Source organism: Myotis daubentonii, chromosome 11, assembly GCF_963259705.1.
Source record: "Myotis daubentonii chromosome 11, mMyoDau2.1, whole genome shotgun sequence".
Lineage (NCBI taxonomy): Eukaryota > Metazoa > Chordata > Mammalia > Chiroptera > Vespertilionidae > Myotis > Myotis daubentonii.
In genome coordinates this window covers 7,533,077-7,654,972 of record NC_081850.1, presented here as the reverse complement: position 1 = coordinate 7,654,972, position 121,896 = coordinate 7,533,077, and the positions used below count along the sequence as shown (strand labels likewise).

The 121,896-nt window shown below is 50.7% G+C and overlaps 2 protein-coding genes and 1 long non-coding RNA gene across 9 annotated transcripts; 1 reads left to right on the top strand and 2 right to left on the bottom strand.

Annotated features, from left to right (window-relative positions):
• Positions 1-237: 237 nt before the first annotated feature.
• Positions 238-1,509, bottom strand: LOC132211817 (developmentally-regulated GTP-binding protein 2-like). The gene has a single exon (XM_059656414.1). It carries the CDS (start codon positions 1,415-1,417, stop codon positions 386-388), a length of 1,032 nt encoding a protein of 343 aa, XP_059512397.1. The 5' UTR covers positions 1,418-1,509; the 3' UTR covers positions 238-385.
• An 8,330-nt stretch (positions 1,510-9,839) lies between these two features.
• On the bottom strand, positions 9,840-85,300 carry PTCH1 (patched 1). Of its 7 annotated transcripts, none has more exons than XM_059656410.1 (24): positions 85,073-85,300; positions 75,093-75,285; positions 53,343-53,532; positions 50,439-50,508; positions 50,251-50,342; positions 48,686-48,884; positions 48,268-48,389; positions 47,125-47,272; positions 46,188-46,319; positions 45,642-45,797; positions 44,910-45,008; positions 44,286-44,411; positions 36,037-36,155; positions 34,600-35,002; positions 33,574-33,883; positions 28,207-28,349; positions 26,111-26,294; positions 24,454-24,734; positions 22,758-22,895; positions 19,754-19,896; positions 15,936-16,035; positions 15,218-15,472; positions 13,126-13,669; positions 9,840-12,627 (listed from the first exon to the last, which is right to left on the bottom strand). In XM_059656410.1, the coding sequence occupies exons 1-23, from the start codon at positions 85,073-85,075 to the stop codon at positions 13,127-13,129; spliced, it is 4,149 nt and encodes a 1,382-aa protein (XP_059512393.1). In that variant the 5' UTR covers positions 85,076-85,300; the 3' UTR covers positions 9,840-12,627; position 13,126. The 7 variants fall into 7 exon arrangements, with proteins under 7 accessions (XP_059512393.1, XP_059512389.1, XP_059512394.1 ...); XM_059656406.1 differs by lacking the exon at positions 85,073-85,300 and adding an exon at positions 76,884-77,444; XM_059656411.1 differs by lacking the exon at positions 85,073-85,300 and adding an exon at positions 75,992-76,368.
• On the top strand, positions 78,020-97,539 carry LOC132211816 (uncharacterized). Its single transcript, XR_009447567.1, has 4 exons — positions 78,020-78,154; positions 79,384-79,700; positions 96,722-96,888; positions 97,403-97,539. It is a non-coding gene; the product is annotated as an uncharacterized LOC132211816 (long non-coding RNA).
• The last annotated feature ends 24,357 nt before the right edge of the window (positions 97,540-121,896 follow it).

Here is a 121,896-nt window from a genome sequence, read left to right as displayed (position 1 = left end):
CCACATGATCAACCCTGGACCCTGGGATGAAGGCAACTATCCCTGAAGCAAATAGTCTGAGAGTGGGGAAAAAGATGATTTCTTCAGAAGAAAATTGAGTTAATGGGGACCCAAAGAGTGAATGGATGTTGGGAAACAAACAGTAAGATGCTTCTATCATTTCATTTCACAGCCACTGTGAAAACCTCCTCGCTTTTCCTACATTCAGGTTCTCTTTCTTCCCCCCGCCCCCCCCCCCCCAGAATACATGTATTTGTATTCTTCCTGTTTGGGCTTCAGTGTGTCCCATTGGGTCCGACTCCCCAGGGAGACAGGTGGGTGGCCAGGCCCGGCCCAGGCTACTTCTTGACAATCTGGATGACATCTTCGTGCTCCATGGTGTGGGTCAGGCCCACCCGCTGCGGGCTGTACTTGGTGCTGGTGCCTTGAACTGGCTGGCAAGCGACCGGTGGATGCGGTGGCACACATGCTCCACGGAGGCCCCTCTCCGGAGGATGATGGCATCTGTGAAGTCCGGCCTCTGTCCTCTCTTCTTGGTGTAGATGCAGGTCAGAGCCAAGTATTCCCAAAGCATTTCAAGCAAGTAGTCCAGGCTCAGCTTCATGCCACAGCTGATGACCACACTGTTGGGTTTCCGAGCTAGGCGATCCACTTCTTCCATCGAGATCTGGTCAATTTTGTTATAAACATACAAGCAGGGCATGTACACCCGGTTGCCCACAATCACGTCGATGAACTCGTCCGGGGAGCAATCCTCTCGGAAGAGCACTTCTGCATTGAGGATCTTGTACTCGTGCAGGATCAGCTGCACCAGCTTTTCTGAGCACTGGGTGAGCGTGACTGTCGAATTAAAGGAGATGCCGCCGCCTTTCTTGGGCTTGAAGTAGATGTTAGGCTTGTGCTTGTTGAGGCGGATGCCCACCGACTCCGGTTCCTTCTCCAGCAGAGACCTCTGCACCTCTCCCTTGGTGGCATCCAGCATCATGATGACGACGTCAGCTGTGCGTGCCGCAGCGATCACCTGCCGGCCACGGCCTTTCCCTTGTGCTGCGCCTTCAACGATTCCAGGAAGGTCCAAGAGCTGGATGTCGGCTCCTTTGTATTCAATGACCCCTGGGATACACGGCAGGGTCGTGAACTCATAGGACGCGGCTTCACTGGCTGTGGAGGTCATTAGACTCAAGAAGGTGGACTTACCCACAGAGGGAGATCCAATCAGTGCCACACGGGCGTCGCCCGACTTCATGACATCGAAGCCCTCTCCTTTGGATGAGGCCGATTTGGATGGTTCTAGGAGCTGGGCCCGATACTTGGCCAGTTTTGCTTTCAGCAAGCCCAGGTGGTATTCGGTGGCCTTGTTCTTCTGCGTCCGAGCCACCTCCTTCTCCATCTCGGAGATCTTCTCCAGGATCCCCATGGCCGCGCTCTGCTCAGGGCGCCCTGACTCGGCGGCGGCTCCAGAACCCCGGCCTGTGGCGGCCACGCAGCGTGTGCCCGGAAGCCCACGGATTACAGCTTCCTCTGGCGCCAGCGCTCGGCTATTCGTTCAGGTTCTCTTTCCATCCGTCCTTTCTCTCACCGCCCCCCCTCCAGAGCTCTAAAACACAGCCAAGGTCAGGTGTCTGTTCAACAGTCTTCAAGAGGCATACCTGTTTCGGTCTTTAGACTAGGTTTCAAGGTCACCTTCTCGCGTGTCCTACTGTGTCCATGCAGCACTTCTTAAACTTTGGGGAACTGAAGGGTCACCTGGAGAGCTTAAGACACAGAATCCTGACTCAGTGGGATGGGGTGGGGCCTGTGAGTTTACATTTCTAGCAGTTTCCCAGGTGATGTTGGAGCTACTAGCCCTCCGACCTCTACTCAGAGAAGCACAGCTCATGGGTGGCGTGTACTCCAATCAGATGGCCCCCCCACTTTTCAGACACATCTCACTATCTTCTCCTCTGGGGCTTAGCTCGGGCTCTTTCTTCTACTGATAATGGCCATCCCACAATTTCTGTCTGCTGAAACCCTATCCTTCAAGGCCAAAGTCAAATGCCAACTCCTCCAGGACATCTTTCCTGACCTATCCATTCATTTGAGCCCTGTTTTGCTTAATTTATTACTTTTTAGAAATGATATATTGTATTCCATATTATAATAGTTCATGTGTATCTTAATTTATCTAACATATTTATTTTTAAAATATTAAAAATGATTGTTGTTCTCTTTGTTTCAAAATAAAACAAAACTGGTTTCTTATAGAAACATTTGCATCAAAAATAGGGGAAAATAAAACACACAAAGTCATCTTTTAACAATCAGGGAGATTTGAATATGAACTAGGTATTATGTGATATGAAGGAATTATTGTTAATTCTTTTTGGTGTAATAATAGCAGGGTGGTTATGTTTTTTTTTTTAAGAAAGCTTTTGTCAGTTAGAAACATATGTTGAAGTATCTGCAGGTGAAATGGCATGGTGCCTGAAATTTGTGTTTGAATACTCCATCAAACAATAAAAAATTGAAGGAGAACTGACAAAAAATAGAATTGGAGGAATATTATTGGGGTTCATTATTCTATGCTCTGTTTGTGTGTGTTTGTGACTTTTCCACAATAAAAAGTAGATCAAACCACCCAGCCAGCGTGGCTCAGTGGTTGAGCGTTGACCTATGAACCAGGAGGTCAGGGTTCGATTCCCGGTCAGGGCACATGCCAGGGTTGCAGGCTCAATCCCCATTGTGGGATGTGCAGAAGGCAGCTGATCAATGATTCTCTCTCATCATTGATCTCTCTCTCTCTCTCTCTCTCTCTCTCTCTCTCCCTTCCTCTCTGAAATCAATAAAAATATTTTAATAAAAAAAGGAGAGCGAACCAAAAATGCACACGTGTCTTTATGTTTATATGTATTTGTAGAGAGACAGAAATAGATTTTAAGGTTCTTCATGTCAGGGACTATGGTCATATTTCTCTTTTTATCCTACACAGAATCTAGAATGGTGCCTGGCTCTCGAGAGGGTGCTCTGCTTAATAACCAGCTGCGGAATGAATGAACAGTAAAGGCAAACAGTAGCCATGGAAACGGTTCCCGTCAGCAGTGCTTAAGCCCAGAGGCTCCGGAATCCATGACCAGTTCTTCCCCTTACTTGCACTGTAATCTCTAGCAGGTCTTTTAACCTCAGAGAGTCTTAGTTTCCTCATCTGTGAAACAGGGGTAACTATAGTTACTTTTTAGGGTTCATTGTTTTCACAACTGCCATAGTAAATGTTCCAGGGACCATTCTAGACCTCAGGGTACAGTAGTGAATACCATAGCCCAAATCCCTGTCTTCAAAGCGCTGACATTCTAGGAAGGTAAGATAGACCATAAGCAAATGAGTTGGCAAAATATAGAGGCTGGTAGCTCCTACTAAAATGAGGTAGAAAAGGGAGAGAGGATGTGGGGCTTGCATTTGCTATTTTAAGCTGGGTGAGCAGGACCTCCCCCCTCCACCCTCCCCGCCTAGACAGTGACATTTTAACAAAGACCTGAATTCGATGACAGGGTGAGCCAGGTGTCTGTTTCGGGGATGAATGTTCAGTCCAGGTTGAGGGAGGAATAAGTGTGTTGAGAAATAACAAGAAACAGCACCATTTGTCTGTGCAGTGGCTCTAAGTGGATACCTGGTCCCGTCTGGAGGGTTTCTACGCTAAATCAGGCCTGGAAAATGTTTTCTTTAAAAGGCTGGGTAGTAGATATTTGAGGCGCTGTAGGCTATATGGTCTCTGTCACAACGATTCAACTGTGCTGTTGTAGCATGTAAAACATGGATAATACAGAAATGAATAGGCATAGCAGTATTCTAATAAAACTTTATTTACAAAAATAAGTGGTGCTTGGGTTTGGGCCTGTAGGCTATAGTTGGCTAACCCCTGCTCTAAAGACATCATCACTCTAAGATTTTGGAAAATGAAAGGATGACAGTGGGAAAAAGTAACATAAAACAAAGGCACTGTTCGTGTGTGTGTGTGTGTGTGTGTGTGTGTGTGTGTGTGTGTGTGTATTTAAATCAAGCTCTGGGCATTTTTTTTATTCCTCACTCGAGGATATATTTATTGATTTTTAGAAAAGAGAAAATAGAGAGAGAAACATCAATGTGTGAGAGAAACTTCGAATGGTTGCCTCCCACACACACTGACCAGGGATCGAACCTGCAACCTAGGTATGTGCCCTTGATTGGGAATCAAACTTGCAACCTTCGGTGCATGGGACAACGCTTCAACCAACTGAACCACAGGGCCAGGCCCAGCTCGGCCAGTTTTATGGAAGAGAGTCTTGCATGATCTGCTCCCCGCCGGTCTGTCCTGGCGTGCTTCTAGTGTCACCAGAATCACCTGCCTCAGCAGCAGCCATTGTGCATGCTCGGGAGTCTTCTCCGCACGCTGTGCCCAATTCAATATCCTTGCGCCGTAGTGATGGGCACCAGGCTTGGCCAACACAGCGTAGAACGCTGTTCCAGATTTCCTGGAGGCGGGGCAGTGGCTGCCCAGGATAAGCAGTTTTGCTTTGCCTGGTCATTTTCACTGCCTGCTCGGACCCCCGCACGTACTTCCCACTTTTCATAACAAGTTGAGTCTAGAGCAGCCGTGGGCAAACTACGGCCCGTTTGAAATGAATAAAACTAAAAAAAAAAAAAGACCGTACCCTTTTATGTAATGATGTTTACTTTGAATTTATATTAGTTCACACAAACACTCCATCCATGCTTTGGTTCCGGCCCTCCGGTCCAGTTTAAGAACCCATTGTGGCCCTCGAGTCAAAAAGTTTGCCCACCCCTGCTCTAGAATGACCAACTCCTGGGACTTTTGTCTTCTTTGTGGCCACCATCTTCCTGCCTCAGGTAGGAGGCGGCCCCCGGCCGAGAGCAGCCACCACGACGGCCAGGCAGCGAGAAAGCAAGGCGCCCTTTCTTTACAATCTGCCTCCCACTTGGTGGCTCAGAAAACCACCATTCCCAGGAAATGACTGTGGTGTGCGGTGAGGAGTTCCTGTCAGGGCCTCAACTCTGCTTTCCTTTTCCTCTCTCTTTCTTAATTCACTTTTGTCATTTGGATTTCTCTGCTGCTTCCTTCTTTTCCTTACTGCCCTGCCCCGCCCCTTCCTCGTCTTTTCTGATGCCTCCTGCATTCTAGCACTCTGCCCTCCTCATTTTGCATCTCTGTTGAGATCGTGTGTATTGGATTTGTCTGGTGAGATGGCCTATGCATGGCCTGACGCGGATTGCACGAAAACCAGTAAGGTTTGCTTTTTAACCGGTACTGTGGGTGGGGCTCCAGCATTCGAACCTGCTTTCTGGGTGGACCTCGATTGGCCTTGATGCGAGAGAGCGCTCTCAGAGAGGACAAGCCTCGAGAGAATGAGAGGAGAGGGGAGTAAGTTCAGAAGGGGTCAAAGTTGACAGGTCAGGACCTCTTGCGCCCTGGGTGTGTTTGGGCAAGCACGTGCGTGCACGTGTGTTTCGCAGTCCGAGGCGGATGCAGGCCATGCCCTCGGCAGGGGAAGAACAGTTCGTAAATCCAGGCACCCTCCCTTACTCACACTTTGAAAATCCCACCTTGATTGTGTGGGCTTCATGATTACAGGCCATTAGAGACCATTACTGAATGAACTCTGAGATTTCGATCATGAAATGCAAACTCTCTTGTGAAATGCAAACCTAGTTTCACATATTAATTGCTTCTAATTAAGGAGGAACATTTTAACCAATTAGCTTTTGGAATTTGAGTGTAATCAGAAGCATAATTCAGAGATCTGCTAATTGCTTCCCCCCCATTGCAGCTCTCTGCCTTTGGTCTGTGTGCACACGGTCATGTATGTATAGGTGGTGGCTGAGAGGCCCAGGGACTCTTTAGCTACAGTAGCTGTGTAGACAGCCATCACCCATACCTTGGAAGTTAACATGTGAAACAAGTGGGGTGGGGGGAATGCGGGCAATAAGAGAGAATAGAAACACCAGACTGGACTGATCCGGGTTCTAAACCAACTTGACTCCTGAGGAGTTGGCTAATGGCAGGCATGTCACATCACGTCTCCAGATTCCTTGGATGCAAGAGGGCAAAGGTCTCATTCAGCTTCCAGGGTTCACGACAAACTCCAATGCTTTGTGATAACCTTCCCTAACGCCACGTGAGGCGCGAGCTGTATAGGAAGAGAGAAAAGCATCCATTGATAGAAGGCCCAGGTGTGCTGACTGACACGTCAGCAGCCACAATACTCAAGTATTATGGGTTGGCAGCTGCTCCGGCCGCCCGAGGATGTTTTGAAGGAAAAGGTCTTTGACTGTCTCTTGGCACCCCATTCCACTCTTGTCTTCCTTCGTCATTTTAATGGGCTTTTCCTGGTCTGGGTGGTACTTTGTCTTCTCCAGTGTCGGCCTCACATTCTGGACGCCTGACCGTGGCCCCTCTGCTGGGTGGCTGTTCTCTCTCTCAGTCCTCAGCAGAGAGCATCTGCTCTTCTGGTCCTGCCTCATCTTGCTTCCCTTGCCGCAAAACGGGCTCTCGACGGGAGTCTACCTACCGCTGCTGCTGATTGAACTTGGTAATTACCAAGATTTTTCTTTGGCATCTTGACTTGGGCGTAATGCTGCAATCCTCATTATTATATAATAACCCACCAGCCAGAACTTGCTCATCAATTTCTGCCCCATCTACGTGATTATTTTCTTTATAAAAGTAAAACAGGTCCTCACCCCTCCTGCCCTGCCATCCCCTCTGGGAGAAGCCCAGCTGCTGCCGTTGTGTACAAAATGGTGCAGTGGACCTGTGTTTCCTGGGCTTGCGTTAGTGTGACCTGTTACCTGCCTATTTCCTGCCTTGCTGGTGGCTTACACCTCCCACTCCTGTACTCTCAGCCTCCGGGGCTGTGGAGGGGAAGCAGAGGAATGAGGAGAACATTCCGGGAAAAAGGCACGGAAGGGTCAGCTGACTATGTGGTTGCGGCTTTTGGGTGGCACTGCTCGAAGGGCAAATGCTCTCTACGAGGTCGGTCCCTTTCACAGCATCTCAGCTGAGAGGCCCGTTCCCTCTGCCTCACGAAAGGGAATCCCTATGGAGGAGGCTGCAGACCGTGCCCGCAGCGTCCGGGCCGAGGCTGTGACTTCCCGGCAGGGCCTGTGCAGGAGATGGCGTCCAGCGTGCCTCCATCACAACGATGTGAACAACGAAATAGATTGATGTTCGAGGCGTGTTCTCGTTAGGTGCAGCCTTCACGAAAAGTAATTAAAAGTTGGCAAATATTCTTTCTAGATGATTAATAGGTCATCTCCACTTTTCCTTTTGGGAGGTCAGTTGCCAGTTACCAAAAATGAAACACCTGCTTTTACATCCACGTGGCTGCTGCCCGAGGCGGAGCAGCACGCGGCATTCCCGGAGCTGTTAAATATGCCCGCGGTGCCAAAAAAAATGGGGCCTTGTGTTTACCCAAGTCCTGAATAAATATGGTGGATTTGGGGACACAGGTCTGATTAAAAACTTCTCCCTGAGCCAACAGGAGAGCTAAGCTAACTTACTCAGGTACATGTAATTTATGAAGACTGTGATTAGATGGCAATGAATGGTCATTTTGGTGGAATAAAGCACATTTAAAAGAAAGTGTCTCTGAATTTGAATTCCAGTGAGTGCAACCAATATTTCCTATGTTCAGTTTCAGGGAGTGCAGGTTCCTCCACGACTTTTGCCTGAGCCAGGTGAGCAGTGAATATGCACTTCACTCCTGAAGGGCTTAGAAACAGATTGCTGGCTCTATCCGAGGAGGCAGGAAGATGAGGTCATAAGGCAGAAACCCTGCTTAATAATTTTCTTTTCCACGTAAAGTATCCATTGACAAGCATCTCCCTCCTTGTTCAGTTTACTGTAAACCTCGAATGCCTCAAGGGTCTCGTTCAGGTCAAAACCTTCCCATAAGGCTCCTGTCGCCTTAGAGGTGGGCCTGTAGGAGGCTGAGAGTTGGTGATTGAGCCAGAACACAGTGCGGGGGCCACACGGGTGGTTCTCACTGGACTCTTAATGCTCCCTCTGGTCCGGACTCTTCACAACCACCATTTCACCTCCACAAGTCGGTGGGGGGCACACAAAGAGGAGGATACAGGGGCCCCAAGGTTTCAAGTCCGACTGGGTCAACGGAAGAGGGTCTGGCCGGGTGTGGACCTCCCTCCCCTGCCCGTCAGGTCAGCAGCCCACCCCCTCCACTGAGGTCCTGCCCCACGGCGGCGGCAGAGCATCAGAAAGGGAATCCGTCTCTCTGGACTCCAATGAGCATGTGTTTCTCTGGAAAGACCAGAGGAGTCAGGACCCCCATGTTTCCACGTCTAGGCTGCACCGGCTCCAGGTCTAGCCTGCATTAGCTCTAGGTCTAGCCTGCATTAGCTCTAGGTCTAGCCTGCACTGGCTCCTGATCTAGCCTGCACTGGCTCCTGGTATAGCCTGCATTAGCTCTGGGTCTAGCCTGCATTAGCTCTGGGTCTAGCCTGCATTAGCTCTAGGTCTAGCCTGCATTAGCTCTGGGTCTAGCCTGCACCGGCTCCTGGTCTAGCCTGCATTGGCCGTGTAGCCCGAGTCAGATGATAGAATCATGGCCACAATCAACTGGAAGAAACTCAGGGATCACCTCTGTTGATGCACTGGAACCACCGAGACAGCTCATGAAAGCATTCCTGGAATTTGGATTCAGTTGGTCTGGGGCAGCCCCGATCCTGCTTTTCTAGCCAGCTTCCACGGCGGCCAGTGCGGCCTCTCCATGGACCCCGTAATGCGTGAGCAACACCTGCTATGACAGTCTTGTCATAAAATGGATCGGCAAATGCTTTAAGGGTCAGTTAGTAAATATCTTAGGCTTTGTAGGCCGTATCATTTGTCTCAACTACTCAACCCTTGTCCTCGTAGCCACAGACAATCTGCACATGAATGAGGATCTGTCTTCTGATAAGTCTTGACAAAAGCAGGAGGCTGGCTGTGGGCTCAGGCTGCTGACCTCTCAGCACACGCTCCCAGCCCTCAAACGGGGTGCCCCTGGCCTGACTTTCCTCCAGGGCTGCAGATAAGGTACAATCATACCATACACACTGTATGACACCTTCATTTATTTTAATCATCATTGAATATGTCTTTATAAGTATTCCCTCTAGTTATTAGGCATCACATAAAAAGGATGTTAAAGAGATGACAGAAGGGGCCACTTTGAAAGGTAATTGAAGAAGTTCCTTGGTCTCAGGAAATAGACACGTGGAACTCTTTGTATCACTAATACCTCCGTGAAGTAGAGCAGATGGATGCTTGTTAGAGCAGTGGTTCTCAACCTTCCTAATGCTGCGACCCTTTAATACAGTTCCTCGTGTTGTGGTGACCCCCAATTTCATTGTTACAAATTGAACATAATCAAAGCATAGTGATTAATCACAAAAATAAGTAATTATATGTTTTCTGATGGTCTTAGGCGAGCCCTGTGAAAGGGTCGTTCCACCCCCAAAGGGGTCACGACCCACAGGTTGAGAACCGCTGCGTTAGACGAAACCACCACGTTCCCGATGGCCTGACACCCTCACTGCCTTCGCAGAGTATTTCACTTAAAAAACATTCGATTGCCGAAACCGGTTTGGCTCAGTGGATAGAGCGTCGGCCTGCGGACTGAAAGGTCCCAGGTTCGATTCCGGTCAAGGGCATGTACCTGGGTTGCGGGCATATCCCCAGTAGGAGATGTGCAGGAGGCAGCTGATCGATGTTTCTCTCTCATCGATGTTTCTAACTCTCTATCTCTCTCCCTTCCTCTCTGTAAAAAATCAATAAAATATATTTAAAAAAAAACATTCGATACACAAAGACATACCAACAAGTTATATTATTTTTTATTCATGTTAGAATTTCTATCAGTGTTTGAACATTAACATTTAGAGAGTTTGTACATTTTTGCCTTCCAAGGTTTAAAATGAGAACCACACTAGGTCACAAATGGTAACTAGTACACAGTTCACAATTGCATGAATATTCACCCGATCTCCCTCTCTTAACACTGTTAAACGCTTTCTTTCTTGCTGTACTTTACAATGGAAAGTGTGCCCCACGCATGTCTCAGCGAAGTTTCGGACATTATGGATTCATCACATATAAATTCTTTAAAAATATACTTCTGTCAAAGACTTGATGACTACTATGTACACTACAAAAATAAATTTTCATATAAATAAATTATATGGCATACTTTTATCTTTGTAATTGAAATGACACAAACCCATTTCCACCAAAATTGGCAGGCAATGAGACCCAGTTTGAATATTTATTTCCTTTAAACTCCTTACACTAAAACCGACTATGAGACCTTAATGAGAATGTTATATACTCTGAACTATTTAACATTAGTAAGCACTCTATACAAATAAAAATTCTGTTCCAAAGTAAAACATAGCTGTAATAGTGTTTCCAATAGAAATAAAAATCCCTGCATTTTGTTATAAACTGGCATGACAAATACTGTAGGAAAACATTCTTATGATACAAAATTATAAATATCAGCAAAGATTTCTTTTAAAAAATTAAAACATCCAAATGAACAAACAAGACAGACAAAATAAAACTATTTTAAAAAGGGAGAGAAATTCTAGTTGCCTGCCAGCCCCGAGTTCTCCCTTTGCCAATGTGACTATCGGAGAAAGTTCCACGCTGAGCAGAAAGCAGGGGCTGGACAAGCTGTCAGGCACCACACGAGTTGGGCTCAGGAAAGGAGCAAGGGCACGCCGCGAGCCAGAGGGAAGCAGACCTCAGAATTTGCATCATCTCTCTCCTGCACGCAGGACATGGACATTTTCCGAGCAGAGCTGGGTGTTAGGTAGACAGTGTGGCTAAGGGAGGCACCAAACAGTAGCAGGGGGGCCAGTGGGCCCCTGGCATATTAACACACAACTGGGGCCCACAGGTGGCTTCCAATTAGCATCTGACAGTTATGCGTGTAGGGTCTGAGGTCACTGCGCTGCTGGGTGCTGCAGGGGGCCGCTGCCTTTCGAGGAAGATTTTCCATGTAAAACAGGAGGGCACAACGGGAGGGAGCCGCCAGCTGTGCCCGCCTATAGTAGCTTCGTCGGGATGCCAACTGCTTCCCCGACATGCTGGTCTCTGGCTAAGAGCTGAGGAAGACCAAGCCTCCGCACAAGAGAATGGATACAGAAGCCAATCTTTACAAATAATGCCTGGCTGGGAAGTCTGCCTCCATTCCATCCTCAGTGGAGTGTGTGCACCGAGCATCTCCTGCTTGTCAATAAATGTCACATTGAAAGAACACTAATCATGGTGAGAAGAAGAAAATAACTTAGTTAGGAAGTGTGCACCATCACGTTAACATAAACACATTGAGAAGGATCCTTCTAAATCCTACCAAACTTCTGACCCCCGTATCGCCTTACTGAATGCTCACTGTTTATTTTTAAAGATGCAAACAGACCCAGAAAGCCCCAACCAACCGTGCAATTTAGGGAGAAAGAGAACTTAAATGGTAGGGACTCAAAACATCACCTCTAGGTTTATGGTGGGCCCAGAATGGACAGGTCTTTCTACCTTGTAGCAGGGTCATTACCTCCAATACATTTTTAATCCACTCTTAAGGGTTTTTTTTATGTGTGCATTGGTCATGAGAGACACAATGAAGGCTGCACAACATGCTCATGCCCAGCTGAGGCTCAGCACGAGGCATGCTCTCTAGCTGTTGAACAATAATGACGATGAACAGACGTGAGCTCTAGACCCTGAGGTCCCAACGTCCACGACAGATCCGTGTGAAGGAACTCCTCTCCCCTGAGGCACGAGCTGGGTGCCTGGATGGCAGCAAGGATCTGAAGAGATGCCTTGGACTTGAAGTGAGTCTGACAACAGCATAAGGCGATGTTTTGGGCAGGGCCAGCCCCCACGCACTAGGCAATGCTCTCCCAGCCTGACCAGGGCAGAGCCCGCTAAGGTGACAGACAGTGAGAGAAAAACAAGAACAAACGATCACAGTACAGCACACGGGGAAATCACACACACGTTCACATGCAGCCAACAGGAGTGCCGCACCCAACTACACCTAGAAGCCACCGGGGTTAACGTGCTTTCTTCATATCTGCTCATTAAACAATAACAAAATTATCACGCATAGCGTGTTCGAAAGTTAACAGTAACATTTCATACTACCACAGGGTTGTGATATGCAAATTTAAAATATTTTAAACAGAAACCTTTACAAAATAATCCTATTATATAAGCAATATTTGCATAGAATTATACAGGTAAATTATACAATATTTAAGCAGCAGCAAGAGATGCTGGAATTTAAGACTAAGTTAAGCTTGGTTGGGGCACCGAGACCAATGTACAAACAGGGCGGGCCTTGCTGCAGCCGCCCCACCGCCCACCCTGGGCCGGAGTGGGAAGCGCCAGACCACACGACTTTACATCATTCCTTCGTATTTACAGATGTGTACACCTCTTAAATATTTAAAGAAATATTTCACAAAATAATACAGCCGGTTACAGCGAACTGCAACCCCGGTGCAGGGCGTCTTCCCGACTCCGAGCAGCGCTCTCCTCGCGGGTGCGGGGGCTGGGCGTTCCGATCTTTGGCCTCTTTGCTTCAGATTTTACTCACCCTTTGAAAGGAAAAAGAAAAGGAAGTCACACGAAGTAACAGTCTATGAGTCCATATTTACGAAGCACACTAACAGCTAAGAGAGTAGAGTCTCTGTATGAGAGATCAGGGTTGGGGGCCGGCTGGGGCCGGCGGGCTTTCCAGGGGCCGGTCGGGACCCTTTCCTTGATTTAGGGCAGGTGCCGGGTGTGCTCACTTCGTGCCCATTCGCTGAGCTATGCATGCATCACACACACCTGTAGGGCACGTGAATCAGGACTGAAACATCGGTGAAAGGGGCAGCTGTTAGCATCTTTGTTAGTCCACCACCCTCAACGGGTTCAGAGTGGGGGTGAGACCCAATCTGGGACAACACTGTGGCCCAGTGATGAGAGCCTGGGCCCGGCAGCCCTGCCTTGGGGGTCAGGTCAGAGACGTTCAGGTTGGGACTTCCCAATGCCAGGGGCTCCGAGCCCCAGAAACCGCAGGGGCCTGGCCCTGTGTCCCCCACCGCACGCACCTCAGCTGGAGCTGCTGCCCCGGGGCCGCTCCTCGCACTCCATGTCCTGCAGCTCTATGACCTCCACCTTGGAACCCCTCCTCTCGCACCGGACGTTGAAAGGCACATGGGGGTCCTCGAACAGCCCGGGGTCCGGCTGGGGGTAGTCCTCGTAGCCGGGGTACAGCCCCCCTCGGGGGTGCCGCCCGGGGGCGGGCGGGGGGTGCACAGCGACAGTCACGGACGCCGAGGCCGTCACGGTGGTGATGGGCTGGCAGTAGCTGGGCACGGAGCCGCCCGTGGCAGTGAACACTGGGTGCCGAGGGGTGTGCGCGCGGGCTCCCCGGGGGCCCACGCGGTCCCTATTGCTCGGGCCAGAATGCCCGTCAGTAGAAATTTCGAAAGCGTCTCTGCGCGGTCTGTAGGGGGGCGGCCGCAAGCCTTCTCTGGGAGGCTCCCGCTGGGGCTGCGGGCCTGGCCGTCCGGGTGGCAGGGACCCTGAGTCCAGGTGGGGTGGCAGTCGAGAACTGGAGGGTGGGTGATGCCTGGCTTCCGGGTGGACCACCTGCAGAGGGCGAGGCGGGTTAAAGCAGGCGGGGCGCTCACCCCAGGACGGGCACCCCCTGCTGCTCCCAGCCCTCCCCATGGGCCCTGGTTCCTGCCTGGCCACCCACACAGCTCTTCTTAACCCAGAGGCCATCGACCCCACAAAGGGCTGGGAGAGGCCCCGGGAGCCAACAGGGACCTTCCACTCACAAAAGAAAAACCCGTTCTCTGACAACCTCCACGGCAGAGAGCGCCTTACTCGGACCCTACGTCTCGGGCTCGGCCTCACCAGCACAGCTGGCCGGGCACAGAACAGCTGCCCGCAAACGCAGGGCTGTGGTCGGAGCGGCTCTGAGCTGCCTCCCTCCCAGCCTACACCCCCTGCTCCGGAGGGCCGGCTCCGGAACTCCTCTGAGAACGGCTAAGCATCTGGCCCTGGCTCGCCCAGATGCCAGGCCCTGGCAGGACTATCTATACATACTCTGGTGCATACAGCAGCCATAGGGACATGCAGCTATTTGCATTTAAATGAACTAAAAGTCAAAACCCAGCCTCTGGGTCTCACTCGCCACATTTCACGCGCTCAACAGCCACACGTGGCTACAGCCCGCATCTGCCCCGTCGCAGACGGTCCTGCGGGGCCGCGCTGCCCGGCCTGCGGGTGAGGAATCCGGCTTCTGGGTCTCGATACAAAGCGGAGAGCCACACAGGGGCCACATCAATCAAAAGGACCGTGACCAACTTCAAAGTCGTTCAGCTTGTACCTATTTTTAGGCTCCCGCTGAACTAAACCAGATTCACACTGCAGCTCAGCAGGCATCACCCCGGGGGGCAAGAGGAGGAAAATTTAGGTTATTTGGTTGGCCCTTCTCTCTTTCACGGAAGGCGTGCTCTGGCCGGGCCTGGAATACCCATTTCCTGGAGGGACAGCAGGAGGCCCTCGGTGGGGGGAATCTGAGCGGCAGAACTGGCCTTGGAGAAGTCCTGTGTGCTGTGCTCTAGGACTGGGGGCCGAGGACAGCCTGGGAGCAGAGGAGGAGTCTGGGCCCTGGGAAGGGGCTCCCAGCTTTCCTGAATGACCTAAGGCTAAGCTTCTCGCCACCTAGAATATGTACCTGGAGCCACAAAAGCTCCTGGTAAAGTCTTAGATAATAAGAACAGAAATATTTTTGTAACCAAGGGCAATTAAAGTAACAGAAATGAGAGAAAACAAAAATAGACCACTTCAGCTAGCAATAAAAATCCCACTCTGTTTTTTAAAAGTATCATTTTAAAACGCTATGCAGCTTAAAAAAAAAAAAAAAAAAAAAAAAAAGAGGCCAGGCCTCCTCTCCCTCGCCGCTCAGCTCAAACTGCACCGAGGCCGAAGGTACAGCCGCTGCTTCGTGTACCTCCCGCGACGGCCTCTGCCTTTGTGTCCCGCGGGAGAGCCAACTCCACGACACTGACACTTCCAGTGTCAGAAGAGGCAAATACTGGCACCTGCCTATGGCTCCACCTAACCCCCAACTCCCGGGTCCGGCAGACTTGCTGCTCAGAGCAGGGCGGGCTGCCGGGGCGGACTTACGGAGGAGCGGGCGAAGACGGGGTTCTCCGTGGCCTCCACGATCACCTGGCGGGCAGGGCCCCTGCTGCCCTGCTGGGCCTCGTACTGCCGGAGCTCCTCGCTGATGCCCGACACCGTCGTCTGAGAACTGTACTCCGAGTCAGAGGAGTCAGACCCGTTGTTCGCGTGACCGGGGGGCACGGCGAAGCGGACCACGCTGGGGGGTGGCTCGGGGGAGGGCGTGGGCAGCCGGCTCAGCCCGTTGGCTGGAGACACCTGTGTGAGAGGACTCCGTATTGCAAGTGCTATCACCCACGTGCCTGTTGCTCCGGCCTCTGTCCCCCTCACCACAAGGCTGTACCTGCCCGCCCCCCCGCCACCACCGGGAGGACCCCCAGGTCTGCGGCTGGAGCAGGCGCACCGCCCTCGCTCACACTGCCAAGGCCGGCGGACCTTTCACTCCTGCCCGCCCACATCCATCTGGAGTGGAAAATGCTGTACTGATATGGGCCGACAGGACTGAGGTGCCAATCACACGGTTAAAACAAAACAAAACAAAACAAAAAAGGACCAGTACTACCAGCGCAAAACTATTGCATTAAAGAGAAAAAAAGCAATAGTTCTTGAGATGTTTGCTGAAAAAGTAACCCCTCCGTAATGGGAATTTACCTAAAATACCTAAATTAAGGGCGACACCAGGAAAAACAGCGCTCGCACTCCGCCCGGCACGGGTACTGACCTCAGGGTGCGGCCCAAAGAAGGACAGCAGGACTGGAAGCAGCACCAGCCCGTTCAGGACCCCCAGGATCGTCAGGATCGCCAGGACGGCAAAGAAATACCTTCAGGATGAAAGGGACACAGAAGCGCTCACTGCGAACTGTGGCAACGACAACCTGAGCCACGATTCACCTGCCCGAATGCTACACCGTGTCATCAGCCCCAAATGAGCAAGACCCACACGGAGAAAAGGCTGTTACAAAACTGCGGTTCAAATCAGCACAAGACCAGATTTCCCCCACTTTATGATTTTGAGGGCTGCGTGGCACAACCCGAAGTTCATGAAGGAAGAAAAGAATGAGTTTGTTAAGTTGCTGAGCTCTCATGACATGGCATGTTATTTATGAACGAGCTACACCAGTGGTTCTCAACCTGTGGGTCGCGACCCCTTTGGCGGTCGAACGACCCTTTCACAGGGGTCGCCTAAGACCATCCTGCATATCAGATATTTACATGACGATTCGTAACAGTAGCAACATGACAGTTATGAAGTAGCAACGAAAATAATTTCATGGTTGGGTCACCACATGAGGAACTGCATTTAAAGGGCCAGAAGGTTGAGAACCACTGAGCTACACAAACTCAAAAATATGGAATGCGAACTGAATGGCCAAGCAGACTGAAAGCACAAACACAATGCAGAGGGGCCCGTCCATGAAAACCCAGCAGAAGCAAACAAATGGAGCGGAGGGTGTAGAATCTGAACAATCTGGCCCAGGAGGAAGAGCAGCAGCTGCACAGTGGCTGGCCCCTGTGAAACGGTCTGCACCCCCGCGGCATCTCCGAGTCTCCGGCGTCAGGTAAGGCTTTCCCTGCGCTTTCATTCATCGCGACTCTCTGTCTAGAATCCTGCGAGCTCCAGTTTAACCAAACAACTGCCACCTTTCTGAGGCCAGGACCCAGCTTTCTGCGAAGAAGACGCTGCCCATTCTGTGTTTGCTGGGGCGCTGGCGGAGGGGGGAGGGCGGGCCACAGTGATGGGGCTGCTCTGTGGCCAACCTTTTGTTGAACAATTTGGCGTCTCTGAATACCCTTGTTTTGCATCAGCCTATTCAAACCTAAAGGCCGCAGCAGCAGCAGCAGCAGGAGTAGGAGAGCGCACCAGTGGCCCTGCTCTCCCACCACTGAGGGCTAAAGTCTGGGGTCGGTCGTGAACACCAAGGTAAGCCTGTCCTCCCCGGACAGGCATGGGCGGACGCTCCACCTGGGGAGGCGCAGGCGCCACGCGAGCAGGCGTTTCTGTAACTAATGATTTCTAGGCCGTTTTGCTGGGAGTGGGCTGCGGTGGTGGGGGGGGGGGGGGCGCCTCAGGATGTTCTGGGAAGAGGGAGGGCAAATATCTCTCTGTTAATGGTCCTCTTGATCATAAAACAGAACAGGCACCAAACTTTGCCATTTCTATATATGTTTCGACATTAGATGAAAGGAGAGAGAATCCCTATAAAAATACAAATACCTCGCAGCTATTGTAAACACTGGGAACTTCTGAGCTGCATTAGTAAAAGCCAAGCAGCCGGCGTCCTGCTCTAATGTAAACTGCGGGAACTTTAGGCAGAGGCATACATCAGCAGCAGGCATTAAGACATTTGCATCCCATCCATCTAACTATAGAATAAACAGACCAATTAGATTGCTGACGCTTAGTGTATACAATGTCTGCTCATCTAGGCGACCCCAGCGAGGGCTTTATCAGGTTAATCCATCCAGTTCTAGAAAATGGGAAGCCCTTTTAAGTGCTTGAAACAGGAACTCTGGTATCTCTGGGAGAGAAGCGGCAGCCAGGGTGAGATGAGAGAGCTGGGCTTCTCTGCCCGCCATCCAGGGTCCCAGCTGCTTGCTCAGATTCAGGCCAAGTCACCTCTGTGCGGCCCACTTGGCATCCCCCACAAGACAGCTCGGCCCTCTGAGTTCCCGTCATGCCCTGCGCTCCCCATGGCTTTGAGTTGCGTGTGAACTCCTCTCTCCCGTAACTTCCACGGAGGGGGGAGGGTCCCTGTTACTTGCTGTTGTGTGAAATGGTACTCGTGAGGTGCTTGTCACATTGTCCAGTGAGAAATTACAGAAGAGAAAGTCTTTTGATATAGGGGCTTTTTTAAATAACATGAACGACTAATGCCTGAATAAATAAATGCATGGAAAGGAAATGCAGGAAAAGTCAAATTAAGAGCTTAAAACAAAGCCCAGAACAAAATCTTACCCTAGTGCAGGCATGTATCTATCCGGTATTGGCAAACAAGAATGTACCAACTGGCCATTGGTACATGACTATTAAGTCTGTGTTGAGGACACCAGCAGAATGGAACCACCCAGGAGTCACCTTCCCACCCAACGAAATCCACGGCCTCTACAGGGCGCCTCGCCAGCTCACAGCACACGGGTGCGAGACGGGAGGGCGCGCTCTCATGCAGTGGGCCGAGGTCTGCCTCTCGTTCTAGGAAGGCTCTGCGACGCTGAGCCGCCCGCCCGATGGGTTACGCCCCACACCCGTGCACTGATGTTTTTTCTGTAATAAACTGGCTGAAACGGAAAACCTCCTTCTTTGCACTTGAAAACCAAAGGTCTACCCAAGACACACACACACACACACACACACCAGGAAAGCCTGGCTGGCTTCTCCCTCCAGATCCCTGAAGCATCGCCAACCCTGCAGCCATTTCTCACATTTGGTTCTAAGCCTGGATCAGTGGTTCTCCACCTTCTGGCCCTTTAAATACAGTTCCTCATGTTGTGACCCAGCCATGAAATCATTTTCGTTGCTACTTCATAACTGTCATGTTGCTACTTTTATGAATCATCATGTAAGTATCTGATATGCAGGATGGTCTTAGGCGACCCCTGTGAAAGGGTCGTTCAACCGCCAAAGGGGTCGCGACCCACAGGTTGAGAACCGCTGCCCTGGGTCCTCGTTCCCGTGATGCTGCCGCCTTCCTTCCCCGAGCCGGGCAGCGCCAGCCTGGGGAGTGGCTGCCGCGCACAGCGGCAGACCTGCTCAGGCCAGTACCTGCTCTTGCCCTGCTGTCCTCAAATTCTTTTCAAAAGGGACACCTGCTCTCCTTCTACACGTCACGAAGTCACATTCTTCAGTAAACTCACAGACACTCCTTGCCTTTAGTTCCGAAGAGAACATCCAAACTGGGCTTGGATTTCCGAAACGTGACAGCCAAGTCACGCCTTAAATGTGTCCTGAATCATAGTGGAGCGCAAGGCTGAAAACTGGGCACCTGACCTTACCTCCACTTCTTAAAGGAACAAAGTCCAGGTGACAGTTTTAGGCAGCTACGTTCTCCCTGACACAGTTTTGAAGGAGAAGTGAAGGTCAAATGCAGTCAATTACTGGGAACCACGGCGGTCTCTTTCTGTGGGTATTTCTAACCCCGAACGCTTTCCCTGGGCACGGGGTACTGGCTGATCGTTGGGCCTGGAGCGGTGGAGCTGCCTTTGCTGCTACCCCCAAACCCTCCATCTTTTCTCCCCGAGATAATCCCCAGGACGGCCCTGGTGGAGGGCTTGTCTTCCTTCATACCTCTCAGCGTATCTCAGAGTTAATAAACTAAAAATAAGTGGCATCACAGACGGTGGTCATCAAAACGTGTTGTATACCTTACGTAGATATGATTTTTATTTGCCAATTATAAATCATACCTCAAAGGTGGGGGGAAGGTGAGTCATAATGAAGAAGAAATGCTGCCATCTACCACGGACAGGAGGAAACGAGCAACAGAAATCACACGAGAAGGAGTAACGGTTTCCAAACACGCCTCCTCCCCTCCCCCTGCTTACCTGACGATGAAATCAAACTCCGACCCCGCCAGCATCAGCACCCCCAGCAGCGTGGACACGGCCCCGTCGAGGACGGGCGCGAACATGTGCTCCAGGGCGAGCACGGCCCTGCGGTTCTTGTCGCCGATGGCCGTGAGGAAGGCCTGTGCAACAGAGAGGGCAGGCGGTCAGTCCTGGGCGTGACCGGGCAGCTCCTTCTGCCGCGACAGGCCCTCTCAGATCTCCCTGGGAACGTTTAACTGGGGCTACTCAACTAGAAAAATCTGGGCTTACACCAAAGCAACCTGCTCAGGACACTGGGTCATATCTGGTGTTGACGTAAATCTTGAACAACAACAACACGAAAAGGGAAAGCATACTTGCCTGAAATTAAAAACCAAACCACAACGATACAAAAATGAGCCAAATGGGCTCTTCTTTCCACCGCTACTCGCCCTTGAGCTTTCTCCCCCAATCAAATTCTCTCCCACCATTAGCACGGAGACCTCAGGCTGTGAAAGTGACCGCACTCAGCCGGATATCTGGATGGTCAAGACCTGAATTCTGAGTGGACTTAACTCCGCGTCACATGCAACTAGGTGCTAAGTATGTGCCTCCTTGTGATTCTGCTGAGGTTAGAATTTCTATCACTGGGTTCAAACTAATGTGCTTGTAGCACATCTCAGCGCCACGGACGCATCACAAGGAAAAGACAGGATTGTAAATTCAATCCTGGTCTGACCACAGGTGGACATACCCTGTCTCCTCTGCGTTCTCTAAGCTCTGCCCGGTTTTTCTAAGAATGCGGTTTTTCTAAATGGCAACTTGACAGAGTCCCAGTGTACCAGACTGTTAGCTCCAGACTGCTGGCCTGAGCTGAGAGCGTGACCCAGGGCTGATTAAATGTGGGTCAGTTACTGTTATAGCCTGCCAGGCCCTACAGATGAACCCAAAACGGGGAGTGGGGATGGGCTGGGCCGGGCACAAGTTCTCTCCCCTGCAAGCCGGGCTGTGCCGGGCTGTGCTGAGAAAAGAGGGCTAGGAGGTGCTGAGGGCCCGGCTCCGTAAACCCCGGCCTACTCCGCACTGCAGGCGCCCTGCCCTCGTGCACACGCCTGGCACAGGGACAGGAAGCTTCCTTTCCTTAACGGGTCACACCCTGGTGTGCAATGAGTCTTCGTTCTTTTCTCTGAATTGGGCTTGGGCTCTACACAGGCCTAGTCGGGAGCCTTCAGGGCCCGTCTAGCTGCCTTTCTCTCTTGGGAGGAAAGACCGCGTTGTGGGGAACCTGTTACTCTGCTGTACTTGGGCCGTGAGGCCGTGAGGGTCGGGATGGCTTATCCTCTCAGTCAATGTCTGTCACCGACACAGCACACTGACAGGGGGCATTCACGGGAGAAGAACGCATGTCACCGCCAGCAGCCGCTGCCGCTTTAAACACACACTCACCCCAGGACAGGGAGGGACACTGTGTCCTGTGTGTAGACAGTCTCTCGATGGAGACTTGGGCCCCAAGCCCTGAGCAAGGGCTGCTGCTCCCAGGGCCCAGTTGGCTCCTGATCCCCCTTAAATGCTGGGTATTAAGAGACACCCTTCACTGTTTATTCAGCCGCGGTGTGGGTGCTCACGACGGCACCGCCTCGTGGGCAGAGACCGGGCACCACGCAGCGTGAAGCCTGGCGCAGGCGTTTCCATTGCAAGAACCTGAGCGAAGACACATCCGCCGCGTGCAGCGCGAGCTACCACTGCATCCGCGTCCGAACAGAATGACTGCGGGGTCCTAATTCACGCACGTGTTTTCTCCTTCTTGAGGAAATGACATTAGAGTTCTGTGTCTAGGCTGTCGGGAGCCTTCCTTTCTCCCTCCTCCCAGTTCAACAGAGGAAGTAACTTGGGCAGGTTCAAAACTGAGCAGATTCTGTTTCTGCATGACCAGCGTTTCACACTGCACACTGGGACAAAAATGGGTCAGTTTCAACAAGACAGTCCTCTGAGCCACAAAGGTGTGCACTCCTTCTCTAAGTTGCATGAAAGTGGCCCTGAACGAGTCCTGTGGAGGACCATGGCAGGCACGGGGCGGGAGCAGATGCCCAGACACGCAGGTGCTGAGCGCTGAGCCCAAGGAAAAGCAATGCCGGAGATGACAAAAGCAAAGCTAAACGTAATTAGATCAATCCCAATGCTTGGGGTCCCAGCGAGGGCAATCCAACCATCCGTCTTTACTCAGTCAATGAACAGTCCCGGAATGCCGACCCACAGCCCAGGGACTCAGCCATAAGCAGGGCGCACGGGCACATGGCTCACCCCGCTGTGAGGCTCCGGAGTAATTCTCTGATACACACGGACAAGGGGCTCGTCTCCTGGGCTTAGGGCTCCTGCTGAAGTTTGCTTCCCTCCAACAAAGCATTCACAGGACGGGGCACAGGAAGAGGGGGAGCCTTCCTGTGGAGAACACTCGTTCTCGACCCTGGAGGCCGAAGGCGGAGGAGCTGGGTGGGCTCGGGTGGGAGCGCGGCCTCCGCGCCGAGCACCTGGCCTGCACTCACCAGTCCCAGCGTGTCTCCGCGCCTGCCAACTGGCCGCGCCCTCAATTATGCCATCCCCAGCGAGCCTGAGTGTGGTCTCACGTTATCCCTGCTTGATTAATGTGGTTTTTAACACTGTGTGTGGTCCCGTGTGCACGCACGCGCGCTCACACACACACACACACACACACACACACACACACACACACACACTCTGCATGTCTCGGAAACACAGTCGACAACTTCAGGCCCTGTGGTGCCGCTAATGACAACACCGAATAAATGGCATCCTTCGCTGACCTTCTCCTCAGATTCCTTAAGAGGGAAAGGAGTCCAGGCAAATTCCAGCCACTCCTAGGGAATGCCAGTGCCAGTCCACGTGTGGGTACTGGGGGTGTTCCTTGATGGAGGGGAAAATGAAAAGGCTCCCAACGTGGAGGCTGCGAGAGCTAGAGGGTATGTTGCTTTTTCACACAGTGGCAGCTGGCATGTCTCCCTACCAGAGCAACGTGAACGGTGAATTCCACGCCGATGCCGACAGACGCGATCAGGATAACCACGGGCACGGCGCTCAGCTTGATTCCGATGAGGCCCATCATGCCAAAGAGCTCGACCGTCATCAGCGCCAGGACCGTCACCTGTCAGAGGGCACAGGGATGAGTGGCTGGGCACAGACTCGCTCTAGGGACGGAAACGAGGGGTGGCCTCACTTCAGATCGACAGCCGAGAAAGCCCCGACCCCAAACACAACGCAGGCGCTGACCTCTCCTGACCTCTAGTGCGACCTCCCCCACCTGGGCAGGGAGCCTGCAGCCTGGAGCCCGCTCTGGGGCAGCAGGAACACGAAGGCGAAGTGCAGTATGCCACTGCGAGCTGTTTCTCCCACATCCCTGCTCTAGAAAGCATTAATGTTTCCAAAACTCCACCAGAGCAACCTATGGAGACTTACACAAATAAGAACTCATCACTAGCTTCACATTTCCTTCTGTTTGGATCTTGCCCATCCCTCAACTTTGTAAACGAGTGGATGCTTTAGTGTTGGGCTGTCTGGCCCTCTATCCTAAAGAATACAGATAGGAGGGGGTGAATAAAAGTTCTTTCAGCGAAGGGAGCTGCGCTTTTGTCCGGAGCCCACGGAGTAAGTGAGGATGACTTGGCAGCAAGGGAAGCAGGAGAAAAGAGACTTGCCGACCGCCCATGCGGGTCAGGTTACAACCCCCTCACGCTGAAGAAACGGAGAGCAACTGGGGTGGACAAAGCAAACAGTCAAACCCAAGGAAAAGCGTTTCTTTGCCTTGTAACCATTTGCGAGGAGATGGAAAGAAAATCTGTCAGGTAGATTTTGGAGCTTCTTGGGCCAAAGGGGAGGAAATGCAAATAAAACAATAAACTTGACACAGGAGGGAGGAGGCGTGGGGCTGGGGCAGCGGGCAGCGGTGATAGGGGAAGAAGCATCGTGCAAGTCTCCTTTGCTCTCTCTCAATGAGCTAGTGAAAGACGGACAACATCCACTGCTTAAGTACCACGGAAAGCCCTGCAGACTAAACACCGACCTTTTAACAAACCTGCTGCAAAAGCTTGTGGTGCGGGAACGAGACCTGGTCTCTTGTTTTTATAATTTTGGCATTTAAGTCTATACCACAGTTCATGGAATCTAAACACTGCCATGATTTTATTAGACTCTACATAAAACTTTCTTCAAATCTGAGAGTATTACACGTGGAGAAAGGATGCCAAAAAGTAGGTGAGCAATACTAGCTTATCATGTCCCTCAGGAGTTAAAATACACACAACACATACAACCACTCCATTCCTACTCACTGTCCCACCTCCTCTAATCGTCCCTCTATTTAGCAGAACCTTCTATGTATGAGGTCTAAAGTGATCCCCAAATGACACTTGAATTGAAAAAAATCAGTTATGTTTTGAGTGTTTGCATTTCATAAATGCTTGGCGCTGTCACGGAAAGGGTGCGTAAACAAAACGTTCAAGGCTGCAGAAAGGGGACACAGGAGGGAGGCCATTAAAGGCTCTCCCTAACCCCGGACCTCGCCACCTCCTGCAGAATAAATATAGTGCGGGTGATGCAATCTATCCCCTGCCCCAGAGGCCCAGACATAAACAAAACCGCCGGCTGCAGAAAGAGCTAGGCCGAAAGGAATGCGACTTCCACAAAGACCCTCAGAATAAACTCACAATGATCCCCGCGGTCCAGGGGTTCAGGAGGAAGACGGCGCACACGAGGAACGTGCAGGCCAGCACCACGCTGATGGACAGCAGGAGCCAGTGGCGCAGGCCGATGTACTGCTCCCAGAAGAGGAAGGGGTAGCCGTTGGGGTAGCTGGAGAGCCCCAGGCTCGTGTAGTTGTTGCAGATGGTCCTGACTTTTTCAATCGCTTCCACGAAGTCTGAGGTGTCATGCAAGCCGTTGAGGTAGAAAGGAAACTGGGCGTATTCGATGGGCTCTGCGGCTGGGACTGGACAGGAAGGCGGAAGGGAGAGAGCCGTGGGTTAGGGGCTCCTTGCAACACTGCAAATGGGGTATAGGCACGGGAGAGAAGGGACAAGTTCCCCTTGCTGGCCCTACCAGATGTGTGTGCCCAAATTCTCCATCATTACAGCAGACAGAGAGAGGACCCTGCAGGGAAGTCCGCGTATCGCTCCTCTTACAGCGTCGAGGGCGAACACGAGAGGGTCCTCAGCTCTCAGATCTGCAGAGTTTGGTTTACATTTTTTAAAGCAAAAACTAACCTTTGCTTGTTTTTTGGGGGGAGCCTGTGATCTGTGTATTATTTGGCCTTTGGTCTCAGCGTTCTGGAAGCAGCCACTTTTATAAGGGGTCTAAACAACTTGAGAATTCAATCGCAGGAGCATTTTTTGTTCAGCTGACACAAGTGAAAATACTACGTTCAAACTGCTTCACTCAGACACCGATGAGAACAAAATAACCTGGAAGTCATGCTTTGCAGAGAGAGCGCGTCCCTTCCTTATCCTCTGAGCGCCGCCTTTCACGCAACGCTAAGTCTTCGGCAGCAGGGGCAGAAATCCCCACACAACAAGCATTTAGTGGCTGCCGTTGTGTGTTCCAGACCCTTTGGGGTCATTCAGTTGACTTGCTAAACATGATTTGCCCTATTATAATCTCAACTATAAATTTTCATTAAGACAAGCCTTGGCCGCTTGCCACGGGCTCCGAGGTTTAGATACCGGGACGCACAACCCGCCTGCTCTCCAGCCGCCTTGGCAAAGGAGCCTGAATCCTTTCTCCCGACCCCCGTGCCACTTCCTACCCGAGGTGGGAGCGAGCACCATCTCCAACCTGAACGCAGACGAGCCGCACACAGCGCCACCCTCCTCCCTGGCGGCCGCGGGAGGAAGAGGAGGCCGCGCAGGCTCCCGCTCGCTCTGCGCGGCTCTGACGGAGCGCAGGTGCTCGGGGGCTGACAGCAACGACCCAACTTGCCAAAAATCCCTTCAACACCAGAGCTGACAAAGTTAAGATAAACATATAATCCCCAGTGATAAAACTCTGCAATAGTAAACCAACACTCAACCTGGAGGCGTCCCCAGCTCTCACAGGGAACAGCTGGCACGGAGGAGCCGGGCCTGGTGGGCGTCTTAGAGTTCAAGCTACAAACGGAGATTAGAGGCTTATTTCTCAACGTGATGGAGCACGGGCTGTATTCTATTACACATCCTCATCTGTCTCCGCGAGTTTTAAAGTAAAAGACGGAGACTGTTGTGTTTGCACTTTTGAACCCTGGGCAGCCGCAGAGGACGAGGGCTGCGACTGGGCCTGGGGCAGCGAGGCCAGGTGGCCCCGTGCGCTCGCGGCCCCGGCGGAGGCACTTACTTCGCAGCCTGGTCTCCGGCATGTAGTCGGCCTTGTCGTGGACCCACTCGGGACGGTGCGGCCGGATGTTGGCCTGGGAGGCGGCGTAAGCCACGGGGTCGTTGCTGACCCAAGCGGTCAGGTAGATGTAGAAAGCGCTGGGATTGATGATGCCGTCCGCATCCACCAGGCGCCGTTTGGTCAACTGCAAAAGGGGAACAGAGGCCTTTCAGGACGGGGCTTTGGGGGTGAGAAGAGGGCTCTGCACCAGCACTGGTAACAAAGCCTAGGATGCCCCCGTTCGCGGGCGTGAAAAAGCCCAGCCGAACACCTTGGGTTTCTTTCAAAATGCGCTGAACAGAGGATGCAAAAACCGGAGTGTTTATCGCACACACAGTCCTGCAGATGGCCCGGGACTCACGCGGACCCATTACGTCTGAATGCTAAAAGACTGTCTGCAGCCAGGGCGGAGAATGAGCAATCTGGAGCAGCATATTTATAGGAGGGGAAGGGGGAAACCTGGCAAGAGTCCCTCTACACGTCTGTGTGCAGTTAACCTTTGCTGTTAACACTGAAGGAAATGCCACCCAGTAAATGGAGGAGAGCTATAAAAATAAAACAACATCTGTATAAATTTTGCTAACACTAGCCTCCTATGACCTGTGCATTCAAAAAATGCCCATCACCAGAGGGACTGGCGCCCAGCCATGGGCTTTCTGGGTAATCTGATTTCTGAGAGAGGTGGTCACCAGCAGGACCCACAGCCCATGCTGGCCCAACGCGACGCCCCCGCGAAAGCGGGTCTGGTGGGCTTCGCGTGGGTGAAGAACACTGTGAGAGAAATGCACGCACATACATACACGTACGTGGGCATTTTTTTCCTGTTTACTTTACATTCAGGCCTGGTTCCAACGCTTTTGGTCTTTTTTAACAAAATGAAAAACACCAGTGACAGCAGTGAACAGAGAAAGAGTGAAGGAAGAGCACGGAGGAGAGTGAGAGAACTAAATTTCGGAGATCTGGATTCAATTAATCCACAGGATATGTAACAACTGTATGTCTTCAAGCCGTCTCTGGAATCACAGAGCGCAGCTCAGGGCCTCCGTGCACGCAGCACCCTTCTCCCTCCCAGGCAGAGGAAACGATGTGTGTCGGGGAGGGACGGTGGCTGGCCCCATCGCTTGTGTCCCAGGGTGTCCCCGTCCCTGGAGCCCACCCCGGCCACGGGGCATTCCCGCGATGTCTCGGACAGGCTCCCGTGCCCACGTCCTTGTCAAACCTGACAGCGGGCTGCAGGCGGCCATAAAGAACGGAGCTCACACTCCGTAATAACTCTGAACAATGCGCTTTGTAAATCTGTCACCTTTAATGCCAGCAAAAAAGGGGAGACGATAAACAGAGCCGCCGCGAAGATCATTAGCCTGACGGTTCTCTGCTGAAGGTGAAGGCCGTGCGCCACAAGGAGCGGCGGACGGACCTGGGGAGCCAGCAGAGAGCTGGGGTCACGGGAACCCCAACCCGCCTGAGTGAGCAGCAGGGACTCGCTGGAGTCCACGCCCCAGGGGAGGCGCATGCAGGGGGACTAAGAGGCGCGAGTCCAACTCCTTTCCAAGGATTTGGGTTTCCGCGTGTCTCACTCAGGACAGGGCCATCTGTCTGCCCCCTTCTCTACGCCGAGGGCCGGGGGACCCTCCCATGCTCCCAGGAACCTCTCCCATCTCCTAACTGTCCATCCCCGCCAAAGTCTGCCTGCTCCAGTGCCTGCTACCCAACCATGCCACCTTTTCAAATCTGAATACAATCAGGACCAATGAGGCAACAAACATTAGAACTCAAAGCAAATAATCACCCCAGCATTTCTAACATGGAAAGGAGCCTGCACGCCTCCACTGCGCTTTGTGCTGGCAACTGCTCTGTAGGAAGGTAACACCCTTGTCCCCACTTGACAGATGAGTAAAGGGAGCTCCCTGGCCCCGTGGCCACACAACTAGCTGGTGGGATGACGGGCCTCAGAGCCGACGCAATGTTCTTCCAGGCCTGGGGCCTCCTGGCTCCAGAAAGCCAGGCAGGGAGGGCAGGCGGGGAACCGGCTGCCCTGGGGTTGGAAGTGGGAGTACCTGACTGATGTCGATGGGCTTATCACGGCTGCCCGTCTGCACCAGGAGTTTGTAGGCGAGGACCCCATCATCGGATCCGTTTTTGTAATTGTTTGGCATGATTTTCCCCGTCTCCCAATCACTGTCGAACGCGTCCTGAAGTCCTGGAAAAGGCAAGTGTGTGTAACACGTTAGAACTCTCCAGCGACCGGCCATATCGTAGCGGGGGGCTGAGGATGGGGAGCAGGGCAGGGCGGTGTGGGGCAAGGACCCAGAACGTTCTGTGCTCTACTTGTGCTCAACTTCACATTCAAATAATATCAGGCTTTTCATGAGTGAACTTCAGGTTGCTAATAACTGTCGCTTTTAAGGTCCAAAGGGGGAAATGTTCACTTCTAAGGAATAAATATACATGTTTCACCTTTAAAAAAGAACTCCTTTTCCTCCATGACTTATTCCAAAAGGAGGGAGGGAGGGAGGGAGGGGAGGAGGGAGGGAGGGCCGGAGCACAAGGAGAGGAGGAAGACAGCGGGCTCATTAACCGTTTCATGCCACTGTCTGGCCGAGCCAGGGGCTCTTCAGTGCAACCAGAAATTCCACTGGGAGGGGGAGAGACACATTCAAACTCCCAACTTCAAACAGCAACTCAGCTGCTCCGAGCTCAGGGTGAGTGAACACGATTCTGTCAATTTGTTCCATCTGTTCGACTTGTGGAGCTAACACAAGCTGTGGGATCGGCTGCCAGGTTGTGTAAAGATCACAGCCAACACCTATTCACTCTCCACTGTTCTCTTCGTCTTTGCCACCTTCCTCAGGAGAGGGCGCGGAGGAGAGCGGGCGGGGAGCGGTGCGCGTGTGCGCGGGGAAATACCTCACAGGGGAAATTTGGATCCGATTGAGAACAGGAAGCCACAGGCCAATACAAGGGGCTCTGCGAGAACAGATGACAAACCGCAAGCCCAGGGAGGGAGGAAGGGGCGGTCTGGGTCTGGGGGATGGGCAAGCCCACCACACACAGCTGCGCTGGCCTCTGTAATCAAAACCATCACTACAGACCTGGCGGCCTGGCCACAGCTGTAAAGAGATAAGCATGTTGGAAGAGAAAACAGGGCCCTGGTGACCCGGCCTGGGGTCTGGGCCATCCCAGGGTGCACGCATTCTCCTCCGACGCCCCCGCCCCCTGGCCATCGCCCTGCTCCCCCCAAATCACCTCCCAAGTAGAGCTCTGAGCGCCAGCAGCTCAGGAAACCGCATCTTTTGAACAAGCTGTACACGCATGGGTTAGACGTGGCCAGTAAGAAAGACAAGGGCTTATTTCATTTCGCGACATGCTCTGAATGACTTCAAAGGCACCCCAAAAAGCGGGCTCCATTAGCGCTCAAATGGTTAAGCTCTGGAGTTTGAAATGTGCCGCCTGGGGGGTCTGTGTCTCTCTTAACTACACCTTCCTTCCCATGTTGCTGCGGGCATTGTTTTTATACAAACAACTTGGGGAGGAGGCCTGTGGGCGCAGTGGGGGAAGAGGGCCTGTTAGGGCCAGAGAGGAGGAGCAGCCGCCGCGAGACCACCGGGTGGCGGCCCCCAACGCTCACACGGACTGTTTTCACGGCAGGGCACACACACAACAACCTGCGCTGCACAGATGTTATTTTATTACCTAAAGCCTTTTTTTCTGGTTTTGAAAAAAAATAAACAGGAAAGGAAAAACACCCCCCCCCCCCACCCCGAGAGAGGCCGGATCTGTTTTCCTCGCCATAATAGAATTTTCACCCCTTCATGCCTGTATGGCACTTTAACCCTCTCTCTCTCTGGACCTACTAATAAATCCTAGTTTAATTGATGCAACAACCTGGTGAGATGTCCCTATTTAGTACCACTTTACAGATGAGGAGACTGAGGCCTGGGAAGGTAAAACTACGTGAGGAAGCCTCCAGCAAGTGTTGGAGCTAAGCTTTGGACCTGGCAGCCTGCCTCCAGAGTTGGCTTGAACCACTGATGCTCTAAATTGCCCAGAACACACGATGGTGCCCAGGAAGGATTTGCTGAAAACACGAATAAGATGAGTAGAGTTAACATGGGCACCGACAACATCTGGGGCAAATGGGGTCCCAAAACTCCGAGGGCGGTTTAAAGATACTGATGCACTAAGACTCCTGGAACACCCCAGAGGGAAACAAGGGAAGAAAGACCCGATTTGGGGAGGATGACCCTGCCGGCCACTCAAGTTCAACTCCTCAGCCACGCTGCCTGGCCGCCACCTGGCACCAACTCTACTTGGAATGCAGAGATGAACGAGAAACAGCGACTGCCTTTACAGGAAAGTTAAGTCCTTGGAATCAGCATATTAGTTTCTGACTAATTATCAAAAGCTCAAGTAACAACGGTTGGCCTAGGTGCACACTCACAATTCACACTCACAATTCACAATTCTGGACACAAAACAAGGGACAAAAACTTGCTTCCACTGCCCCTTGGACAACATTTTATATTCCAACACAGGCACGCAGCAGAAAAAACTGGCATTTTACTGCAAAACATGAAAAGTTTTAGCTAGAACGTTTCTCATTTTATATACTTCATACTAATTATTTCCTGGTGAAAAGTTCTGAGCTAATGATCCCAATTGCTCAGAACTTTTCTTTGATACGGGCTCTAAAAAGAAGCAACTCAGTTACATTTTACTTGCATAATTCGCCGTGAAATATAAGCAAAACCATTTGTACATGGTACTCACTGTGATTTTTATCTCCAACTTTCCCTTATTTGCAGGTGTGTTCAGGGATGACAAGTGGGACCATTTCTATATGGCTATTTTGTATTTTTATGAATCCACACCCCCACTATTGAAATATTGATAAAGACCAGTGGGATGACATGGTTTTCAATGATAACTCCATTAACAACCAATGAGGGTTCCATCACTTCACCGCCACACACAGTGTCGTGAAGGAAAGCTGCTTCGAGGATAACTGCTTCCGGCGGGGCATGTTCAAAGACCAATCAACCCCTGGAGGGGCCAGTGTCCGGCCGTTCTGTGTCCAGGGCTCTGCTGGACTCCTGACAGTTGGCTGCAGTTAGTAGTTCTAAGGCTCCTGGGACCCTGACTTGGGAGCATTAAATGGATCTCACGTGGTCTAGGGCCGTGGTCGGCAAACCGCGGCTTGCGAGCCACATGCGGCTCTTTGGCCCCTTGAGTGTGGCTCTTCCACAAAATACCACGTGTGGGCGCACACGTACAGTGCGATTGAAACTTCGTGGCCCATGCGCAGAAATCAGTATTTTGTGGAAGAGCCACACTCAAGGGGCCAAAGAGCTGCATGTGGCTCGCGAGCCGCGGTATGCCGACCACTGGACTAGGGCAGTGGTCGGCAAACTCATTAGTCAACAGAGCCAAATATCAACAGTACAGCGACTGAAATTTCTTTCGAGAGCCAAATTTTTTAAACTTAAACTATATAGGTAGGTACACTGTTATTAACTTAATTAGGGTACTCCTAAGGCTTAGGAAGAGCCACACTCAAGGGGCCAAAGAGCCGCATGTGGCTCGCGAGCCGCCGTTTGCCAACCACTGGTCTAGGGGGATGCAGCTCACTCAGCAACCAAAACATGACTCCAATGCACTTTTAAAAAAGATTCTCAAGTCCAACTGCTTTAGGTCCGTAAAGGTATGAAAGCAGAGAAGTAATTCACAATACGCTATGCAAAGGTTAGCCCTCGCGATGCCTGGACACAATACCTCCCGCCCCTCCCCAAACTCCGCCTCACATGCCACATGGAGCACCCGGAGGACTGGCTGGGGACCCTGAAATCAATCCTACAAAACCCTTCTTCGCTCAGACACAGGCCGCACTGCGGACCCCTTTGTCATTAGTGGCAAGTGATTTACATGTCTTTGGCCAATGTGGGTGGGGTGAGTGAATGTGGAATGAAAAGCAGGGAATCTCTCCGCTGTCTAGTCCTCTTTTGACTCATTATCTAAAAATCAGTGCTTCCCAAACTACAGCGAAAAATAAGACTGGAAACAAATTAAAATTAATCTCACGAGCACATTAAAAAATTCTATTGATATCCTGCAATTTTCGTTGCCTTCCTCAACGAAGAGGTCAAATCTGGGGTACACGTCATGAACGAAATTCTAGGAACACAAGTCAAAGCCAGAAACCGTACTGAATCATTTTCAATTAAACGAGAGTTGTTTACCATTTCATGCAAACTCACAGGGAAACTGGCTGCTTACTCTCTACACACAAGTATATTGACTCAAGACCCAAAAAGGCACTTAAATCTGTGTTTAAACAAGTCTAATTAAGGGGGAAATTAAGACAATCACTTGGATAATTTAAGCCAAAAGTGTTGGGGGCCATAATTATTTGGGTGTTTCAGTAACAGCATTTTTGCTGGAATCGTGTGGATAATTATCTTGATTCTCCACTTTCCATGCGTCAACACAGAATAAATGAACAGATGTTCTTGGAATCACTGAATACATTCATTCACATTCAGTCAGCAGTTAGGAGTAAATCTAGATCTTTTTTTTCTCCAGTTGACAAATATTTCCTAGAGATGTTTCTAAGAGCAAGATTAGGAGCTGTAAAAGGCATTTTATTTTTTTTTTTAATCCTCACTTGAGGATATTTGCCCATTGATTTTTAGGGAGAGTGGGGGGAAAGACAGAGAGAAACACGGATGTGAGAGAAACTCATCGATTGGTTGCTTCCTGCACACGCCCTGACCAGGGCCTGGGCTGGAGGGGAACCTGCAACCGAGGTCCGTGCCTTTGACCAGAATCGAACCCAGGACCCTTCTGTCTGCAGAACGACGCTCTATCCACTGAGCCAAACTGGCTAGGGTTAAAAGACATTTTCAAGCAGAACTTGATTATTTATGAAATACTGTGAGATGTGATTAAGCATTTATAAGGTTTCTTCATGGCATTTTATGCCAAATCAAAAGATGGCCAAAATATGGAGTTTTAAATTACATTCACCAAAGATGCACAACCTGTGGGTGCAGGAAGCTCTGCTTCGGCAGCGAGCCAGCCTAGAAATTCCACCAACACTTCCTTTAGACCTGGTCACCCAAGCCACCCCCCACCCCCCCAAAAAAGGACACAGAAGCAGCCCGCTCCCGTCTCCTAATGTGCGCTCATAAATTCTCACGGAAGTGCCTGCATCACCCCACGAACCATTTGCGTTGTTTTATAGGCAAAGGCCAGCTTTGGGGGGCCTCCCCAGAAACAGTCTACGTAAGAACTTCAAGCAACACCCAGAAGTCAACGAAACATGTCAGTGTTACGTTCTAACACTGTGACACAGGGAACAAAAGGAAGTTGGGGACCCGAGCGCCCAGGCCCCGCCGCGGAGAGGACGAGCGCCCCGCAGCCCTCACCTTGCAGCCAGTCCCGGAAGTAGTGCAGCCACATCTTGGGAAGCTGCCTGTTTTCTTCCAGCATGACGTACTTCACCGTGCTGAAGCTCCTGTGAAGGTCGTACAGCAAGTGCTGGATGTTCGGGTAGTCTGCTTTCTGGGTGACGATGTACATGTTGTAGAAGGAGAAGTACTTGAACTGTGCAGCAATGAAGTCGTACTCTCTGGTTTCCCGGGGCACGATGTCTGTCAGGTCCAGGCCGTCGCGCACGCGCGTGGTCCCGTACAGGCTGAGCCCCAGCAGGCCCAGGAAAAGGAAGATCACCACCACCTGCAGCAGAGGGATGAGGCGCGGTCAGGCCCCAGGGACGGAACGGACTCCCCACCACCAACAAGCTGTTGGTTTATGCCTCGCCTTTACCATCACACGGGCCCTGACGCAGCATGGGGGTCGGAGTTGGGGGGTGGGGGAAGGGCTCATTCTCCCAGAGGGGAAAACATAAAGTCAGAGCACTCCCATTTTTCACAAAGGGTAAATGTTCAATACGTGAGGAGCTGATCTAAATTCACAGACACCGTTGCTACAGATCCTGTAGATCAGTGGTTCTCAACCTTCCTAATGCTGCGGCCCTTTAATCCAGTTCCTCATGTTGTGGTGACCCCCAACCATAAAACTATTTTCGTGGCTACTTCATAACTGTAATTTTGCTACTGTTGTGAATCGTAATGTAAATATCTGATATGCAGGATGTATTTTCATTGTTACAAATTGAACATAATTAAAGCATAGTGATCAATCACAAAAACAATATGTACTTATATATGTGTTTTCCAATGGTCTTAGGCGACCCCTGTGAAAGGGTCGTTCGATCCCCAAAGGGGTCGTGACCCACAGGTTGAGAACCGCTGCTGTAGAAGGTGAGCTCATGGAAATGGCCCAGGGGGTCAGTGGACCAGCTCCCCCCAGGCCTGGAATCCAGGGAATTCCCCAGGAGCCCGCTCTGCCGCTTCCTGAGGACAGGACGAGCCTCCTGTCTGGGTAGGTACCTTGGCTTTGGGCTTCAAGAGGAAAGGAGCATAGTGTTTCTCGGCAAACGATGAGAGCGTCCACTTGGTACAAGGCGGCTCGAGGCAGTGGAGGCTGGAGTCGGAGAACTGGGAGAGCAGGTCCCGCGTGGAGCTGGTGCTCTCGGGGCTCTGGCCGCCGAGCGTGTCCTGCGTCAGGGTGACGGGCTGCACGGAGATCTCGGAGAGCGGCTCGGCCGTCGTGTAGTACACGTGCGTGTGGGGGTCGTACTCCGTGCGGAGCTGCACCGTGGACTGCATGGTGATCTGTGTCTCGTGGGCGAAGCTGTGGCTGCTGTAGGGAGGCGGGGGGCTGGCGCGGGGGCCGTCGTGCGTCTCCGTGTAGGCCTGAGGCTCGACCTGGATCACTCTGCTGACACAGGGGCTGCAAGAGGGGAAACGTGCTGCAGTGGCCGCCGAAACGGGCTCTTGTTCCTGCTGATGACAAGTGCACCCGCTCCGCACAGCTCTGACTCGGGGGAGAGGGCACACGGTGGGGCTCCCCCACGCTGCCCGCTCCGCACAGCTGACTCGGGAGAGAGGGCACACGGTGGGGCTCCCCCGCGCTGCCCGCTCCGCACAGCTGACTCGGGAGAGAGGGCACACGGTGGGGCTCCCCCGCGCTGCCCGCTCCGCACAGCTGACTCGGGAGAGAGGGCACACGGTGGGGCTCCCCCGCGCTGCCCGCTCCGCACAGCTGACTCGGGAGAGAGGGCACACGGTGGGGCTCCCCCGAGCTGCCTGCTCCGCACAGCTCTGACTCGGGGGAGAGGGCACACGGTGGGGCTCCCCCGCACTGCCCGCTCCGCACAGCTGACTCGGGAGAGAGGGCACACGGTGGGGCTCCCCCGCACTGCCCGCTCCGCACAGCTGACTCGGGAGAGAGGGCACACGGTGGGGCTCCCCCGCGCTGCCCGCTCCGCACAGCTCTGACTCGGGGGAGAGGGCACACGGTGGGGCTCCCCCGCGCCGCCCAACTGCTCGGTCTGGACACAGACAGGAGTCAGTCGAAGGAGGCCAAGGGGAGGCTGATCCTGAATCTGGCTCAGTGAATCAAGTCGAAGCCGCTGAACCCCTTCCAGGCATGACTCCTTACAAAGAAAAACACCCCAAAGGCTATCCTTTTTCCAGATGTGTGGTTTTCAACCTTTGTTCTGCCCTAATCCACCGAGATATGACACACTCCCAACAATGAGCAACACTGGTTCACGAGAGAAATGAATCATCGTATCACAACCTCAGGGCTGTGAGAATGTGGTCAGAAAGGCAGAGAACCCCAGGGGTTCTGCTATCTCCCCAAGGCAGCACCCCCGTCGACTAGCGCCACTCCCCCGCCGCCCACCCACCCATCCAAGTCCACAGACGATAAACACTACCGCTCTGTACCCGCAGTAAGGGCCGGGCAGCCAGGGCGCGTACCTTGTGAAACAGCAGAAAATGTCCAGCCTGCGGTCCTCGCGCCGGTACAGGTCCATGCTGAGGATCGCAGGGAAGATGAGCAGCACCATCGCGAAGTTGAAGACCACCACCACAGCCGCCTGGGCAGGAGGAAAACGGAGACGTTACCAACAGGCCTGCTCCCAGGCAAAGGGCTGCTTTGGAAATAAAGATGTGCTATTTTTTTATTCAATTAATTATTATTTTCTTTTTTTAAGAGAGAGAGGGAGAGAAACATGGATTTGTTGTTCCACTTACATACGCTTTCATTGGTTAATTCCTGTATGTGTCCTGACCGGGGTCGAACCTGCCCCTGGGCCTCCTGGGACAACGCTCTGACCAGGGCTGGCAATAAAGATGTTTTAAACAACTTTCCTTCCCCTGTCCTACCCAAGAGTTTAAACCTAAAGTAGATGTTCAAGTTTCTCAGCATTTTGCTGCTCTCTCATCATTAAGAGACCGTGTGACTGGACGAGGCCCCACCATCCTGGCCCTTCCCATTGCGCATCATTCCCTGAACCTGTACGGCACAGACACAGGAATAGACTGGCCTCCTGCTAGCGACCTAACTGGACCAGAAGGCAGAACAGAGAAGATACCTGAGACGTTTTAATTCAAAACTAAAGGGAACATTTCCCTCTCACAATGTTCCTAGGGGTTCACGCAGCCGATTTTATGCTTAGAAAGTGTATATACAAGATGGACCGAGTATATCAAAATGGCACCTTTAAAACACGAAATAAAATTTCAAACGCGTCCCCTGAGGTGTTTAACAGGCACATTCCAAATCGCCCTGCCGCAGCCTGTGGGTGAGAGCGGGGACGGAGAGGCCAGGAGAGCGAAGCAGGAAGATTCCCGTGTGATTACAGTGTGCAGGGCAAAGAGTGCAGATTCAAAGTCACCCCACCACCCAGGATAAACACGGGGTAGAGGCTGCAGTGCTTGGCGAGTCTCCTGCTGACCTCGTCAAAATCACACACAGGCTGCTGCCGGAGACAGCCAGCGGAGGACTGAGCGCGCTCCCCGCTCAGAAAGGCCGGCGAGCAGCAGCAGCACAGCGAGAAAACCCAACTCGCGTGCTAAGCAACCCAGAAATCATCAGCAATTTTTTGGACAATTATACCCTCTTGTGAGGTTCTGCTCAAAGAACTGCTTAGTTCTAAACCCTTCTCCAGCTGGGCACACATCTGAGGGTGAGGGAAGAAAACTGACACCCAGCAACATCACAAGAACCGCACCAAGGGCTTGGACAGTCATCTGAATTCACGCTCACGGTGACCCTGCAAACCCGAGGTCCGGAGGGAGGGATGCCTTTCAGCACCGAATTCCCTGTCAGGCCTACAAAACCAGGAAGCCACCAAGGGCTCCTTCTGAACATGACGGGGCCCCTGTCCTCAGCCCCCGTGAAGATTCCTCTTCCACTCAGAGTAAGTGCCCAGTGGCCACGCCCACCTGTGTAAGGAACCATGCGCCCTGCCGGCGAAGCTCATGTTAGTAAGCAAGTCGCTATTTGGACTGGAGGAACCCCCTAGGCAGCGGTTCTCAACCTGTGGGTCGAATGACCCTTTCACAGGGGTCGCCTAAGACCATCGGAAAACACATATATAATGACATAGTGTTTTTGTGATTAATCACTATGCTTTAATTATGTTCAATTTGTAACAATGAAAATACATCCTGCATGTCAGATATTTACATGATGATTCATAACAGTAGCAAAATTACAGTTATGAAGTAGCAACAAAAATAATTTTATGGTTGGGGGTCACCACAACATGAGGAACTGTATGAAAGGGTCGCGGCATTAGGAAGGTTGAGAACCACTGCCCTAAGGGATCAGTACTTTGGAGAGAAAAGGCAGGGCACTGCGCTGGGCGCTGCAGATGCATCGGCGAGTCAGACAAAATCCTGCTCTCAGGGACCGACACCACCCTGTCCACCAATTACACTCTAGGCCAGGGGTGGGCAAACTTTTTGACTCGAGGGCCACAATGGGTTCTTAAACTGGACCGGAGGGCCGGAACAAAAGCATGGATGGAGTGTTTGTGTGAACTAATATAAATTCAAAGTAAACATCAACACTAATAAAAGAGAAAAATGGTAATTGGCGTACGACGATACCCTTTTCATTGGCTAATCAGGGCTATATGCAAATTAACTGCCAACTAAGATTGGCAGTTAACTGTCAACCAGATGGTGGTTAATTTGCATATGTAGGCACAATGCAGGGAGGCGAAAGGGAAAGCAGGAAGAAGCCCCCTGCCACTGACAGTGATCGGAAACCCAGGGGGAGCTAAGAGCTGGGGGGCAGGGCAAAGGTGGCCCTGGGACCGCCTTTGCCCTGCCCCCCAGCCATGATCGGAGAATCAGGTGCCTTTTCCGCCCTGGCCAGCGATAGCAGGAAGTAGGGGTGAAGCCAGCGATGGGAGCTGGGCACGGTCAAAGCTGGCAGTCCCAGGAGCTAGGGGCCCCTTGCCTGGGCCTAAAGCGAAGCCCAGGATCGCGGGGCCGCTGCAGCTTTGGGTCCCCGTTGCCCGGGCCGGACGCCTCAGCCAGAGGCGTCAGGCCTGGGCAAGGGGCCGATCCTGTGATTGGAGGGTGATGGGGGTCAACGCCTGAGGGCTCCCAGTATGTGAGAGGGGGCAGGCTGGGCTGAGGGACACTCCCCCCACACACACCCAGTGCACGAATTTCGTGCACCGGGCCCCTAGTCATTACATAAAAGGGTACGGTCTGTTTTTTTTTTTTAGTTTTATTCATTTCAAACGGGCCACAGCTGCTCTAGGCTGACGGGTGTCATAAAGCAGAAGCAGGGCTCCACAGCGGCTCAGGGCAGGGAGAGAGCATGCAAGTGGGCTGGAACGGCGGTCAAGGAACCGTTTCCAGGGACACATAGGACAAAAAAGGCCGCTGGCACAACCCCGAGGAAGGAGGTGCCGCGTGGAGGAAATCCGAAGGGCGAAATCTGAGAGGGACATGCTGTGCAGCTGTTCAGCACTGGAGGCTAAGACTCTACTAGGGAAGAGGAAGGAGAAAGCAGGAGCCATGGGAGGTCAGGTCCTTACACATGATTCATGGGTTCCTGCAGCAACCAGGGGGCAGACATCAGCATAGCTTCCCTCCCGCAGTGAAGACTTGGTGATGCAGAGGAAGGTCACCTGCCCGAGGTTACCCAGTCAATCGGATTCAAACGCAGGCCCAATGCCTCCGCCCTCAGCCCAACTGAGACCTGGGAGTTCCTGTCCGACCTGGTCCCCTCCTCAGGGGAGGGACGCGGGGTGGGGAGAACGCCAACCCATCAGAGAAGAGGGATGTTGGGAAGAATGGGTCTGAGTCTCTAGGCCAGTGGTTCTCAACCTTCCTGATGCCGCGACCCTTTCATACAGTTCCTCATGCTGTGGTGACCCCCAACCATAAAATTATTTTCGTTGCTACTTCATAACTGTAATTTTGCTACTGTTATGGATCGCAATGTAAATATCTGACATGCAGGATGTATTTTCATTGTTACAAATTGAACATAATTAAAGCATAGTGATTCATCACAAAAACAATATGTAATTATATATGTGTTTTCCGATGGTCTTAGGCAACCCCTGTGAAAGGGTCGTTTGACCCCCAAAGGGGTTGCGACCCACAGGTTGAGAACCGCTGTGCTAGGATTTTCTAGGAGAACTCAATGCTGGGGGTGGAGTCCTTTCAGCTTTTCTTTTGATTACAGTTATTTTTAGAATTCAGGAGTACAGCGTAGACAACAAACTCTGGGTGACTCGGTTTGAACAAAAGTTCCTAAGGACAAGAGCCAAGACTGTGCAAGGATAAGCCACGCAGGCACACACGTGGCCCAGGGGTGCAGCCGGAGCGACACTGGTACTTTCCGGAGGGGCTGGGGGATGTACAGGACACCAGCCTCGGCCAATGAGGAAATCTGCCCAGCATCCTCCTGTCTCTTGGTGGAAACAGCGCAATGAGAGAAGAAACCCAAATGGCTTATTACCTCTCCAGGGAGTACACTGTCTGGTGAGAAACTAACAGAACTTCAACACCCCCTCAAGGGCACCAGGACAGGAAAGCCAACAGCAAGGGCTCCTCAGTAAAGGAGAAGTGTCCCTGCTGGAGCCAAGGTGAGGTTGAGAAACTAAGCAATTCTGAAAAGGTGCTGGGGAGGGCCGTGCACTGTCCACCGATTCTAACTGTGCTGAAAGGCAATGTCCCCGCAAAGCACCTACGGCGGCCCCGCTGAGGCCCTTGCAGAGCACAGAGACCAACAGGCCCTCGTCTCCACCCGCGACCCTTGGAACATAAGGCATCCTCTCCCGGGAGTCCCATGGAGGAAGAAGCACCACTCGGTTACCAGCAAAGCCAGTGCAGGGCTCTGGTTCCCAAAGGCTTTCAGTGGGTGCCCCTGCCTCCTGGTACAGAGGCGGCATTCGGACAGATGGGTGGAGACAGGCAAGGAGGTGTGAGACAGCTTCTTCGGGGAAAATTCCAGAGATTCTGGTAAAGCTACAACACGGGAAAAGTCGCACAGGGAAAACTCCCAAGTGGCCATGGGTGCTTTATTGGACAGAACCTCTCTGGGTCTCTCCCTGTAGATGCTTCGTCGGTAGCACCCTGAAAACATCAACACAAATGGATGCCCAGAGTCACCGCGGCTCACAGTTCCCGAGGGAGAGAAGCACGCCGAACGGTCAATTTCGAATGTCAGCACATTTCGAAGGGCACCAGCATCAGAGTTAAAGGCTCTGATGAGCGAGTACTGCAAAACGCAGGGCGCAGTCTCTGTCTTTTCTTACATTTTCTTCTTTTTTAAAAATTTTGTTTGACAGAAAATGAGCCTGCATCCTGGGCAGCCGCTCTTTCCTACACGAGGACTCCTGGACGCTGCAGATGCCATTTTCTAAGGTGACACACTGCAAGTGCCGGGGAACAGAAACGCAAACCCGGCAGCACTCGTTCCGCCTCCGGCAGGGGCTTACCTCGGAAGCACTTAGCGTACTGGCTTTTCTAAAAGACGTTAGGGAAAAGCAGGTAGCGTGTCAGACCAGCACACCAGAGGGCACCATCAAAGGAGAGTGTGCCTTGATGAGTCACCAGTGTACTGAGAGAGGAGAAGAGAACATGAGAGGGGACAAGGAGGCAGCAGGAGCGTGAGGCAGAGCAGATGAAGAGCAGCGAGGGAAAGGGAGCAGGAAAGAGCGGCGGGAGAGAGGGTCCCATGGCTAGAAGACTCCAGAACAACTTCTCAGTTCTAGAATCTGCTGCATGGAAAGCCAGAGCGGCGGCACAGGGAGCTGCACGGAGGCCGGGTGTGCAGGGGGCACGCCAGTGCAGGTGGCGGTCCATAGGCAGAGGGAGCAGCGTGGAGGCCGCCAGTGCAGGGGACAGTCCATAGGCAGAGGGAGGTGCGTGGAGGCCGCCAGTGCAGGGGGAGGTCCATAGGCAGAGGGAGGTGCGTGGAGGCCGCCAGTGCAGGGGGAGGTCCATAGGCAGAGGGAGCAGCGTGGAGGCCGCCAGTGCAGGGGGCGGTCCATAGGCAGAGGGAGCAGCGTGGAGGCCGCCAGTGCAGGGGGAGGTCCATAGGCAGAGGGAGCAGCGTGGAGGCCGCCAGTGCAGGGGGAGGTCCATGGGCAGAGGGAGCAGCGTGGAGGCCGCCAGTGCAGGGGGCGGTCCATAGGCAGAGGGAGCAGCGTGGAGGCCGCCAGTGCAGGGGGAGGTCCATGGGCAGAGGGAGCAGCGTGGAGGCCGCCAGTGCAGGGGGCGGTCCATAGGCAGAGGGAGCAGCGTGGAGGCCGCCAGTGCAGGGGGAGGTCCATGGGCAGAGGGAGCAGCGTGGAGGCCGCCAGTGCAGGGGGAGGTCCATAGGCAGAGGGAGCAGCGTGGAGGCCGCCAGTGCAGGGGGAGGTCCATAGGCAGAGGGAGCAGCGTGGAGGCCGCCAGTGCAGGGGGAGGTCCACGGGCAGAGGGAGCAGCGTGGAGGCCGCCTGTGCAGGGGGAGGTCCATAGGCAGAGGGAGGTGCGTGGAGGCCGCCTGTGCAGGGGGAGGTCCATGGGCAGAGGGAGCAGCGTGGAGGCCGCCAGTGCAGGGGGCGGTCCATAGGCAGAGGGAGCAGCGTGGAGGCCGCCAGTGCAGGGGGAGGTCCATAGGCAGAGGGAGCAGCGTGGAGGCCGCCAGTGCAGGGGGCAGTCCATAGGCAGAGGGAGCAGCGTGGAGGCCGCCAGTGCAGGGGGCGGTCCACAGCCCCGCGGGCCCTGGCCCCGCACCAGCACCAGCTCCTTCCCTCCCACGTCACTGAGAGGTGTTTTCTTTTTCCTGAGCCTCCATCCCAGTCTCAGGTTAACTTGATCCATGTCCTCGCTATTTCTCTACATGTTTATAACAAAGGAAACCTTTTTTGTTGTTTTAAATCTTCTTGCTTTCGGGAGCTGGTGGTCACAGTGACCGGCACGGCATCTCTCTTCATGTTATATCTAAATATCAGACAAATCCAGGGTCCCAAACACGGGAGAGTCCTCAGCTGCTGAGTCAGTAATTAGTGAAATGGAATTCAAATATGAAGACTAAAAAGAGCTAATCGTGTTAATAAAAATGTAAACTGACACCCATCCTTAGAACCTTCTGGTGACTGAAGGCAGGAAAGCAGTATAAATGAGTGGGGTATAAAGACAGTTTGAAAGTGGCCTCAGAAGCCGCTTCCTTTAAAAACCTGGCCATCTCATGAGTCACACATCATACTGTAAAGCAGGGGTCCTCAAACTTTTTAAACAGGGGGCCAGTTCACTGTCCCTCAGACCGTTGGAGGGCCGGACTATAGTTTTAAAAAAACTATGAACCAATTCCTATGCACATATCTTATTTTGAAGTAAAAAAACAAAACGAGAACAAATACAATATTTGTATTTGCATGTGGCCTGCGGGCCGTAGTTTGAGGACCCCTGCTGTAAAGGAAAAAGAAATAAAGAAACGAAGGGAAAGCCATCGCTCCTTCCATCTGCTTTGGAAAAGCTTATAGAGGGGATAAATGGTGATGGTAAAAAAAAAGTAAAGGTAGCTCCCAAAACTTCAAGAATGCCCCTGAGCTATCACACGCTAAGTCACTTCGGGTTAGGAAGGCCGAGTGGCCAGGCAGCCTCTTTCTCCGTCCGGGGAACGGCAGGGTTCCTGGGCGTTTCCCGCAGAGCCAGCGTGAGCCAGCCGCGGAGTGGCACCGCTGCAGCCCCGGCCCCGCCTGCAGACCTCTCCACGCTCACAGTTCACAGAAGCTGGCTCTTGGTTTAAAAAAGTTCCTGACGGCCTTCAGGTGTGAAAGGAGGGAGCCGAACAATGCGGGGCCAAACTGCTCTGCATGGAGGGAGAGGAATTTTGAGTTTTCTCGGGCAGCCTAAGAGGGGAACCGGGGGCCAAAGGGAAAGAGAAAAAGGGGTTCAGGAGAGTCCGTGGAAGTTAACTAAGGAGAGGAGGTGGCAAGGCCCATCAACAGACCCTCCTGCAGGCAGAGAATGGCGACACCGTCTCACACAGTGGCATCCAAAACCACTCAGTTCTGAGTGATCACCTAGCTGGGCTACCTGCCACCACCTTTACGGTCGGCGGCCTGAGGCTGGGCCGAGCCACGGGAAGCAGGAGGGAAGGTGGCGTGCTTGGGAGAAAGCGTGGAAACCCAGAGGGGCGTTCCAGCAGGGAGGCCATGACACAGCCAGACCAGGACCGGCGCGGGGACTCCTGCCCACGTGCAGCAGGGGCTCACTGGCGTCCCCTAGGGAGCGGCCTGGTGCCTTTCAGTTTAGCTATCCATGCAAAGGGTGACTCCGGAAGGCACCAGGCCTGGAGGACACCCGGCCACAGAAAAGGAAAGAACACCACGGCTCTCCTTAGAGCAGCGGTTCTCAACCTGTGGGTCACGACCCCTTTGGGGGTCAAATGACCCTTTCACAGGGGTCGCCTAAGACCATCGGAAAACACATATATAATTACATATTGTTTTTGTGATGAATCACTATGCTTTAATTATGTTCAATTTGTAACAATGAAATTGGGGGTCACCACAACATGAGGAACTGGATTAAAGGGTCGCGGCGTTAGGAAGGTTGAGAACCACTGCCTTAGAGGAACATCAGCGTGAAGCATCTGCCCAGGAGAAGGAGTCCCAGGTGCTGACAGGCTGCGTCCCTGCCTGCACCGGGGCCGCAGCCGCTGGGCGACGCTCGCAGGCTCAGCACCGGAAACTCACCTGCAGGGAGAAGGCCCTCAGGGCAGGGATTGGGATCAACGCAGCCATGAAGAAGGCGGTGACGTTGCTGATGGACGTGAGGGCCACGCTGGCTCCCGTGCGCTTGAGGCACTCCCCGGTCCTGTCCTGAGGACGAGAAGGCACAGTGCTGAGAGCTGCACAGAGCAGGGTTTCCTGAGAGCAGGGGTTGCGTGAACAATTCAAATACAAAACCAGACCCATGGTGACTGAGAATGCTGCCTCAGGCAATCCGACAGGGAGACCCCTGGCTTCCCCCAACCCGGGCACTGGAGCATTTTCAGTGCCATCCACACACTCATGTGCTGCCCATGTTATTACCACCCAAAACACAAAGCTGCAAGACAATGACTTAGTTAATACAGTTTAAAAGGTGGTGGGGACAAAGTGACCCCCTGCCCCCCACGAACCCTCAGAGAAACAAATGCACTTTGGAATATATTTCCTGGGTCCTTCCAGCTGACCTTCCGTATGGAGAGCCAGGAACGCGCCCTCTGACTTGGGACTACATTACTTACTGGGGCAGATGAGGAAAACCAAGTCCAATACTCCGGAACAGAGGGGCCGTGGGGCCCCCGCAGCCCTATTCCTTTGTTTTTCTCTTACCTCAAAAGGGATTCTTTTGTTCTGCCCCGTTTCGCTGAATGCGTGGGCCAGCAGGAACACATCATCCACACCAACGCCAAGAGCGAGAAACGGCAAGACCTGCGCGGGAACGAGGACAGCGCGTCAGACGGGGAGGCTCAAGCCTGACCGCTCCAGGGCCGTTTCAAACACTGTCCCCGCGCCCCCCAGAGCTGGCAAAGGGCAGCGTCCGTTCATCAAGGTGAGCGCTCCGCTTTATCTGACAGTTAAATCCCCGACGTCTAGCAGTTTCGGCTCACGCTAGATCTTACACGTTTCTGATTCTAAGCGCCACGCGCAATGATTTTTTTAAGTCAATAAACGAGAAGGAATGGAACTCATCGGAAGCAGTGGCTCTCTGATGTGACCCCTGGGCCGGCATCGTTGGGAACTGGCTGGAAATGCAGATTCCCCACCCCCATCCCAAACCAACAGGCTCAGAAATGCTGGGTGGGCCCAGCCGCCCAGTGTTCACGAGCCCACTGAAGTTTGAGAACCATTGCTCTACTAGTGATCTGAATTCCACCGACGAGGGAACCATCTCTACTAATCGCCAAGCCCATTCAGCGCTCCCGCCCACAGAGGCGTGGGCACGCTCCCCTGAGGGATGTGGCTTCCCAGCGGAAAAGGCCCTCTAGGTGACATGGACACACAGGAGGTCGGGGCCCGGGGAGGGGTGTTGGTCAACCAAGCGATGGGTGGCTCCTTTAGTACCTGAGTTGTTGCAGCATTAAAGGAAATCCCGATCAGTGAGCACAGGCCCAATCCTGCAGCCACTGACAGTGCGACCAACAGGACGCCAGCCAGCCCCACGGCACCCTGGGACTTGGAGCAGTCCCAGCGCAGCATGGTTAAACAGGCATAGGCAAGCTGCAAGCAGAACCGTGGAGGGGGAGGGTGGGGGCGGGGAGGAGGGGGGAGGGCAGGTGGGGGAGACACAAAAGCCAAACATTAGAATGTGTAAGGATTCTAATGTTTTCCCCCACCCATCACCCCAAATCAAAAGGTAAAAAAAAAAAAAACTTAATGAAATCCAACAACAACAAAAATTTACATTACAGACATCACATGAAATGGTACAAATCAAAGATGGGCAAACTCCACACGACCGCTTCTCAAACTGCTATGAAGCCTGAGCTCTCTCTGTCTGAGATGCACATGTGTTAAGAGCAGTTAAAAAGCAGGAGGCGTCACGGAAAGGTAAAAACCCAAAACCGACAGAGACCCCAACCCCCGGGGGGGAACTGAACGGACGGTTACCATCAGCAAGTAGCCGCTGGCCACTCGGATGACGCTGACGTCCGAGAAGGACTTGAGGATGTCGTCCAGGGTCGTGGTGGTGAAGGAAAGCACCTTCTGAGAGGAGTTCTGGGCGACGCTTTGATGAACCACCTGTGGTCACAACAGAAGGGAACGTCCCCGATGAAACCAGTGCCTCAAGGAGCTTCAATGCATAGCCCAGGTGCCGGGGATGCGTCTCTGCAACCTGACCCCCACTTGTTTTCTGGTGCCTTATCAAGAGTTCTGCACAATTCAGGTTTGACCTTGAGCTCGATGACCCTGGACCTGGGACAGCAAAGGCGAGCACTAATCCAGTGAGCATGTGGGGCTGTGGGGAGCCGGTGTCATCGGAGTTCACGCCCAGGGCTGTATGTGCTCTGCGGGAGGACTGCTGCTCCCTCCCCGCGGCTCTCCAGCAGTTCCCACTAATCCAAAACAAGGCGCTCTCCCGGGCACCCCTCCCCGTCCATTCTCGGGCCACCTTTCAAAGGTCGCACGCAGCTCAGGAGAGGTCACTGCTCGGGAAACAAAGGCCAGCTCCTGTCACATGACCTAACCAAGGGCACTGCAGCTGTGACGGAGTCTAGGCCTTGCTAATGCTTTCCAGACACCTTTTCTTGCGCAGCAAGTGTTCTGTTTTGTTTTTTTAAACAGTTATGCCTAACTCCAGAGTTCACAACTGGTTACTCAAAGTGTGCCAGGGCACCCCAACTAGCACGTGCGTCGCACAGATATTAAGATTTTCAATATCAAGGAAAGGGAAAAACGTTTTCATCCCACAGGTTCCCAGACTCGGTCTTTTTGAAAATAAATTCTAATAAAAAAACGTTTTAAAACATCATTCGAGTGAAGTATTTGGAAACTAAGGGGCTTGTACCCAGATTCGAAGGTGGGTGTCAGGACGCTGGCGGTTTACCTCCACGTAGGTCCTCTGCCACGCCTCCAGGATGGCCGCGGCCTTGTCCTCATTCCAGTTGATGTGTGAGACATAGTCGTACCCCTTGAAGTGTTCGTACATCTGCTTGGGAGTCATTAACTGAAACATGGTCTGCAAGGCGTGCGCACTGGACGAGGGGTGGTGGTGAGAAGGCAGAGATCAGCACCCCCGGAAGCGGCTCTCCGCGCCCCCTCTGCTGCAGCCTCCCGTCGTTCTACATGAGCACAGGCTCCCACTACAGCCGGGCCCGGTGTTACTTTAACAGACTGGTGCACCGTATTAGAGGTGTCACCTCACGAGCCTTCTACAGATAGACCCCCAAATTAAATTAATAGGCAATTTCCTTTCTCAGTTTCTACTCAATGAAACAGGGAGGGCAGAGGAGTAGATGGCTTGGCCAGATATGCTGGGCTCACCCCTGCCCCTCGCCTGTGCAGAAATCCCAGATGGCTTTTCCGAGGGAGCAGGCTCGGACGAGTGCCTGTGGCTGACGGCACGGAGTGCAGTGCCCATGGGACAATTCTTGGTCAGCCATCATTGGCTGGTTTTCTCTTTAGCTTAACAGTGGTTCTCAACCTTCGGGCCCTTTAAATACAGTTCCTCAAGTTGTGACCCAACCACAAAATTATTTTCGTTGCTACTTCAATAACTGTCATGTTGCTACAGTGATGAATCGTCATGTAAATATCTGATATGCAGGATGGTCTTAGGCGACCCCTGTGAAAGGGTCGTTCGACCGCCAAAGGGGTCGAGACTCACAGGTTGAGAACCGCTGGCTCAACAGGTGACAAGGGCATTCAGCTCGTACCACTGAACTCCACATGCTGTGACCACGTCTGCTTTACACGTGCCCCGATTTTCTACACAACGGGCAGATCTAAAACCCTATATTCACTAACTACAGTCTCGATGAAAACGACAAAAATGTTCTCGAAAAATGCCCCACGTGGTGCCTTTTCAAGCTGGTCTGGTCTGCTATTATTTTCTAAGATGCTATTACAACAGACGGCTAGCTAGGAGAGCAGGGAAGCATTAATACCAGTACACCTGCAGATGTCGGAGGAAAGTGGTTTCTCGGGACAGGACGCAACGCGATGGTTGGGTTTCCCTGTGCTGGGTTACCTGATGAGCTTCCCAGTGCTGTTCTTGACCGTGCCACCCACAATCAGCTCCTCCTGCCAGTGCATGTACTTCCTGGACAACCCATGACATCCGCCACTCAGAACAAGGGCCATATCAAGAGGCTAGAATGGAAAGACAGCCACATAATTGTGGGAATTAGCAGGCAGGTCACATGCCTTGTTAAAACCCAGCGCATTCAGGGCTTGGTTGTTTCAGCGAGAACATTAAAAACAAGGCTAATGAGAGGCGTACGGCAAATCTTACAGCAGAATTTCGCTCTATAAACAAACTTAGTGCCACAGACAAAAGGAGTCATTGAGAATGAAATCTTAAAAATGAAAAGAATAAAGCGAAGAATGGGGGAAACCATCACAGTGTTCTCCCTGCCTGTCCTGAGAAGAATCCCGGATGTACTCACTTTGGTGGCATTTTTGTTGGGGGCGGTGGCGGGGCAGTCTGGATCCGCTGGGTTGAGGCAGGGCCGGTCCATGTAGCCATGGCCAACTTCCGCCTTGTTCAGCATTTTCTCCCAGCTGTCCATCCGGTAGTTTATTTTCTTTAACTCTTCTAGGAATTCCAAAGGGTCAAAGTTTGTCCACTGCAAAGGAGGCTTACCTCTGTGAAAGAAATGAGGAGGCAAGGCAATGAAGGGGCTTCCAAACCCTCAGGAAAATGACAAGACCGCGGAGAGTGCTCGCACTAGCGCCGATCACAGATCACGTGAGGATTTTGGTAACGCTGCCATCCTGGGACCCCACCCCTGCATGAAAAAGCAAACCGCTCCCTTCCCGGTCTGTGCATGCAAACCTAAGTCGGGAAAGTAACTCCAACGAAGGTGGCAAGCAGAGGGCTGATGCATGAATGAAGGCACAAGGAATCTGAACTTGCCCACCGAAAAACAAAATTAGCCAGTGGTGCTTCTAAACAGAAGACTGAGATTTAAAAAAAAAGAAAAAAGAGGGAGTCGCAATATCAAATGAGCACTTGCAAGCCTAATAACTACTTTGTCAATGTCATCAATCAAAATATTTGATCTCCATTACCTGTAATAATCCCATACTTATGAGCTCCCTCTGACAGCCTGGCAGGCAACCCCCTAAACCCCCTGCCGCCTCCGCCATCACCGCCATCAAGGCCACTTCCCCCCACACTCACTTTTGAATTTGTGCTGTTGACAGACCAGAAAGGCTTTTGGCTGCCTGTTATGTGGTTCAAACCACACTGTAGCTGCTTAACCAGGCTGAAGCCATTATTCAGAATCTCCCAACCAGAAAACACAAAACCCCTTATTTCCCATCTAAAACTGTACACTGAGGGTCAGGGGATGGCCACTGCAAATTGCTTTTGCAGAGATGTGCAAGCTAGGGCAGAAACAATAAAACTCAAGCACTAACTCCTGCATAATTAACTGAAAATGTCGACACTGATTAGCAATTATTCTTTAAATGATGAGGAGTATATAATATCCAACTGCTAAACTACGAAGCACCCACTAGCAGGGCCTTCAAAGACAGCAGATTTTCCCTTTAAATGTCATTAATGTGATCCCAAGAAAGGTTAACATTTTCCTCCTCAGGAAGATCTTGAATTTTCACTCAAGATATTTAGTTCTGACATGAACCCACTAATAAAGTCTCTCCTTAAAAGATAAGCTAAGCTTGAGTGCAGTCTGCAAAACTGCCAACATTTTAAAGAGTTAAAAATCACACATACTCTGAAACCATTTGCATTTTATTTGCATATAAATAGGTTGGTAAAAGTGAATGAAATTTAATGATGCCTACAGAACTTTTTTTTTTTTAAGAGGAAAAATATTCTGCTGCAGACCTCTCTCCCCAGACTATTCACTCAAAAAATGCACATGGAATTTCAATGTTTTTACTTCTTGTTCAAAACTGAAACAGAATAAACAATGATAAAGTAATATCAAAAACATTCTAGAGCTTAGAAATCAGACGCCAGAAAACAAAATCATACACTTACAGTAGGTATGCTGTCCCAGACTGCAACTTGGCCCCTTCCCAGAAGCAGTCCAAAGGCGTGATAATTAAACAAGGGTAAAGATATTCTATTATCTGTCAAAATTAAAAAGAACAGGCCAAGCGTTAGGCTGACGCACACCACTGGGGTGTCTTTGAGAATGTTCTTTGTAAACAAAAGAGAAAATATACCTGATCCACGTAACCTGTTTCTGTGATAAGTTCTCCGGATTTGTAACACAAATCTTCCAATTTCCAATGCCTAGTGAAGAGCAGAGACAAAAATTTCTCATTGCAATAAAGTCAGGAACTCAGTGCAAAACCGGAACTATAGACTATATAGAACAAATCGAGATTTTGGTCACTTTTAAGTATCTGTCAACACGAGCAGAGCTTTTGCCAAGTAGAGACCCAACAAGCTCGCTTTAATGAATAGTTAATACTCAATTGTAATTAACGTGTGGGTGTTTATGTAAATGAATACTACCAAAGTACTTGAGAAGTCTTGTTTCCTTAAGTGTTCTCCCAATAATCTTGTTTACACCATTAATCTGCTTTCCACATACATTAAACAACTTCAGGGCAAATAATTCAGATTGAGTTATCATAAATGCAAAATAACTGGAGACTAAATCGGTAAGGCTTATAATGTATTAACATATATTCAGGTGGGAAAATACTACTGCCTTATTTTATTTTTTTTTTTACTAGCAGATAATGTCCTTATTAATAGACAGTGTTCACAATGAACTTTCCTACTCTTAACCATGAATGAATGCTGCAAGCAATGCCAGGAATATCCATTTCCCACTTTATGATCTTCTCTTCTTGTCCTGTAGAAACGGTATTAAGTATACTGACCTGCACTTACCGTTCATCTAGCACCTACATATTATCACAGAGCACTGTTATCCCTAAAAGAGTGCTATATAAGCTCATGCCTTAAGGAAGATAAGTCTAACTTGAAAGAAAAAAGGAAATTTGGAAAAAGTAGGGGAGAGAAATCCAAGAGAAGAAAAAATAAATATAAAAAGCTCCCTCCACACTGCTCTGTTGTACTGATCACCCAAAGGGGAGTTCTGGACTTGGCCTTGTTCCCTGTGACCAGCCCACACACCCCTTGGCGACCCACTAAGAGGCTGCCTTCCTGCTAAGCGTTCTTTGACCAGTGCTCCTAAGAATGACCCCTTTCTCTTGAGCACGGGCTGGTCAGACCTCCCGCGTGACGACGCCAGGAGCACCTGCAGCGAGACTGCCCGTGTTGGCTTTGTACCTGCTCATCTACATTGAACTCTTTCTTCTCCCTAACTAGACTCTCAGCTCCTTCCACAGGACCCAAGTTATCACTTCATTCATCCATCTGCCCACGCACCCACTCTGTAAATGTTCATATTCTAACTCCATACAGCATCAACACAGACTATCCAGCATGAGTAGGTTCTCACTTCACATCCCTTGATCAATTAACTCATTTAAACTTGCTTGAGAAGGGCATGGCTGTGGTTAGAAACACCACTGGGCTTGGAGCCATGAAAGAGGTATGAAACCTGGCTGTGTACTATTTAATAACTGTATGAACTTGGACAGATGCTCTAATCGATCTAATTTCCAATTTTCTCACCTAAAAAAATGAGATGGGTTGAACTAGGTGTTCTTTCCAGTTCATGCATAAAAGTCCTCCTCCGGTTCCATCTCAGTGAAAGTGTTATTTCATTGTACAGATGCGTCCACATCTCCTAAGTAAGCGACGAGCCCCTCCAGGTGAGCTCCAGCACGTAAGCACGCCCCTGGCATGCGCACAGTGGCCCTGGACCCCCCATTTCCACTTGCACATTTTACTAAGTTGCACCAGGTAGTGGCTTTCCCTTCAATTGAAGCTCCTGGCAGACTGGAGGGCTGTGCTGGTGAGGGCTGGGATGCGCTCTCCACCCAAGTTTGCCTGACCAGAGCGCTAAGCTACACCCCCTGGCATTTCCTAAAACCCTTTCTTGTTCTGGGACCCTCCTGAGGACACAGAGCAAACACTCCATAACTTAGTTTACAGGGGAGGAGACAAGAGTGTGCTAACTAGGTGACGTGTCCCAAGGTCATGTTGGGCCCCCGAATCCTGCCTCCAGCCGGATGGGTCTAACATAATAGCCAACCCAGCGAAGTGCATGCAGAGTTGAGGTTACAGCAGAGACAAGGACAGACTTTCATTTTATTCTCCCTCATTCTCCCCGGCCACTGAATATGTCTGCACTGCCGCTTCCTCCTGGTGTTGAAAGCCTATGGGGGCAGGACAGAGCTAGATAAATGCCAACTCAGTGGTCCCCTGGAAATGGGGTTTAGGGACAGTCATCTCAACCGCTCAGGGAGAAGACCCAATTAAATGAATCAATTCAGGCAGTCAGGCAGTCAACAAACTCCAGGTGCCTGCCCTGACCTAAGTGCTGGACAAGATGTGAAGTCCCCACCCTGATATCTCACAGCAGATAGGTAAGAAAAAGTGCCAGAACTCCTCCTCTGCTTTTACTGTACCCACAGCATTGTTAAATTAGCTATGAAATTAAAGGGTAATATTTTGTGAAGCTGTGCATAAGTCTAACCTACGCCACCTATCTATCAGCAGAAATTTGCCATAGTGGCTCCACCCTCTATTGGTTTTGTGACACAAACCAACACCTGTTAATATCTACAGTGACTACAAAATAATTAGTAACTTCTTTGTTCTTCTTTTCTATTCTATTCTTTCCTTATTCCTCACAAGCTGACCAAAGGCAATGTAAAATCTGACTACTCTAAAAACAGCTCAAGTAATAAAACATCTTCAGAATAGGTGTACTGTATCACATCCCAGTGGCAGCTTGAAGGATCATACACATTTGGGGATAGTGACTAAATACTTACTGAAAATACATTATGAAGTCATGTCTTTGGTTACCAAACTCTGGAAATGGATCAAGGTTTTTTGTTTTTTTTTTAATAATTTCATTTAAAAAATCATTTCATTAAAAAACTATTTGAATGAACACCCCACTTGTATTTCTAGGGCAACCTTATTTATTAAAATAAAGGGGCCTAAGCGAGCAGCCTCTTCCCACGGCCTCACCTTACCTGTTATACATATACACGTGGACCCGGCTGGCCTGGAGTGCTGAGTCCAGGTGTTGGAGGAGCGCTTCTGTGGTCAGGACGTTAGCACCTTCTTCTTTTGGGGTCTGGATCATGAGTTGAGGATTAAACATAGCCTCTTCTCCAATCTTCTGGCGAGTATAATTTAATTCACGACTTACTCGTCCACCAACTGATAAACATGTACGAGTTTCAATTAGAACAGCACAATCCCCACATTTTCATGTTCTATGTGCTACCTCTGAGAAGCAGAGGATACATGATAAACAAACTCTGGTTATGAAAGTGTAGGGCTGATGTTTGAGGAGTAACAGTCACATGGTTGTTATCAGGAATGTTTAACTTAACAATCCTATATAATAAAAGAGAAACATGCAAACTAACCATCCCTCCGCTACGCTCAAGCCACACCACAAGACACGGCCACCAGCCAATCAGGAGCAAGTATGCAAATTAACCCAACTAAGACAGCAGCGGCCAGGGAGCTGGAGCGAGCAGGAGGCTTGGGTTGCCCCCGGCGATGGAGGAAGCCAAGCTTCTCGCCTGCTCTGGCTGGCACTGGGCTCTGCTCAAGGCTACAAAGTTTCAATTATAGAAGATAAATAAATCCCAGGAAAAAAAGAAAAAAAGGAGAGGCTGGGAGCTTGGGTCGCTGGGGGGGTGTGGCCGGCCTGAAAACGGCCATCAGCCCCTCACCCAGGCTGGCCACACCCCCATGGGGTGAGGGTCCCCGCTGGAAGGCTTGGCCTGCCTGCAAACAGCCATCAGCCCCTCACCCAGGCTGGCCAGGCACCCCAGCGGGACCCCCACCCTGATCCAGGACACCCTTCAGGGCAAACCAGCTGGCCCCCACTCATGCACCAGGCCTCTATCCTATATAATAAAAGGGTAATATGCAAATTGACCATAACAGCAGAATGACTGGGAATGACTGGTCACTATGACACACACTGAACACCTGGGGGCAGACGCTCAATGCAGGAGCTGCCCCCTGGTGGTCAGTGCGCTCCCACAGGGGGAGCTCTGCTAAGCCACAAGCCAGGCTGACAGCTGCCAGCACAGCGGTAGTGGTGGGAACCTCTCCCGCCTACTCAGCAGCGCTAAGGATGTCCGATTGCAGCTTAGGCCTGCTCCTCACTGGCAAGTGGACATCCCCCAAGGGCTCCCGGGCTGCCAGAGGGATTGTCTGACTGCCAGCATATAGATGAGCCCAGGGAGCAGGCCTAAGCCAGCAAGTGGACATCCCCCGAGTGGTCTCAGGCATCCTGTGAGAGGGCACAGGCTGGGCTGAGGGACTCCCCCTCAAGTGCACAAATTTTTGTGCAGCAGGCCTCCAGTGTGTGTGTGTGTGTGTGTGTGTGTGTGTGTGTGTGTATATGCCTAAGTGACCATTTGACCAGTAGCTATGAAGCTATGACGCACACTAACCACCAGGGGGCAGACACTCAATGCACAGGCATGGAAACATAGAACAGACCGATGAATCTCAAAGGGAAGAGGGGCCGGGAGAGGACGGGAAGAGATTAACGAAAGATCTTATATGCATACTAGAAGCCTGGTGCACGAATTTGTGCATCGGTGGAGTCACTTGGCCTGGTCTGCGGGGATTGGGCTGAAACTGGCAGTCCAACACCCCCCTAGGGGATTGTGAGAAGGTGCAGGCCAGGCCAAGGGACCCCACCAGTGCACGAATCTGTGCACCAGGCCTCTAGTAATAAACATAAAAAATATTTGCTAAACCCATGAAGGACTGTCCTGTCACATGCACAAACCTAATGCATGGGTGCTTTGTACACCTTCTAACTACTACACTGTTGTGCAAAGGGGGGGGGGGGGGGGAGGAGCCAGAAAACTCAGACACCTTTTCCTTGCAGACCAGACCAAATAGCGCTGTTACAATTTCTTTCACTTGTATAAACAAGGCGCCCCCACAGCACATTTCAAGATAAATGGCTTCACTTTACACTCTTCTCCTAAACAATCTGGCCAAGGTAACAAGGAAATGTTTCTCTTTGTGGAAAAAGAAACAAAGAAAGGTGACAAACTGTATTCAGCATAAAAGTTGCCAGGAGAAGATGAATAATGGGATTCACGTCAGATGCCCACGGGAAACCCCACTGGAGAGGAACCAAATGTGTCAGCCGGAGCTGTCAGGGGCAGGCCCTGGAACCCGGTTCCCTCAGACTCCCCTGGTCAGCATCCAGAAAACACAGGTGCCAGGTTGAGCCGCCTCCGGCGGGCAGCCTGCGTTCTGGGAGCTCCCAGGTAATTCTGAACGTGCTGAGGAAGCCAGAACCCCTGCCCCAGCACCAAGCCTGCACTCCAGCAGGCCAGCCAAAGCTGGGCATGCCAGACGTCAGCGCAGCTGGGCTCAAATGGCGCTGTTGCTGCAAACTCCTTTTGTCTCTTCCTCAGGCCCGAGGTTGTGGTTTTAGAACGGGCCAAGCTCGGAATGCTGCACCTGGCTGGGAGGTATGGCGGGAGGGGAGGGCTGAGCTTCGATCCCATGCACTCAAGGGGAAGGGGCTGGGAGGAGCAGCAAACAGGACCCTAGAGCCCCCTGACCCCACACACTCCAGGGCCCACAAGTGAGTCTGCAAGTTCCTGAAGGTACTGATAGTGGCGCTCGCCCAGAGGCAGGCCTGCGGCTACGCTGGTCAGAGGAGCCTCAGCGATCACTGCAGCTCTCCCAGGAGGAGGAATCCTTTTTCTTGGAGTTTAGTATTCAAGGACATAAACATTTGGTTCGGGCAAGTAAATAAGTACTGGGAACTGCGGGCTGTTTCATTCTCTTGGCATATTTTATAAACAAGGGGGCAGGCTAAAAAGCAAATAATGCCCTCATTAGGAAAACCAGTCCAGATCCGCAGACTGGGGGGTCATCTGTGCAGGCTCATGCATGTGGCCCAGGCCATGGTGGAACTTGTGAGGTGAGGCTGGACATGAACAGACTGTGTGCATCAGAGAGGAAGAGGGGGAGGGGGGAGAAGGGGGGAAAGACAGAGGGAAATGATCAATTGGCCACAAAAAGCGTTAAGACTCCTCAGGCAGAACTTTGACAAATGCCCTGGGGAATTAGGGAGGAGCTTGCAATCAATTTGACATTTAAGAAAGACCACAGGAAAACATAGGAAACAGCCTGCAATGCAGGATAAAGGTACAGAATGCCACCGGCCCTTTCCAGGAGGCTCCTGAAAGCTGCCTGCAGCCAGGGTGAGGGCTGTCCTCTGCCATGGTGAAGGCTGCCCGCGGCCAGGGTGAGGGCTGCCCTCAGTCATGGTGAAAGCTGCCTGCAGCCGGGGTGAGGGCTGCCCTCTGCCATGGTGAAAGCTGCCTGCAGCCAGAGTGAGGGCTGCCCTCTGCCATGGTGAAGGCTGCCCGTGGCCAGGCTCTGATTGGCTCCTTGGGCAGAGATTGCAATGCTTGTCTTTAACCAATTAGCTAGTGGGCTGAATTACACTCCATCCCACCTTCTCTAGAGACAGAAAAGTAGTTTGAGGCTGAAAAGCCAACCATTAGCCCGGGGTCCCCTCTGAAAAGCGAACAGCACACCCAGGAGCTCCGTTCAGCCTTTTAGAAGCTCGGCCGCTTCCCTTGACTGGCTTTGCCACCAGGGCCCCACGCCCGGCCTCGCGGAGGCCTCCTCCCGTCTCCTCAGGACTGGCTAGCACAGTGGTCCTCAACCTTTCTAATTCCGCGACCCTTTAATACAGTTCCTCATGTTGTGGTGACCCCCAATTTCATTGTTACAAATTGAACATAATTAAAGCATAGTGATTCGTCACAAAAACAGTATGTAATTATATATGTGTTTTCCGGTGGTCTTAGGCGACCCCTGTGAAAGGGTCGTTCGACCCCCAAAGGGGTCACGACCCCCAGGTTGAGAACCGCTGGCTCACCATTTCTTGGTCTGCTTACAGAAGTCGCACTCCCTTTACCTTTATTGAAGCTTAAAACTTCAGGTGAATGAAGACAGTGAGGTAACAACAAAGCACGAGGTCAGGAGCCCAGGCCTGTGCCCCTTAGCAGAGCAGCGGCCTGGGGCCACGGTCAGTGAGGTGCGGACGCAGGGAAGGGCGCCCACGAGGATGGCGGGATGCAAGGTCCCACCCTGGGGGCTCCGACTTCGCTCTTCCAGGCCAGTCTCAGGCCAGAGCAATGACTTTATCACAGGGGTCTTCAGAAACGATGTTACTTCCTGCCAGGGGCTCCATAACGTCACCTTTTTAGATGTTTTAAGACAGATGTGTTAATAAAGGTGTATATTTTCAGGTGCCTGGGATTGAAAACCTTTTTGCCCTTCCGTCTCGATGCTCAATTGATAAACAGGAATATTTGGCTAACGTGACAACCAGTTTCAACCAAGGTAAGACTATCATCACGGGTGGGATGAGCAACTAGCGCTGAAAGACCCTGAATTCTAAAGTTTCCTCAACCACCTATGCCAGTGATGGCGAACCTTTTGAGCTCGGCGAGTCAGCATTTTGAAAAACCCTAACTTAACTCTGGTGCCGTGTCACATATAGAAATGTTTTGATATTTGCAACCATAGTAAAACAAAGACTTATATTTTTGATATTTATTTTATATATTTAAATGCCATTTAACAAAGAAAAATCAACCAAAAAAAATGAGTTCGCGTGTCACCTCTGACACGCGTGTCATAGGTTCGCCCTCACTGACCTATGCTGTTTCCTACTTTTGAGCATTGTGAAATTCCATTTATTTTTGCACATTACGTGGCCACATTTTACTTATCGTTTCATCTTATATTTGACTAAGAATTTTTTGCAAAATTATTCAGTAATTTTTACAAAGTCTAGTTGACACCCGCTTTACTTGACAAATGGCCGTAACAATTCATTCGTCTGCCAACCATTGGGGGTGCGTGCTACATGCTAAGCCGTAGGGTGCCATGGTGGGTGGGACCAGTGTGTCCTCTGCTCCAAGACGCTGGCTGGCCCGCAAAGCAGACAGGCATCAGACAAACAATGCAGTGACATAATCTCCTGGCACAAGACGGGCCGAGGAGGAAACCAAGGTGAGGTGGGGATGCCTTCTGAGTTCCTGGGTGGTGGGGAGGGGCAGGCCACTTCCCATGGAGTGGCCAGGGAAGACCCAAAAGGAAGTACCTTTGAAGGGCGTGGGGAACAGTGTTCTGGGCAGAAGAACTGGCAAGAGCAAAGCTGCTTGGGTTTGGCTTTTGCAGGGAGAGAAAGGAGGTGCGTGTGGCTGGCCCCTGGCGACACCATGATAATGTCATCCACTTGGTTGCAACAGCAGGTACACTGCGCTCCTTCCCCGGGGCACCCTGGAACAAGCTGCCAGACACGGAAACCCCTCTGGGCAGAGCAATGTTATGGGCTCATCTGACTTGCTACCCCAACACATGCTGCTATCCTAAATCACAGCCGAGTGCAGCCAGAGGGGTTCCTCATGTTGCTGGCTTTTTTATCATGCACCCGTGGGAAGCTTGGCCTCAGAAAGCCCCACCGACCCCATTTCAAGTGACTGAAATTACAGGTGTGACCTGGGAGAAATGGTTTTCTTCTCTTTCCATTTTCACGGTCAAAGCCCCTCTCTCTTATTTTTAAAATAACTGAATGTTCATGAAATAGCACGCAGTCATTTTTTACTACGGAGCAGAATGAACCATAAGATCTGGTATTTGTGATGTAGATGTAGGAATACTGACAGCCACGGGAACAGCCCTTATTGCTGTTGCAGGGGTTTGTGGGGAATATTCAGCCACTTCCCTTTTGGGGGTTTAGCTCTGTCTCTTAAATTTTCTGAACATGTATAATTAAAGACTTCCATGTGACAAGAGAAAAATAAATATGAAGCTACTTGGTAGGAGTCTGAATTAAAAACAAGCTCAATACAAAAATAACGTGCATCTCTGTAAGATCCTGAGTCCTCACAGTCTTTTCCTCCTCCAATAAAATAACAACCAACCTCTTTGCACAAGGCTCAGAAAAACATGCTGCCTCAGGATCTGGGACACAAAATAACCTTTATGCTTGTGTGGCACTTCCCACGTGCAAAGCACTTTCACACTCATTATTTACTTATTGATAAACATGTTGCTCAGTGTCACTCCCCCGTGAAATTGGGACACACTGGACTGGACCGGTGATGAGAAGGGGGACCAGAAGTCCGGGGTTCTGAGTCCCAGCCCTCCCACTGGTGGCACTGAGATTTGGGATGAGCCCACGATACCGTCAATCCACAGTAACCTTCTCCGTTAAAATGGAATAAAAATGCTACTACTAACCTCATAGGACCAACAGGAATGTGAAATTCCCCAAGCCCTTAACCAGTAGCTGAGCAGGCACCTGTTCGCTCATTCATTCATTCATTCATTCATCGCTGGGTATGTATCGGCACCCAAAGACAGAGGAGAACGCATAGCTGCAGAGTTTGGGTGACTACAGAGTTGGCTGCCCAGACAACAGGAGGCAGAACCAACCCTTTAACCCTGAGTCCAACTGCCTTTCGAGCCCCGTGGCCTCTGAGCACCAGCTGAGGACACAAGCCTGGAAGCACCAAACCCCGTGCACCAGACCAGAGCCAGCTCACGGCTGGAGCTCTCAGGATGCGAGACGGTGTTACCCAGGGCGCACAATTGGTATCTTTCTTTAAAAGGCAACAACATTGCATGGAGATTTCCCAACACCCCTGAGGAGACCCAGTTTTGTCAGTAGAGCCCCATGGGCGGCCGTGGTCAGGCCCCATTTTCTTCCTGGTCCCAGAGGGGCAGAGAGATGAGGGCCCAGGGAACAAGCAGCCCTATGCCTCTTTGTCTGCAAATTCCACTGTCTGGTTCTCCAGAAACCTGAGGCTCAAACCAGTTCTTTGAAAGAGCTGGGTAAAAGGGCATCACTCCTGCGAAGTTCTTGATCAAGCTCTGTGGATCCCTCCCTCCCCGAAGCAAACCTAGTTTTCCAAGGCGAAGAAGGGCCAGCACAGGTGAGAAACCATTCCACGCTGGGGGCCACAGCTGGGCCCACGCAATTCGGATCCGTGGTGAGTGAGCCAAAGACACCCCCTCCGTGGAGTCTGCCTGCTGTCTCATCCCTTGCCTCAGCCTTCTGCACAGGCTTAATACACGCCTGTGGCATTCATGCAAAAAAGCTTTTCGCAAAAGCTTATTGTGATCCACAAAAAGATAATCTGGGCGACCAACCAAAGTGTTTTTCCACTGCCCACTCACCTCGGCTCACCAGGCTCGCCGGGGCACACTCAGGGTGTCGGATGAATAAATGAATGAACAGCCTCAATACAGAGAGAGCCTTGGGAACAGGCAGTCATCTGTATAAGATATTAATTCTCCTCAAAGCCTCAAAAAGTCAATCAGTCAAAACAAATGACCCTTTCAGCCTGAAAAGTACCCACTCAGAGTCCAATTAGGAAAATGGGTCTGTGTATATGCAAGCGTAGCATTTGCATTTGATTAATCCCATGAATTATCGAACAAACGCTAGAGATCCCCCCTCCCCCACACACACACCCTTTAGTTACTTCTGGTCCCTCTTTCAATGTTGCGATTAGTTATTAAGAGGGTGAAAAAAAAGTACCCATCTCTAAAAGGGTGCAACTGCAGAATTATGAACACCAGCTCATTTTCTAACTTGAAAAAAAAGTGAAGATTCAGTAATTTGGGCAATTGGCTGAAAACCCCTAGGCTGTGAGTTTTAGTCACTTTTCCACCCATCTCTTTTATTCATGACTAGCCAACTGCTGCTTAAGCTCTGGGCTGTTTTTCTCCTTGTGGGATTGTGCCCTTGGGTGTTGCCATGGGAAAATGCTAGAATCAGATAGCCCAGAGAGAATTTGCCTTCATGAAGGGAGGCCAGCGAGATGAAAACCACAAAAAACAAGACAAAAAGCAGGACACCATCCCGTCCCTACCCCTCCCCAGAGACAAGGGGTGGGGGTGGGGAGGTGGAGTGCAGAAGTCGCTGGAGGCTCCCTTGGAGCATGCGTCTGCTGCAAGACCCCACAACAGCTGCTGGTGGTGCCATCTGCTGCAGCTCAGCCTGCTTCCCCTGAATGGCCTTCCTGGGAGCCAACCGCTCGCCCTGTCGGACACGATCAGGTCAGCCCAGCACTCTGCCCACACTGGACCTGCTGCCTGCCACGGTCCCCCTCACCTCCCAGTATTTCTTACAGGACCGCCAGCTCCCAAAATGACACCGTGTCTGTCAGGAGGCCCACTCTTCGTGAGCGGCTTGCTGTGCAAATGAGGGCTGCGGTCAACCCCACCGAGGACAGGCCGAGTGAAATCACAGCCTGCAGAGCCAAGCCGTTCCTGGCTGCTGGCACGACACAGCGGAGGAGAGCTCTGCTCTAGCCTCGGTGCCTACCTGCCCGGCTGTGGACTGTCCCAGGTCCTAGCATGATCTCACCTCACGGCTCAAGGGCTGAAAAACCTGCAGATGCAAACCCAAGCCCTGTCTTTCTGAGGAGCTGAGCAAGCCCAGGAGGGTCCCCCCCACACACAGCCGGCTTGCTCCGAGGGAATGCTGAACCGGGAAGCAGCACCCAGGCACCAAAGACAGCATGCAATCATCCAGTCCTCAGTTTTTAGTTAAGGCCTGCGAAAGTCTCCACTAAAAAAAATAACAGAAAACAAGCCAAGAACAACAACAAAACCCAGGCTTGTGTGGCAGTGGGCTCCCTCACAGCATTCAGGCTGATGCATAACATTAACCCCAGTTCCCTTCTCCACGTCTGTGGGACTGACATCACCTCTCCTCTCTGCTCTCAACAGTCCTCTTGCCATTGTCCTGCCTGGGCTCTTTGCACTCGCCTCCTCCTTGTGCGTGAAGGGGGAGGAGACCATGCAAGTCCCCACCTTCCAGCCCAGGCTCCTGCCCTGGGAAACACCAGGGGCGCCCAATTTATCTCCCACGAGGGACCCCTCCCTCTGCATCTGTGCGGGAGACGCCTGCCCGTCACTGGGGGCCACTTTCATGATTTTGTTGCCATTGGGATTAGCTGGATTAGGGGCTGATGCATAAGGACCCCCTGGTGCAGGGCGGAAGTTTCATCACCAGGTCAGTGGTGGTGTGAACTATATGCTGTCACCACCGCACCTCAAAGCCACCAACCAAAAGGGGGTTGGGGGGGGGGGCTGATGGGGACATGGCAGGAAAAAATGCTTCAAGTGCAAAAATGCTTGAACTCATCCTGGCAATAAATCCCTCCACTGTGCATTTCCAAGGGCATGAGCCATTCAGGACTGTCCTCCTTTCTTATCGAATGGTCTAGGGGCGGTAGGTGGACTGGTGAGCACAGCTGCCACAGAGCACAAAGACACTGCGAGCCCTCTGCCCACACCAGCTAAGCAGTTTGGGAAGTCGCCCTGTTGGAACCTTCGTAGGTTCCAGGGTGAACTAACGCCTCCTCTGACGGCTGTTCCCATTCTTCTAAAGGACAAGCACTACCCCATCCAGTGGGGGACCCCCTCCCCTTTCATCGGAAGGAAAACCATGTGGGCAGGAGTAGTGAAGGGGATGGGGGCAGAGGGCAGGAGGACGGAGAGAAAAAAACAGAAGTGCAACTCTTCCAGTTGTCCTCCCAGAAACCACCGGGCCGGTTCACTACCCAGAGCCCCCATCCTGGTCGCTGCTCATGGGGACCCTGCATGAAGCAAGACAATTTGTAGGGAAAGTAATGGGATTTCTGCGAGTGTGCGCCAGTGTGTGTTTTATAGGACGGTCTCTCTTGCACAGAACTGGGCTGTTCCATCAAAGCCGTATCTGTTATACTTCTGTCTTTCTCTTCTGTTTGGCGTATTCACCAACGAGAGAAAAGGAGGTAAGCTCTGGGGGCCCTGACCTGCAGCTGGAACACAATACTTTCGCACAGCCCTGCCGACCCCTGACATAAATTTTACACCGCAGCTGGCATTTACACACTCAGCATTACCATATGTATAGCTGCTCGGTGCTAATTATGCTAATCACCTGTCTAACTCGCTGCTGCGAAAAATGGTTGCATTTAGCAGTCCAGTGCCTACCAATGCAGCTTACTGTGTGGCTGAAATGTACATTCAGCCGGCCCTGAATGGTAAGATTTTTCCACGTTGCTGGCTACATTCAGGCCTCAGAAAAATTTATTCAAGTCAACTGGTTTCGGTCCGCAACAAAAAAGTTACGAGAAAAAAGTGAGTGTGTTCTTGCCCTAACATTCTGGATCTGCTTGCAAGCAAAATGATAAATCAATTGGTGTGGGAAACAAAAAGGGAGAGAGATTTCTTTTGGGAGCCATGTGAAACTGTAGCCTATTTTTTTTAAGAAAGGGGGGGAAAAAAGGGTCATCCTATTCCCCAAATCTCTAGAAAGAACAGTTAGTAGATATTTCGTCCTAATCCAAAGTCTCTCAAATTGTAAGCTTTGTTTGCAATGAAGCAAGGTATTAAACGTGTGCAATTTTTTTTTTTTCTGGACCGTGTGTGGACTGAAATGATGATATATTTATCATTTTTAAAACTTACCACCACAATGCATAAGCTTCATGGGGAGAAGTCAGGTAAGAGGAAAGAATTTCTTAGGCAGCTGGGGGAATTCTTTTGTTATTTTTTCTCTTAAAAAGCCTCTATTTAAAAATACACATTTTGATATCTGTATCTATTTTGTGAAGTTTTCTGATTTCCCCAGTAAAGGAGCAAAGGGGACGTCAGGGAAGGGGGTGAGGAAGATGGGAGAATTAAAAAAAAAAAAAAAAGTGGTGGTGGGGGCGAGAGAGTCAAAGAAGCTTACACTTTCCGTAATCTCAAAATTCCTATTTTTATCATCACTGTTTCTTAAAGCAATTTTCTGGAATCTCTGTACAGAACTGATTTCTTAGATCAGGATAACATTATTTCAGATTGTTGTAACAATTCCCCAAATTCAAACTGAAACCCATTTCCTCCTAACTCACAAAATACCTTCATATTAATTTTTAAAAACCCTGAATTTAGTCCATCTAAGAACTGCCTAGTGTTACATGACTTGGATGCACAGATAACGTCTGGCATCCAATCTCCTTGGATAGCTGGCAGCCCTGCCCGGAGATCTCCCGGTGGGGTGGCCCTGCGTGCCCCAGTTACTTCCTCACCTCCAAAAGATCATTATTATCAGATTCTTCACTTAAACTTAGAAACTGGAAGGCCGTTTATTTTGCAACATATCTTGAGCTACCCCCCACCCACACCCCCCAGTGCTACAAAACACCAGAGCAGCTCTGTGATGTATCTTGGGCTCACACACAGACTACTCACCAACCCAACAGGCTTTCTCAGACACAGGAGGGGGTGGGGGAGGAAGCTGGCCTCTCCTCCACGTGCTCTGCTCAACTTTCAACTTAACTCACAGCGGATGACAAGGGTGATGCCAAGGATGCTGCTAGGAAGTCAATAGCTTCCTTACTATCAGCCCCCCTCCCCCCGCCCCCCCACATTTGGTTCAACATTTGATATACTTATCTGACCCAAAGAAGCAACATTATCCAAGCCACATCTCGCTCCCTCTGGCATCTCTATTCAAGCTGCTTTTCTTTGCCAGTCCAAAGCATTAATTCATCTATAGTTCCAAACCTTGACTGTGCAGCCAAAAACCCCAATGACAGGGCCATGGCTGCTCACTGCGGAGCAGAGGGCGTACCCCTCATTCCCCCGCCTCAACCTCTCCCTCTTCTTAAACAGGAGATAGACCACCCTGCCTCATGGCACAGAGCAGTGTTTACATTGCAGTACTTGACTGTGTAATACATCTGGCATTTTTGGGCCGGATTCCTGAGCTAGGGGCCAGAAGCCCTTAAGCAATGATTGGGGTGGGGTGGAGTGGGGGGGATCATGCACATTGACTTAACAAAGCCCCCTTCCAGTTCCTTCTGCTTACTTTTGCAACACGTTTCACCAGTAACTGAAAGCTGTTGTGCTCGATAAATTGGGAAAATCTGTTTCTGTTAATTATCCTAGCTAACAGTGATGAGTCTCTGGCACCGGGACTTGCTCGCACTAGCTTCCCCATCATAACCAGTTGAGGTTTGGGGACCCACATGCAGTGTGGACGATGTGGGCAACTCGCACCTGGGTTACTGAGTTAGAAATAAGGTCCTGACTCCACATTATAAATCTCTCCAACAACAAACTTGTCATTCATTAGCAGGGACCTGACTGCCCACCGACACAGTTCCCCTAACACATGACAGCTGTTTTTCCAACCATCCTCGCAACCCAAATATAACGCAACAGTCATGGTCTTGACGTGATCGAGGCCAGGATGCAACTCCTAGAAATCTCCACGGCGGTCAGGCAGTTTCTTAATGGCGGCATTCTACTGTTCTGGAAGGCTAATTATTTCTGTGAAACTTTAAGATACTAGTACATGTAGAAAAACAGATATTGCAGTGTCGAGGAAAAAACAACGCTGAATCCAATTTAAGAGGAAAAATCTAGTTATTATCCTAAAGCACCCAAATTCAGAGTGTGGCAGCAAAGAACAAGCAATGCATTTGTATTTCGATAACCTTGACCACACCTGTGTCTAGTCCAGGGCGGTTCCCGGAGAGGAACCCCCAGGAGCTCCCTCCTTCGGGAGCAAAGCCCTCGCCCCGCAGGGCGCCGCGTGGACGGACCCTCTAACGCTGTGCAGTTGGCCAAAACGTGGGTGCGGAAGTCTGTCCTCTTCATCTCTGCGCAAGCTCCGTGCTCCCTTTGGCTGTGGCGCGAGTTCCACTCAGGAAAGCTTGGCTCGGAATATGCGTGTGGACGTTTCACTAACCATCTCAGAACTGCTAGGGCAGTGGTTCTCAACCTTCATAATGCCGCGACCCTTTAATACAGTTCCTCATGTTGTGGTGACCCCCAACCATAAAATTATTGTCGTTGCTACTTCATAACTGTAAGTTTGCTACTGTTATGAATCGTCATGTAAATATCTGATATGCAGGATGTATTTTCATTGTTACAAATTGAACATAATTAAAGCATAGTGATTAATCACAAAAACACTATGTAATTATATATGTGTTTTCCGATGGTCTTAGGCGACCCTTGTGAAAGGGTCGTTCAACCCCCAAAGGGGTCGCGACCCACAGGTTGAGAACCGCTGTGCTAGGGGGACCGATGCTTCCATATTCCATTCGACACAGGAAGTGCAGGGGACAGACACTGATGTCACACTCCGCCGGCCAGTGGGTCCTACATTTCCCTGGAAAGTCCATCAAAATGCCACGACTCCTCGAGGGGGGAGGCCCACCTTCTGCTGACAAGACCCCAGCAGAGAGGACGGTCCCGGAAACAGCCCTCACGAAGGTCAGAGCCCCAAGGGTGGACACGGGAGGTAGCTCGGCATCCAATAGGGTGGAAACATACAGAATCGCTGCCCCTGTGTGACTAACCGGATTCACCACCATTGCAGACTTGACACTCGTCACTCCCGAGATCTACTGGGAGGAAATGAGTTGGGCAGTTTAGGAGAAGAGGGGCAGAAGAAGGGGTGGGAGGGAGAGGGAGTGAAGGGAGGACAGAGGTGAAGATGAGCAAAGGGAGAGACGGTGAGGGGGGTAAGGGCGGAGGGAGCAAGCAGAAGGTGGTTCTGGGCGTCAGTGAGGGGCAAAGGAGGTCACAGTAATAGAATCATATGGGTATGACCATTGTTTGGGGATGTTATACACAGCTGGACCTCCCTCAACTTCCCCCCCCAAAATATTGTCAAAATAGTGGTCCATTAAAATACTATATTCCTGCAAAATGGCCTCTATTAAAATCTGCTCCCCTTTAATTTAAAGATACTTCCATACTAGCTTTAAAAACAAACAAAGAAACCACGTTTAAAATCGCACCCACACTCACCCACACACCTACCTGCCCCAGAACAGACTATACTCTCCAGTGGCTCAATCTGGGCAGACCGCTGCCCCCGACAAAACGGGGCAGCCACAGAAGCAGCCTTCTCCTGAACCGTGAGCCCCCCAACACAAGAAGGGCTGACAAGTTACAGCTCGGCCTGAGTGGACAGAGCTCCGGGGTCACAGGGAGGTCAGCTTTGAAGGAGAAAGCCCAATGAAATATAAACATGGCATTGTGGAAACCAGACAAATCTCCCATAGCCTGTCCAGCCAGCGTTAATCTAGCCATCAGCTGTGGCGCGTAATCCAAACAAACGGATCCGGCAGTTCGTACATCTGGAAGCTGTCATCTTCGGGGGCCTCCAAGTGGCGCTACGGGCATCTGAAACACCCCTTCGCCCAATCTGGCTTCTAGCCCCTGTTGGAGGTGAAGAGTGGCAGGCAGCAGAGACGAGAGAGGGAGGACCCACAGGGTCAGCTGCCCTGGGAGAAGGCACCTGAGCCTCTTGGTTATTTTTAAATCCATGATTGTTTTAAAACATTTTTCTCCAGATCGGAAAGAAATACCACAACTGCTTCTACCAGTGTGTGCACGCCCACTATTGGAATGTAATCAATAAACACATTCTTAATTTGTAAACATGCACAGGGAAGTGAGGAGTGGAAAGGAGTAGCAATGCCTTCTGTCAGTTGCGGAATTCACCTAAACTGACAGCCCCAGTGGCCAGACACGGGGAGATAACCTGGGACAGGGCAGTGAAGGCAGAGCCCACCCCACCTCTTTCTGGCTGACTCAGGCCCTCTGGCTGTGCGGCGTGAGGACACCTGGGCGAGAGTGGTTTGTGACAGGAACATCCGGGGAACTAGACCACCAGAGAGCTAATACTAGTCGGTGTGGACTTCCGGGAAAAAAGCTGTTATTTCAATAGGAACAAAACCCAGAGGTGTCTTATTGCTTTTTACAAAGTCACCTCCATGCCAAATCCCTTCAGCCTACCGGAGCTGAAATGCAACAAGGTCTATCTGGCAAAATCAAGTCACCGGAGGAAAAAGCACTTGAATATAAATTTCTTTCTTTCTTCCTTCCATGGCCTGCCCTACCCCCAACTTGTCATGGTGTTTGATTTTTAATGCAATCTAAGGAAAAGACAGAAATTTTAAATTAGCCTGAAAAACATTAGTTACCTGGGCCAGTAAATGTGGGGGTGAGAGAGTACCTCACAAAATAAAGTTCTTGCGTTTGTCAAGGCCATGCATGCATTTGCAGTTGCAGCTCCATCATAATAAAAGCCTTCCATCTGCAAAGCATGGCTCTTCCAATTGGAATCTATTATCTAAACCAGTGGTTCTAAATCAGGGCGATATTGTGCATCATCGTCCCCCCTCTCCCCCACACACATACATGCCAATGACCAGACATAATTTTGGTTATCACACTAGGAGGCTGCCACTGCATCTGGTGGGTGGAGGCTGGGGGTGCTGCTACAAGGCATAGGAAGGCCCCGCATGCGAGAATGAAGCAGCCCAAAATGTCAGCAGTGAGAAACCTTGCTCTAAGGCAGCGGTTCTCAATCTGTGGGTCGAGACCCCTTTGGCGGTCGAACGACCCTTTCACAGGGGTCGCCCAAGACCATCCTGCATATCAGATATTTACATGACGATTCATCACAGTAGCAACATTACAGTTATGAAGTAGCAACAAAAATAATTTTATGGTTGGGTCACAACATGAGCAACTGCATTTAAAGGGCCAGAAGGTTGAGAACCACTGCTAAGCGGAAAGGATGGCGAGGCTCAGTTATCTCCTACAACTGCCAAGAACACGGAAGGCAGAATGCTAGCACGGACGTATGAACTTGAGAGCACTTATAAACCTCAAGCAGCCTTTTAAAAAATTCTCTCTCTTTTAAAAAATAAAAATATCAAAGCTATTCCTCCCTTGCTGCTGGCCTCCGGAGATGTTAATAAACAAACACAAAGCAATATGGATTCATTTCGAGGTTGTTTCCTTTTGCAGTAAAGAAAGTGAGGCGCTGGGCTGGCTTTGAGGAAAAAAACAAGAAGTTCAAAGATGCAAATGGCCATTCTGTCACTGGGATACCGCGACAACAAACTTGTGTCTGAGAGAAGGTTGGGGGGCGGGGGGGGGGGGCAGATATTAAGGGAGATAGGAGGATAAAAGCGCTAAGCGAAAAAAATGAAAGCCAACAGAGAAATGGGCAAGACTAAAAATAAAGCATTTCCCTTCCGTGCCCACAAGGGTGAGATCCAGGTGAAGTGCTTTGGTACCAGGGAGGGCAGTGGAGGGCCAAAATGCTAGTGCAAATCATAAGACAGGCAAAGATTGGGGGGAGGGGGGCGGAGGGGAGAAAGAAAAAGCTGGCAGCCTCCCAACCAAAAGCCCTACACACATTGAAGACCTTCCTGCTAGGAGGCTGGGCCTTCGTCCTTCAGGCTCCCTACCTCACACCTGACCAAAAGCAAGCACTGGGAGTTCTCTCAGAGGCCATGCCTCTGTCCCCTGAGCCTTTGCCCATGCTGTTCCTTCAGCCTGGAATGCCCCATGACCCCCAGCTCTCCAACCCCTATGCTCGTCTCAGGCCCTCCCCTTGGGGCTGTCCTGCCATCTTGCCACTGGTCTGTATGCCCGCTGGGGTGGTACCTTGAGGGCAGGGACTGTGTTCTTTAGAGCGTCATGCAGTGCCCAGAACAGAGCAAGCACTGAGAATACACGCTCAGTGGGTATCTTTATTTTTAAATAGCAATCAGCCTCCCCCGGGTTTGCTGGCACTGGTATGTGTTTCCACAAGAGCAGATGTCCACTGTATCGTTCCACATACTCTTTTTTGTTGGTGTTGTTAATCTTCACCTGAGGATAGTTTTCCTCATTGATTTTTAGAGAGTGGAAGGAAGGGGGAGAAACAGAGAGAGATAAACATTGGTGTGAGAGAGACACATCGATTGGTTGCTGGGGATGGAGCCTGCAACTGAGGTACATGCCCTTGACCAGAATCGAACCCACAACCCTTCAGTCTGTGGGCCGACGCTCTAACCACTGAACAACCAGCCAGGGCTCCACACATTCTCAACTTCAGGACTCCATTCACAAGTGAGCTAGATTTGACATTTTTTTTACTTGACCTAAGACTCAAGCTAACATCTAATGTATATTGACACTTTCTTAAAAGGCAATCATTATATGAACATTCAAACAACAGAATCAAAGAATTCTTATCGCCAATGCCATGAAAGAAATTGAGGCACCTTCCTTATCTAGCTTATACTGGTCTGTGCGTTGCAGCCAATGTATTACACTGTCTTCATAAAGCCACATCTTCCCAGCATGAAAGTGAAATCAGCCCTAACCGGTTTGGCTCAGTGGATAGAGCATTGGCCTGCGGACTCCAGGGTCCCAGGTTCGATTCCGGTCAAGGCATGTACCTTGGTTGTGGGTATATCCTCAGTAGGGGGTGTACAGGAGGCAGCTGATCGATGTTTCTCTCTCATCGATGTTTCTAACTCTCTATCCCTCTCCCTTCCTCTCTGTAAAAAAAAAAATCAATAAAATATATATTTAAAAAAAAGTGAAATCAAAGGATACCTTTAATTTGCTAGCTACATTAAAAAGACAACATTACTTTGGCAGCTATATGAATGCATGTAGTAAGTCTATGTGCACACACAAACAAAGGCAAGTGGCCATCTACTAATCATTTACCTATCTGTTATCTATATACAGAGGAGGGCAAAGTAGGTTTGAATTCAACCACCCGGGAGGCAGTGGGGCTGACCCAAGCAGGTCACTGAAATTTAGCTTTGTTTACCGATTTCCAAAGACTACAAGAATGTGTGAATAATGAAGCAATTTGAGCACTTATGAGATTGTATCTAAGGGCACTGTGCCGTTGTGACATTATTTTGAGTTAATAAAGCTATTATAATACTCATAACCCGCACATCTTTTTCCATATGAACAACTGTAAACCCACTTTTACCCACGTTTCACAAGTACGCATTTATATGTAGACAAACATATGCCCCCAGTTGCCTGTCGGTGGGTATACATCTGTGTATATATACATGGCATTTTTTTAAATCACAGGAAAAAACAGCATTTTCCAAACTGCCCCTCAGCATTCCTCTCCCCCTAAAATCTCTTATGCTTTCTTTTCTTCTGTTGTTTTTTAACCATGGAAATACACAACCTCTGTCACTTGGTTTATTTCGTGTAGTGGCCAGCACCCGGTCTGTACCCAGGACACTTACAGTTCCTATTAAGAAAACACCATCTAATAAACTTCTTTGCTGACAGTGATGAAGAATTTAAGAGATTAAAGTGCAAAATTAACTTAAATCCCGAGTTTGCTCCTCATTTTAATTTACTACAGTATGACGGCACGGCACACTTCCTCCTGAAAGAAAAGGCTCACACGACTTACTGTCGACATGAACAGTAAGCTCACTACATCACAAACAAGGCCTCTACTTTGAATTTAAATTAAAATTATAAAATGGTATGGTGGCCTCCCCGGTTGGGTTTACTTGCATTTATCAAACTGTTGCTTCCTCTACAGGGGAAAAATCTAGCACACAGTGAGTGAATGAGTGAATGAGTGACAAATCGAGGTCAAGGCAACAGGAGACCAAGTTGACTTAAGTCAGTGATTTCCAACAGGTGTGCCACAAGAATTTTTAAAATGTGTAATACCTGACTATTTAGTCAGGGGCACTGACCTCTTTTCCCTTAGATTGTCAAATAAAAATAAATGACAACAGCTGTCGGGTGTAAATGCCCTGTCTTGAACCATAAACATATAGGTCATATGATAGAGTTGCATCGTATTGGTCATGTTGCATAATAAGGTCGTGTTTGACTGGTTAATTCTTGGTACTAGAAATCCTTATATACAAGTAAGTATAGGCACCTGATTTTTTTTCAAAAGTTGCTTTGGAGCCTAAAAAAGGGTAGGTAATTACTATTCTTTTTTGTAAGTCAATCAAAATATATTGACACAGTCAGATCAGCAAAAAATAAAAAAGATATTTTCTGCTGTGCTGCATAATTTAATTAGTTTATGAGATGAAAAAGGTTGAAAATCGCTAACTCAAGTCATTAGTAGGCAAAGTGGTCATGGTGACATGGAGGATCCATAGTTTTTCAGATAAAAAAAGGACAATAATTCAGTTATTATATATAAAAGCATTACATAAACTATCACGTCACAAAAAATAAAGATAATAACTATTTTACTGAGTTGTAAGGCATGTGATAACAATAAATGGTAATGGTAGTAGCTCAACAAGTGAGAGTACTGAGTGAGTAATATTTGGTTGAAGAACCAATGAGCCACACCGAAACTGCCAAAACAGACATGGGAAGGAAAACAGCGCAGAGGCCCAAAGTAGGCAGAATGAGTTTCCTCTCCGGTGTGCCAGTCCCTCACACTCTCTCCCGAAGACAGAGCCAAAGCATGCTCCTCCTCCTTCCAAGAACTGAATGGAATGTGTTGTGCAATGCAGAAACATAGGTGCTTCTAGAAATACACAATGTTACAAAAACAAAACACATTACTTCTCTGTAAACCTATTAAAGGTCGACGGAAAAGTCATCCTCAAAACGACAAAAAAGTGATCTTTTGTCACCAAAAAAACCAACAAAATTTTTGGCACACATGGTGGAATGCCAACATGTGGACAGAGCTGGGGGCTCCCTCTGTTCAGCTCATCCCTTGCTCTGTCCTAGCCCAGTGGTTCTCAACCTTCTGGCCCTTTAAATACAGCTCCTCATGTTGTGACCCAACCATAACATTATATTTGTTGCTACTTCATAACTGTAATGTTGCTACTGTGATGAATGGTAATGTACATATCTGAGATGCAGGATGGTCTTAGGCGACCCCTGCGAAAGGGTGGTTCGACCGCCAAAGGGGTCGCGACCCACAGGTTGAGAACTGCTGGTCTAGCCAATCACATTTCCAAACTACAGCCCTGCGGTCCAGGGCCCACCTATTGCACCCAACTGGGGTGGGGGTGGGGGGCAGCTTCTGCCATCTGTCCACTCAGTTCGGGCCTTCGCCTGACCCCTTTTCTGAGTTATGGCCTAGAGCTCCCTCCTTCATCCTCTCTCTCTCTCCAAGTCGCCTTAATTTGCCTCACCACCTCCATCAAAGCTTTTCCTTTTTTTGAATTTAACTTTCACGCCCACTTCAACTGTGAGCTCAAATTTAGTGCAAGTCCATTGAACCGCAGTAGTGTTCAGTGATGAATGTGTGCTCAGGGAGAGTCGCACAGGCTTCAGTGTGCCTGGCAGTGCCTAGCACCGTGCTGGGGACGTTACAGACGCCCAGAACATCATAGGTGGCCAATAAAACCCTTCTCTCCGCTACCAATGACAGTCAAGTGTTGCACTGAGGCAAATTACCCCATGGATTCAATCCAAATAACACTTCTGTATTAATTACCAAGCTACTTAAGGCAAGGATGTTTTCTGGTCTTAATTATTTGAACTATTATTTTAATTGTCACTTCTCAGCTAAAGGCTTCACCATATATTTGCTAAACACCGAAGGCTGGGATCTTCACCAGCAAGGCAAAATTAACGAAATATTCTCCAAGGCTAGTTCTGCAGCAGCATTCTGAAAGGGAGGGAGTCCGCATGGAACTCAGGCTTCCCCATTTTGTCCTTGGTAGCTAGCTTTCGCCAGGAAAGCTCCACATATTCTGGTTTGAAATATCTGCATCATTACCTCAATCCCTCCCGCCCGCCCCATTGTAAGAGAGCCAAGGCAGTGTTTAGGGGTTAAAGTGTTTCCAAAGAGCAAGACTGTCACTTTCCAAAAAGAATTAAAAGACAACCAACAGACCCCCCCCCCGCCCCCGCCAACAAAAAACTCCGTATCACCAAAAGAATGTGAAATGTTTCCGTGAGGGAGAGGGATCTATTTTAAATTTACGACTGCCTAAAAAGGCTTCAAGACCCCCCCCCACCCCCACCCCCGCGCGCCCCAATGGAGGAATGCAGTTAAAAGACTGGCAGAACCCCTTGGAGAGCTCCGGGGGCCCCTCCCTCCGAACCCGCGTTCCTAAAACACATTTCTTCTTTCAGCCCGTAAAGCCCAGCCTCCCCCACCCCCGAGAACAGTTCCACTTTAAAAGCCCCCACCCGCGAGGAAACATTAATCTACTTTGCAAACATGCGTTCCAGTCTGCGCTTTACAGTTTTTTCCCCAACTCCTTCCCCCCACCTCCCCGCTTTTTTTTATACCTTGAGACAAATGTTTTTTTCCCCCAGAGTTGAAAGCCGTCCAAAAACAGGACCACACACGCCGCCGCCTCCGCAGGCCCGCGCTGCTCCCGCCCCCCCCTCCCCTGCGCGGCGGCCGCGGCCGCCGGGGGCGCGCACACTCCCTCCAGCCCGAGGGGTGGCCTTTCTCCGCGCCCCCCCCTCCTTTCTCTTTGGACGCGGTGGGTGGGGTGGGGGAGGACGGAAGCCAAGGAGCAGAGCCAAAAGCGGAGAGGCCTGCCCGAGGCCGCCTCTCGGGGCGCGGCGGAGGCGGGCGGAGGCGGGCGGCGGCGGCGGCGGCAGGCCCCGCGGCCCCCGGCCGCGCAGTGGTCCGTCCCGCGGAGGCCCCGCGCCCCCGCCGGCCCGCCTCCGCCGCGCTCTCCCACAACACCTAGCCCCGCGCGGCGCCCCGAGTAGATTACAGCGCGGCCTTTGTCGGGCGGGCCTGGCTCGGGGCCAGGCGCCCAAACAATCCGTTCCCCCCGGTGCGGGCCGGGGGCTTTCTCGCGCCCCCAGGGCTCTAGGTGCGCGCCGGCGAATATCTTCATCAAGTGGGAGGAAGGGCAGGGGTCCGGAGGGGGCGGGAGGGCGCCGCGTGGGGCTCTTACCTTCCACCCAGAGCTCCTCCACGTTGGTCTCCAGATTAGCTGCCTTTAATCCCACAGCGAAGGCCCCAAATATGAGGAGGCCCACGACCAAGAACTTGCCGCAGTTTTTTTGAATGTAACAACCCAGTTTAAATAAGAGTCTCTGAAACTTCGCTCGCAGCCACAGCGGCGCTTTCCGGCCAGTAGCTTTCCCCTGAGGATGAAGCAGAGAGGAGGAGTGGTGAGCGCCGGGGAGCCGCGGCCCGCGCGCCCACGCCCGCTTGCGCGCACCCGCCGGCGGATCCCGCGAAAGCCGTGGGGGATGCCCTCGAGGCTGGAGCCTCCGCCCGCACGAGAGAACGCGAGCGGCGTGGGCGGGAGCGGGGGTGGCCGGGGGGACTAGGCATAAATCAAAGTCGGGCTGCAGCGTGGGAGTTGAACCTGGGCGACAGCAGGGGCGCCCCCACGCGTGGCCTGCGCAGCATCCCCGCGTGCGACGTGCGGCGCTGGCGGGGGTTGGGGGAGTGTAAGAACGAGGGGAAGGGGAAGCCGAGGCAGAGAGGAGAGAAATCACTCGGCACGCGCAGTAGCCACGCCGGACCTGGTAAGGGAGAGGCTGCGTAATCCCTGCAAAGGAGCCCAACGTTTAAGAACCAGCAAAACTCGGCTCCCTTCCGCGCAAATCCTGCCCCACCCTTCACCTTTCTTGGGGATGCCCCTGCAGGGACGGGGGCTGGGGGGCTAGGGGGCTTGGGGAGCAATGCAGTGCAGAATTCCCCATTCTGGCCCTCGCCCGGCGTGGTAGGAAGGGGATACACGTGGTGAGCGCGGCCCGGGAGCTCTCTCCGGACGCATTTCCATAGCGTTGGGAGACGCCGTGTGAGCTGAATTAGGAAGTGGGGCAGCCATCTGCAACTTACAATATTTGTGATCGGAAGAGGGCAGCCACAAGGATCTTTCCCTCCTCTCCCTTTCCTTCTCGGTAAACATAAAAAGCAGCGGAGTGCACAAGGGAAGGGCCCAGGCCCGGGGTCCCGACTGGGCGCTGGCTGCTCCCGGCGGCGGCGTTTTCCCCGGCGGTGGCCGTGGCCCCGGCAGGCCCCGTCTGGGTGCTCGCCTTCCCCGGATTCCACACATTTCAACGAGCCTTGTAAACACAATGAACCCGGCCGCTCCGCAGACCCGGACCGCGGATTTAAGGTGGCAATTTGTTTACAACGTTCCCTTTCCCCCAAGGCTCTGAGAACTGGGTAAAAAACTGGAAAAAAAGAGGGGAGATGCCCTCTTCCAAAGATAATTTTTAAGGGAGCTGAGATTTCATGCTCAACAAAAGCAAAACCGGCTGCCAGAAAAGGAAACCACCTTTATTTCGGCTCCCTCCCCCCCTTCTCTCCGCCTCTCTGTACTCCGCCTCCCCCTCCGAGAGGTTAAGAAATGTGGCTGCATTACAGGGGTTTGGGCTGTAAATAGGGGCAGGAGCGCGGGAAGAGGGAGCTCCGCGGCCGGGGGCGCCGGGCAGTGCCGCGCTGCGGCCGCCCCCAAGGTGGTCCACGGCGGACCGCTTCCCAGGGCTCCGGAAAAGGCACGCCGGGAGGGCGCGTGTACACACACACACGCGCGCGCGCACAGACACACACACCCTCCACCCCCTGCGGACCTCAGACAGCCTTTCCTCCCCGGACCGGAGGGAGGGTTTGAATTTTTCAATCCCCGCTTGTCTGCTTCTTTTCCTGGAGAAGTGTGTGTGGCCAGGCGAGCCCAAAGAGGAAGAGGAGGGATGAGAGTGGGAGGAGAGGAGAGTCTGAAATGCACCTTGGAAATCTGCTCCAGAGCGAAGGCGGCGTCGCAGTAGCTGGGCCGGTGCAGATAGTCCCGGTCCGGCGCGGCGTGGCGGCGCAGACCCCCGGTTCGTCTGCGCCTCCCGCCTCCGGCCGGCCGGCCCGGGGCCCCGCTGTAGCTGCCGCCGCCGCCGTGATCCTGGGGCTCCGCGGCGTTACCAGCTGAGGCCATGTTGCCGCCGCCGCCGCCGCGGGAACCGAGGCTTCCCGGGCCGTCCGGCGCGCTGCTGCCGCCGCTGCGGACTCCCGGCGCGCCCCGGCGCTGGGCTCGGGAGGACGCCTCTGGCCGCCGGCTGTTCGGGTTGGGGCTCCGGTTGACAGACCTGATACTGCTGCTGCCGCTGGTGCTGCTCACACGGCGGGCGCTGCTGCCGCTGCGGCCGCGGCCGCTGCCGGGGAGTCAGACCCTGCGCCTTCCATTGCCACATTGCGCGGGAGTCCCGAGGTCTCTGCGGCCGCCGCTGCCCACATCCAGGTCTCGGAAGGGCGAGAGCCGGCGCGCGGAGCCAGCCGGTCCTTCGGGCGCTCGCGTGGCGCTCCTCGCGGTCCCCAACTCCCCCTACCCGCCCCCCGCCCCGCGCCGCGACCCCTTCACTGCAGAGAGCGCCAGCAAATCCCCGCCGCTCCCGCCGGCCTCGCTGGCTCCCTCGGCGCCTCCCGAGTCGCCCAAGCGGCCGCGGAGGGCAAGCGCAGAGCCGCCGACGCAGGGTCTGTGGGTGCCCAGAGGGTCTCAGCGCTGCCGGGCAGGGGCAGCCGCCGCCGCCGCTGCTCCCACGGCTGCTGCTGCTGGCGGTGGCGGCTCCTGAAGCTGCTGCTCGGGCTGCTCGCGCTCTGGCTGCTGGGTTCGCGGTGGCTGCTCGATCCCGGACTCTGCTTTCTTGTGCTCCTCGCCGACCCACTGGACCATTCTGCCCCCGTGCAGCGCGCCTCTCTCGCTCCCGGGACCTGGGGACTCCGCTCTGTGTGTGTGCAGCGGGCAGCGGCCGCAGCAGCTCCTTGATTCAATAGATGAGATGGAAGAAGAAAAAAAAGAACTCTCTCCATTTGGAGAAAGAGGAGGAGGGGAGGGGGTGGAGGGGGAGAGAGCGAGCGAAAGAGAAAAAGGCTGGAGCTCCCGCCCCTGGGGCTGTCAGATGGCTTGGGTTTCTGCGACGCGATTGGCTCACGGAGGGCAGAAATTACTCAGCAAACATGACTATTATTAGCTGCTTAGCAACAGCTCACCAAAGTAGAGAGACCACCCAGGTAGGCAACCCCAGTGTGTGCATCCCGGCTTCGGGGGGAGCCTCCGAGAGCGCCAACGTTCTCGCATGCAATACTTCCATTAAGGAATGCCCCCCCCCTTTTCTTTTTTATTCCTTTTCTTTTCAACAGTATCTTCTTTTTGTAGAGGCCTTTTGAGCGCGCGCACACACACAAACACCCACGAACATTTGCCTCGCGATAGACACGGGGGGAAATGTAATATTTTTTTAAGCGCTTAAACAATTTCTGAAATTCCTCAAAGAAAACCCTTTCAGAGGCACCTTGGCCTCAAGCTGCAGCAAATACTGGGAGGTCCGGCTTGAATTCCCAGGCCTGCACCAATAATGACAGGGTGGTGGATAGTACACCAGTTTGTGCCAGATTTTTTTTTCCCTCCTCTCTTTTCTTTTATAACTAAAGAGAAGACTTAGACTCTCGCAGGGAACAACGCCTAACATTAAGATAAACAAAATGGAAAGTTAAAGAGGAAAGTAAGGACTTTGGAAAAAGAAACCTTTTCTTAAAATCTAGTCCCTCGCCCCCTCCCCTCCTAAAAAAAAGAAAAAAAAAAAAAAAAAGAAAAACCCAGGGCAGCACAGTCCGGGTTTGAAGGAGGCCGGGTATCAGACACCGAAGCATTCTCATGGAGGCAAAGGCGTTTTTATTTTAATCTTTAATGTGATAAATATTAAAAAGTAAAGAAAACAGAATCCTTTTAACAACCCAGAGAAACGGAATTGTTTCCTCGAGGAAGAAGTTTTCCTATTTTGGATTTAGACACTCTCCCTTTTATTTTATTTTTTATTATTAACTTCATGTCCTTAGTTATTTAAAGTCTGTTTTAAACTTTTTTTCAAAAACTGGTACGCATCCTGTTATATTTAATAATAGCGTGACGTAGGGGACAATAAAGGCTTTGATGTTGGATTCATTTGAAACAAATTGTGGGCTGATTGCGAGGGCTCGTCGGATACTGCGGCCAGTGTCACCGAGGCTCCGGGGGCTTTGCTTCCCACTGGGGAAGAAAACACGCGACCCTTTGAGGTGGCCCCTGGGGCCCGAGTCAAACCGAACTGTCTACATAGCTCCCCTTTTAATTTAAAAATAATTTTTGGACAGTGGAATTTGTTTTTCTTACGTTTGCAAGTTAAGTTCCTCCCTGGGACAGGGTCCAGACCCCCAAACCTTCGGTTCTGCCTCATTTTAATATTTGTTTTTTTCCTTTTTAGAAACGGTGTTGAACCGCAGAGGGACCCGCGGCAACAAGAAGCCGACTGAAGCCGTGAAATGGGGCCGTGTGGCTTTAAGATGCACACGGTGTGTGTTCATTGAAAAAAAAAAAAAAAAGAAGAAAGAAAGGAAAGAAAGAGACCCAGATGGAGAGAAAGGGGGAGGAGCGGGGGAGAGGGCGGAGCTCGCGCGGCCACGTGACCGAGGCCGGCCGGCGCGCGCTCGGCCGCCGGGAGGTCTCTTGCGCGCGCGCGTCTCCGAGTGCACGCGCCCGAGCTCCCGCACTCCCCGCGCCCGCGCGGCCCGGAACGAGCAGGTAGGGAAGCCGGTGCGCTTGGCTCGCACCCGGCGGGCTCCCCTTCCCCAGCTGCCTGCCCGGAGCCCAGGCGAGGCGCGCGCCCCGCCGGCGCGGACGGACGTGCCGGACGCGCCGTAGTACATTCCTGAAGGCGGTCCGGCCCCCTTACGTTGCCCAATGCCCGCTTGGCTTCCCCTCGGCCAGCCAATGGTTAAGAGCCGGGGTCCCTTTCCATTCACCCGCCCCGCGGCCGCGGCCGGAGAGGGACTGCAGCGCTGCCAACCGGCCACCGGGTGGGCCCACGCGGCTCCCGTGGGGGGCCTGTCGGCTCGCCCTCCCCGCCCTCTTCCTTCCTCTTAAGAGGTCCCCCTCCCTCCTTCTTTCCGTCTCCCTGCCTCTTTCCTCCCTTTCTCCTCCTCCCCTGATCTCTCGCCTCCCTATTCAGCCTCACTACATTCCCTCTAGCTTTTTCTGCTTCCTGCTTTCGCTGGGAGATCCTGCCCCCTGAATCTCGAACCAGCAATACGTGTGCGATACGCCGGGCGGGGTAGAGTGACCTGTAGAATAAAGACAAAGAGAGAAAAGTCTGGGGGTATGCACGAGACCAGGGGGAGGACCGCAGGACCCGGGCAGCGCGGAAATTCAAAAGTCAGAACTCCGAGGGAGCACGTGATTTTGTGTGCTGTTCTGGGAAGGGCTGCTGAAATCCAGAAGGGAAGACGAGCACTGTCCAATGAAAATGAGACTTCGTCCTTAATAATACCGCAGGAGAAGTGGGCTCGACCATAGCAAGTTTAATCTTTGAGCAACATTCTTCTCTTTATTATGCTTGATAAATAGCAAACAGCAGGAAAGGTGATTTACTCTGGCTTTTTTTCTTTTCTATTTTTTTCCTGAATGGTTCTGCAGACGTTTCGTGCTTGTAGCTGAAAATCATTTTTTAAAGACTTGGGGGGTGGCTCCCCTAGTTTTCCATGTCAGTTTTTATATTTGAGGTATGCTGCATGTAGCCATGGACAGGTTGCTATGTTTGTCTTTTCACATTTCTTTACAACGTTTTAGACCAAGATATTAGTTTTTCCTACCAACCTTTTATTTACAGCAATTTCAGTATGGCTGCTCGGATTGTGGATGCTAAAATGAAATTATAGGCTATGTACCCATCAAGGTTCCTTCCCCATTACTCTCTGCACATCCTCGTCCTGGCTGCGGCTACCCGGGCACCATTTCAATGGCAAATTCCACTCGGGCTCATTTCCCTCAGTTTGACTTAATTCCTAAGCGTTTTGAACATTGATCTCCGGGGTTTTCAGCGCCCTGCGCCTGCTCACCCGCTGTTTGATAGGTTAACTTTTCAGCATCTCAGACAATGGTCCTGGCCTGTAAATTCTGCCCATTGGTTCCAGGGTGCAGTCCCCAGCCTGGGCTCTCACAAGAGCTATCTTAATCTCCCCACCCCCACCGCCTCTTCCCCTGTGGTCTGCTTTTTTCATACACAGAGATGAATTACTTTGAGGATCTAATTGGCCTTGTTTCTGTAACGTTTTAAGAAAGGGAAGAGGAGCTAGTGTAAAAGCCTGCCCGACTTGGGTGGTCAGGGCTGTGGCTGCCCCCAATTTGCCTCATTGCTGATGCATGCGAGTGCGACATTCCCAGCGATAATGTTGTTCCTAACCAATCTGCCCTTATTTACATTTGTAAGCATTGTCGCCTTTAATATGCATGCCCTGTGCAGGGGACCGCTGCGCCACACCGGGTGTGTTAACTTCAACTAACCACAAGGATTCCCCGGACCTGAAATGAGGCTAGCTGGAGGAGCCAGGCCTACAAAGGTGTCTGCTGGAAGACAGTCCCTGTAATGGCTTTTCCCCTCCTGAGTTACCAAATTAAGTGACAGCTCTGGGCCTTTTCAACCCTTCCAACCTGCTGGCTCTCTCTGGAGCCACAGCTTAGTGTTCTATCTCCCCTTTCCAAGTAAAGCTCATCTCAGTGCATGAACTGTCATTTTGGTCTCTCCATCTCCATCCAAGTCTTCATTGGAGTCTGTAGTTTTCAAAACAGATTCAACTCTTAACATATTCACTCGTCTCCTCTTTCTCTGCTCCCATACTCCAAACACCCATGACCACGCCACACACACATCTCAAAAATGACCTCTGATTATCTGAAAGGTGACACTGAACTAAAGCATCTGCCTTTTGTGTTTGGGCATTCCAATGGTAAGCAACTGTGGGAGCTGGGCTCAGTGGGGTAATGAGGAACCAGAGTGAGATTTAACTTTGCACTGGTTGCTCACATCCAACCCAATGGGTCTTTGAAATCTAATGTAACTTAACTCATTTTTGCAGAGTACAAATGAATAGAGATAAATGCGTTCTAGTAATTTGATCCTTGGGCGATGCTATAATTTTGTCTACCAATTTTAATACCCTTTTGCACAAATGCCAATGATTGCTAACATTATACCAAGTCCCCTAGTATTCGTGTTGAGAGGGTGAGATGGGGGGAGGGGTTTGGGGTTTGGTGTAATGTTCTGTTTATGGATGGAGACTGCAAGATGTGTCAGAGCCTGAGCAGTTCAAAGCAGGTACCTTGATTAAGAGCTGAGTCTTGACTCAATTCAAGTCAGTATGCCACCAACCACCACATTTTCTTGGCTCCCTAAGAATGCCTTATTATCTTCTCATTGGCAGCTTTTGTATTTGCTAAAAAGGTGATGGTAGGAAATGAGTCTAAAAGGTTTGGGGGCAGATGGGGTACATTCAGCAGCCACAAAATATAAAACCCCTAAGTATGACTACCCTCCCCTGTTCCCTCCCACCTTCTGTTTCCTCTCCTGCTCTCTCCTCAGAACTGGAGGAAAGGGAATAGCTCTAGCCAACTTGTCAAAATAATGCTGCTAATTACCCCTGATCTCCTTTAATGGGAAGCTGCTCCCAGTTCCACAAAGGAGTAAATGAGGGGTCTGCAGCACAAACCCAGGAGCACTGGCATTTTTTGAGCTGAGGGTTGGGGGCGGTGGCAGAGGGGAGATGTCCTGAGAAGGCCCTAGAAATCTCCACATTTATTACTCCAGGTTCAAACACTAGCTTGAGAAGTGGAATTAGACTTTATGCATTGCCAAAGCTACTGGTATTCTCTTGTTGGGAATGTCAGTCACCAAGTGCAAAGAAAATGTTCAGAGCCTACAGTGAACTTGAAAGATAACATAGCATGGAGCCTTACATTGATTCCTCCCTTGTCTAAATATCTTCTTAGCTACATTACTTTACTCTAATGGATAGAGATGTATTCTGGAAACAGCCCCACTTTGAACAATTCTTTCTCCATCTCTCTCTTGCCTCATCTCTATCGCCCCATCTAATATATCTATATCAAGATTTGCATTTGGCAGAAGGCACACTATTCATTTCAGTGATCTCTGCCATTGGGTCTTGCATGAAAAAGGAGCTGAGCAACATGATCCCTTTGACCCACTGCTGGAGCAACAAATTTATTAGAGATATAGGCATGAGAAATGAAAGGGAAGTAAAACAATTCCAGCTTATTGTGTGTCTTTCTTTCATACTGCTAATCCGGTTTACACATCACGCCTACATGTCTCAATAGGGCTTTATATACTGTGGCAGAGGCAGGAGAAAATAAAAGGTGTGTGTGTGTGTGTGTGTGTGTGTGAGAGAGAGAGAGAGAGAGACAGAGAGACAGAGAGAGAGAGATAAACCAGGGGAGATGTATTTTAATCCACATTGATTTGGCTTGTCAGTTTTTCTATTTGTAGAAAGTTGAAAAGTTGAAGACAATTGGTAAAAAAGGCTTTTATTTTCTTTCACAGAATAGCTCCAAATGGTGCTACTATTCAAATAGCTTGTTAGATTATGACTAGATTGTCAGCAGAAATTATATACACTTCTTAGTGAGTCTGAAATGAAGGTTAATACCTAAGTTGAGAATGGGCCTGTTGGTGTCCACCTGGATTCAACATTTAACATAAAAAGATCTTGGACTCAAAGGTGTTCTATAGCCTTGCAGAAGGACGCTGGGTGACAGCTGGCACACACACACGCTCACACTAGAAAGCCCATGTTTTACAGCGTGGGTACAAGGCACCTGAGGCAACAATTTATCCCGAGGTGCCACCCAGAAATGATGTGACAGTGACAAAGGATGACACCAACAGGCATTGTCTCTCTTTGTGGAGGCAATTAATTGCATGTTGAACTAGGGGAGCCAAAAAGAGAAGAAGAAGAAATTGAACACACACAGAATGCTGAAAAGATACTATTGTAGTAGTTCAAGACCTCAGTTATCCAATTATTAAATATTTAGAGCCACCCACGTGGGTCTTTATGTATTTCCCCTCCCCAGGGAGGAAGGAAGGATAAAAGGGGAGAAATAATGCTTTTCTCTCCCGAGTCTAGGAAAATAGAGGTCTCTGGGTGTCTTCCACAGGCAACATTCCATAGGGTTCTTCTTAGATGACAGAAACAGACCTAAAAACTTGGGACTTACTGACCATCCACGCACTGTCATTATAAACATAAACTTAAATACCCGGAGACACAGCACATGTCACCCCAGAGGTGTAGCCCCTGGAGGTCCCGTGGGCCCAGCGTTGGCACTAGGTCTAGAGGAGTTTGAATGGGCCGGGCTCCCTCAGCCCTCTCAGCACTGGGCTAGCGGCCTCCTCTTTAATGGGTGGCAGGCACCAGAACCCCCCCGACTCTGTGGGTGATAAAGTCAACACATACCATCTCCTACCCGTGGCCCCTCCGTGAACTCGTAAAAGCCCCTCTGGCCCTTCTCCCACCAGCAGCGGCGGGGCGGGAGGTGTCTGAGCCCCAGGTTTTGGAAAGTGCCTCTGCCTCCCGGCCCGGGTGCCACGAGCTGCGCCGCCCCCTCCAGCAGGTCTCCAGCGGCTCCCGGGGCCCAGGGCGCTCCGCCCGCACCTCCCCGCGGCGCTGTCACTCCGCACCGGCCCGGCCACCCCGCGCTGTCTGCACTCGCCACGCAGTGGCCACCGCCAGGCTGAGGAGCGGAAGCCACGGTGGCGACCCCTCCAAGCGTGCGAATGGGATCCCAGGCGACCCCCTCCGTGAGAATTCCCCCTGCAGCCGATCCCCGGCCGTCGCCGCCAGCCCCCTCCCCGCCCCGCGGGACCGCCTGGGGCGGCGGGGGCCCGGAGCGTGCGAGCCAGGGAGCGAGCGCGGAGACCCGGGGCGGCCACCGCTCCCGGCGGCGCAGCCCACCCAGCCCGGCGGCCCCGGCGCGCCGCCCGCCCGCCCGCCCGCCCGCCCGGCCCTCGTCCCGCCGCGCGGGGCGCCGGGTCCCGTAGCGCCGCGTCCCCGGGGCGCGCGCCGCGCGATGGGCGAGGCGGCGGCGGCTGCACTCACCATAGCCGGCCGTCAAGCCCTGCCCGGAGCGCGGGTGCCGATGGCGCGGACGCGGGGCTGGGATTTCACATCAATTCCTTTTTGCCCGGAGCCCCCCTTTCCTGGTCCTCCGCGCCTCCGTCTGCTCCCCGTCTTCCCTCGGCTCCCCCTAGCCTGGCCGCTGCGGGTCTCTTTGTCTCCCCTGTCGTCGTCTTTCCCTTCGCCCCGGTCTTCGTCCTCTCCTCCTCCTCCGTCGTTACAAAGGGAGCGGAAAGTGTAAAAACCCCGGCGCGCGGGGCCGCCGGAGGCTCTCGGCGGAGTGCGGCGCGGACTCACAATTACAAGCCTGTTTCTATTAAGCAGTTCCATGGCCCTCGGCGTGGGTGGTCTGCCGCGCCATAGGCAGGACCTGTCAGGGTCACGTGACAGATCCGAAAACTTTACCCCTTCACAATAAACTCAAGGAAAGCAAAGTAAACTCGAGGAACGTGCTATCAGCACAGCCCTCCTGGGTAAACAGGCGCTGCCCTCCCCGCCTTCCTGGGAGGCGCCCGGCCCCGCGAGCTCCCGCGAGCCCCGGCGCCCCCTCCCCTCCCCACCCCCCGCGGCCGCGTCCGCGGGGGGCCGCTGCGCGGGGTCTGGGCCCGCCGCCTCGCCTTCCCCACCTCGTACGCCTCCACCGCACACACGTTCTTTGCTAACACTTAGCCGCTTTCCGGACCCCCGGGGATGGGGGTGCTGGGGGAGCAGGGAACCTCATTGCAGCATCCCCTGCTCTCCGGGAAACGCGGGGTGCGCAGAGCCCGGGCGGAGCCACACCGCCGGTCCTGTCACTTCTCAAGCCCTTTGCTGCCCGAGTTCCCACGGAACCCTGAGAAGCTGGGAGCATTCGGGCCGGCAGACCCACCGGCTGACAGGGAGGCAGAGAGCCGGGGAGGCCGGGCAGATAACAAGAGCCTCCCCTGGGAAATGGCCAAGGCACCAAGATGGATGTGGATTCGTGTCCTTGCGGTCGGGGGCGCCCAGGCAGCCGCTGCCGCGGAGGAGACCAAGGTGGAGTCCCTGAGAAACCAAGATTGGTAGCTGGCCGAGGGGTCATTAATTGAGATTTGCTCCCCCCCCCCTTCCAATTACTGTGGTTTTTGGGGTATGCCACCCAAATGCTCCCACCCACGTTGCCTTCCCGAATGAAGCAGGCTTGGGTGATCGGGTTAGCCGGAAGTGCTGTGGGTCCGCACAGACCGGCTCAGCCTCTCGCCCTAAATGGGAAGGACCCTGTTTAACGTTGTATCTGCTCAAACCTGCAGGGCAAACTGTTTCCCACTGATCGGTGCTGTTTTAAATGGACCACGTTATGAGTAAAAATGAATGACTGCGATGGGGGAGAGGTAAGGGAACTTATTGAAACTACCAAGGGTTAACGAGCTCGTCTTCACGTGAAGCCAGCCCTGTCTCATCTACTCGGGGCTGACAGTGTGATTGTGTGTGATTTCGAGCGTGTGCTGTTATTTAAAAACAACAGCTACCCTAGGTGTCACAACTTATCCCCCTCCCCCAAAGATGGTATGCCATCCTTTCATAGGGTCATTTGAGTTTCCATAGTGTTAGTGTTTGAGACAGTCATTAAACAATTGGAATGCTGGCAGCCCTGTGAATTAGGCTGGCCCAAAAAAGTCATTTCATACCAATTTACTTTAAGAAATAGTTACAAATAGATATAACCTGAGCATGGATCCTAAGAGTCATACTAATTGGGGGGGGGGGGGAGGGAACCCAGCAATATTTCCCTCAGAAATACTACATTTAGTGTCATATCAAAGGACTCAATTCATACCCTGCTATGAGCTTAGATGGGGTGAGGAAGAAGGTATCAATACATTTCCAAATAGAATAGTCTAGAATATGAAAGAGAAGAGGCGATAAGAAAACAGAGAAACAACTTAGCAAAAGACATTTAAATGGCCCACAATATAAAGTTGCTAGTGTCTGGAAGGGAAAATTATCTTCTACTCTCCAAGGTTCTTCTGGCTGGATTAATAATCAAGTTAATAAGAGACAGATAAGCAGGAGAAAAACAAATTATAATTTAATATTTGTTTACCATGTATGCCTGGGAGAGACCCAGGAACACGGAGTAACCTGTCGAATGGTGGAAGCCATCACTTTTAAATACTTCCTTCAACTACAGACAAAAGATGTTGGGACTGGGGAGTCAGTTATGAGGGGTGACCAGGCAAAGCCCAGGAAACAACCCTGAGCTATGGGTGTTATGCAGATGTAATTCATGCCTTCTCCATTGATAGTGAAAGCCGGTCAGGGAGCCTGAGGGGAACACCCTTGCAGATGGGGATTTCCCTTAGGAGGGTAAAGGAACTTCTTGGCTTTTAGAGCTTCTCCCAGGTGTGCTGTTTCTTGATGCTAACAGCCTAAAATGATCCTTACCCTAAGGCAGTGGTTCTCAACCTTGGCTACACATTAGAATCACCTGGGAATCTTTTTTTAAAATCCTGATTTCTGGGCCTCATCCTCCAGAAATTCTGTTTCTTTGTTATGGGGCCCCACATAACAAAGAAACAGAACTTCCGGAGGATGAGGCCCAGAAACCAGGATTTTAAAAAGATTCCCAGGTGATTCTAATGTGCAGCCAAGGCTGAGAACCACTGCCCTAAGGAGACATATTTTTTTTTGGCAAACTCCCTTTCACCAGCTTTGTGGGGAACGCCAGGAGAACTGGTGCAGTTGGCTTTTCCTAGTCGAAATGAAGCCGCCATGCAGGCACACTTGGCTCCATGCTCCTTGGGTGTGGCCAGGGCTGCCCATGAGGGCTCCCCCAGGTTTGGTGGGACCAGGGGCTTAGTGCAGTTTGGGAGGGGAAGGCTTTTTTTAGGAACTCAGAATTACAAACACAAGATCAAGTGTAGGGCCTTGGAAGTGATGCCAAATGTCTGTTGTTTGAGTTTGTTCTCTCGCAAAATAGAAGATTGAGTCCACGGACAAAGACAGTAAGCACAGCAAAGTGTATTGAGGGGTAGACGGACTCCCCGCCACAGGGAGGGGATCCCAAGGGGTTGCCCAGGAAGCTTCTTGATCTCAGGTTCCAAAGTCTGTGTCCCTTAAGCCGTCCTGGGGAAGGTACAGCTGGGTTCCAGGAGCGCCAGAGCAGGCCAGTGTCCAGAGCGTCCCTTCCATGTCGCAGTCGGGTGTAGCTCAGCATCCAAGCTAATGACAGTCCATTTGTCCACATGTGGAGCCCCACATGGCCATAAGCCACGTGGGCGCGGAGAGCACATCCCCTGCCACAGGAGAGCCAGGAGCCCAGTGCACCAGAGAGAGAAGGAAGTGTGCTTCTTTGTCTAGGGGTAGATCTATGCGTTGCTGGCTTCTGATTGATTTTTTCAAAGAATTCTGCCTTAGCAACATGTATACATTTTAAAGCTTACTTCTCCAGCACGCGTGCTCTTGCACTCTTCTTTTCCTGCCCAGTTGGGTTGCCTTAGTAATTCCCGCCTAGCTGGGTTTAGTCTTCCCTGCCCAGCCGGGTTCAGTTCTAGGTCATTTTGTCTGTCTCTGTGTTTTTTCTTGGAGCAGGGCATGGTCAGCAGGCTGCATTCTGCCCATGTCTACAGTGCTTCACTCCCTCCCTCTCACCCCCAAGGTCCTGTCCCCGACTGCCTAGCCCTCTCCTACCTCCTCAGAAGGGGGCCGTGCAGTGTGGGGTTCCTGTATGAGTCTCCTGACGAATCACCCTGGTTTGCAGTGCAGAGCAAGGCGATTACAGAGCTATTTAGATGTGTGGCCTTGCATCCATTGGTTAAGACTGAGTGTGTTCACATTACATCATATTTCAGTCCAATGCTTTACAACTGGAGCAAAGACAAGCTTGGTTTGAATGTTCAATAGCCTGAGTTGGGCTGCAGTAGTGTAGCGAATCAGTGAGAGAGAACCTTTCTTTGGTGTTGTAACCTAAAATGTCTGGAATGAGAACTCACTGGAAATATTCTCTCCCAAGAGCAACCTGTCCTTCTTTGCCTTCCTCTGAGATCAGTCTTTGAAAGGGATAGTGCCTCTCTTCTCCGGACTCTTTGCTGCTAGAAATGCTCAGCTGTCAAGCGGGAGGGAGATGTTCTCCAGCACACAGAGCGCCCGATGTTGTCACCTACTGGTATTTCTCAGAGACTCCCCGCCAGGGTGGGCTCTTTCTCATCAAACAGCGCGCTCCCCGCTTCTAAAGCTGCTTATGCCTCATCCCTTCCCTCAAACCAGCCCCAGTGCTGCCCAGTCTGATAACCCACTTGGCATGAAGGAGCTCTAGCCACCCCATCTGATACGCCAATTAGCATCAAGGTGTCAATGGCGGAGGAGGCTACTAGATGATACATTTGCTAGTTAAGTTGGACTTTTAGAGCCTACTCAGAGGAATAACTCAAAAGTTGGAGATTCTGCCCTGACTGGTTTGGCTCAGTGGATAGAGCGTCAGCCTCTGGACTGAAGGGTCCTAGGTTCGATTCCGGTCAAGGGCATGTACCTTGGTTGTGGGCACATCCCTGGTGGGGGGTGTGCAGGAGGTAGCTGATCGATGTTTCTTTCTCATTGATGTGTCTAACTCTCTATCCCTCTCCCTTCCTCTCTGTAAAAAAATCAATAAAAATATTTTTTTAAAAAAGTTGGAGATTGACTATGGAGGACCAGATGGAAACATTTGGGGTATTGGCGGAGGGGACAATAGAGGGATCTTTTGAAACAGGTCTGAAAAGAGACCATCTGAGCATCTTCAAGCCTGTTGATGGGCAAGGTCATCCCTGGCTCTGTTTGTCTTTCTAAATATCTGTTGTTACTTCAAATACAGTTGTTAACCCCTGTCACACACACATTCTTCATTCTAGGATTCCGACTTCCCTGGCTCCCACTCAAAGTGTGTGCCTAAGCACTTTCATCTGTCCCCTCCCCCACAGCAACCTCCAGCAACAGGAATGCTTCAGCTGAATAACTGAGGGTTAAAAGACACATTTGTCCACATTTGAGAAGCTTTCCACCTCTTGGTGAATGCCACTCTTGCACGCAGTTCTTTGATACTGGATCAGACAGATCAAACTTTCATACGGAGCGATGTCGTTCAATGTAGGGACTCCAATTCTAAAATGACTACCTACCCTCACCCCTACCTCCTTCATCAGGAAGATAGGGCTTGAAGGACCAATGGGTAAGAAATATTTAAAGGTGATAGGTTGGAATTAGGAGAGTAAACAATTGAATTGCAATGGTGAAACAGTAAGAGAAGAATTGTTTAATCAGGGAGAAGTAAAACAGGATTGAAGAATAGAAGAGCATGAACAAAAAGCTTGAAAACCAAAAGAGTGGAGTACAACCTGGAAGATCATAAACCAAAAGCTCCAGGGGACCCAGGAGACAGTGTAATCTTCAAAGAGGGGGCTACAATCTCAGGATAAGAAGAAATAGTGAGAGAGGGAGAGACCTGTGGAACTCCTTGCCTCAAAACTTAAAACTTATGTCCTCTTGCAACTGATGTCCATGTGGGACCCCCTCTAAGGAGACGCAACTCCCATGTAGGAGACCCGCAGGGCAGCCTTGCCACGGAAGCTCTTGGTAAGGAACAAAATGCTCAAGGAGGGTTAAGCTGTGGGGACAGTCTGGCCTGGCTGGCTGGGGGTGACAGTGGTGTGGCGGGTCACAGCCAGGGGAAAGAGCTTAAAGCCATCAAGCAGGTCAGAAAAATGACCACGAAGTTCCCACCTAAGAGGACTGGGAAGGCTATGAGTACGGTAAACATGAACCATAGCCTGTCTGAGAGCAGTGCTGCTTTACACAATGGGCATGGTTGCTACCCAGAATGCACCATTCGTCTTGGTGCAGGTCCGTGGGAAGGTGCAGAACTGGACTTCATTCACTTGAGCTGTGTGGTTACACATTTGGAGGATTAGCCACATTTCATTTCCACTCTGAGTGAAAGAGGCCATGAGGCAAAGGCTCTGAGAGAGGGAGATTTTGGGGGGGAGGGTTGAGGTGTGAGGGGCTGAAGCCGCCTTGAGCCCTGTCCCTGTGCTGTGTTCAGGGGCTGCTTGGCAGCCAGCTGCTGGTGGCTCTGAAAACCCCAGTCTATGCAGATGGTGCCACTCCTGGTGTTTCTGGGCCCAGCCGTCCGAAGAGCTGGTCCAGGAAAGGAGGCTCTGTTTCCTAGCAGCAGCCCCCATGGGTCAGTGCACCTTCTCCAGGTGTGGATGGAGGCGTGTGTTGGAGGAAGCCCGGGAGGTGGGAGCCGTGTGCCTGGCCTGCCATCCCACTCTAGGCTTGCCGTCTTTCCCTCACGCCTGCATTAGTGTGCCAGGACTGCCGCAGTCAAGGACCACAGGCGGAGGAGCTTAAACAGCAGACACTTATTTTCCTGGTCCTGCGGGTTACAAGTCCCGGGTTAAGGTGTTTTCTTGTGGAGCCGCTCTCCTTGGCTGCCTACTCCTTGGGTCTTCCCTCCTTGGGCTTCCAGACTCTGTGTGTGTCTGTGTCCAAGTTCCGCTTCTTGTAAGGACACCAGTCTGCTGGATGAGGGCCCCCCACGTGACCTCATTTTAACCAAATTTCCTCTTTCAGGACCTTATCTCCAAATATGGTCATATTCTGGGGTCCTGAGGGTTAGGACTTCAAGATATGAATTCAGGGGGATACGGTTCATCCATGACAGCACCCAGATGTTGAAAGGAGCCGGCTTGGGTTTGAAGGGCGCACTCCTCTCTGTGGCTGTGAGCTGGGTCCTTCTTGGCTTCTCAGGCCAAGGACCTGCCCCCACACGGCCACAGGGCTGACCCTGGGTGGCACAGTCCCCGGAATGCTGGGGCTCTAAGAAAATGGCTGGTAGAACTCCCCCCATCCCCTTACAAAGAAGGAGCAGTGCTAGGCTAATTATAAATCTGTCGTCTTTATTTATGGCGGCGAGTTCCTTCAGGGGTTGGTTTCCCAGGCTGGCTGCTCATCAGAATCACCTGGGGAGTTTAAAAACAAAAACCTGAGGAAACAAAAATAGATTCTGTGCTCCCACCCTAGAGCTACAGCACCAGCACTCAGCCAGGGAAAGAATTGCCCTAAAGCAAGTGAGTAAAATGCTGGTGGTCGGGGACTCACGGTAACAGTTCTTCCAACGTTTCTGTATGTTGGCCTTTTTTTTTTTTTTGTAATAAAATGAGAAAAAAGGATATCCGGTGATTCTGAGGTGCAACCTGATTTGAAGACCTAAGGACAGGAGGTCCGTTTACAGATATGTTCCCCTCCATCATGGTACTTGTCACATTGCATGGTTGCTCTTCATTCATCAGGTAAAAGGCTTGTGATCTTTCCCACACGCCTAGTCCTCTGGTAGGTGCTGGGAACCGGGGAATGAAACAGCCATCTTCCTTAACAACACCACGAGTGCCATTTCCTACCCGCCTGGTCGGCAAGATTGAAGTCTGCCCATGGCAAGTGTAAGACTGTGAGACAATGGGAACTTGGGGGCACTGCTGGTTGGAGTGTAGGCTGGGTCCCTTGCTTTTGGAAAACAAGTTGGCATTATTAGAAAGGTTGAACCCCACTCCTAGACACCCCTCTACGGCAGTGGTTCTCAACCTCCTGGCCCTTTAATACAGTTCCTCATGTGGTGACCCAGCCATAACATTATTTTCGTTGCTACTTCGTAACTGTCATGTTGCCACTGTGATGAATCGTCATGTAAATATCTGATATGCAGGATGGTCTTAGGCGACCCCTGTGAAGGGGTCGTTCGACCGCCAAGGGGGTCGCGACCCACAGGTTGAGAACCGCTGCTCTACGGGAAAGCTGAGGCCCCATGGTGCGTTCAAGAATGGTCACCACAAGCATAAAACGGGCACGACCAAAATGTCCATCAAAGCAGGAAAGGTCAACCAAGATGCAGAATTTACACGACAAAAATTCTGCCAAGAGGTGAAAACAAATGAGCCATCGCTACCGTCTAGCAAAGCGGATGAGTCTTACAAACATTATCTTGGGTGAAAGACCCCCATGAGAAGGAAGTCTCATAAGAATGCCTGTGTAAGTTCCATTTCTATAAAGGTCAAAACCAGGTGGTACTTATCAAGAAAAGCAAGAGCATGAATAACCCATTCAGGGAAGCAGCTACCTCTAGGGGTGCAGGAGGCAAAAGGGCTGGGGAGCTTAAGAGAGAATTCATTTTACTATAGTTTAAAAAAATGTCCTATGAGGTGTTAACCTAAAAATAAAAGGCCAAAGTGAGAGGCAACAAGCCTTTATTTGAGATCCAAATGTATAGCTGTTTGTGAAGCACTGAGGCAGAAACCCACATAGGGTCCTGATTAGGAGGCACAAGGCCAGGGGAATTCATGAGGAAGGGAAGGGGCACAAGTACATCAAGAGAAGGGAGAAGGCAGTGCTAAACATGCAGAAAAGCTAACATAGTGATGCTCACTTAATTTTCAGCCCAGTCGTTGTAGCAAACAGTTGTCTGGCATACAATGCCACCTCAGGCCCAGTCCAAAGGCCGTTTTGCCCAGTTTTAACATTCCAAAGGTTTGAGGAGTAAGAAGTGCAAGGCATTCCTCTGAAGTGGCCTCCTCGACTCCATTTTAAAGTGGCTCTGTCTATATTATTGTTCACATGAGTGATAAATGCACTTCATGTATTATCTAGCTACACTAATAAAAGAGAAAGATGCAAATTGACCATACCTTCATGACACCACCACCCAATCAGGAGTGAGTATGCAAATTAACCCAACAAAGATGGCGGGTTAATTTGCATATGCAGGCACCAAGCGGCTGGGGGTGGGGTGGGACAGTTGCATTATTGCCATGATAATGACACAGGTGTTCTGCACCGCCCCAGATGCTCCAGGCCTCTGGGCAGCATGGGAAGGTAGAAAGACGGCTCCCGGCTGGAGCGAAGGTGGAAAGGCAGCTCCAGCCAGAGTGAAGGCGATGCCGACAGCCAGGGGAAGAAAGGCCCATTCTTGCATGAATCTTTATGCATCAGGCCTCTAGTTTCATAATAAAAACATTTTTTAAGCCATCATTCTGGTCCTAGACAAACTCCTGGCCCATGGCTGTGGAGAACAAAGAGCTGCAGGTTTGTGACAGTGCAGGAGCCAGGGAGCACAGGAGTATGTGTCTGAGCCTGACTCCTGAGGGGGCAGGGGTGGGGGTGCTGGGGAAAGGAAGGAGGGCTGCCACCAGGTCAGAGGGAGAGAAGGGGTATTCCTGGGGGAGGGGGAAGGAGAGAGCCAGCAGCAGCCAAGAGGAAGTACTGTTCTTAGAATCTGGGCTTCTACTTTTGGACCCCGGACTGTCCCAGCTCTGAGCTACTGCCTTTTTTTAAAAAATATTTTTTTTAATTTTTAATTTTTAATTTTTTATATTTTTAATATATTTTATTGATTTTTTACAGAGAGGAAGGGAGAGGGATAGAGAGTTAGAAATATCGATGAGAGAGAAACATCAATCAGCTGCCTTCTGCACACTCCCTACTGGAGATGTGCCCGCAACCAAGGTACATGCCCTTGACCGGAATCGAACCCGGGACCCTTCAGTCCACAGGCCGACACTCTATTGACAGAGCCAAACTGGTTAGGGGTGAGCTACTGCCTTCATAGTTTCTCTGTATCAACACAATGACCCAGGACAGACTAGAAACCCACATGATCTGTTCCAGGGGAATGAGACTGCTAGACACACAGACTTAAAGTCAGGAATTGTGCAAATGCAATGTTACTTTACTGGGCCAAACCTGGGCTTAACAAGTCTCCATCCTTGTCATCTTATAATGATACTAGGTGCCCAGTGCATGAATTTGTGCACCTTGAAAGGAACTGTGAACCATGAGGCTGCAGTGGGCACAGGGGCAGGTCTCAGCTCATCTTCTACGCTCCTGCCTGGCTCCTCCCGCCGTGGCCCCAAGTCCCCTGTCTGCCGGCAGCCCCGCTTCTGCTGCAGCTGCCACATGCTGATGGTGCGCAGAGCGATTGGGGCTGGTGCCATCAGCGAGTATAAGAGGCGGCTGCTGGCCCCGATCACCCATCAGGAGCAGGGAGAGGTGATGGGGGCCAGCAGCTGCTTGCACCCACTCATGGCGCCGAATGATTAGGGCCAGCACCAGGCACTGGCAGCGTGTGAGTGCCCAGTGGGACCATGGTGCACAGGAGCAAAGAATTTTCAGTAACCACCAGAGGCTTGCCCCAATGACAGTGACTGGCGTCCCACCTTGGTCTGGTGCCCCCGCTTACCTGCTCCACCATCCTGCCACAGCGATGCCCACCATGTTCCACACTCTGCCGCCTGCTGCCGACGCCTGCCGTGTTCTGCACGCGCCTCCTGGTGGTCAGCACACGTCATAGTGACTGGTTGTTTGGTTGTTCTGCCGTTTGGTCTATTTGCATATTAGGGTTTTATATATATAGATTTCGGTGGTTCTCAGTGTGTAAAGTGATGTTATTTATTTACTACAAACACTATTAGGAGTTGTAAATGTGAGTAGAAGTAAAAACCCCAAAAACAGCGACCTTAGCTCTCTTTTCTTGTCAATTTCATGTCGCTAGGTTGTTTTATTATGAAGTCACTGAGCTATGGGTAGAGGGACAGACAGACTGCTTAGGAAATATTCAGTTACAAAGAAGCATTGGCCTGAAGGAAGTGAAGGAGAAGGCAGCTTACAAATTGCAGCTCATTGTTTGCGTACACAGATGTTTTCTTCTGTTCAACCATCATGATCTGAAACAGTATCGGCCCACCCTCCACTGATTGGCCCCCTCATTTCCATGCCTTCTCCCTCTGAGACATATAATTTTATTTGGCTCCACTAGTAACGTCTTTTTGATACCCTCTCTTCCAGTGTTCCTAGTGCTTTCCAACCCTTTATGTCAGGCTACACCTACAAAGAATGATAATATTGATACAACACAATGGAATAAACTGGAGGAAGCTCAAAGGCATCTATCTGTCTGTGGCGGGAATTAGTGGAAAATTTACATCTTTATAGTATAAAATTATAAGAAGAGTATGTAAACTTTTAAAAATTAGAAAAATAGTAAGTATGAAATTTGTATGAAACTTCCAAATAAAACCTTTTCAGGTTTCTTATTGGGAAACCTGAACTTCTTTCCATGAATATCATTTTTTTTTTCATGTCAGTTTTTATGCCTAAAGTGACTCTGAGTGAAACGTCTCTGAATAAGACTTTAATAATGATCTCTTCAGGATGTCTAAATGATGCGCTCAAATTTCTTTCTAGTTACCAGGATTTAAAACTGTTCAGGGCTGGTGATAAAAATTTAAAGCCATTTCCCAATCATTCACAATTTACACCTGTTGAAATGCAAATCAAAAACATGCTGAGAGATCACTTCACACCTGTTAGGGTGGCTGTTTCCAAAAAGGCAAGAGATAACAAATGTGAAGAAAGGGAACCCTTTTCAGACTGTTGGTAGGAAGGTAACCTTGTGTAGCCACTATGGGAAACACCATGGAGGTTGTCTGGCATACAATGCCACTTCAAGCCCAGCCCAAAGGCCAGTTTTGCCCAGTTTTAACATTAAAACAGAACTACCTTCTGACCCAACAATTCTATTCCTGGGTATATATCCAAAGGAAATAAAACCATTATCTCAAAGATATATCTCTACCCCCATGTTCATTGCAGCATCAGTCCCAATAGCCAAGATGTGGAAATGACCGAAGTGTCTGCCAATGGATGAATGGGTGAAAAAAATGTGGTGTGGAGGCACACAATGGAATATTAATCAGCCTTAAAAAAGGAAATCCCACTATTTGTGACAACATGGATGGAACTTGAGTGCATTATGCTAAGTAAGTGAGACAGAAAACAAACCCCACAGATACTGCATAGCATCTTACATGTGGGGGAAATGTCAAACTCATAGAAACAGAGAGTTGGAAAGCAGTTGTCAGGGGATGAGGGGTTGGGAAAATAGAGAGAGGTGGGTAAAAGAATCCACAGTTTCAGTTATAAGATGAATGATGTCTGAGGACCTAATGTTTAAGGTCACGAGTACAGTTGATAACCCTGGATTGTACAACTGCATTTGCTAAGAGGGTAGAATTTTAAAATTCCCACCAAAAAAAGAACAAAAAAACTAAACATGTGAGGCCAAGGAGGTGATAATTAACTCCATGGGGGTGGTGGTGAGTCTTTTCACAATGTATATGTACATCCAGTCATCATGCTGTACATTTTAAATATCTTACAGTTTTGTCAATAATACCTCAATAAAGTTGAAAACACCCAAATTTATACCCAAATTATATTCAAAGAGTCTCACATATTCTTTGTTAAACGGATGTCGCTTTCTTGCTTTGACAGATACTGAAATGTCCCATGATAATACAAATGTATTTCTAGCGTCCCGTGTGCACATGCTTCCTCGCTGTCATCGCAGAAGCCCCACACAGAAGGCGGCTTAGAGGAACGGGAATGTATCCGCTCACAGCCCAGAGGCGAGAAGTCCAAAATCCAGGTGTGGGCGGGGTAGGTCTCCTCTGAGAGCCGGAGGGGGACTGCCGCAGGCCTCTCCCCGCTTCCGATGAGGGCGGTGGCCGCACCGCGCCCAGCTCTGCCTCCCTCTTCGCAAGGTGCTCTCCCTGGGTGTCCGCCTCTGTGTCTCCTCTTCTTATAAGGACACCATATGGGATTAGGGGCCCGCCCTATTCCTGTATGACCTCATCTTCACTCATTACATCTGCAGCGACCCTATTTCCAAATGTCACATTCCCATGTACTGAGGGTTGGGACTTCAAGATATCTTGGGGGGCGAGGGGGGGGGGGGAGAACAATGCAACCCATAACATCAGGGAATTTTTTCAAAAGCAAGCATTTCAAAACAAGGACTCTTTGATTCGCGGAGTAGACACCCATGGTAGAGCAGTCACCCTGAGCCCACTTGGACACCATGAAAATAGTGCACCAGTAGCCAAAGGGAGGGACACAGGCCATATCCCATATCTGTGAACACAGAGATTTGAGATTCTTGGAGTCTGTTTTCTGCCTCCCGCCTTCAGCGCCAACCTGCTATGCTTTGAGACCCTGAAACACGACCTCCCCCAGCTGACTCATGAGCCTTATTCAGCAAGGTCACTGCTGAGGACACCCTGAGGCAGCCAGTGCCTGACCCCACTCGACTCCACCCTGGGAGTTCCCACCGTGGCTGCTTTGTGGCTGGAGAGACTAGCTGGGGCTCCAGCCTCCACCCTGCCTCCGGACCGGTGGCTGCCACTGAGGCACGCCCCAGGCTCCTGTGTGGCTCGCTCACGTGCCCTGCTGCAGCCCCTCGTGGCCAAGTTCGCTTCTCCTGCCTTGGCCTCTGTTCTGTTTCTACTTCTCTGACGGTTCCTGCCCCACTTCCTTTGCTGGTTCCTGGCTTTCCACCGAGTCCTGAAACGCTGACCTCAGCGCCACTTGCTGGCAGACTGTACCTCCAGGAGCGTGGAAGCTTCACAGGTGCCCACATTTCACATGTTCGGGCCCACCTCTCCCAGCTGAGTTCCCTGTGCCCTCCCATCCCCTTCTGACTCAGTTCCTGGCTCTTCCATTCACAGGTTGGCCAGTCAGAAGGTAAGCAGCACCTGTGCTGGCCTGCTTTCTGCTACCCAGCGGAGTTCATCGGGCACGTTCCTTGGGGTGGTTTGCAAGGGCCCTGGTGAATTTGTCCGTCTCCTGCCTCCCCGGCCAGCTGCTCTTTTTCAGCCAAACACAATCGTGTGCAGCTTTCTGATTTCCTCACTCCTCTGTGCCCGTGCACTCGCTCCTCCCTCTGTCTACTTTCTGTCCCTTCTACCTTTACATACATCCTTCAAGATGCAACTCAGATGTCACTTCATTGGTTCACACAGATGGCGTCAACTCTGCACCAGGGGGTCATAAATCAGGTTTTCTCTTACACAATTTAAATCTCTCAAGTATTATTAGTCATTTTGATGTTAGCTTATTAGTCACTAGTGTACTTTTTAGTCACATCGGAATTAATGTCTAGAGCAGTGGTTTTCAACCTTGGCTGCACATTAGAATCACCTGGGAATCTTTTTAAAATCCTGATTTCTGGGCCTCAGCCTCCGGAAATTCTGTTTCTTTGTTATGGGGTGGGGCCACAACATGAGTAGCAAAGAAACAGAATTTCTGGAGGATGAGGCCCAGAAATCAGGATTTTTAAAAAGATTCCCAGGTGATTCTAATGTGCAGCCAAGGTTGAGAACCACTGGTCTAGAGAATGATTCTCAAGGTGGGGCCCTGGGCCAGTAGCATTGCCTCTTTGCATGAAAACACTCCAGCTGGGCATTTGTTAGAAATGCCAATTATCGCCCCCACCCCCCAACACACACACACCTGCTGAATCAGAAGCTGTGGGGTTGGGGCCCAGCTCTGTGTTTTAACAAGTTTCCCAGGTGATTCTGGTGCCGGCTACAATTTGAGAGCTGTTAGTCTAGATCTGGCCTCAAGGGAAAGGGAAGATGGAATTGCACTGCTCATTGGGCCTCTGTAGGCAGCTAATGGGCTTCCCTTGGCCAAGACCTGCCCTCTGTCCTGCCTCTCTCCCAGGTACAGCCACTCACCTGCCTGACACACATGTATGCTGAGCATGGGTTCTCGGCAGAAAGACTGTCAAATACTTTCTGAATGGAACAGAAATTGGTCTTCGAATCAGAAAGGTGATACTTATAACTCAGACTCTTTTTCTTTTTCATTTCACTGGTAGGACTTTACTTGTTTCAAATTATTGGCCTATTATTTGATCAATTGCCTTTCCGGACCTCTCATTCAATGGCAAACTAGCCAACATCATACGTGTGTGTGTGTGTGTGTGTGTGTGTGCGTGTGTGTTTATTTATTTATTTTGTAGCCAACATCATATTGCTGTTTGCCAAGAATACAAAACTCAATGTCACCAAAACTGTCCGTATCTTCCCACCTCCACACTATTCACATGTGTCTGGTCCTTTTTCGTTCTACTTACACCTTCTTGTAAAAAGACCTAAAGACAGATCCTCTAAACCAGGGGTTCTCAACCTGTGGGTAGCGACCCCTTTGAGGGTCGAACGACCCTTTCATAGGGGTCGCCTAAGACCATCGAAAAACACATATATAATTACATACTGTTTTTGTGATGAATCACTATGCTTTAATTATGTTCAATTTGTAACAATGAAATTGGGGGTCACCACAACATGAGGAACTGTATTGAAGGGTCACGGCATTAGGAAGGTTGAGAACCACTGCTCTAAACAGAGCCTGCTTTTAGAGCGTTGTCCCGCTTCTCCTAGTTACAAGGAAGGTCACATAGTTAAGTAAAAACAAATAAAGAACACAGGACTAGGTCCCAGTAAATACAGGAATGTAATATCTGACAAAGGATCAGAGGGAAACTTGATGGTGCTGACCCGAGTATCTCCTGAAAGAAAATATAGCTGGAGTCCTATCTCAAACATTTGCAAAAATCAGTTCGAGCTGGAGTGTTTCCATGCAAAATGTAAAACAAAAATAATGTAGCCCTAGCTGGTTCGCTCAGTGGTTAGAGCGTCGGCCCATGGACTGACGGGTCTCAGGTTCGATTCTGATCAAGGGCACGTACCTCAATTTCAGGCTCAATCCCTGGCCCTGGTGAGGACGTGTGTGGGAGGCAGCCAATTGATGTGTCTTTCTCTCATCAGTGTTTCTATCTCTGTGTCTCTCCCCCTCCCTTCCATGCTCTCTAAAAAAAAAAAAATCAATGGAGAAAATATTCTCAGGTTAGGATTAACAACAACAAAAAAATTCATTTAGAAGACATAAAACATGACCTAGGGTGTGGGGAAACCTTTTTAACAGAGGTAGGAAATTCATCATTTATAAGAGAAAAGAAAGACATATGATAAGAAAAAAAGTCAATATTTTTGAATGGTAAAATATATAATAAAAGAAGTAATTAGATAAATACATGCTTGTTAATCACCGATTGAAAGGTGGGAGTAGTGGACAGTGTGGCAAGCTGCAGAGCCCTGTCCAGAGGGGACAGCAACTACTCACTCCAGCCGGTGAACCGATGCGCTGCAGGGTTGTGGGTGCAGAGCGGCCAGATGTCTGGCCCTTAAATCCCTTAGAATTCAGAAATGTTATAATTTCTATTTGATCTGCTACTGGTACCCCAAACTCAAAATGTCAGCAGGTGGAAATTATCATCATCGTACCACAGTATTCTCTCTCTCTCTCTCTCTCTCTCTCTCTCTCTCTCTCTCTTTCTCTCTCTCTCTCTCTCTCTCTCTCTCTCTCTCCTCTCTCTTTCAGGCTTCAACATCCACCCAAATCGGACACTTTGTGTATATGTTTTATTCTTTTCGCCTGCGGAGCTCTCTCTACTCCCATTCAAGAAGTCACCAACCTGTCTCTATCCCACCTCTTCTCCTACCGTCATTTCTCTCATGTTCATTCTCTTCCCTCATTCTCACAGGTGCCCTGGCCCCAAACACTGAGCCTATTCTAATCGTCTTCAAACTGGTTCCCTGGTTCCCACCTCATCCATCCCAGTCTACCCCATATATCATGGCAAAGTCCCATTCCTAAGGTACAGCTCTTTTCAAATGACTCCTGGACCGGAACCCTTCGACACTGCCCATCATTTACCGAGTGAAGGGTGATGCCCAGCCTGGCAGCCAGCACCTCCCATCAGAGTCCTCCGTCTCCTCTTCATTCACTATGAAGCAGCAGGCGGCATGCACTCATCCCTCTCACCTACTCTCTCACCTTTGCTCATGCCATTCCCTATTGCCCACCTCCACCCCGGGCCGCTCAGTTCAGGTGTCAGTTGCCCCAAGAAGACTTCCCTGGTTCCCCATTTGAAATAAGCGGTTTTATCTCTTGCCTCCCACAATACTCACCTGCTCTAACTCTCTGTTCTCTTCTAAACAGGCCATGGTGGACAGCTGTTATTTTTGATCCCCAGTCTCCCTTTGCTCTTTCTCTGCTTGCATCACCTCAGTTTCCTCCTGCTGGATGCCTGTCCCCAACGAAGTGCTCAGGATGAGCTGACTTTATCCCACATCCGGCACAGTCCTGAGACTGGCCCGGCGCACCGGCATCTCACTCCCCTGGCCACAGTGATTGGTTCTGTGAAGGGCAGGCGAGCCAGTCTGAGGCAGTGAAACGCAGTGAGACATCCGTTCTCTGGTACAACCCCGCTGAGATGCCCTCACACTGAGTGCAATGACTAACTCTGGTGCTGCTTGAAATGCCAGTGCAGCCTGAGAATGAGGGAAAGCTGGGGTGTGGCAGACGGAGGAGGGACCTCACCCTGACGACCGTTTCAGGCCCTGGTTCTATTTCACACGGCCTGTGCTTTAAATACTTCAGAAGTGGGCTTCCTGGTACTCGTAATCTTCCTTTATAAATTGTCACCCAAGGATATGTTTTTAGTTGATTTTAGAGAGAGGGGGAGAGGGAGAAGCATCGATGAGGGAGAGCCATCAGTTGGCAGTGATGTCATTTGTAGGCACAATTCATAATCAAGATGGTTAGCACGTTCGATGGCAATGGCAACACCTCACAACTCCTCCAGCTCGTTCCCTGATTCTGATGGAGTCTTCCTGAGCCAAAGTTACTATTTAATGTAAACTCGGTCTAGTTCATTCACAGTTACAGCGATTCCATCGCTTTACGGGTGGAAATCCTTTAATAGAGACAGGGCATCCGTGAAAAAGACACACTAACCACAGCACATGCGACTCAGCCTTCGGGCGAGCATGTCTCTAGGGGCCGTCGCTGTGACCGGGGAGGGGAGACGGCGGCTGTGTCAGCGGGGAGGACCCTGGGGACCTCAGCCGCTCCTGTGGCTGTTTGACAAAACCATCGTTCCCGGGCCACCTTTCGGTGGCTTCCCCTGGCTTCCTTCTTCTTTTATCCTCCCATGTAAACTGGCCTTTTGACACTGCCTGTGTTAGGGAACAAGAAACCAGATTCTTTCTAGGAGGGTGATGCCAGGGGACTCCTTATCAGCTGGAAGACAGAGGCCCGAATGTCTCACGCTCTGATTTGCTTGTCAAGTCATCCCAGATGCCTTTCTGCAGCAGCTGTCCTTGAAATGAACTGTCGCCGACAGTGGAGGCTGCTCACACATTATTATTTATTATTATTATTATTGTTATTATTGCCTCCGGAGAATGCCAACCATGGCAGGTAACTTTGCACGAGAGAGGTAATTAACCTGCAGAACTTGGGCGGTTTGTGTCAACTGAACTCCTCGCTTCTGCTTCTCCTCCTAAATGTGTGATCTTGTATTTGGTACAGTTGTCGCCTGAACATCTTTTTTTTAAAGGATGGAAATGATACTTCATTGTCATTTATAATCAGATGGCAGTAGGGTCTATAGTCTCTATACTTGATCTTTCTTTTTTGTAAAATTAAAAAAAAGATTACAAGATCTGATGCCTGGTTATGCTTTCAGAAAACACCATTAAGCTAATTCTTTTAGTATCTTTTAATAGTTTTTATAAGGATTATAGGATAAATATTTTTTCCCCTAGAAGTAGGCTTTCCACAGAACCAGAGAACTTAGGGGAGGGCTTCCCTTCCAGCCAACCGCTCCTCCTCGCCCCTATTAGTACCAACCTCGACATTTGGGGCATCAGCCTGGGAGTGTGGGTCTGGCCTAAGGCCTGGGTTTCACCGACCTCCCGACCTTCTGGGCGAATGAGTGTGCTCTGCAATGGGCCTTTGGGCTGGGGATGGACCTGCGGGGCCAGGAGAGGTCTGGCGGGGGGGGGGGGTGAGGGGTGAGGGGGGGGCAGGAGGAGCCGGCACACCCACCGAGTCCCAGGGTTTCTGTGAGAATTAGAAGAAGCACCTCAGTGAAGAGTTCGGAAAACTGTATTTTTAATGGTAAACGAGGAGGCCGCGGCCCTTTAAAAAAGAAAAACAGAACTGAGGGGGATTCTTTGAGCAATTATACAAGAAGAAATGAGGGCCCTGAAAATTGAGAAACGTAACCTTTAAAGAATTTAGTTGTTTTCAAGACAAATTGCTGTGATTTTTAATGCATGAACATAGAGGGGGTCATTACTATACTGGAGAGGAGGATGGGAATTTGGTCGGTTCAAATTCACTTTGAGTGTACACAGCAAGTTCCATCAAATAAACCCCTTTATTACTGCAACAGTCTATTAAAGGGAGGTTATTTTAGGGAAGTGGGTTTTTCCCTGTTGGAGGGAAAGTCTCTGAAAATCATTTCATGGTCTAGGTCAATGCCCTGACCGGCCCGATGTGGCCCTGGTGATCAGGCACCAGGGACAGCCAGTTTTTATGGTGTGCCTCATTGTGCAGTTACCAGCTATTTCAGGAAATCCCTTCGCAACTTCAGATAACGGCCACTTTGTACCCCAGAGCCCTGGGACAGCCCCTTGGAATTGTATTCAAGCTCGGGCGGCTCAGCTCTGCTTTTGGCTTACACCATGGAGCTTCATTAGACCTCCTTTCTCACTGACAACTTGGCCACACGGAATGTTCATTTGGACGTTTCAGTCAAAGGGCCTCAGAGCTCCGCTATCCTGCACAAAGTTGTCCTGTATTTGGTCAACTGACTGTTGAATAATTGGCACAGCCCTTGGTGCCAATGTGAAAGAACCAGCAAAGGCAAAGAGTGCAGTGCCCACAGGAAGGAAGGCTGGCCTTGCGCGGGTTCCGCTGTGCATGGGATGGTGATATGCATGTACTCTTGGAGGTGCAGGGCCAGTCCTCCCGTGGACGGTAGTGGCTCAGCACTTCCACGCTGGAGCCAGACGCATGGTGCGGTGCATTGGAGCATGGCCTTGGAGAAGTGAACTGCCCTCCCTCCTTAGTTGTAAAATTATAATAAGAATGCCTACCCCCCAGGGCCGTTAGGAGTAGGAAAATGAAATCATCAACATAGAGGGCTCTGCACAGAGCAGGCACTCACTAAGTGGAAATGGTTTCTGTGCAGTTAGTCACCAACAGCAGATGCTGTCGGTGCCCGGCTATTGTCCCTAACACTTTGTCCCTAACACTCGCCAGCCCAACTTTCAACCGCTGGAGGCTGCACTTCTTTGCCTGGGGGCTCTCGGCCACCAAAACCTGCTGGGCTGCCCTCACACAGCAGGCGGGAGGAGCTGAGGCCAGAACAGCCTGGATGCAGCCTTCAGCAGGGGCTGCCTGTCGTATAAAACGCCCAGCTCTCCTCCCTCTTGCCTGGAATAACTCTGATCCCGGGCTTCCCACCCTCTCGGCTCCAGAGTTCCCCAGTGGGATCGAGCTCCAGCTATTCACAGGGGTGACTTTCGTGTTAATGGACCTTTTATTGGCTGCCTTCCCTTCCTCCCGGCCGCCCTCCGACGGCGCCACTCCCAAATAAACTCCTTGCAGGAAAATCCTTCCTGGGGTTGCTCCTGGGAAACATATCGTAACACAGTCACCTGGAACAAGAGGGAAACGTTCTCATTAGGAATGTTGGCCTGTTTGTATGGATCCAGCCTCGAAATCTCTACAAGGAACCTTTCTGAAAGCAAGACATGAGCCTTTTAACCAACTGAGTCATAAACTTATTTTCTCTTAATCAGCACGAGGGGGTCTCCAGGGCCGCTCCCCAGGAGCCGCTGCCCTGAAAGACCAGGCATCTTCCACTCGGACCTGTTTCCTCGGCGGCAGCAGGGCCTGGTGTTGGGTTTGCCGTTCTCTTCACCTCTCAGCAGAGGTATCTGAAGTCATGCAGATTCAGTCTCAGGAGGTCGGGGAAAGTACCAAAACTTGCCTTTGACTACACAGAAGTACCCTTTTTTGAGGCAAAGGGAACAGTGGAGATTCAGTCTCTGGACAGTATTGAACTGGATGCCTTTTAGTTGTTTTTGAAAAAAGAGGAAACCTTCAATGAAAATGTCGAAGCTGGAAATTCTTTATTTCAGGAGCATGGGTTGCTCGTGGAGGTTAGCACGTGGGCCTCGCCCTGGCAATGGAAACTCAGGCCGGTCCTGCTTCTACTGGGGCTGAGGAAACAGTCGTGTGAAACACTAGCTAACATGTAGGGATGAGTTACTTAAAATGTATTTACAAAAGCTTATCTAACACTTCTTGAAATTCTCTAATATTTAATCTGCAATATCCTGATTAACTTTCCATAAAACTATAGGATTGTCCAAAGTAATGTCTAAGAAGTATTGTTTTATTTCAGTTTCAAAAAGTGTCCATGTTACATGCTGTGGTGAGGGATACATTGAAATGGCTTTTGAGTTGCCATTTCCAGGTGGCTCCTTTCTCCTAGTGGAATTATGTCTAAGGGAGGGGACTGAAATTTTTACATGACTATTGTTCTAGTTTTTCAGGAAAAGCTAAGTCAGATGAACCAGCAATAAATAAACATTTTGTCAAGGAGTACGTATTGGTATATGTCGTTTAATTTTATATAATAACAGGAGGGAGAAGCAACATATAGTACTTAAGTTTTGGTAGAATTTTTTTTTTTTAGTTAATAATTCCAAAGCCTTCCAAATATCCTAAATAAGGAAACACACACGCACACACACACACACACACACATTCATTAATACATTCATTATTTCAGCAGATTTTTATTGAGTACCTACTATGTGCCAGGCTTTGAGGCATTTTGGAGCTGAGGATATGGTAGTGATCAAAAACAGATATGGAACATAAGGCCCAGCCAACAGATATTATTTATTTAATTACACAAATGAATGTATAATGATACAGTGAAGAATGTGTATAATCATAAAGTGAAATATGCGCTCCGAAGGATAGAAGTGGAGTTCCATGGAGTCAGCTGATAGTAGAGCCTGATCTAAGCTGGAAGAATGAGTGGGGTCACCTAGGCCAAATGGATCGAGTTGGAAAGTGGGGTGCTGATGATAAGTATGTCCCCGGTGGAGGGAATAGCGAGTGCGGGGGTGGGAGGGAGACAGCTTATCTGAGGATCTGAAGGAAGGTCCCGGCAGCAGAGAGCAGGGACAGCGGGCCCGATGAGACCAGAGAGAGGTTGAGGCCTCCTAAGGAGATGTGTCTTCATCCCGTGAGCCACAGGAAGCCAAAGGAGGGCTTCATATAGGAAGGAGACGTGATCAGGTTTGTGTTTTTAAAAAACGAAAACACTCAGGTTAACATTAATAAATATATGGGGGGAGGCCCAGAGAGGGTGAGAGGAGGGGAGGGTAATTAGGGGGCTGTAGCAGACATCCAGGGGATAGGTGGCAATTCCTTGGAGTCCGGTGGGGTGATGGGGAGAGAAAGTGATGAGATTCTAGAGGTCTGTAGCATGTGAGATGGACAGGATTTGGGAACAGTGTAGCCATGGGACAAGGGAGAGGGAGGTGTCAGAGCTGACTCCTCTTTTCTCTGCTTCAGCAAGAATTGGGAGGAGATCATAAGTATGCTCTTCAACATAATAATTTTGAAGTATCTTTGAGTCCTCTAAATGGCGATACATCTGGAGGCCAAGATATTCTCTTTTATTATTATACGAGAGGCCTGGTGCATGAATTTGTGCACTGGTGGGCTCCAGCTGGCCTGCCCCCATGGGGGCCGATCAGGGGCAGGGCTGGCCAGGGTGAAGGGTCGTTCTAGTTGTTCTGCCATTTGGTCACTGGGCTTTATTATATAGGATAGTTTGTTCTTTCCAGGTTTTAAAAAATTAGATGAAATATGCAGGGTTTGTGTTTGTAAGTCCATGAGTATATTTCTCATCCATTTAAAATATTCACACTACCTCATAAAAATCAGTTGAAAATACATAAAATGGGCTTTTCTCCCCACCATAGGAGATTAACAAAATGTCTTCTTATCTTCTATTACTTTGGAGATAATTGCATGAAGGTAAGTACTGAATTATTTTGTAATTTCTATTAAACTAGGAATATAGAGATTTGGTGCTTGGTGTTGCCAGGGAGAGCAGTGGAGATGGCCAGCAGGTTACCTATTTCTATGCTATCGTGTGTCCCCTGATTACTTCTTATTTAACATTTCCACCTGGACAATTCCCTCACTTCTGTAAGTGTGACTACTCTTCATCTCACAGATAGTTATGGTGTGTACTCTCCTTGGCTCCAAGTACAGTAGTGAATGAGACACATGAACACAAACAAAAGTCCATACCCTTATAGAGTGCTTGAATATGATAATGACGCCCAAGGCCATGTTTAACTCAGATCTCTCCTCAGAGATTTAGATTCACACATCTACATTGAGCTCTCCCTTGGATTTCCTTAGCTCAAGGGATCTGAAATCAAACTCCCATCCTTTTGTTCTATACTTGCTTTTCCTGAATTCTCTGTCTGTACATCCATCCATCTAGCCAATTGCCCAATCCAGAGACCTGGGAATCATACTGAACTTCTCGCTCTTCCTCACTCCTAAATCCTATCGGTAACCCAGTTCTATTAATAGTTTCTAAAAAAGTTCTCACACCTGCCCCCTCATCTAGCCCATCCTGTTTCCTTTAAATCCCCTTTTCATGCCGCTGCCGGAACAACGGGTCTGAGAACCAATCTGGCCATGTTCCTCTTGAATGACTCTGATCGGGCTCCTGCATGCCACCCACAGCCCTCCTTGACCATCTCCCACCCACTCTCCAGCTCATCTCCTCCTGCCCTGCCTTTCTTTCCTGAGTGGCCTGTTGTTACCTTTCCCCAAGCCCGTAAGGTCTTCCCAGGACTCTTCACCCCATCTGACTCTGCTCATCCTATAAGACGAAGCTCATGAGCCATTTCTTCCACGAAATCTTCCCTCATCTTCAAAATCCCTCCCCACAGCTACGCAGGTGGTTTCCAAGGTATGTGCTAGCTTGAAATTTCCTGCCTAACGTTGGACCTGCCTGTCTTCCTCCCACCTGGGAAGTAGGAACTGTGTCTTAGGTATGCATGCGCGCAGCCTCAGTGCCTGCTGCGATGTCTCACACACACAGGCCCCACATCAACATGTGTTGCACTGTGTTGCTGTATATGTACTGATGAGAAGACTTTTCTCTTGGTGAGACTTCAAGAACACAGTGTGTGATTTTCCTTCTCGTAGAAGCACTAGGATAACGCAGTAGGAGTTTTTAAATCGAAACTGTACTTGCAATAGAATGGGAAATAAGACTTTCTGCAGGAAAAAGCCTTGTCTGCAGAAAAAAAGTGACATGTCGATGTTTTGTGTCTGTAAGACTCACTCTACTGTTGTGAAAAGAAGATTGTCTTTTAAAGGACTTCAAATGTAGGGAGAGCATTGATTGGTTTAAATCCTAAAAGCTTCGGCTCACAGACAGGCTTCCATTGTGTTGGGTTTGGCGTCCTCTCTTGACAATGATATGTACACAATTGATTCTATCACCTAGTTCTTTCCTGTCTTCAACTTATTTTCCTACAACAAAGGATGGAAAATATTCACAACTGAGAACATATGTATATTTGGAATAGTTCATTCTTTCTGTCTTTTTTTTCTTCTTTGAAAAAATGTACTTTGATCTTCAATGTACCACATGAAGGTCCTTTGAATGCAGTACCTAATGGGGAAAATAAATAAGCCAAGAGCTGCTGTAACTTAAGATGTTTGCCTTGAGAACTATTGGCCTTTCTGTCAGTCTGTCAGCCTGCCTGTCTGTGTGTACAAGACTCTCCATTATGAATGCCAGTGTTTTGTGCTAAGTACCTTAGAGATTTTGTTTTAATAACCAAATACTAGCCCCTCAGCGTTCTTGCCAGTTGCTGTAGAATTCTTTCATCACTTTGCAAGGGCAACTTTTCTTCTTTGTTTCTTATTCAGGTTTGCTTGCTAAAGCTCTTAAACAGCTAAAGAAGTCCTTCCCACAAACTAAAAAGGGTGATTTTTGTCTCCTGATTGAATTCAGTAAAAAACACAACAACCCCCAAATCCCCAATTTCAAAGTGACTTGGTGCAAATGGAAACATTCAAGGTGTAGTGGATGCTGTAGTGTGCAGCCCAGATTCCTCTTCAAGACAGGGGAACTCATCTCCAAGCTGACAGGAATGTAGGCTGATAACTCACAGCTAAGTCCCTCTTGGGAATTGATCTCAGTCCAAGAAAGCTGCCCAGTTAAAGCATGCCACTACTTTGCTTTATTGTGGTGGGTGGAGCGGAGTTTATAAAAACCCAACCTGTTGCTTGAATTTGGGACAACCATGAAGGGTCATCTCAGCTCCAGAACTTCTCACAGAGCAACTTCTCTCTCTGCCTCACTCACTTGGGTGTTACTCTTATGAGCACTCCCCCATACATCTCTTGCTCACATATATCAGAGTCCCAGAAATCCTTCCCAGGAAATCCAAGCTAAGACATAATGATTTTGACAATGAATCAGGTCAGAGGAAAGACTGGTGTATTCAAGTTCTACAGAGAAATAGAACCAATAGGATGTATATATATATAATCTCTACCCATCCATCCTTCCACCCATCCATCCATCCATCCATCCATCCATCCATCCATCTACCCACCCATCTATCCTACGTGCCTGGAGCAGGGGATGATAAGCAGGAACCAGGAAGATTCTTTGTCAGCTGTCTTTGGGGAACATTGAACATGTTCTAAAATTAGATTGTGTATCGTTGAAGCAGTTTAAGTGTCACGTCAAGCACAATTGCTTTCTTCACCTTAGATTTTTGCAATGTTTGAACACGGACGTTGCCTTGGAGATCGTCTGGTAGGTTTCTGACTGGGAGACCATGGATTGAGGCAAACTCTATTGAGTAGCTGAGAAGATGAGGACTGAGAAGAGAGCATTGGAGGTTGAAGAGTCCTTAGTTTTAAGGTTGTTCACTCACAAAAGCACTTTCAACTTGGAATTTTCTCCAGCTCCTTCACTTCTCTTTGTAGGCCGTGAAGCAGAGGGAGCTGAAGCCGGCAGGCACAGCTGCATAGCGCGGTGAGCAGCACGTAGCCTGTTGGCAGGTTCGGGATATGCTGTTTTTGCTTTGGTTCCCAGTGTCCTTCTTGATCAGACATGTGAGCTGTTGGTCCTCTCTCGACTGTCACAGCATATTGGACTAATGTGTTCAGGGAGTAGTCTACTGTCACAAATGCTTACTGAGTAGCTATTATGTGCCAGGGACTATTCTGGGTGCTGAGGAGTATGATGAGCCAGTTTGATAATGAAGTTTAAACACTCACTCATCCAAAAACCATGCCTCGGGCACCCACTGTATTTCATCAATTGTGCTAGTTTTCAATTCATGATGAAAACTCAAAAATAAAATTGCAAGTATAGAGGAATTATTTTCATTCAATTGTGGAGTCGAATAAACCCACATGGGCAATCCCACCTTCACTCCCTTCTAGTTGTGTGCCTTTGGGCAAAATTACTTGACAAGGAATGGCAGTTTTCTCAGCTGAAAAAGGGGTAAAACTGTATTGCGATAACATGTCTCATTAAACACCAGCTCAATGTCTGGCCTTTAGTATGTGAAAATAAATATTAGTTCGCTCCTCATATTCAGCTCACATCCATCCATCTGGATTATGGTTTATGAAGAAAGTCATTTTGATAGCCCCATAATTCAACCTCCTCATTTATGGGGGAGAAAACCTGGACCCAGGAAATGGTATGTATCTCACTCAAGGTCACATCACCAGTTAAGGACGCACCGAAAGCCAGCTAGCTCAGACCCTGGTTCAGGGCTTTCTACCACATCCCAGTGACTTAGGAGACTTGTTTGTTTTCTGTCTCTGTCACTGCATGCCCAGGAAGGTTTGCCATTCTCTTTAAACCTAGAGATGTCACTGTGGAGCCTCAGGACATTTAAAAATATGTCACCCAAATATTTTGCCAATACCCACCCCAGGAAACCCCTACCCCTCTCACCTCTCCATCCCAAGAAGAGTCGGTTTGTCTTTTGTTTCCAGTCTTCAGTCGGTTCTCTACTCCTGACAGATCATTTACCCCGCCCCAGAGCAGCTCAGTGCTTCAGTCGGAGTTCGGTGTCTTGAGTATCTAAACACAAAGGCAGGGGCACCTCCAGCAGAAGACCTCCTGGGTGCCCTCAGCGGGCCATCTCAGAGCTGAGGACACTGGGTCTCTCCTTGTGCCTCTCATTGGCACGCTCGAGGCTGCGCCCAGTTTGAGCTGCCCTCTGAGGATCCAGGGCAAGATGGCGATGATGACCTTGAGAGGGGGAAGAGGACAAAAACATGCACTTAATTGAGTATCTCAAGACGTTCTATGCAGCCCCCATAACACTGTTGGGCAGGTCAGGGAGCTCTGAGGCCGAGGGATGAGTAACTACTGCAACACGACAAGTGTTACTGAGTTTGTGTCTCCCTCTCAGAAACCTGGAGGAGAAGGAAAGAGCTGCTCTCTTTGCAGCTCTTCGGGCCCAGAGGAGGGAGTGCTCGGAGAGGAGGGATAAAGTCGGAAACCACGGCCCCGGTCACGGGGTCCTTCAGAAACCTGGAGCCGGCCTCTGGCGAATGCTCTGAAACAACACGGGTCACCTAATCGCACCCAATGGCTCCGTGGCCTGCTGAGGCCCCAGCACACGTGGCTCACATCGTCATCCTTGTAACAATTTGAACAACTCGTGGTGCCCGAGTGCCGAGGCTCACGCCATCCTTGTGCAGAAGCAGATGGAAAGCGAAATCAGAACAGTGTGTACTCATGGAAGGTCTTACAACTGGCCTGGCAGCAGCCGCGAAGCTCTGAGCATCATGCAAAGGGGGTGCTTAACCAGCGCCATGAAAGGAAACCTTGGCTCTCCTCTCTGAGCCCACACCCACGTCCCCGCGGGAGATGGGAACTGACTTGTCCAACGTAAGCATCCTCGGAGCCTGGAGGAGAACTCAGGGCTCTGACTCCTCCCCTCAGTGCTCTTCCAGCTACCGGTGTTTCTCCACCTTGGAATCCCCTGGGGACCTTTAAAAAATACTAGTGCCCTGGCACCAACCCAACCCCATTAAATCAGAATCTCGGAGGGAGGAGCCTGGGTGTTAATATTTGTTTAAAGCTCCCGAGTGACTCTAACGTGCAGCCAGGGTTGCAAACGGCTGTGCTGCACCGAGTCGTGGCCGCCCCCTGCCCTACGTCCTTGACCTGCCGGTCATGTCATACCTGCTCGCGTGGCTTCATGAGCCCCAGTCTGGCTGCTTGCTTTCTGGCTCTGAATGGCTGCATCCCTGCTTCTCTCCAGGGCTGGAGGCCCGTTTATTGTCTCCAGAAGTGTCTGTTGAGTGGGTTGAATGATGGCTTTCCCCCCAAAACTATCAAGTCCGGGAATGTTACCTTCTGAGAGTCTGTGATCTGATTACGTGGAGGTTCTCTAGGGGAGGTCCTCCTGGATTTAGGGGGGGTCCTTCACCCAAGGACAGTGGTCCCTTGAAGAGACACACAAGAGAGACACGGGAAGGAGGAGGAGAAGGCCTATGAGGATGCAGGCAGCCCTGGAACCACAAACCAAGGGTTGTCCGGGGCTGCAGACGCTGTTTCCCTCCAGCCTCGGGAGGGGGCGTGGCCCGCAGACACCGGGGCCTCCAGGACTGGAGAGAACACGCTCTGCTGCTTTCATCGCTGGGCTCCTGCATCTGTGCTGGTGGCCGTCTCCAGACCCTGGTTTTGTTTGGTTTTGTCTGTGGCAGACAACCGTTCAGTTCAACACACTTCCTCTGGACTCACCGAGCACACTCACCGAGGTTTGCCCCTGCTTATTACTGCATCTAGAACGTTTTGGGGTGTCCACTAGGGCAAAGCACCCCTCATCTTTGCTGCCTTCCGGCCTTCTGCTCTCTATCCAGACAGAACAACACCCCCACAACCACCTCGGAATGGTCCCACCCCAGCATCTCCCAATAACTGCACAGGATTTAATGTGCTGATAGCACATTTCCTTTAAAACACACAAAACGTGCGCCTGGTTATTGTACGCAGTTGAAACACGTTGGGAGAATAAATTCCTCCTCCATGTGCTGGCTGCCTCCATCCCACGCCGGTGGCCACCTCCACTGGCCTGATAAGCAAGAACTGTCTGGTGAGTGGCCCTGCCGTCCTTGTGTCCTCGCAGATACTTTTCAAGCAAGAACAGGCTCTGGAAATAGAAGCTACGGCCCAGGTGGAAACAGAACTACACCGGAAGCAAGCAGGCATGGGGGCTTGGAGCCCACCCTGCTTCTCCTGGGATCTCTCAGGAACCCCCATGGCGTGAGGAACAGACACGTTGGAACGCGCTCTCTTGGCCCCGGGAGTGGGGTTGGGGTTGGCCTTGGGCGAGGCAAGCGTGGCAACCTGGGAAGCAGCGCTTGCTTTCAGGTGTGAGCGCGCATTAAGAAGTCTCAGGTTGGTGGTGAAGACCCCACTGATGGCAGAGGAGGGGTCGGCTTCCCCGATGTGTGGTTTCCGGGTGTTTCAGGAGGAAGAAGCTGTATCTATCAGTCACGCTCTGCATGGAGTCCCCAGTGTGTCCCCATTTTCCCTGCACTGAAAGCCACAGTCCTGGCCGGCCACATGCCATCAGCCCTCCACCCGCCCCTGAGACAGTCACTCCTGTCCCATCCCACTTCCCTGTCATAACTCCCTGCACTTACTCAACTCCAGTCACACTGGCTGCTTTCCTTCTCCAAACATACTAAGCCTTGTCCTGGCCAGTTTGGCTCAGTGGGTAGAGCCTTGGCCTGTGGACTGGAGTCCCGGGTTCAATTCCGGTCAAGGGCACGAACCTTGGTTGCAGGCTCAATCCCCAGCCCCAGTTGGGGTGCGTGCGGGAGACAACCAATTGATGTGTCTCTCTCACATCGATGTTTCTCTCTCTCTCCCTCCTCCCTTCCACTCTCTAAAAAAAAATCAATGGGGGGAAAAATAAAAAATCAATGGAAAAAATATTCTCAGGTGAGGATTAACCAAAACAACAACAACAAAGACCATACCAAGCCTCGCCTATCTCGGGGCCTTTGTTCCTGCTGTTCCATCTGCCTGCGATGCTCTTCCCCCAGGGAGCCAGCACGCTCCCCCTTCCTTCCTCCAGACCTCAGCCCTGATGGCACCTGAGCAGACGGGACTTCCCTGTCTAGTCGCACTAACGGCACCCTGCCCACCCACCACTGGCTGTGCCTAACCCTGCCTCCTGCCCTCCACGGCCTGATTGTCACCTGCCTTGTAGCCGCAGACGGTCAGAGGAGTGCAGGCTTTTGAGAGAAACAGCCATGGGTTTTGTTCCTGCGTGAAGAGCGCCTTTTGGAAACTGGGCACAGGGAAGCTGCGCATCCTTAAGGCACTGGCTGAACCTTCGTGAACTTTCATGTCCAAGGTGCTGGTTACGTATCTGTGAGGCTTGCTTTTCCTCGTAGGCCTCCGGGGAGTTCAAGAGGGAACGAGGACGACCGAGTGGGCCGTGGACCTGTTTCTCTCTGGTCGGGATTCTCCAGGCGGAGTAACAGCTCCCCGAGCCAGATCGCTCGCTGTTGGTAGGTGATATTGTTAGGTTTGTTCTTTTTGTCATCCAGGATGAGGAGGGAGAGAAGTAAGCTAATGACTGAGGGCTCCAGGGAATTCCTTCCCCGTGGTGGGGGCGGGACTCCCAGGCCACTGCACCACGGGGGTGAGTAGGTGGGACTTTAACATATTTAATATTTAATCTTGCCTGGGGAAGAGGGGAAAGGATGGGTGGGGACAAGTAGCACAGTCAAGACCTGAGATCAAGTTCTTTCTTTTTTAAAAAAATATATTTTATTGCTTTTTTACAGAGAGGAAGGGAGAGGAATAGAGAGTTAGAAACATCGATGAGAGAGAAACATCGATCAGCTGCCTCCTGCACAACCCCTACTGGGGATGTGCCCACAACCCAGGTACAGGCCCTTGACCGGAATCCAACCTGGAACCCTTCAGTCTGCAGGCTGACGCTCTATCCACTGAGCCACACCGGTTAGGGCTGAGGTCAAGTTCTTGCTCACACAGTCCTTCCATAAACTATAGAATGAACAGAAGGCATCCATACGTGTACCGCATTTCGGAGCTGGAAGAAATGGTTGGTAAACCCAAATCTTTCCTTGTAAAAATGAGGGAACTGAAGGCCAAGCAATTTGCTTAAGGCCCCGAACTGTTTACTGGCAGAGACAAGATGAGAGTCCGTTCCCCTCTCCTCTTGGCCCGGAGCTTTTTCCATGCTGCCACCCACAAAGCTACAGTTCTTCCCACTTTGGGTATTAACGTTTTTTCATTTGCGATCCTTGGAAAATGTGTTAAGAGGTTATGCCTGCATATGGGTAATTCCCTCTCCTCCACAGACTTCTCAAACTCAATAAAGCAAGGGAAGGAAGTGCCCCGATCATTTCCCCGAAGCCCACCCTGCTTTTGCTGCTCAGGCTTAGCAGCAGGCTGGTTCCAGCGGCCTTCGTTTGCTTAAGGGGTTGTGGACGGGAGGCTGGAGGTTTAAACCCAGAAGGCGCTGGTAGAAACAATAGCAGAAACAAAACAATAGGGCTCGGGCAGCTCGGGTCTGGGGCCTGGCCCTGGGTGAATGCCAGGTGGCAGGTGGGATCATCAGAGGAAGGTTTCCAAGGGAAGCTGCCTGCTGGGTCCAGGAAAACAAAGAGATTGGGATTCCAGATGTGCCCCAAACATGTCTGATTCCAGGCCACATCGGAGGAATCTTAGTGCAGCTTCTCAAAAGTTCCAGAATCCGGGAGGGGAAAGCAGGATGCAACGAGAGAAAGGGAAGACCCCACCGCATGTGAGCATCTCCGTCTCCAGGGGTTTGGACACACAGCACGGCACAGGCTGCGCTGGTGGGAGCAGCACTAGGGCTTAGGACCCGACTTGAGGAAAGTCCTCCTGATGAATGGGTGTATTGGGCTGTTCCGGCCGAGGGGCTCTCAGTGGCGACTTCAGCCTAGAGCGCTGCAGAGCCAGCTGCAGCCTCCTGGTGTCATAGCTGCTTTTGTACCAGCCAATCAAGCGCAGTGCCCCGGGGGGAGCAGGGTGAGGGGGGCACCTAGGAGATGTCTGGGCCCCCGAAGCTGTTGCCCAGAATGCTCTGCAAACGTTACCGTTGGAAAGGCAAGACAATGGTGCTCACCCACCCCCTGGCCTTTTGCAGGTGTGTCTTCCCAGAAAACCGGGGCCTTTTCGGCAGGCGCAGGAGCCTGGGCGGGACCTCTGTCAGGACTGGCCTGGCGTTCGGTGCCGCACATGCCAATGTTGGGCCTCGGCACACAGCAGACACCCCGCGATGACCCCACAGCGTCTCCCCTAAAGGCTAAGCAAAGTGATCAGATGCGCTTACCAGACTTTGCCATGGTCAGTGTCCTCACGAGACAGACACACAGCTGTGATCGTACAGACACTGGGATGTAATTCTGAGCGTTACCCTCAGTTTGTTTAGAAGCTCACTTAAACCGTTTCTGAGTCGTGAGCTTTCGCTGTATCTCTGTGCCCTGCTAATGGGCCCTGTGCCTGGGTCAAGGGGGGGCTTAACAGACTCAACCTGGAGCCCCCCGAGCCGACTGTGCCAGGGCGTGAGGCTGGGAACCAGGGTAAGTTTTCTGACTGTCCCTGGGCACTCTTCCCGCCTCTGAGGTAGGGTGTCAGCCTGCATCTCCCCTGCCTGGCCTGAGGGCCACCTACATGAGATTCTCTCTGATGCTTTGTCAAAGTGTAGCTTCCGGGGCCTGAGCCACCCCCATTGATCAGACTACCTGGGACATGGGCCCAGGAATTGGTATTTTCAATTCTTAAGCATGTTGAGATTTTTGAAAAACAGTTCGGTATTTACGGGCGTGCATGCTCGTGTAGCTGTCACCTGGCCAAGAAGCAGGACTTCACTCACAGGGCAGCGACCCCCTGGGGACCCCTCCTCTCTGCAGAGGCAGCTGCTGTCCTGATTCCGGGGCCATCACTTCCTGCTCTTCCCTGGGATGGGTGATGTACTTTAGGAGTGCATGAGTTTTGTCTGCTGTTTGACGCCTCTATATGGAATCATACAGCTTGGAGCTGTGGCATCTGCTTTGTTTTTTTGCCTCCTCAGCATTATGTTTGTGAAATTCATCTGCGTTGCTGTGTGCGGTGGTAGTTATGTCATATTGTATAACAGTTCACTTATCCGGTCTCCTGCTGGTGGGCCCTGGGCTGTCTCCAGTCTGGGGCTGTTGTGAACAACAGTGGTGAGCCCTGCACGCTCGTGCACTCAGTCTGTCGGTTACACAGTGAGAGTGAGGTTGCCGGTTCCGACCTTGAACCTGAGTACATAGTGTAAGCTCCTTTACAAGCTGGTTCCTGCAAGTCCAGCCCTGAGAACCTTTATCTGTATTTTTGCAAACTGGTGGGTGGAAGAACCACCGAGTGAGCTTTGTATGTGACCAGTTGACATTCCCTCCTCCCGGTTTCTGGATGTACTGGCTAGATTTGTTTTCAACTGAAATTTTAAGTTTAATTCCCCCTTTGTTGGTTACTGCTAAGTCTCCTGAATTAATGTCCTAAGCCACTTCTTAATCTGTCCCCAAATTAAAACAAATATACCGAAGGACCTGCTACGCGCCAGGCACAAAGCTCGGGCCCAGGAACACAATGGGAACAACACAGGGAAGATGTGGCCTTCGAGAAGCTTACAATCTAGTAGGGGAGAGACTGACGCCAAAGGAGACACAAGTACACACATAATTACGGCGTGTGAGACGTTCTCTAAGGAACAGGGCGCGGGGAGGGGGTGGCCCCGCCCAGATATGAAGTTAAGGCGCGGGGGTGGGAGAGAGCCCGGCCTGAAAAGTGACCGCTCAGACCCGAGGGAGTCCCCTGCAGTCAACCAAGGACGTTCCAAGCAGTGAGGTTCTCTCCTGTGGGCTTTGAAGGAGACCGAGCTGGGTGCTTTGACGACTGAAAGGAGGGAGCATGGGGAGAGCGTGTAGCGTGAGATGAATGAGGCGGCAGGACCCAGGCATGGCTGTGGTCTGCTGCCCCGTGACCGAGCATGTGAGGACGTGGGTTGTGGAGGGCGGGCGAGGAGGCTACTGCAGTTGTCCAGGCCAGAGGTGCTGTTCCGCTGGGCCGGGACGCTGGCAGGAGACTTGGAGAGACGTGGATGAGTTCAAGAAACATGTAGGGGCTGGGACCCCGAACGCTGGTGCTGGGTCAGCTGTGAGGAGTGAGGGAGGGACAAGCATGAGGATGACTCCGGGCTCTGGCTTGTGTAACTGCATGAGGGGAGTTGTCATTTACTAAGATTGGGAATCTCTTCTCTACACATCAAATTCCTTTTGCAGCACCGAAACCCACTCCGCCCCCACCCTCCCGTAGTCCTGATACCTTTCTACATTCAATCTCAAAACAAATCTGGTCTGTGTCAAACTCATTTACCCTCTTCCACCGTCACCACTGATTGGTCAGGTGGCTGTTCCTACACTCGTCATGTCCAGAACTTCTGGGTGTGGTTTTCACATGTGGGTTAATGAATGAGTTCTTCTTACACATTAACCTGCAGAGCCAGGTCAACCTCCAGATTTTACACAAGGCTAGGCTGCCCCGACCTGGAAGATGGCACATCTAGACATGGTTCTCAGAGCAAATGCAATTGCCCAAAATGGTCTTTTGAGGAGAACAATTAGAAACATTATGTTACAACCTAATTAAAAGTTCTGGACTCAGAAATGTGAAAGAAGTGACAGAAAACCCCCACTATTTCAAATTCTTCTTTTCACTAATAAATTGAATTACACAACATCTTTTTGTTTCAAATTATAACTATTTTGAGGCCCTTTGAAGGGGCCTCCTCTTCCTGTATAAAATAGAGGATATAATCGGTTCCTTCTACATATGCTCCTTGGAACGTGAAGATATCAGAAGTGTTTTCAGGATAGAGTTTGTGAGGAAACTCCTAACTTTTCAGATGGGTCCAACTAGTGCCTTTAAAAGACAAGGTTCAGGTCTCTTGGCTGGTTCATCAGTCATCTCTTCGTGCCCCGGGTTCTCACCTGGTCGTCTGGGAGCACCGGAGGTGGAAGGAAGCTAGGACCCGACTGGATGGCCGCCCATTTGCTACTGCATCACCTGGAAACCATGACGAGGCCGGGTTTCTCCTTTGCAACCAGCAGGCTCCACCCAGCTGGCTTAGGCAGAGTTAGTGCAGAATTCCCAGGAGGACCGGGAACCGAGCTTGGATGCTACCCAGGCGGGAATAGCAACTGGAAGAAACACCAGCCACACAGGGACTTTTCTAGCAAAAGCCTCACTGTCCCCACTGCCAAGGACCCAGATCACAGGTGGCCGGGACCAGAGAGGAGAGCCCTGGCCACAGAGCAAACGCCTCCATCCCCGTATTTGCCAGGAGAGCCCACCTCCCCTCACTAGCATCACTTTCCATGGCTCCCTGCTGTCTTCCAAGTTTCTCATGGATGCATCTGTTTGGCATAATCTAGAACACTTGCCTATTCCCATAAGAATGCAGACAATGATTGGTTCCAACTGGAATCCAACAAGTGCTTCTTAGGGAGTCTGGGAAGGTGGTTTTCCCCTTTTAGCCTCTAGAGGTAAGGACCATATTCTAGACAACGTTGGAGATGATTTTTAAAATAATCTGCAGTACCTGTCACAGACAATTCACAAAATCACCAAAAGATCTTCCCAAATCATGGTCTCCTCCCAACACTAATTTCACTCGGAAGAAACATTCACCTGCGGCTTGCCCACATTCCCCAACATGATCCGTCCAGGCGCCTTCTCTTTCAGAACCAGTTCCCTCTCATCAGGCACAGAGCACATAAGTGAGCATCCATCCAAAGCCAGCAGCCTTTGAGGGCCCTCACGTTCCCATGGACGGTCCCTGGACACCAAGCAGGTAAGCAGGCACGTTTAGGTCAGTGGCCTTGCTGTCCTTGATTTTTTGAGGCCTCTTTGATTTAGGCCAGATCATGGGTCAGAGGGTTTTCTTATTTTTAGAGTATACTGTAAGATAACATAAAATGTCAATCGTGCTGATAGCACTCATTGTCTCCTTTCATGGGGTGGTTGTAGGGGCAAAGGTGGTTTTAAAAGAAATTCTTAGGACTTTCTGTTTCTGGTTCCATGTAAGGAGCTGGGAAATCATCAATCTGTCCTAAGAGCAAGTCAAAAGCTGCACAGACTGAAACAACTCCACTCTTCTTGGATCGGTGAGAGAAGTCAGGTCATAGGGCAAGCTTGCCCCCAAGACTGGAGAGACAGGTGTCCCAGGGAGGCCTGGCTTAGCAGAGCAGAACAAAAATCGCCGTGGGAGCCAGTGTTGGGTAAGAAAACCCGAACTGTAATTGATGCATTGCTGGAGGCTCGCCACCACATTGCTAAAGGCAGTTCCTTGCACCAGGACATCATGTCCAGATATAAGGGGAAAAAAAGCACAAGGCATACCAAAAGGCAGAAACCACAACTTGGAGAGACCGAGAAAGAGTCAGAACCAGATGACAGAGATGATGGAATTATCAGGCCTGGACTTTAAAATACTTGTGATTATTCATCCAATAAGGGCTCTAATGGATAACGTAGACAGCAGGCAAGAGCAGATGAGCAATGGAAGGAGAGAGATGGGAATCTTAATGACCAAAAAGAGATGCTAGAGATCAAAAGTATTGTAACAGATAAAAAAAAATTATTGGATCCAAGATAGTGGCTGAGAGTACAGTCCATTGTTCCAGAGACACCAGAGCTGTGGCTGTGGGTGGAGGGGTTCAAGGAGCACCAGCATTCTCTCACCTGACATGGACCCTAACCCTAACCCTAATCCTAACCCTAACCCTAATCCTAAACCTAACCCTAGGACACAACGTGACATGGACAGTGACTGGTATCAACTGGAGTCCAACCAGGAAACATTTTGATGGTTGAAAATAGTACTTCCATGACCTCAGTATGGATCTGGCATCTGGTTTGACAGTCTCGC

What these genes read in the sequence shown, in the direction of transcription:
- LOC132211817 (XM_059656414.1), bottom strand. Translation starts at nt 1,417, where the DNA reads ATGGGGATCCTGGAGAAGATCTCCGAGATGGAGAAGGAGGTGGCTCGG.
- PTCH1 (XM_059656406.1), bottom strand. Translation starts at nt 77,081, where the DNA reads ATGGCCTCAGCTGGTAACGCCGCGGAGCCCCAGGATCACGGCGGCGGC. An exon ending in AAACAGGTTACGTGGATCAG is followed by an intron (nt 50,343 to 50,438) that starts GTATATTTTCTC and finishes TAATTTTGACAG; the next exon opens with ATAATAGAATATCTTTACCC. An exon ending in AGCCCATCGACATCAGTCAG is followed by an intron (nt 26,295 to 28,206) that starts GTACTCCCACTT and finishes CCCCTTTTGCAG; the next exon opens with TTGACCAAACGGCGCCTGGT.